At 35.4% G+C, this 144,179-nt stretch overlaps 7 protein-coding genes and 1 long non-coding RNA gene across 14 annotated transcripts in view; 3 read left to right on the top strand and 5 right to left on the bottom strand.

Annotated features, from left to right (window-relative positions):
- Positions 1-2,391: 2,391 nt before the first annotated feature.
- Positions 2,392-18,214, top strand: LOC128211357 (fibrillin-2-like). Of its 4 annotated transcripts, none has more exons than XM_052916055.1 (28): positions 2,392-2,524; positions 2,974-3,087; positions 3,382-3,642; positions 3,780-3,899; positions 4,842-4,967; positions 5,189-5,314; positions 5,553-5,684; positions 5,992-6,069; positions 6,405-6,581; positions 7,082-7,201; positions 7,853-7,975; positions 8,203-8,328; positions 8,462-8,584; positions 8,703-8,966; positions 9,169-9,432; positions 9,602-9,708; positions 10,393-10,546; positions 10,903-11,034; positions 11,205-11,483; positions 11,833-11,859; positions 12,168-12,280; positions 12,848-12,909; positions 13,457-13,599; positions 14,659-14,778; positions 15,103-15,229; positions 15,374-15,429; positions 16,252-16,301; positions 17,105-18,214. In XM_052916055.1, the coding sequence occupies exons 2-28, from the start codon at positions 3,060-3,062 to the stop codon at positions 17,171-17,173; spliced, it is 3,507 nt and encodes a 1,168-aa protein (XP_052772015.1). In that variant the 5' UTR covers positions 2,392-2,524; positions 2,974-3,059; the 3' UTR covers positions 17,174-18,214. The 4 variants fall into 4 exon arrangements, with proteins under 4 accessions (XP_052772015.1, XP_052772016.1, XP_052772017.1 ...); XM_052916056.1 differs by having other exon boundaries at positions 13,478-13,599; XM_052916057.1 differs by lacking the exons at positions 15,374-15,429; positions 16,252-16,301; positions 17,105-18,214 and having other exon boundaries at positions 14,672-14,778.
- On the top strand, positions 17,361-22,940 carry LOC128210614 (uncharacterized). Its single transcript, XM_052914965.1, has 4 exons — positions 17,361-17,382; positions 20,723-20,787; positions 21,030-22,661; positions 22,926-22,940. The coding sequence occupies exons 1-4, from the start codon at positions 17,361-17,363 to the stop codon at positions 22,938-22,940; spliced, it is 1,734 nt and encodes a 577-aa protein (XP_052770925.1).
- A 469-nt stretch (positions 22,941-23,409) lies between these two features.
- On the bottom strand, positions 23,410-77,121 carry LOC128211759 (uncharacterized). Of its 2 annotated transcripts, XM_052916799.1 has the most exons (80): positions 77,021-77,121; positions 76,610-76,783; positions 76,322-76,460; positions 75,855-75,997; positions 74,826-74,982; positions 74,254-74,444; positions 72,842-72,985; positions 72,245-72,391; positions 70,697-70,843; positions 69,450-69,590; positions 68,851-69,004; positions 68,417-68,571; positions 66,769-66,931; positions 65,592-65,755; positions 65,064-65,216; positions 64,787-64,943; positions 64,338-64,504; positions 64,017-64,184; positions 63,668-63,824; positions 63,246-63,409; positions 62,574-62,741; positions 62,265-62,432; positions 61,859-62,029; positions 61,564-61,731; positions 58,071-58,232; positions 57,604-57,774; positions 57,239-57,415; positions 56,959-57,081; positions 56,518-56,639; positions 55,055-55,381; positions 53,191-53,449; positions 51,539-51,840; positions 50,973-51,186; positions 50,179-50,421; positions 49,914-50,048; positions 49,365-49,559; positions 49,011-49,262; positions 48,738-48,930; positions 47,332-47,498; positions 46,472-46,639; positions 46,205-46,327; positions 45,107-45,232; positions 41,636-41,770; positions 41,199-41,312; positions 40,631-40,891; positions 40,400-40,519; positions 39,343-39,468; positions 39,003-39,128; positions 38,649-38,780; positions 38,293-38,370; positions 37,791-37,967; positions 37,150-37,269; positions 35,961-36,083; positions 35,651-35,779; positions 35,397-35,519; positions 35,004-35,267; positions 34,554-34,817; positions 34,279-34,385; positions 33,435-33,588; positions 32,875-33,006; positions 32,677-32,754; positions 31,262-31,438; positions 30,877-31,002; positions 30,548-30,676; positions 30,247-30,375; positions 29,697-29,816; positions 29,278-29,538; positions 29,021-29,127; positions 28,492-28,648; positions 28,254-28,373; positions 27,760-28,038; positions 27,562-27,591; positions 27,068-27,177; positions 26,743-26,804; positions 26,186-26,328; positions 25,621-25,740; positions 25,213-25,339; positions 25,009-25,076; positions 24,559-24,620; positions 23,410-24,096 (listed from the first exon to the last, which is right to left on the bottom strand). In XM_052916799.1, exons 5-80 carry the CDS (start codon positions 74,837-74,839, stop codon positions 24,025-24,027), a joined length of 11,682 nt encoding a protein of 3,893 aa, XP_052772759.1. In that variant the 5' UTR covers positions 74,840-74,982; positions 75,855-75,997; positions 76,322-76,460; positions 76,610-76,783; positions 77,021-77,121; the 3' UTR covers positions 23,410-24,024. The 2 variants fall into 2 exon arrangements, with proteins under 2 accessions (XP_052772759.1, XP_052772761.1); XM_052916801.1 differs by lacking the exons at positions 72,245-72,391; positions 72,842-72,985; positions 74,254-74,444; ... (3 more) ...; positions 76,610-76,783; positions 77,021-77,121 and adding an exon at positions 70,188-70,235 and having other exon boundaries at positions 70,697-70,758.
- LOC128210615 (galectin-3-binding protein-like) lies at positions 76,977-91,038 on the bottom strand. The gene is made up of 5 exons (XM_052914966.1): positions 90,919-91,038; positions 89,099-89,167; positions 88,906-88,947; positions 88,423-88,582; positions 76,977-77,181 (listed from the first exon to the last, which is right to left on the bottom strand). The coding sequence occupies exons 2-5, from the start codon at positions 89,142-89,144 to the stop codon at positions 76,977-76,979; spliced, it is 453 nt and encodes a 150-aa protein (XP_052770926.1). The 5' UTR covers positions 89,145-89,167; positions 90,919-91,038.
- On the bottom strand, positions 78,310-86,974 carry LOC128211760 (uncharacterized). Its single transcript, XR_008257341.1, has 5 exons — positions 86,887-86,974; positions 85,503-85,607; positions 82,611-82,739; positions 82,190-82,304; positions 78,310-80,484 (listed from the first exon to the last, which is right to left on the bottom strand). It is a non-coding gene; the product is annotated as an uncharacterized LOC128211760 (long non-coding RNA).
- A 7,233-nt stretch (positions 91,039-98,271) lies between the features above and the next one.
- On the top strand, positions 98,272-109,336 carry LOC128212473 (phospholysine phosphohistidine inorganic pyrophosphate phosphatase-like). Of its 2 annotated transcripts, XM_052917950.1 has the most exons (8): positions 98,272-98,558; positions 100,303-100,493; positions 102,919-103,072; positions 103,733-103,796; positions 103,989-104,081; positions 106,207-106,298; positions 108,782-108,894; positions 109,155-109,336. In XM_052917950.1, exons 1-7 carry the CDS (start codon positions 98,440-98,442, stop codon positions 108,873-108,875), a joined length of 807 nt encoding a protein of 268 aa, XP_052773910.1. In that variant the 5' UTR covers positions 98,272-98,439; the 3' UTR covers positions 108,876-108,894; positions 109,155-109,336. The 2 variants fall into 2 exon arrangements, with proteins under 2 accessions (XP_052773910.1, XP_052773909.1); XM_052917949.1 differs by having other exon boundaries at positions 98,279-98,558; positions 108,782-109,336.
- Positions 109,337-116,693: 7,357 nt separating this feature from the next.
- On the bottom strand, positions 116,694-124,759 carry LOC128212472 (homeobox protein slou-like). The gene is made up of 2 exons (XM_052917947.1): positions 123,884-124,759; positions 116,694-117,250 (listed from the first exon to the last, which is right to left on the bottom strand). The coding sequence occupies exons 1-2, from the start codon at positions 124,497-124,499 to the stop codon at positions 116,694-116,696; spliced, it is 1,173 nt and encodes a 390-aa protein (XP_052773907.1). The 5' UTR covers positions 124,500-124,759.
- Positions 124,760-138,987: 14,228 nt separating this feature from the next.
- The window catches only part of LOC128212432 (homeobox protein slou-like), a 16,855-nt gene continuing 11,663 nt past the window's right edge, over positions 138,988-144,179 (bottom strand). For both annotated transcript variants that reach the window (XM_052917894.1, XM_052917893.1), the window contains 2 exons: positions 143,786-144,179; positions 138,988-140,195 (listed from right to left, as the gene is read on the bottom strand). The exon at positions 143,786-144,179 is cut by the window's right edge. In XM_052917894.1, coding sequence (XP_052773854.1) covers positions 139,666-140,195; positions 143,786-144,179 — 924 coding nt within the window. In that variant the 3' untranslated portion in view covers positions 138,988-139,665. The remainder of the gene's footprint in view (positions 140,196-143,785) is intronic.

Raw genomic sequence — 144,179 nt, forward strand, 5'->3', positions numbered from 1 at the left:
AATCTGGCCTCAAATACAAACTTAAACTAATTTGTATAGATTATTGTTGTGTAAAGTGGAAATAGCTCTCTTAAAATTAAAATTAAAAAAAAACAACTTAATTTTAACATTATTTCCTTTACAACGAGTGTAAAGACATATTAACAATTGCTAAGTATTTTTGTTGGCACGATGTTTCTCGATAACTGAGTATTATGTTGGGGTCGGAGCTTTCAAACCAAACACACAAAAGATCAAGCTGGGTTTCGAAGTGAGAACGCCCGGCGAATGTGCGTACAACTGCGATAACGGACAACTTATGTCAAAACAACGGCATGCCTTAAATTTAAAAACGTACTTATTAACGATATTCGTTTGCAAATGTGATTAGGCAAAGCTAATCGTGGTAATGAAGAAAGTCTGTTTTTTGTTCTGTTAAATTTTCTTTTTATACTGCACCTTAGTGGAAAAGGAATTGAATTTGCAAGTTGTACTCCCTTTTCACCAGCAATGTCTGAAACACGTACTTGAAAAAGTCTAAGCCATTTTGTAAAAAAAAAACATGAGAGAGTATAAGTAATTATTATTGTAAACTATACTTACTTAGTTTTTCAAAAGTGAAGAGGTTTTGTCGAAATCCTAAGTGCATGATCATTTTATTGTTTGAAGGACCTAACTGCGAATACGACTACGATGGATGTGCTGGGAATCCTTGCTCCCTTGGTCGTGAGTGCACAGATTTGTCTCCACAAGAGCAAGAAACAAAAGGGAAAGGTTTCGTGTGTGGTGCATGCCCTGAAGGATATACAACAACAGAAGGTGTGGATGCTTGCCTTGGTAAGTCTTTTGGTTTAGTTTAAACTCTAAATTTCGCCTTGTCTTATTCCATTTTGCATACCAAAATAGTTGACTTGAAATGTTTCGTATGGATGTAAGCGGTAAACATTTAATATTCACTTTGTGACTTTATATTATAATTTAGATATTGACGAATGTTCAACTAATGCTACGTGTGAGCAGTTTTGCTTGAATACGGAAGGGAGTTTTACTTGCCTTTGTGAGGATGGTTATAGGCAAGATAGTACAAACAATAGTAAATGTCAAGGTAAATTAAATATACCATGCTAATTTTGTACCATTCTACTATCTATCCGTTGAATGGTACTATCCGTATGTTGTATTTAGGTATGATCATCTTGTCAATACGTGTAATTAGTGTACAACCAGTTAGGTATTTTATTGCATAGTTTGATAATTTTAGTATTTAAAAAAAAACACAACTAGTCTAGTTATTGTATCTCTGTACTATATGGAGATATACGTAACTAATGGGCAGACTTAAAATACGTAGTGACCTAAGGAAAAGTAACCACGCGCGTTTCGTGTTTGTACGAACCGATTGTTAAGGTTAATTATGTCACATACGACCAAAATGCAAGGGATTTTCTCGAAACGAAATATATGCAATAAGGATTGAATTAAATGATTCCAAACGATCTAAAGCACGCAAACAATTGCATAAACACTTTGATCTTTTCTCTGGTTTAAGTCGAACGTTTTGAGGTAAGCATACCATGTATATTCGTCATTGTTTTTGACAAAATTATATAATTCCGAGGACACTTGGAAATCATGTTTTTTTAAATGCCTTACTAGAATGTTTTACTCAGTTGAAATAAGATCTGAAAAAAAGTGTTGATTGGAACAGCTGTCATACAGCTTTGACAGTGATTAAACGGCTATCACACTCTTATATAAGATTTCAAATGTGACTGAATCATTCATGACTTTGAACTAAAATGTTAAAAGCTTGAATTTAAAAAGATTGTTTGATATTTTGGTAAATTATAAAATAGTTTCAGTGTCGGTCAATATGGTGATTTATAGACCTCACTGAAACGATATCAACCTCCCGTGATCGATATCACTTCATCGGATCGAGAAATCACAATATCGACCTCACTAATAATTATAACTTTATAATTTTCAAACCCTAACTTATTTACCGTTTACTTTGATATTCATACTAAAAAATGAACATTTCTGCAGACATTAATGAATGCGAAGAAGAATCGCACAACTGTACTCATGTTTGCAACAACACTTACGGTGGTTTCAAGTGTGACTGTAGAGAAGGATACGAATTAGATGTAACCACACAGCTGTGCACACAAGGTTTGACACATGAACGTAGACTATAATTCGAAATACCATTGTATATGGCTGCAAGTTAAACTTTCGTGTTGACATTCGTTCTTATTCAAGCTGCATTGATATTGACTGTTGTATGGATGAAATAAATTATATCGCTCTATTAGAACAAATCAGTCATGATTGATTTGTGTTTTCTAGCGGAAAATCAATGTATACACAGTCATATGACATGCGTGTAGTTCGTATTCTGTTTCAGGGCTGTGGGACCCTTGCAGCTCCACAGATTTAGACTGCAGAAATACATCGGGATGCACATTAGACGCACATGATAACCCAACATGCTTTTGTGGGACAGGTTTTGAATTAAATGACACCGGAAAGGAATGCATAGGTATAGTGTTTATCTTTCCGATTTAATGTGCATGATCCGACCTTCCAATGTTAATAGCGAACCCAAGATGTCGTGCACGCACTACATTATGCGACATTGTGGTGCGCTTCTCCGCCACATGACCCGTTAAAATATGACATACAGTTGATATCTTAACGTTATTTGAGATTATCGTTGGATACGAAATTAGAAAACCTTCTTAGTTATTGTCTTTCCATTACCATATGTATGCTTTACTCTTGTATGCTAAAATGCTCATCAAAATTCAGCCAAATCGCTGTTGCCTTATGAAAGGATTTAAATCAATCTATACAAAATGTGTTTTAAAACTCATATTCTTCGATTTAAGGCACTTAACCTTGTTAAACATATGTGTTTTGTATTCTCCATTATTTCCATTAAATATACTAAACCTAATTGAGCATGATATTATTTGTAATCTCTTTCAGATATTAACGAATGTGAGAGAAATGTTTGCTCTTAGGAATGCACCAACTTCATTGGCGGCTTTCAATGCAGCTGTGTAGATGGATATATGCTCGAAGGCGTTTCAACATGCTTAGGTATTTGTAAAAATGACAACCATTAATAAGCTTCAATATATATCTACTTTCATAGGAAAGCTTCAATATATATTTTAAATACATCAAAATACTATGTACTTTTAATATAAAACCAGCATTTAGCAACGATACCCAATAAGCACTGAACGTATACTTGTAGAATAATACTATTTCAATTTGTCTGGTCATCTTTTGTTCACAATTGTTTCGTTAATAAGGTTAATTCTTTTATTTAAAATTAATACAAACTTATTTAAAATTAAAGCACATATGCATGTTTTGAATATTTAATAGAATGTGAAGATTCATATTGGGGCCATGAGTGCAACAATACGTGTGACTGCAACGACAGGGGGACAGTTGAATGCAGCCCTGTCAGAGGATGTGTTTGTGAGCCAGGATGGAGCGGAAGCGCATGTGATGATGACGTCAATGAGTGTGAGGTAGAACAAAACATCTGCGCAGACGTTATTAAACTGTGCACAAATGCTGTTGGGTCGTACAGTTGTAATTGTATGAACGGTTTTCAAAAGGATCAGACAGGGTCGTGCATTGGTGAGCATTTCTGTGTGATATTTTTATACAATAATTTTCACATGCACATTTTTATCAATCATTCAATTTTGTTATTAGTTAAATATTTTCAAACATAACTGTGTTATGAATGTCAACAGTATTTCTTTATATAACAGATGTCAATGAATGTGATAACCCGTCGTTGAATAATTGCTCACATGACTGCTCAAATACCATTGGAAGCTACAGCTGCAGTTGTCGACCTGGATATAAAATTTTGAACTCGTTATGCCAAGGTACAAGTTTTGTTTCGGTTAGAACAACTTTGGTCAACTTTGCAGATTTTTGCGATTTTATATCCCTTCAGACTAAACTTTTGAGTCTTAAGTCAATTTGTCGGACAGTTTGTCATTCAATCTGATGGAAACGTTTGTGGAGCGAACTACTCTCTGATATATCACTCGTGTAATTGTAATACATTAAAATCATGATGGGTAGTAGTGGCTGGTGTATTTTTCGTGTCATTCGGTTATTTCGTCTTTAGAGGTGTGTACCATTGAATGTGATTTGTACACCTTTGGCTATATTGGAGATTGTGGTGCGAACTTCATTCACAGTTTAGAAGCTATCACTCCGATAGTTCGTACACACTCACACACTGTGTGAGCCTGTTGTATTTTTCGTGACCCACGGCCAGTTTATAATAGAGTTATGTGCCCGAAATTACGTTTTTTCATGTTTCGCTACATAACAATTGGTTGAATTCTCCTGCATTTAAAGAGGAATCAATCTGATATTCGGTACACTTTTCTTCCATGAAGTCCAGCAGTGTCTGGCGTAGTTTATTCTTGAATCACGATCATTTCGTCTTATAGGTATGTGCCATTGAATAGGATCTTCACAAGTTTGGCTATATTAAAATTTGTCGAGCATTTGGCACACATACCCACAATAATGTTATTTAGTCTGAATAGCATATTGTTCCTGACCCTTGACTTATTTCGTTTTCATTGACCACCGACCACATCAAGTTATATGGCCTTTAACACTTTGGCTATATTTAAGAACTTAGATTGATTGTGAGGCCAAATAATTTATTTCTTGGATATAATCTTATAACATCTATAAAGATTTTTTTTATTTTAAATTTGCTATAGTCAATCAGTAACAACGTGCGAGGGTATTCAACACTCCTGTTAAAACTCTAGTTTTAAATGTATTTCTATTCAAATTATAAGATATCAATGAATGTACACTCGGACTAGCGGCTTGTGAACAGATGTGTGAAAACAAGCCTGGTACCTACAACTGCTACTGCCACTTTGGCTACAGACTTAACGACGATCGCCGCACTTGTACTAAAGGTAGGCTGGAATAAATGAACTCGGCAATATGATATTCTTGTTGTCTATTTCCTGTTTTATTTGCAATTTTGTTCCAAATAAAAATGATCTAGATCACTCGATTTGCACTTAAATAATAAAACATTTGGGCTATGAGTATTATGAGTTTCAGTTATTGAATATCTCTTATAATTTGTTTTTCGTTTCTTACAAATGGATGTTTTTAATTTTGATTTTGACAGTTTCTGACCCATGCAAGACTTTGTCCAATTTGACATGTTCTGGTTATTGCGTGGTGAACAATAATACCACTGAGTGTCGATGTCAACATGGGTTTGTGCTTGGGGAGGACAATCAAAGATGTTTCGGTATGTGACAATGATTACAGAATTACATTATATGCACAAACACACCATTACAATTTGCGAGAATCTACACTAAACCAAAGTATTTAGGAACAGATGTTCTACTTCGTATGTGTATTAAGAACCAATATTGTCAAATGAAACAATTAAATCCTTTGGAATTAATAGAACGAAGTCGTGCCATTCCGTTTTGTTTGTTTTTCCTTGCTTTGTTTCTTTATTCTTAAATCGTTATCTACAGATGTTGATGAATGTGAACGTAGTACAACCAACATGTGTGACCCAGTTTCCCGTTGCATCAATACCGAAGGATCATATGTATGTGAATGTCCCGTAGGAACACGACTGGAAAATGATGGCCGAACATGCTCCGGTATAATATACCCGTTCAAAAATTTATTTATTTATTTATTTGTAGTAAGTAGACCTACTAAATAACTGTCCGCCGTATATTTGCGCATTCTTTCGTAATTATTGTAACAATAAATGCACAGCGTTGTTCGGAAAACAAATTACACCATTTTCCATATTTATTCTCGTTACATATACTTCATATGATATATTGTGTGATGTTGAAAACAGGCGTATTTTATTATTGAATTTACGCTTACGCTATTAAACAAATAGTGTTGCATTCGAAATTGTTTTTTGACTGAATGTTTGCTTGCTTTGCATTGCAGAATGTGATGAATATCACTTTGGGCGAAACTGTTTGCAGGAATGTAATTGCATTAAAGGAGTGTGTAACAGTACACTTGGTATTATGAATAACGTTTGTTTATTTCAACATAATTTCTTGTGTATAGAATCAATCACTTTTATTAGGGGCACTGTCCATATTGATTTTAATGTGTTCATCAGAAATCAAGAAGAGCAAGTTACCATCTTATTGCTAAAGAAAAAGAAAGAAAGAAACTCCACACTGTTTGGCCCATACTTTATTGGATTATAATCTTTAATTGAAATCAACTAGACGAATGGTATCTACATGACTATGATATTTCTGGTTAAACATATCCGAAATATGTCATTGATTGCAAATTTGGAAAAACACAGCTAAAAAGCAAAGTGAGTATGATATTTTCCTTTTTAGGGTGTGTTTGTGATGATGGTTGGACTGGTCCCAACTGTGATGTGGATGAAGACGAATGTGTTTTAGAATCTTTCACTTGCACGATGCCTCATATGCATTGCGTGAATCTACCTGGAACTGCTTCGTGTGAATGCATAGCGGGGTATCACACGGACAAAATGTCCGGTGGCTGCATTGGTAAATGAAACACAATGTGTATAAAAACTATTTCAGTTCGAATAATAAAAAAATGAAGTTGACACTGAAGTATTTAACTTAGCTATCATTAAACAGCTTCAATCAAACCAAGACTACTAGTTGTCATGGGCCTTCGAATGATTCCTCTTCTAGAACTTTCTTTGACTATATTACTAGTCTGTTAAAATATCAACATGCTATCCGGCAATGTTTAGATGGTATAGTAAGTAATGCGTAAAGAAGTATTAATGCACGTATCAATGTTTAGCCCCACCGAGGAGAAGAAAATGTGTCAAAATCCCTTGGGTCGGGGATCTTACAGAAACAAATTCGGGCCAAGTCTATATCCCGTATGGTGGTGCCTCTGTGTCCGACAAAATCCTTCGTGTCGGTCTCATCCGTTGTCTAATGTCCCCTTTATAATTGGGGCAAAAAAGTAATAATTGCATCAGCGAATAATGCATTAGGAATATTTTGAATATAATACCCTTTTTGTTTAGATTTAAATGAGTGTCTTGACGTTTTAACCCATGACTGTGCACAGATCTGCACAAACATGAACGGAAGTTACGAATGCTCTTGTCGGACAGGATTTAACCAAAACGGACAGAAATGCACAGGTTCGTTGATTTGTGTTTTGCTTTTTGTAATTATTTATTTGTGGTACTATGGGATTAAATAATATGTTTTAGTATTACTATTGCTTATACCGGTGCTAGAGATCGTTGTGCTTATCCTTGCTGGCAAACAGTCTTATCCAAACCACCTTAGAGTGTTTGTTTCCGATTGATCTCTCAGTTAAGAACAAGGAGCACATCACTAGCATATTATCCTTAGTTCGCTCGAAAAACACTCATATACCGCCCTAATTTCTCTGTCGGCCTGTCTATCTTTCTGTCTTTCACTCTCTCTTTCTCTCTGTCTCTCTCTCTCTCTCTCTCTCTCTCTCATTTTATAAGTTCTGTAAAATTGAATAGTTAATTAAATCCTGATTTGATTAAAATTAATCTCAAAGGATTACAGTTCAATCATTTGTGGAGTATTGTTAGATTTAATTAGTGTTCATAAAGTGTGTGTTTTTGATGTGGATTTGATTCCATGGATATTAAACGGATAGTAGTTTTAACACTATTTATATGAAATTAATTTAGTAAAAGTTTGTAAATAAATTGTTTTGTTGTTTTAAGTTTTTTGCAGTTTCTCTTTCTCTGTTGCGTTTTGAGTCATAACAGTATTTACTCATTTTTTATGTCTCGATGGATCAATTGCAGATATTGATGAATGCCAAGGCTTGCGTGGCTGTGAGCAGAAATGTGAAAACACATTGGGTAGCTACAGATGCTCTTGCAACGAGGGGTACAAACTTGATCTTTTTGATCGGCATTCGTGCATGCGTAAGATATTGTATTCAATTTACAGTATTATTTTGAACTTTACCCGACAAAAATCTTAACATAGCTGAAAGATTACACATTCTAGTTATATGTCTATATAAGCCAGAGTAGACATAAACGTTAAAACTGAGACTTAGTTTCTTCTTAAGCAAAACATTCTACATTAGATAGTACCACATATTTTGGGTAATATATTTGGATGGAATTCTTTTTGTTTGTAAACGTAGCGGAAACGGAGTGCAATACGGACCAATATTCTTCCTGCCCAAAAAATTCCACATGTGTCGTTGTAAGTGGAGATGTGATGTGTACATGTCCGAAAGGATATAGTGAAAGAACACACGTGTGTGCAGGTATTATGCTTCCTTATTAAGCATTGCTTCGAGGAATCGTTTCTTTGGAATTAATTTTAATCAATTAAAAAGTAAACACACGAAAAAAAAAGTTGCATTTAAACGTTTCGTTTTTATCAAATGTTTATTACAGACGTCGATGAATGCGTTGACAACAAACACAACTGCATGCAAATGTGTTCTAATATTAATGGCGGATATGATTGCTTGTGTCGAATCGGGTTCTATCTGTTGTCCGACGGGGTATCCTGTGACGGTAACTACAGCGATTGTTTATTGTTTATTTCATGAATCCTTTGATTTTGAAGTTCCATACATTTCTGCTAGAATTTTGTACAAAATATTTTTCAGTAATTACTTAGCATATATTTTAGAATGTCGTCCATGGAGATACGGCGCCAACTGTGATTCGTCATGTTCTTGCTTAAAAGATAACTCTAAATCGTGCAACATCACTTCTGGAGAATGTGAGTGCAAACCCGGATGGACCGGTGAGAGCTGCGCACAAAACATTGATGAATGTTCACTCGACATCTTCCAGTTGTGTCCTAACGATTCACAATGCGTAGATAATTTAGGAAGTTTTGTATGCACATGTAATACCGGGTTTTCGAAAAATCGTTATGGAAGATGCGAAGGTAGGTTTCAATGGAAAGTTATACGCGACTTCTAAATTATTATATTTGTTTCCATGGCTACTTAAACGTAATAATGTTGAACTAATATATACCCTATCAGCATTGTTATTGTGATATAAGTATTCACCTTGTAACGTAAGGCAATGAGCTACTAAACAACCTAATCCAATGCAACTATACTCCTTTCCTTTTTGTTTTCCAGAATGTCAGCATGGTCGCTTTGGAGACGGTTGTGGACACACATGTGGGTGTTACATGCATCATACTGAACGTTGCGATTACGTCACGGGTCATTGCACGTGTGATAAAGGTTGGAAAGGCGTCACCTGCGAGGAAGACAACAATGAATGTAACGATACTAATGCATTTCCTCGCAATTCGGATTGCGTGAACACCATGGGTAGCTTTGAATGTAATTGTCATACCGGATTCAAGAAAAGGCGCGCTCTCGGGGAGGAGTGTATAAGTAATATTTTTGTCTCTAAATTATTATTATTTTTGCGAACACTTATTGAAATATACTATTTTTATCTATTAAACTTGTATTGAATTATATATCTGCAAAGCATTTTTAAAATATCGAGAGCACAACGAGCAAGCAGATCATTCTACAATAAGTTCTATTTAATCACCAGAATGTTACGATTTCACCTATGGTGGAAATTGCAATGAGGTATGCACATGTACAGAGGAACATTCAACAGGTTGTGACAACATAAACGGAAGTTGCTTCTGTATGCAGGTGATAATGATATGGGTGTGTGTGTGTGGGGGGGGGGGGGTATTCTGCGGTAATGACTTGCCAATAATTAACTTATAGCGCATTCATTCAAACCGAAAAACATCTTCAACAGTACTTTTATCGCTGTATCTATGCATAGGTGCATGCACATAAGTATTCTAATATTCCCCCAGTGAGTTTTAATTGTATCATTGTATGTGCCAATGATATTACACCAAAATTAACCAATAACAAAAGTTGATATTTGTGATGTTTTTTTTTGTCCTGTAGCGTTTTAAGTTACGTTTAGAGTTGTTGGCCTTGGTGATTGTGTCTTTAATCAGGGTCTTGGTTTAACGCTATGCTTCTGGGCTTCTTTTTAAATTTTACATTGTATTATTGTTCTTTCCAATATATTGCTCTAAATCACCGTACGATACACTCGGTATTAGTGACTTAATTTGTGTTTTATTTTAATTCACATTTTCAGTTCGTGTTAATTTTTGAAACAGTAGATTCGTGCTTCCAATCAAATATATTTGCTGAAATCATATGTCTTCTTGCTAGTATATGTGTATTGAAAGTGTATTATATTCTAAAAATAAATACTGGTTAAATCTATTCTTTTGAAAAAAGTTTTTACCACTACAATGAAATGTATTAAGTCACCATAGACACTTACTTGGTCACATCCCGTATTCACAGGGTTGGCAAGGAGAGGCGTGCTCAGAGGATGTCGATGAATGTCGAGATACAAGCATATGTGATAGTAAAGCTAATAGCCACTGTGTCAACTTGATTGGGTCATACGAATGTTCATGTAATGCTGGCTATGGCGTGCATAATGGCGATTGTAAAGGTATTTGATTTTTTTTATTTATAACAATGGGTCATCACAGACATAGAATATAACGCAATGAGTGTTACTGTACCGGGATAATCAATTGATAAAAGATTTATCGGACTAACATAACCACGTTCGTCCTTTCATGTATTGTTTCGGTTGTTCAAAAGAGGTGACATAGTGGGGTTAACATGGATACATGAAATGCCATTCTTAGTGTTCTTATTTTTAAGTAACATTTCAAGTTAACAAAATTACAACTCACCCAAGCATTGTTGATAAACTTTTCCAATATTAACAATCATCATATTTAAAAAGCAACACCATTCCATATATAAATATATTTTAAATCAGTCATTATTCTACAAAAGATGTTAACGAGTGTTTGACAGAAAATCTCAGCGCATGCGATAAACGTGCCAGGTGTGAAAACACGGCTGGAAATTACACGTGCGAGTGCCCAGCAGGCACGGACCTTCACGACGATGGACGCAGTTGTATAGGTCGGTATGCCTGGATTGTGTAACAGAATTACCCGAAAGGGGTCTGATTTAGATTTTGAGTTTTCTTCGTCATTGCGTAAATTTTTGCTTGTCTATACTGTTTTACGATATATCAGTTTTAAACATTTCTTGGACTATTTAATTCTTAATTTATCATCTCCTTTGTTCAGTTTGCAACAACAACACGTTCGGTAATGGCTGTAATGACCAGTGCAACTGCACACAAGAAAATAGTGAGACTGCAGATCAGTCATGTGACACGGTGACGGGATCTTGTTTGTGTAACCCGCACTGGACTGGGCGATTTTGTGAAATGGATGTCAATGAATGTGTAACTTCCGGTATATGCAAAGAAGCTAACACGGGTTGCAGAAATATTCCTGGAGGGTTTATTTGTGACTGCCTTCGTGGTTTCACGATTAATAACGAAACTGGGAAATGCGAATATGGTAATTTTCACCGAAAGCAATATAAAATAAATGCTTTCATCTTTCCTAAATGAGTTAATCTTAATGAATGTGTTTTCCTTCTATTGACATTTGCTTCTTTGCTGTTAATGTAGGAACTGGTAAGCACCATTCACTACTCATTGTTTTATATTTTTTATTGCAGATTTACAAAGTGCATGAATAGGGTTAATTTAAACTAGAAGCTAATTCAAATATATGCTTACATCTTTCATAAATGAGCAATAGTAATGTGTATAATTACCTTTTGTTGAAACCTGTCTCAATGGTATTAATTTAGAAACTGGTAAAACAATATTTACTGCACAGTGTCTCATAATTTTCATTGCAGTTTTACCAAGTACAGCATTGCCTGCAGGTAAAGTTCTTGTGATGGGGGTCTAACAAGACAGAGTCCAGACATCTAGTTTGATAGTATTTGGAAACATACAATTAATACAAGAAACAATAACACATCAGAAACACATATGACAGTCATGAAAGGAGTCCATTTAAATTCACTAATAACGAGAGATAAATTTAAAACTCAATTGAAGGTGTATAAACGTTCTCTACATAGAACAGTTAAGTATGCGTTCTTTAATATAGATATAAGATAATACTCCAAATAATATAATATTATTGATGTTTTATTTGATATATATTGATATATTGCTCATTCAATAGAAGATGAGGTGCGTGTTAATCTTACCCTGAATTTGGTCGTTGACTTGGTACCAGGGACTGACCTGGACGTTAAGGCTGTTTTTGACCAAGTTGCTGAAAAAGTGGAAAAATCGGTGCGTAAGAATTATTTTTAAAGTTGCATTTGTCGGGGTGATAGATTTTAATAGGTTTTTAATCGTTCGATATTCAAGGCATTTACTATTTAATAACATTTTATGTTTCTCAACAATTTCACTCCTTTAAGTATACATTCAACATTGGAGTTCTCTCCGGGTAACCAGTTAATCATTCAAACGAGCTTGATTAGGCGCGTGATTAGTACAAAAAATATTTTTATCATAGTATCTGTAATTAGAAAGTCGATCATTGACCCAGGGCGGTACATATTGTTTATGTTTTTGTTCATAATGACTTGTGATATGAACAGAGCATTGTCATTTAATAAAACAATTGTTTACTTAACATAAAATATGATATGATATTCACCGGCTAAAACATGTTGACAGCGGCGCAGACTTTCTACCAGTGAATAGCAATGTCAACATTTGATTGGTATCACTGTCGGGTTAGGAAAGCTTGTTTTACTGGAAACAGAACAGTTTAATAAGAATACATTTCACAAACTGTAACTGCTTTTTTAAGGACTATTTTCATATCAAATATGCATGTGTATCTTTCAGATAAGGAAACATATGTCGAAATACATCTCAGTACCATTTACAATCCTCATTGATGATCTAAGGTATACAGTATTTTCAATGCAAACTATGTATCTAATATACCAACAGATTGACATATTTAAGATGTTATGTAAGGTAATGTTAGTGTTGGACTGTATATATGTAATAATGCGTCGCAGCAATTTTAACGTTACATTTGATGTAAAACGTTTAAATTGGTTATTATTAGTATTTACATTATTTAAATTGATCGATACACCATCACGTAATAATCAATAGGAAATAATATTGAACGGCAAATATTAAATGGCGTCAAACGATATTGAAGGACAAAAGGGATATTATAGCATGACTAACATGACTTGAATATTGTGTAGATTTAAATGGAGATCTTTCGAAGAAATAGAATTACCATAAGCATATAATTAATTACTTAAAGACTGAGAGTTTGTTCCGGTAAATATCACTTTATGTTTTCCTAAAATCGTGAAATACACCTCATCATTCGTTGATAAATATATATATATATATATATATATATATATATATATATATATATATATATATATATATTTATATATATATATATTATTTTATTGCGTATTAAAGCTTGGGAAGTATCAACGTCAGGTACACTTTAATCTTCAAGAAGAACTCCGACGTCGCTAAAGACATTTTTAAAGCCGTGATGGACATGAGATCTGGCACCGAGATAGAGTATGATGGCAGGAATGTTACAGCTTTATCGCAAGGTAAACTGGCTTATTGAGCTCTTGAACTTAGTTTCCAGCAATGGGCAAAAGGCAATCTGATAAAACTCATATCCTCAACATACACAATGAATGATTTGGGTAGACCTATAGAAGGTCACCATCTTACGACCTTCCATTAGACAATCAGTGGCCGCCTTTGAATAGTTGAAATTGAGTGAGTAAATAAAAGGATTTTAAATTTGCTATTTAAAAAGTGTTATGTTTACGCATTGCAAATTGTGCAACCCATGCCAATGACCGGTTGAGGCATAATAGCACCATTAAAATAACACATCGTATGCGATAAGTGCATTCGATGTATGTTATTCATCGTATCCCGGACAACCCACGCTTTTCACACAAGACAATCTTCGCAGAGATTCGGCTTTGAAAATGTCATTTGAAAAGCTCAATGTCATTTTATGCAATCTTCAATAGCTCAGTCGGAAGCTCCCTAACAGCAGAGCAGTCGAAGGTTCGAATCACATCAAAAACAAAAATGTCAATCAATTTCATTTTTATTCAAAAAAACTATAAGCTAAACTGAGGGTGATATATATGTCCTTATTTTAAAAAAAATGATGTAACCCATTCTGGGCGGTAAAGAAATGACAAAACAGTGTTTGTTCCATTGCACATATACAGATGCTACAAAGAACTACGTATACGATTGGCTTACGTGTGAACTACCTTTTATGCATTTGGGTGCCCATTTCACGATATCTTTTCGAATTTATCACTGAATTTCACTTGTTGCCCGTCGTCATTTTTTCCCTAACCTCGAAAGATTTAATATCGCCCGCGTAACGATATCATGTACGATAGCTCGAGGAAAGCCATTCTTGATATCAGCGAACTTACAAATATGAGCTCGAAGATAAAGTTCGTTATCGACAAATGCTTCTATTGTAAAATAGTGAGAACACTGAAATTAGGATTTTCTGTGAAATAAAGCATTGTTTATATAAGTACGTTTGTTACTTCTACCAGATGCTTTTGAAGTGTGTACAATAATTTTTTATGACATTTTATTTTATTTACTTATTTATTTTTAATCAGAATCCATTTCCAGTGATAATGCATGTGAGTTTTATGAAACAACACTCGGTGGTTGCGGATCAGGATATGAATGCGTTTATTACGCCGGTGAACCAACTTGCATAGAGTTGTCCGCCACAGGTAAACTACAAGTCATTTTTTCGTTCAAATAATACATAAACTTCTGTTAGTATAAAGTTTCTTACTTAGGGCGTTGACAGTAATAAACTTACCATAGCCGTCAATAAGCGGTCTCAATCAAATCGAGAATAATATTTAATAGTTTAAAGGGTTTGCGCTTCCAAACATTCGCAGTCACAGAACTGATTTATGTTTTGAATTACACTCTTGACCGTGATTTTACAATTCCCCTTCTTTAATAAAAGATTAACAGATCTGAGTAGAATACGTTGTTATCTGGTAGGAAAGATGTAGAGATAGTTTAATATGTTTGATATCCTTTAGACAACTACTCGCTGGTCGTTGGTGTGACAGTTGGACTTTTCGTGTTTCTTGTGGCCGTTTTCGTAACGATTACGGCGATTGTTGTTTACAATAGGAATCGCAAGAAAAGCTCGAAGAACCTCCGTAGGTAAGAGACGCTCATTGCAATGTGGACAAAAAAATTATCCTTGAAATTGCATTTCACAAGAGTATGCAGTGGGTTTTTGCACTCGTACATGCTGGCACATTTTGTCTTTCATGGCGATTAACCAAACACCACGTATACTTCCAGAGAATCAGATGATAAGCCCATGCCTCCATACTGGCCACCATGGAAGAATACCAATGGTAGGTTTCAATACTTTTGTCTAACTTTCATTGTATTGTTCAATATAATTTTATTATCAAACCTGATTTGTTTGATGATAATTTAAGAAATTGTCAATTTTAACCAAAGAGAAGTCATATAATTTTCACTTTCTTATTGAAAGATAAGTCACTATATCCAGAATAATGTTTCTAAAGCTGTCTCTAAATTCACATTATTTAATTATAACCGAAGTTAAAAACATGTATCATTTAATCATATAAATTTGAAGAAAAAAAGAAAAATTGCCCCGTCCACTTTGTCAATCAACAGGAAATAGTTAGTTTTATTTTTCAGTATTCTTATTTCTTTTTGCAAAGAAATTATAAACAATAATGTAACAAATAAATGTGAAATCTCCACGATTGTGCATCATGCATCATTGTAAATGATGATTATCATGAACTTAATAAAAATCTCCTTCACTATGTCCTACCTTTTATGCAGGTTAAATTAACGTCTCAGTCAATACTGATGAATTGGTCCATATATGCCAGCATATTTCTCAGCTCATAAGTGACAGATTGCATTTGAGTAATAAAATAATGATAAGGGTTATAATGCGTCCGGACAATTACATTGACAAATGATGCGTTTTGATTATCTAAAAGAAAAAATCAGGAGTTTGTTTACAAATCCGATTGGTGTTTTCACACAATGGGGGCAAATTGGTCAGTAACATTTATTGTCCAAGGTTGTACTGGGAAGGTCTTTATGAAATTAGATGGCTCAAATTCACTCATCTCCCTCATTTGTGTAACAATACGAAGGACCAAAGTATTTGATATTATTTCCGTTTTCAGACACGAAATCTAGGTACTGGAACTGGAGGTCGCTAGCAATGAAAAATCAGGTATGTAGTTATCAAATGTTTTTTATCTGAAAATATATATCGGAACAAGTATATAACAACCTGAATGACCTGTACATAATAATGCTTATAGTAACAAAAAAGCCAATAAATAAAGAAGAACTTTGACAGAGCTTACATTCTCTTCAGGATCGACGCCGCTGAAAGGCGTAATTCCAAATTTGTTAGAATAATCTAGTACGTTGAGTTTTGTAAATCATAGTATGCACTTTGGCTGTGAATGATAAAATCGTATGTTGAAAGAGCAAGCCCAGTTACCCAACTCGATTATTTCATTTTCATCTGTTATTGAGTACTTACAGTTTATTAGTCTTTATGATGTCTGTGTGATACTTGATTGCCTTGAAGTTGGTTCTAGCACCGGTGGTGTTGATTGTGTCACTGATTTATAAAAAAATAGGGCAGGTTTGAGGTTGAGAGCTCATTTGACGGTTCAACCCTCCAACGATTTCCTATGGATTGACCCTGTCCATCCGATAGCCCAAGTATTTATAATATGGCCATCTGTTTCGTCTTTGTTTGTCTTTAGTTTTTAATTTCAGACGTGACAAGTGTCAGATTTAACCTTAGGAAACTGGATTAAACCCAGTGATTTCATACACTTATAATGATTGTTTTGTGTTTATAATGTGTGTTGTCCTGAGCCGATGTATGTCTCTCGTTAAGCGTATGTTTTACCTTGATCTATGTTCCTTTATACAGGATATTGGTTCAATGTTCGGCTACTGGACTTGCCTATAAAATATGAATGCCATGTTCAACGTTAATTCCATATTTTTTTCCAGTTTGCCACACCGTACCATCTACCACGTGCTCACACCGACCAGGGCTCAAATGAAGCGGGCACCCAGTAACTACGCGGAAATATTTTGGAACGAACATTAATGTGACATGATCTGGAAAATGAGATACATAGATTGACTTTTTTGATTTCATTTAATAACATATTTTGTTTGTTAAAATTGAAAATTTAACGTTTGCTGTTTTTGTTTAGCAATTTTTGTAAATATGAAAAATGCCTTTTATTACACCTGCTTGATAATGGAATTGTGTGCCATAGACGGTATATTTCAATATGTAATTGTTTGTAAAAAGAGTATTAGAGCCGCATTGCACGGTTATGGGTTTTTACAAATGAAATAATTATTAGTATTAAGTGGCAAATAATAATCCGTTTTTAAATGTGTTTCAATCTCTTCAAGACTTATTTCTTTTAATTGCCATTTTTTAACGATATAATATTTACTTTACTCAGATATCCAAGGCAGCAATGAATTCTGTCACAACGTAATTTGACTGCATTTATAGCGGCGGTGTAAAACGTCCCGATTGTTAAATAATAACTCTTTGATTAATGTTCCATAAAAAATAGTGTTAGAATTATAACAAAAATTATACGCTAGTGAAAATATTGATACGTTAATTATTCGTATCATTTCAATCAGTACGTTCGTAATGACGTAGCGTGTGTGACGTCCAGTTTAGAATTACGATTGCGCAATGCATAATCAAACTTGTAAACACATATTTTATGCGATTTTAGGGAAATCATCATAAACATTTTAGTTTTACTATCGTAAACGTCATTTAATTCTTACCCAATAAAACATACAAGTAAACGTATGTCCTAAGACCCAAAACCTCACAAAGCGGCTCATTCATAACAATTAAATTCCACAATTGTATGCACTTTATAAACAGATCCAGTTCATCATTATTAACAAACTAAACATGGTCACCATTATAAAGGATATCAATTTATATCACCAATGTATTAGCTCTGTAAACAGCTGCATTTGCATATCCCGTATTAATCGGATTACATTTATCATTTATACTCAGAATTTGTGACATATGTGAATGTTCTATGTATTATAATAGCTTCGTGTACTGTGCATGACTTCCTTTTCTTTTATTTGATTTTAATCATATCCGATATACCTGATCATTATCAAAAAAATATTTAAAAGGCCTTTGCATTTATAACAAGTTATTTACACGACTTTATTGGCAACAACTGCATATAGACCGGTTATGGACGTTCATTAAACTACAATTCAATTACTTAGCACGATTTGTTTTATACCATATCTCGTTATTATTCTTATCACATTCATCACTATATATGATTTGTATGTACAAAACGTACTATTAGAAAAATATACTTGTTACATGCATATGGGTGGAAGAAAATATAAGTGAATGATAACACCTTGGCTTGAGAAGAACTCTTTCATTCAAACATTTAGAAAACTCTAAAAACTCATCTTTAAATGATTTTGTGTGTGCTGAACAGAACAAAAATGATACACAAGTATATAACAAAAATCATGATAAACTTTTAATATCATAGATATAAACCAAATAAATGTATTCTTGACAACGACCCCTGCATTTATGTCAGTAATTTGGTCTAGTTATGATTATTTAAATAGAAAAAAGAGTGTAAACAATATCAAGGAATTAGAAAAGGCTTTACACATATTTATTACTTAATACATTTCGAATAATAACCGACTTAGTGTTAGTCCCCGACAAATTGCATCTGCTTTAAAATGCCGGGCGCCTGTCAAAAAGACCTGTCTATCACTGCAATATATTGTGACGTCATTTAAATCAGTGTTAAGACTACACTTGCGCCTTTGCATATGCAGACAGAAGGCGTGGTTATATTCGCATGCACAGTTTACTTATTCATGAAGCGTCGTCTTCATCAGTAAGTACCGATTCTTCACAGATAAAAACTGAACATTTTAAAGATCTAGCGTCCCTAATTGATTATTTCGGTTCATGCATATTTCACGCATATTTTATCATACAGAAAAATCAAGTGAAAATGAATAATATACACCATCTTATGAGAATAATACAAACAAAAACATAATTTATCGTAATGAAAACTTGTTGATTGTAGTTTATGTACCCTCTGTACATGCCCCCATTCCCTAGATTCCCTCAATGTCCTAGATACCCTCCATACCCTAGATCCCCACCAAACCCTAGATCCCCTCCATGCCCTAGTTTCCTCCATGCCCTAGTTCTCCGCCATACCATAGATCCCCTTAATGTCATAGGTCCTCTCATGCCATAGATCCCCTACATGCCCTAGATCCCATCAATGCCCTAGATCAATGCCCTAGATCCCCTCCATGCCCTATAATCCCTCCATGCCCTAGGATCCCTCAATGCCCTAGTTCCCACCATGGCCTAGATCCCCTCCATGCCCTAGATTCCCTCCATGCCTTAGATACCCTCCATGCCATAGATCCCCACCATGCCCTAGATTCTTCCATGCTCTAGTTTTTCTCCATGCCCTAAAGATCCCCTCACCGCCCTAGATCCCCACCAAACCCTAGAATCTCTCCTTGACCTAGTTCCCTCCATGCCCTAGATCCCCTCCATGCCCTAGAATCCAACCATGCCCAAGATTCTTTCATGCTCTAGATTTTCTCCATGCCCTAGATCCCCTCAATGCCCTAGATCCCCACCAACCCTATAATCCATCCATGCCCTAGAATCCCTCCATGCCCTATAATCCATCCATGCCCTAGAATCCCTCCATGCCCTAGAATCCCACCATGCCCTAGAATCCCTCCATGCCCTAGAATCCCTCCATGCCCTAGAATCCCCCCATGCCCTAGAATCCCTCTATGCCCTAGATCCCCGCCATGCTATAGATCCCCTAAATGTTATAGGCCCTCTCATGCCCTAGATCCCCTCCATGACCTAGATCCCATCAATGCTCTAGATATCCACCATGCCCTTGATCCTCACCATGCCCTTGATCCCCTCCATGACCTAGATCCCATCAATGACCTAGATCCCCATCATGCCCTAGATCCCCACCATGCCCTAGAATCTCACCATGCCCTGGATTCTTTCATGCTCTAGATTTTCTCCATGACCTAGATCCCATCAATGCTCTACATCCCCGCCATGCCCTTGATCCCCACCATGCTCTTGATCCCCACCATGCCCTTGATCCCCTTCATGACCTAGATCCCATCAATGCCCTCGATCCCCACCATGCCCTAGAATCTCACCATGCCCTAGATTCTTTCATGCTCTAGATTTTCACCATGCCCTAGATCCCCTCAATGCCCTAGATCCCCGCTGTATCATAGTCCCCAAATGCCCTAAATCCCCTTCATACCTTTGATTTATGCCCTAGATCCCCTTAATGTCCTTAATTTTTGCAATGCCCTAGATCCCCCTCAAAGTCCTAGATCCTCGCCATGCCATAGATCCCCCTATGTCAATGATCCCCTTTATGCCCTAGATCTTCTCCATGCCCTAGATTTTGTACATGCCTTAGATACTCCATGCCCTAGATCCACTCAATGTTCTTGATCACCTGAATGCCCTTAATATCCTCCATGCAATAAATTTCTTCCATATCATAGACTCCTTCCATGCCCAAGATCCCCTGAATGCCCTTGATATCCTGCAAGCCATTGACCCCCTCAATGTAATAAACCCCCTCCATGCCTTAAAGCTTCTCCATGCCCAATATCACCTCCAATCCTTAGATTACTTCAATGCCCTAATCTCCCTCATTGCCTAATATCCCATCCATGCCCTAGTTCCCTCATGCCCTAGATTTTCTCCATGCTCTAGATGCCTCAATGCCCTAGATCCCCGCCATAGCATTGTCCCGCAATGGCCATGTTTTAGATCCCCTTTATGCCCTTGATTCCCTCAATGTTCTAGATCCCCTTCAATGCCCTAGATCCCTTCAATGCCCTAGATCCCCTCAATGCCCTAGATCCCCTCAATGCCATTGATACCCTCAATGCCCTAGATCCCCTCAACAAGCTAGATCCCCTCCATGTCCTAGATCCATTCAATGCCTCAGATCCCGTCAATGTCATCGATCACTACAATGCCCTAGATCCCCTCAATGCCATTGATACCTTCAATGCCCTAGATCCCCTCAATGCCCTAGATCCCCTCAACAACCTAGATCCCCTCCATGCCCTAGATCCATTCAATGCCTCAGATCCCGTCAATGCCATCGATCAATACAATGCCCTAGATCCCCTCAATGCCATTGATACCCTCAATGCCATCGATCCCCTCAACAACCTAGATCCCCTCCATGCCCTAGATCCATTCAATGCCTCAGATCCCGTCAATGTCATCGATCAATTCAATGCCCTAGATCCCCTCAATGCCATTGATACCCTCAATGCCCTAGATCCCCTCAACAGCCTAGATCCCTTCCATGCCCTAGATCCATTCAATGCCTCAGATCCCGTCAATGTCATCTATCAGTACAATGCCCTAGATCTCCTCAATGTCATTGATTCCTTCAATGCTCTAGATCCCCTCTATTCCCTAGATCCCTTCAATTCCCTGGATCCCTTCAATGCAATTGATACCTTCAGTGCCCTAGATCCTGTCAACGACCCAGATCCCCTCCATGTTTTAGATCCCCTTTATTCCCTTGATCTCCTCAATGTTCTAGATCCCCTTTATGCCCTAGATCCCTTCAATGCCCTGGATCATTTCAATGCCATTGATACCTTCAATGCCCTAGATCCCCTCAACGACCTAGATCCCTGCCATATCCTCAATCCCTTCAATGCCTTAGATCACGTCAATGTCATTGATCCCTTCAATGCCCTAGATCCCCTCAATGTCATTGACTCCTTCAATGCCTTAGATCCCCTCAATGTCATTGTTTCTTTTAATGCCTTTGATCCCCTCAATGTCATAGATCCCTTCAATGCCCTAGATCCCCTCAATGTCCTAGATCTCCTCAATGACCTAGATCCCTTCAATGCCCTATATCTCCTTGATGCCCTAAATATCATCGATGCCCTAGATCCCTTCGGTGCCCTAGATGCCTTCAATGCCCTAGATACCCTCAATGCCCTGGATATCTTCAATGCCCTAGATCCCTTCAATGCCCTAGATCCGGTCACTGTCATTGATCCCATCAATGCCCTAGATCCCATCAATGCCATAGATTCCCTCCATGCCCTAGGTTCCCTCAATGACCTATATTCACTCAATGCCCTAGGTCCCCTCAATGCCCTAAATCCCCTCAATACCATTGATACCCTCAATGCCCTAAATCCCCTCATTGTCCTAGATCCCTTCGATGCCCTAGATACCCTCAATGCCCTAAATCCCTTCGGTGCTCTTAATTCCCCAATTGCCCTTGATCCCTTCGATGCCCTAGATCCTCTCAATGCCCTGGATCCCTTCAATGCCCTAGATTCCATCAAAGCCCTATATCCCCTTATTGCCCTTGATCCCTTCGATGCCCTAGATACCCTCAATGCCCTAGATCCCCTCAATGCCCTTGATCCCCTCAATGCCCTAGATCCTTCCAATGTCATTGATCCCTTCGATGCCCTAAATCCCCCTAATGCTTATATTAATGAACATAATAACTTATATATATTAATATATCAATAATATTATTCAGTGTCAGCGCGCTTCATGAATTTGAGTTTAACAGGTCTGAGCCGGCACAAGAGGTAAAACGCTAGTTTACCAATCCAAATTTCCTAGGTTTGAATCGGTTTTCGACCGGCTACAGTCACTGTTATTATCAATGTAAAGTGAATCCTTGGAATGTACTGGTTTTGTACATAGATAGATCCTGTATAAACCGCTTTTAAATCACCTTAGATGTTTTGATTGGGCGATATTCCTACCTAAACTTGTAAAGTAGTGTGTGGTTTTTTTTATATTTTGGCACATAATTTTTACAATTATGATATCAAAGCGTAACACATTCTATTAGATAATTGTCCTGAGATTTATTACAGAAAAAAACTTTTTGTGGTGTACAGTCCCTTTAAATATATCTTCATAGTTAATTTGTTATTTAGTGATGGATGTTAAATTGTTAAATTAAATAAACTTGTATTCAATAGAAATGTTGCATGATAACTTTGACATATGTTGAAATATAAGTATAGCAAGTGTCACCAGTCGTCCAATAGTTCACACTTTTATATAAAGAGTTCAGGTTATACATTAGGAAGTTAGCCTTTGGTGTTTAAATACCGTGTATAAGTATTATAATAGTTGCTGAGTTGATATCCAGTAGGAAACGAAACATAAACAATTTGATTTTAAGCTTCTACTTTATTCAAATAAATCTCCCGCATATAATAAGGTTTTGCAATTAAGTTGCAACAAGCATGCAGAGTGGTGCATTTTCTGACCAATAGAAATTGAACAACGTTATATTACACTTGTGCAATACAGAAAAATATGTAAATGTGATGTTTAACCGGAAATTAAATATGACATGTGATAAATTTACATATTCAAAGGTATGAAATGTTATTAATTATTGTGCAGAATGTATTTACCGTTAAATATATTCATATAAAGTAAGGCTTCTTCTAAAACAACATAAAAAATGTGTATCCAAAATATGAAAGGTTATTCTACCAATTAGTAGATCCAGATTGAATTTAATTACATCATAAAACATAATCCATGAAAATAACGATACCTGAAAAAACACATCTAAAGAAGGCAAAATAAGCGCATTTTAAACATATTTTCAACATAAGAGTTCTGTGTCAGCATTTTAAGGTTGCATGGTGAAATTATATCACACACACAAAGAAACCAAGCATGCAACAAAAATTATGTATACTGAATTTAAAACTCTATGTCTCTCATGCTTTCATATCATGTCACACAATAATATTCGTCCCAATATATTCCCTCGCGCTTAATACTGGGCGCCCCCTTCGTTGGAGCCATGGTCGGTGTGAGCACGGGGCAGATGATACGGTGTGTCAAACTGGAAATCAAAATATGAAACGTTATTTAACTTTAAACAAAAAACTAGATTTATAAACGGCAGACGAACGTCATGGATCAAGGTTTCAAAATCCCATGTAATACAATGCAAATAGGACAAGCTCATTGGCCCAGCATATTAACAAAGACAAAAAAGATCGTTATGAAACTAAATACTATAGAAATCGTATTCGCGCGGTCAGTGAGAAGACTTCGACTGGGGTGAGGAGTTAAACGGTTTCCTAATTTTGAACCTCAGGCGTGTCGCCCTCACATACTATGAGAAGTACGTTTATAAGGCGAAAAAACATACAAGAGTTTTGATCAAACTATGTTTTTATGTAGTAAAATGGGTTAAATTTGAAAATAGCATTCTTACTGTTTCCTTATATTTTGTAGAAACGACTAAATAGGGTGACTAATTCAAATTCCGCACTTCATAAATTATGGGATAACTACATACCTGATTTTCTTTTCCGAATCTGAGCGCTAGAGACATCCAGTTACTGTACCTTGATTCCTTGTCTGAAGAAAATCAAATATTATCAAATGCCCTCTGCCATTGAGCAGGGCTTATGTTTAAACCTTCAACTGCTAGACTTGTTTTCTATAGTTTTTCATACATATATAAATTATGCATAAGTTATGTAAATAAGTAATACAGTCACATATATAAGGACAAGCCCAGTCGCAAAACACTTAAAAGAATCCGGTTTAAAGGTACATTACTAAGTAAGGTCAAACAGACACTTAACGAGAGACTTACAACGCACAAACAACACAGAAAGACCACAAATGCGTGAAAATAGATGTGTCAATACATGTTAGCATCTTAGAACGGTCAGGGAAACACACAAGATCATTGGTGGTATAAACTAGCTTTTGTGTACCCAACCAGATTGTTTAAGATTACCATTGCCCTTTCTCCAAGGTGGCCAGTATTGCGACTTCTGTTTATCAAATGATGATATTGATTCGCCTCTGAAAGAAAAATCGCTTGGGTAAAGTCCAAATAAAAAAACACAAAATGAACTCACATGTACATTGTAACATTCTTATGTAAGTTTCTTTTTTCACGATCAAGTGAGCGTGCCAAAATCCCAGTGCGTGATCTTACCCTCGAAGATTTTTCAAATGTTCCTTGCGATTCCTGTTGTAAACAACAATGGCCGTCAACGTTACGAAAACAGTCACAAGAAAGACGCTCAGGCCAACTGCCACACCAACGACAAGCGTATAGTTGTCTAAAAGTAATCAAAAAATATTTCATTAAAACATCGCTACATCCTTCATACACGATAAAGAGATATTTCAACAAAACCTTACTGTAAGATTCTCATGAATTTAGTCCAAAACATAAGCCGGTTCCGGGACTGCGAATTCTCGGAAGAACAAACTCTTTTAACTATCCAATAACATTCTCGGTTTTATTGAATCCGCTCATTGACAGCTCTAAGTTAATTCCTTTAAACATCATATCAACAGGATTGTCACAATCAAATAAAGGTAAATATCATTTTAGTACCTGTGTCAGACATTTCTCTACAAGTAGGTTCACCAGCATTACTTATGCACTCAAATCCTGAACCGCAACCACCGAGTTTTGTTTCATAAAACTCACATGTCTTGTCACTGGAGTAGGATTCTGAATTGAAAAAGAAAAACTATTAAAATTTAAGCTTAACAACTTGCCTTGATAGTATTGAACTGAAGAAATAGAAGTAGTTCACGCTTTGATATATTGTGCTTTGACTGCTACGTTATTGAAATATATTAACTGCAAAAAATATATCATACCCTCAAGTTAATCATGTATATACTTTATAGAAAATTGATACTGCATGTGAGTAAGAGTACTAACTGCAATATACATTATATATTGTATTTTAATACCATAACAACGAGAAGGCCATAGAAGTGAACTAAATTTAAAGGTCAATACCATAACAACGTGAAAGCCATAGAAGTAAACTAACTCTGAAGTCCCATACCATAACAACGTGAAGGCCATAGAGGTGAACTAACATTAAAGGCCAAAACCATAACAAGTGGAAGCCGTATAATTTAAATAACTTTGAATGCCAGTATACCTGTTGATAGTGCTGTAACATTTCTGCCTTCATACTCTATCTCTGTAACAGATCCAATGTCCATCACGGCTTTAAAAATGTCTATAGCGGCGTCGGAGTTCTTCTTGAAAATTATTGTGTACTTGACGTTGACGCTTCCAACGCTTCAATACGATAATAGAATAAAAAAATAAATGGCGTTGTCAGCTATCAGGCAATATGTTATTTTTTATTTATTTTGCAATATATTGGTCAGGCAATTTTTATTCTGATTAGTTTATTAAAAAATCTCCATACAAATTCTTCTGATTTAGATCTGTTGTTTTATAAATAACAGGAGTACATTTTTGGTTCAGGTAAGTGCACCTTCAGGAATCTAGTTTGCTGATAACATTACATGTTTAGAAACAATTTGAACGATAATTCAATACATGTTATCACATTTAACAGTCCAATATATTAATGTCTTAAATAACTAATATAATTTTAGTAAGTACGGCGCTAGTACCGTAGTAAGTATGTCAATATATCAAATTCCGGTATATTAGGTATATGATTTGATGTTGAAAACTGTTTACCTGAGATCATTTATGAGGATTGTAAACTGTACTGATATGTATTTCGAGAAGTGTTTTCTGATCTGAAAATAAGCATGCATTTTTAACCAAATACAGCTCTGGGCAAAAAAGGTTATAAATAAAAGTAAAATGAGCTTCCACAAAGTCACATACAAAAAATGAATGTTTAAACTTATCTTATCTCGATTGTTTCATGTTTACAAGAGGTTGTTGCGTTATGCCAAACAAAGATAATTGTATGCTGAGCAGCGAACATTGGACATTTCAAAACTTATTAAAATATAACGACCCACCAATGTTTACGCTTAACGAGACCATTACTCACCGATTTTTCCACTTTCTCAGCAATCTTGTCAAAAACAGTCTGAACGGCCAGGTCAGTCCCTGGTGCCAATTCAACCCCCAAACTCAGAGTAAGATTTACACTAATCTCATCTTCCATTGAAAAAGAAAAGCTTTTTATCAGTATATATCATTTAAAGTATCAATTATATCAAATCATTTTGATATATATTTTTATACAAATCCACCATTAATATTTCTTCGTTTTTGAAAGAACGCGTTTCACTTTATAGTTATACTTTGTACAGAAGAACATATAACTTTGACCTAATCTTGAATTTTAAATTTTTCAATAAAATTAAATCGCCTGACATATTCACCGTCATAGTTGACTATTTAAGTCATCTACTGATTGAGTTATCGTATTTTAGAATCAGTATGCTTGCGAAGAAGAGAGAGAGAGAGAGAGAGAGAGAGAGAGAGAGAGATGTTTGAAGTGTCATGATAGTCCTCCCAGCACATGGACATTAACCTTACCTTCAGGCAATTCTGATGTACTTGGTAAAACTGCAATAAAAATTATCAAACACTGAGCAATGAGTGGTGATTATTAGTTTCTTCATTAACAACTAATTTTGAAGTAATTGTCAAAAGAAGAAAAACAACATACATTACTATTAACTCATTAAGAAAAGATGTAAACATTAATTGAAAATCGCTTTCGGTGAAAATTACCATATTCGCAATGCCCAGTTTCACTATTAATAGTGAACCCACGAAGGCAGTCACAAAGAAACCCTCCATGAATATTTCGGCAACCCGTGTTAGCTTCTGTGCATATACCGGAAGTAACACATTCATTAACATCCATTTCGCAAAATCGCCCAGTCCAGTGCGGGTTACACAAACAAGATCCAGTCACCGTGTCACATGACTGATCTGCAGTCTCACTATTTTCTTGTGTGCAGTTGCACTGGCCATTACAGCCATTACCGAACGTGTTGTTGTTGCAATCTGGACAAAGGATTAATTAAAGATATAAACTGTTCAAGACGTGTTTAAAACAGCTGTATCGTAAAACAGTAAAGACAATCAAAAATGTTCGATTAACCAAGAAAATTCAAAATCAAAATCTGACCGCTCTCGAGTAATCCTGTCAAGAAATACTGGTATTGCATGGTTTACATGGTTTTCCCCAATTAGTTTCGGACAATTTAGTTTTACAATACCTTGACAAGATGTTTCGTTGAGCAGCTTTTTTCCTTGTGGACAAAGACACCGGAAAGAACCTTCTGTATTTTCACAGGTAACACCCTCGTCACAGGGACTATTTTGACACTCGTCAATATCTGAAATTTCCAAACGTGTTGCATTAATGTTTTTGAATGTTTAATTTCATGCTGTTTTGTATTCCAATCATTTAATAAAATTCGATGAGTTTGTACAAAAAAGAAATCGGAGACATACCTTCACATATACCATTTAGATCCGAAAAACCAGAGTCACATGTACAGATAAAAGAGCCGGCGGTGTTGCTGCATGAAGAGTGAATCTTCTCTGAGCATACATTGCCAGAAAAGCTACATTCGTCCACATCTTTATCGCAATGTGTTCCTTGCCAGTTCTACAAGGAAATCAATGTCGATGACTATTGCGACATTTAAATAAAGATACAATGCATAAGATGTAACAATAGTCAGATTCTTGTTTGTTTGACAAACTGAACAAAAACATATTTATATTCAAGACAGAAAATAAGTTTACCTACTGCAACAATACATAGTGTAAGTTCAATTTTAGCACCGAAATTTGTGTGAGCTCAATTGATTTAATACGAATATTACCATTGTTATGCAAAATATCTTACTATTAACTACCATTTTAATAGTATAAACAGCACATTAAATGCCATACTCTGAGAATATAAATTATAACATAATGCAAACAAATGTTTATTTTAACACACGTTATACCCATTTAGAAAATCAAGAATTACCGATTTGCATGTACAGTTTCCTGACACGTGGTCGCATGCCTCCGCAGTGGTAGAAGAGCAGGGACACTGCTCTGCACAGGAGTCACCATATCGGAAAGCTCCACACACTTGAATAAAATTAAACGGGTTGTTATTTGGAATATATTTAGATAGCGACGTGTATCGGTCCTGGTTAAACAAGAGAACCATATCTATGCTTTTCATGAATGGTACATACTCAGTTTTAAATACCTAAAATAGGACAAAACATAGCTTACTTTCACAGGAGCCGCCTTGGATGTTAATATAGCCGATATTACATTGACAAGTATGGCTTCCAACAGTGTTATCACAATGGGAATGCTCAGGACAATCGAATATCTCCTTTTCACATTCGTTTAGATCCTGTGTACAGTTTTCACCCATCCAACCCACTGAGCAAGTACAGGTACCGTTGACGGGGTCACATGATTCGGCGTTGCTTTGTTCACAAGTGCATGGGGATGCACAATTGGAACCGAATGTAAAGGTATCACATTCTGTTAAAAGAAGATAATTAAAATAAAGAAATGAAAGTATGTAAGGTATATCATCATCATTTATTAGTTTCGGCTTCTAGTTAACAATGACATATGTTACAAAACCGGTATAGAAATTACCAACAACGCGACAAAGGTTTAAAATAAATTTCATGTACCGTCGCATTGTGTATTATGGACAAGTTTAAAGCCCCTTTCACAGCTGCAGATGAAACCGCCTTCAGTGTTATTACACTGCTGGTCACAGGGATTTCTTTCCTCTTCACATTCGTCCATATCTGTGAAAAAAGATCGTGCTTTTCACATCTGAATCCTTAAAATGAAGTTATTTATTTAAATTACCTAGTTAAGATTATTAAACATCAGTACTTTACCTGTACTGAAACAATGTTCACTTGATTAAAGTTAATCTGTAATCTGAATATTATTTTGCTCCATATTGACTTAGCAGCCCAATCGTCTCTTGCCTGTTGAAAATCATGGGCAAGATTATTCGTTTTTTTATATCTTAATCTGTTCGAAAACTTACTTGCACTGAGCTTGTATATGAAATTAATTTGTGAAAATACAATGCACGGTACAGTGACAACCCCAGTAGCCTATATATTTAACCCTAACTAGAGATATATATGGTGTAGGGCATAACAGAATCCGTCATCAGGAACATTTGATCTCTGTCTACTTGGGAAGAATAAAATGATATATCACCAGTGCAAAATCCAGTGGAGTTTTTGGCGTAACCATTATTACATCGGCAGTCAAGTTCTGTTTCATTTCTGTAGCAAACTGAAAATGCTGGGCAGGCGGTAACATCCTCCTCAGAACATTCCGTAATGGCTGAAAACAACCGTGTTGTTTAAATATCGTCAACTTTTTGTTTTTGATTTATGTTTCAACTTAAAAAAACATATTAATGTACATTTCCAAACAACTGAAGGGGATATTACTACCCTTATTGATTGTATTTAAGGTGAAACCCCGTGAAAAACGAACATAAATAATAACATACGAATGCATCTTTTGTTGTCAGCTGCATCTAGTGAAAAGCCTTGATCGCATTCACATAAATACCCTCCTTCGTTGTTATCACATTTGTGGTCGCATTGGTTTAAGATACTTGTGGCGCATTCGTTGACATCTGTGTGTGCATAGACAAATACAGAACTCGTAATTATTTATATATACCAGGATGTATTCAATTTCATTCATGTTAACCTTTCTTTTAACATTAACCCTACACAAAGTTCAAAACAAATCCAGTAATTTCTGAATATTGACTATACAATCAACTATTGCTTCGTTATACATATACATAGAAAATAAGAGATTAGAATATACCTGCACACGTGTTGTTTGCACTGACATATCTGTAACCATCATAACAACTACATACGTATCTCCCGGGAGTGTTAGAGCATATATGACCACATGTATTAAATGCATCGTCTTTGCATTCTTCAATATCTATAATTAAATTAAAATAACAAAGTACTGTAATATCTCGTTAATGTATTTTGTAAATGTATGTTATAAAATACCAATATTCTATATAATGTATATATTACGCATGTGCATAGATGCATTATAAAATGGATGTTACACATTATATTTTCCAAAGCGATAACAATAATTATGTATAATAATGTCATTGAAACTAAGTATGACCGTGTACAGATTTCCGTAACTCATATCCAGCGAGAGCTTTGAACTTTCCAACCATTACCTTCACATTGACCACTTGTCTGATTTCGTTTATACCCTGCTTTACACACACAGTCTGCACTTCCTTTTGTGTTGTTACATATAGCGTTTGGTTCTTCACATTCCAGTAAGCCAAGGTCACATTCATTAACGTCAATATTGCACTGTGGTCCTGTCCAGCCATCATTACAATGGCACCCTATTTGGGAATGATACAGAACACTGCAAATGGTAACTCAATTGACCGTCCATCGGTGTATATCATAAATCGGTGTATTATTATTCAAACTGTTCGTAGTTGATAGGGATTGGATACACCACATGCATCGTAGGCCATTAAAAGTTTAACGATTAAATATATCAGAATACATGTAGCTTTTATAGAATCAAGACAATCCTGCAATAAGCTATTGTTTTACCAGTAATCTTGTTTAGAAATGGTAATTAAAACTCACATTTTGATCAAGAATTGTCCATTTTCAAATGGTTTGCAGGATTATGCACTTTAATAGCATGTTTAAGTGCTATAATTGTGTTTCAGTTTTATCGTGTTTTATAGCTGGTTTTAGCAAAAACGATATTACAAGGTGTATGACTATTGCGTTATCTCATTCATTCTAACGTATTCTGTGTTTCGGGTTTTCGAAATATATTTTGCGTTGCTACATTTTCTGAGTCCTGTAGAGCTTTTTCTTCGATGGTAAGAATTACTTTCATCGTATTTCACAAACAGTTCAAATAGGGCGCCATTTTTGAGTCATTGGAATTTATTTGGGACATATGGAATTAATGGAATGGTATATATTCTTTCTGTCAATGATCATTTAAGTTTCCAGTTTAATGGTAAATACAAGACTCATTAAAACGTTTCAAAATTTGAAGTCGTACAGTTTTTAACATTTCAGTAAGTTGTTTTTTTTAATAAGTATTTATCTGATTTTTTATTTTAATAGTACTTACCTGATCTTTTCTTTAATTAATATTTACCTGATGTTTTCTTTAATCAGTACTTACCTGATCTTTTCTTTAATTAATATTTACCTGATGTTTTCTTTAATCAGTATTTACCTGATGTTTTCTTTAATTAGATTTCACCTGATGTTTTCTTTAATTTCATTTTCCTGATGTTTTCTATAATTACTATATACCTGGTGTTTCTTCAATTAGTATTTGCTTTATGCTTTCTTTAATTAGTATTCACAGATATTTTTTTAATTAATTATACCTGATGTTTTCTTTAATTAGAGTTCACCTGATGTTTTCTTCAATTTCATTTTCCTGATGTTTTCTATAATTACTATATACCTGGTGTTTCTTCAATTAGTATTTGCTTTATGCTTTCTTTAATTAGTATTCACATATATTTTCTTTAATTAATATTTACTTGATGTTTTTTTAATTAGTGTTTACCTTATGTTTTCTATAATAAGTATTTACCTGATGTTTTGTTACAAGATCCATGCGTGCAGTCGCAAATGTTTGAACAGTTATATCCGAAGTAATTATCTTCACAGTCTACAAATAACAAAGAATAATGAATAAGTAATAAGCTACATGCATACAACCCAAGCACGTCGTAAAAATTATTAATATAATGAAATTGTATTGTAAACACATAACGTCAAGCTTACCGACCTATACAACTGCGTCCAACGTCGTGAAGGTTCGTGCCAGCTGGGCACTCGCACGTGTAACTTCCATCCGTGTTTTTACACCTGGCACGTTTATCGCATGCGCTAAGATTCTCTGTCAGGCACTCGTTAACATCTGATGTAGAATAATGAATGCAATAATTTAAAAAAATATATATAAATCGAATGATTTTGCTTTTAAAATTCGACGACTGTTGATATTGGAAAAGTATATTAACAATGCTTCGGTGACGTGCAATTTTGTTAACCTGAAATGTTACTTTAAAAAAATAAAAACACTAAGAATCCCAATCATATATATATATATATATATATATATATATATATATATATATATATATATATATATATATATATATATATATGTTAGTCCCACTATCATCAACTCTTTTGAACAACAGTAACAATACAAGAAACGAAGTTAGTTATGTTAGTCCAATAAATTTATTATCCATTGAGTATCTCGAAACAGCTAAAACTAATTGCGATATATTCTATATATCTGTGATGATCCATTATTATAAATCATAAAAAGCCAAATACCTTTACAATCGCCATTATGCACGCTATAACCAGCATTACATAAACATTCGTATGACCCAATCAAGTTGACGCAGTGGTTATTAGCTTTACTGTCACATAAGCTGGGATCTCGACATTCATCGACATCTTCTGAGCACGTCTCTCCTTGCCAGCCCTTTGAATACAACAAGTTGTTTTTTTACAATTTCAAAAGAAATGGTTTAACCAGTAATTATTTTGAAAATATAATACATTCACAATACAAATATAATAGCAAGTAGACATATAATCATAATTTCAGCCCATTTATTATACGAATTTGATCGAAAGCACGAAACTACTGTTTCTAAAATTTACAGGAACTGAACATGCCGATAGTTTGATTCTATAAGAGCACTAACGCAAGATGCGGTCTGAATTAAAATAAAATGCAAACAGTGCTTTGATCAAGTGACGAATACCGAGTTTATCTACGGTAATTTAGGGCAATATCTTAAAAACAACAATATTACATTGTAAAATTTGAAGAGTAACCCACAAGCATAGCGTTACACTAAGACCCTGATTAAAGACACAATCACAAAGGCCAATAACTCTAAACGTAACTTAAAACGCCACAGGACGAAAAAAAAAAATATCGAAATTTAGTTATTGGTTAATTTTGGTGTAATAGCCTTGGCACGTACAATGTGAAGTTACAACCCACTGGGGGAATATCAGAAAACTTATGTAAATTTACCTATGCATAGATACAGCGATAATGAACTGTTGATGATGCAATTCGGTTTGAATGAATGAACTTTAAGTTAGTCATTGGCAATTAATCACCGAAGAATAAAACAAAATATATAATGACGTGAATCACCTGCATACAGAAGCAACTACCGTTTATGCTGTCACAACCTGTTGAATGTTCCTCTGTACATGTGCATACCTCATTGCAATTTCCACCATAGGTGAAATCGTAACATTCTGGTGATTAAATAGAACTTAATGTTGAATGATCTGCTTCTTGTCGTGCTCTCGATATTTCAAAAATGCTTTGTAGACATATAATTCAATACAATTTTAATACATTTTTAAAGTATATTCAAATAGTTGTTTGCAAAAATAATTCTAACTCATAGACAAAACTATTACTTATACACTCCTCTCCGAGAGCGCGCCTTTTCTTGAATCCGATGTGACAATTACATTCAAAGCTACCCATGGTGTTCACGCAATCCGAATTTCGAGGACATGCATTAGTATCGTTACATTCATTGTCGTCTTCCTCGCAGGTGACGCCTCTCCAACCTTTATCACACGTGCAATGTCCCGTTACGTAATCGCAACGTTCAGTATGATGCATGTAACACCCACATGTGTGTCCACAACCGGCTCCAAAGCGACCATGCTGACATTCTGGAGAACAAAGAGGAAATGAGTATAGTTGCGTTGGATTAGGCTGTGCAGTAGCACAACGCCTTATGTAAAATATTATAAATTTGCTGATTATATGGATGTCAGATGACCGTTAATACGTTTGAGTAGCAATGGCAACAAATATAAAAATATTGAAGTCATGTTTAACTTTCAGTTTGCACCTACCTTCGCATTTTCCGTAGCCATTTTTCGAAAACCCGGTATTACATTTGCAAACAAAACTTCCTGAGGTATCTACGCATTGTGAATTGTTAGGACACAACTGGAAGGTGCCGAGTGAACATTCATCAATGTTTTGTGCGCAATTCTCACCGGTCCATCCGGGTTTGCACTCACATTCTCCGGACGTTTTGTTGCACGATATGGAGCTGTCTTTTAAGCAAGAGCATGACGAATCACAGTTGGAGCCGTATCTCCATGGACGGCATTCTGAAATATATGCTTAGTAATTACTATAAATAATTTTGTACGGAATTATACCAGAAATGTATAGAAATTATCAAAACAAATCATTTATGAAAGAAACTATTAACAATCTTGTATTATCATTGTCGTTACCGCCACAGGAAACCCCGTCGGATAATAGGTAGAACCCGCTTCGACACAAGCAATCATATCCGCCATCAATATTAGAACACATTTGCATGCAGTTGTGTTTGTTGTCAACGCACTCATTGACGTCTGTAATAAACATTCGATAAAAACGAAACGTTTAAATGCTTGTTTATTTCGTGTGTTTATTTAAATATGCATTTAAAGTACTTTCAAAGAAACAATTCCTCAAAGCAATGCTTAATAAGAAAATATAATACCTGCACACACGTGTGTACTTGTGTTACTATATCCTTTTGGACATTTACACATCACATCTCCACTTGCAACGACACACGTGGAATTTTGTGGGCAAGTAGAATATTGGTCCGTATTGCACTCCGTTTCCGCTATGATATAAAATAATATCATCCAAATTTATGACCAAAAATATGCAGTATTATCTATTATCTATTGTCTACTCTGTATTAAATTGATACATAACTAACAAGGTATAATCTTTCAGCTATGTTAAAACTTTTGGCTGGTAGAGTTGACAATTGATACTGTTAATTGAAAACAATATCTTACGCATGCACGAATGCCGATCAAGAAGATCAAGTTTGTATCCCTCGCTGCAAGAGCATCTGTAGCTACCCAATGTGTTTTCACATTTCTGCTCACAGCCACGCAAGCCTTGGCATTCATCAATATCTGCAATTGGAATACATAAAAAAATTAGTAAATACTGTTATGACTCAAAACACAACAGAGAAAAAGAAACCCGCAAAAAAACATTAAACAACAAAACGACTTATTTATAAACATTTTTAACGCAAGAAATTTCATATAAATAATGCTTTAATTAAGTATAACGTCCTATTTAAAAAAGTAAACAAACTATGTTCACTGATCCTGGTAATTTAAATATCCATCGAATCAAATCCACAACAAAAACACACACTATATGATCACTAATTAAATATACTTATACTCCGCTAAAAGATGTCATCCTTTGAGAATAATTTTATTTAATCCAAGATTATTGAAATTATTCTAGTCTTGTTGAAATTTTTAAAGAAACTTTACATACTTCACAAATCCTCAAGAATGTTCTCTCAATTTCCATAACCATCAATTTTATTCTCAAAAATCTATACTAAGATAAATAGAACTAAACAAATTAAAAAATCATGGGGTTAAACATAGTGTGTTTTTTAATGAATCTAGGTCACGTAACACTGAACTAAATTATTCAACAATCAGATACTTAATTTAGGATACATACTTATACATGTAATATAATAGGAATAAATAGAACAATCTAGAACATTTTAAAAAAAATTGGGTTCAACATATTTTTTTCTAATGAATCATGGTCACATAACACTGAACTAAATTATTCAACAATGAGGTACTTAATCTAGTACACACAGAGAGAGAGAGAGAGAGAGAGAGAGAGAGAGAGAGAGAGAGAGAGACAGACAGACAGACAGACAGACAGACAGACAGACAGGGAAAAGATAGGGTGGTTAGGTGAGTATTTGTCGAGTGAACTATGGATACAATAATAGTGATATGCTCTTTGTGCGTTTGTGCATCCAGGAGAGATCAATCGGAAACAAACACTCTCAGGTGGTTTGGATAAAACTGTTTGCTAGAAAGGCTAAGTACAACGATCTCTAGCACCGGTTTAAGCAACAGAATTACTTAAGCATATTATTTTCATCTAGAAGTACCACAAATAAATAATAGAAATACAAAACACAAAACAACGAACCTGTGCATTGTTTTCCGTTTTGATTAAATCCTGCTCGACAAGAGCATTCGTAACTTCCGTTCGTGTTTGTACAGATCTGGGCACAGTCATGAGTTAAAACGTCAAGACACTCATTAAAATCTAAACAAAAAGTGTATTATATTCAAAATATTGCTACTGCATTTCTCGCTAATGCAACTATCACTTTTTGCCGCAATCATATAGAGGACTTTAAATAACGGCTGATTCCCGACAAGGAGGATTTTGACGGACTCGGAGGCACCACAATACGGGATATAGAATTTGCCAGAACTTGTTTCTTTAGCATCCTCGACCCAAGGGATTTTGATACATTTCCGTGCAATCTTCTCCTTTTCTCGATGTGGTAAACATTGATACGTGCATGAATACTTCGTTACTTCTTACTTTTAACATACAATTCAAACATGACCGGATACCATGTTGATATGTTAATAGACTAGCTATTGTCAAAGTAGAATCTTGAAGCGAAATCATTCCATTCGAAGGCCCATGAAAACTAGAAGTCTCTGTTTTATTGAAAATTTTCAATGCTATTAAAGTCATCAATGTCAACTTCAAACATATTTATTGCTATTTTTCGAACTGAAATAAAGTGTTATATACACATGTGTTTGATTTACCAATGCAGCCGCCGGACGTTTGGTCCGTGTGATACCCCGCTAAGCATTGACACGAAGCAGTTCCAGGTAGGTTCACGCAATGCATATTAGGCATTGTGCAAGTGAAAGCTTGTAAATCACATTCGTCTTCATCCACATCACAGTTAGGACCTGTCCAACCATCGTCACAAACGCAGCCTTTAAAGTAAAATATCATACTCACTTTGCTTGTAAGCAATACGTTTTCGAAGACCTACAATCTTCATATATGGTTAACCAGAGGTATCATAGTCATATAGATACCATTCGTCTAGTTGTTGTTCAATTAATGGTTACAATCCAAAAAGTATAGGCCAAACATTGTAGAGTGTATATTTCTTTTTCTCAATCAACACGATGGTTAGTTTCTCTACTTGATTTCTGACAAGTACATTAAAATCAGTATGGACAGTGCAGCTAATGAAAGTGATTGATTCGATATACAAGACATTATGTTAAAATAAACAAATGTTATTCATAATACCAAGTGTACTGTTACACACTCCTTTAATGCAATTACATTCCTGCAAACAGTTTCGCCCGAAGTGATATTCATCACATTCTGCAATGCAAAGCAAGCAAATATTTAATCAAATTGCAGTTGCAACAATAATTTCTTTAATATTGTTACCGTAACTATATCACAAACGTTCTCATATAAAGTATCTGTAACGAGAATAACTATAAAAATGGTGTAATTTGTTTTCCAAACAATGCTGTGTATTCATTACAATAATAAAAAGCATGTATAAATATACGCACTACAAACAAGTAAATAAGTAACCATAGTTGAAATAAGTTTCTATAAAGTTTCAACCATTTTCAACAGGTATATTATACCGGAGCATGTTCGACCATCATTTTCCAGTCGTGTTCCTACGGGACATTCACAGACATACGATCCTTCGGTATTGATGCAACGGGAAACTGGGTCACACATGTTGGTTGTACTACCTTGACATTCATCAACATCTGTAGAAAACGATTGAAGAATAAAGAAAAAGGCAAGGAAAAACAAACAAAACGGAATGGCACGACTTTGTTCAATTAATTTCAAAGGATTTAATCGATTCATGTGACACTATTGGTTCATAATGCACATACGAAGTAGAACATCTGTTCCTAAACTGTAGGTTCTCGCAAATTGTATGTTGTGTGTGCATAAAATGTAATTCCGTTATCAATGTCACTTACCGAAACACCTTTGATCGTCCTCCCCAAGCACAAACCCATGTTGACATCGACACTCAGTGATATTATTATTCACCACGCAATAACCAGAACATGTCAAATTGGACAAAGTCTTGCACGGGTCAGAAACTGTCAAAATCAAAATTAAAAAACATCCATTTATAAGAAACGAAAAACAAATTATTGGAGATATTTCGATAACTGAACCTCATCATATATTTCAAATGTTTTATTATTTAAGTGCACATTGAGTGAGCTAGAGTGTACTTATTTGCAACAAATCTCACATCAAACAAAATGTAGACAACAAGAATATCATATTACCGATTTAAAGTATACCGACCTTTTGTACAAGTGCGGCGATCGTCGTTAAGTTTGTAGCCAAAGTGGCAGTAGCAGTTGTAGGTACCAGGCTTGTTTTCACACATCTGTTCACAAGTCGCTAGTCCGAGTGTACATTCATTGATATCTTTACATTAGAATGGAAATACATGTAAAAATTGAGCTATAACAGAAGTGATGAATACCCACGCACGATGGTATTGATTTGAATATGGCAAACTTAAGATAAAAACTACAGTATATGTTTTTAGATTATATCAGGGAAATAAATTATTTTGCTACATGATCAATCTAAAATCTACAATACAGTGTTAAACTGATGTTCAATGCCGTATAACATAAAGAGGTGGTCGGTGGTCAATGAAATCGATATAAGTCATGGGTCAAGAACAATATGCTATGCAGACCATTAAACATTATTGAAGTAGGTGCTTGACAAAATTTATTAAAGCCAAAAGTGAGAAGAACCTATTCATGAACATATACCTATAAGACGAAATGATCTTAAGTCAAGAATGAAATACGCAAAACACCACTGTACATCATGGTGGTAAATTGAACCAAATATCAGATGGATACCCCTAAAACTGTTGGAGAAGTGATAAGTGGTACAGCCAAAAAAATTAACACATAATAAAGGTCACATATCTCTAAGGTTAATTGGCCGTGCGCCACGAAAAATACGCCAGCCACTTCTACCAAACTTTGTGTTAGTGTGTACGAACTATCAGAGTGTTGGAGAAACTGTGAGAGAAGTTCGCACCGCAATCTTCAGTATAACCAAAAGTATACAAGTCATTTTCAGGGGTACATATTCCTAAGTACAAAATAACTATAGGTTACGAAACATATACTAACAATTTCTATGCATCATTATTGTAATGTATACCAAGTATAAGAGTGATATCTCTGAGAGTAGCTCGCTCAACAATTTTTTCCCAAGAGACCGTCAAACAAACCGACCCATAAAACGACTGAGAACTCCAAAACTTTGTCTACATTGATATACAATCGGAATAATTAGCTGAACAAAATTGTTTAACACAACAAAATCATACCTTGGCATAACGAATTCATTAATTTATATCCAGGTCGACAACTGCAGCTGTAGCTTCCTATGGTATTTGAACAGTCATGTGAGCAATTATTCAACGACGGGTTATCACATTCATTGGCATCTGTTAAAAAGAAATACTGTTAACATTTATAAGACAATTGTGTTTGAAATTGTAAAACTATAATGTCCATGTTAAAATGATAGCTTACAAATATCACACAGAAATGCTCACCAATGCACGACCCTGTCTGATCCTTTTGAAAACCGTCTATACAATGACAACTGTAAGACCCAACAGCATTTGTGCACAGTTTAAGTACGTCTGCGCAGATGTTTTGTTCTACCACACACTCATTGACGTCATCATCACATGCGCTTCCGCTCCATCCTGGCTCACAAACACATCCTCTGTAAGGGCTGCATTCAACTGTCCCCCTGTCGTTGCAGTCACACGTATTGTTGCACTTATGGCCCCAATAGGAATCTTCACATTCTATTTAATATTCAAAACATGCATATGCGCTTTAATTTTAAATGTGTTTCGATTTAAAATTAAAGAGTTAACCTTATTCATGCAACAAATGTGAACAAAAGCTGAACAGAAAGTTGAAATAACTACTAGTGTTAATCTACTAGAGATACGTTCAGTGCTTTTTGTGTAATAATTGCTCAATAATAGTTGTATATTAACACCTTTTAAGTACATCGTATGTTTATGTATTCAGAATACATCTCGAAGCATTCCCAGGAATGTAGGTATTTTGAAGTTTATAAATGTTTGCCATATTGTCAACAAATACCTGTGCATGTTGAAACGCCTTCGAGCATATATCCATCTATACAGCTGCATTGAAAGCCACCAATGAAGTTGGTGCATTCCTGGGAGCAAACATTTCTCTCACATTCGTTAATATCTGAAAGAAATTACAAAACATATCGTTCTCCATTAGGTTGATGTAATTAATGGGAAAATGGAGATTACAAAACACGTCATGTTTAACAAGGTTTAGTGCCTAAAATCGAAGAATATAAGGGTTTACAAATTACGTATCCAACGATAATCTCAACTAACGTTTTATGATATCAACCTAACGTTATACATGTATATTAACAGGTCATGTGACTGAGAAGCGCACCACGATATCGCATAATGTAATGCGTGCACGACATCCTGTGTTCGCTATTTACATAGGAAACTCGGATCATGCACATTAAACCGAAAAGAAATACAATATACCTATGCATTCCTTTCCGGTGGCATTTAATTCAAAACCTGTCCCACAAAAGCATGTTGGATTATCATTGGCGTCTAATGTGCATCCCGATGTATTTCTGCAGTCTAAATCTGTGGATCTGCAAGGGTCCCATAGTCCTAAAACAGATTACAAAAAAACACGCATGTCGTATGACTGTGTAAAGATTGACATTCCTCTAAAAAACACAAAAATCAATCATCAATCTTCTTATTTTTAATTGGGCGGTACAAATATTTAATCGGTGTGATATTGTGAAAAAAAAAATGCAAATTGGCTTAATATTTGGAAACTTCGTTCTCTTGAAGAAAATATGAATATCACTGATCAAAATGGCTCAGGACTTACTCAGGATTCATCTAATATGCCCGTCAAAATTAAAGATGGCCTCTTTTATATAGTGTTGGTATTTACTGTGATCTTCATTTAGTGGTGTTTAAAGGTATTCAACTGTTGAAAGTGACCTTTTTCAAATTTCATACAAATATTACTTAAAAACAAGTTTTATGTAGCCCTGGCAACCATAATTTCCCTGAACAGCATTAAATTATCAATTTTACGAGCCAAACCCTATGTGTTCATAAGAAGAATGCTCATTACATAGTATTCAATGTGCTGCGGTTTTGCAGAAGTTTTGAACATAATCTCGTGTAACATATGTTTAATGAGGACCAAGAAATCAAAAATGGCATTCAAGATGGCCGCCATAAATATCTAATTAGTATTTTCTCTAAATATGTCGCACATTTAAGTAAATAGGGACCTGTTTTTCAATGCATATTGCTCATGTTCTCAATGTACCTTTAATTATCATGCTGCATTGGCATCTTCAGGGTCCAGGCCATTTCAAGGTCAAATTTCGAAAATGCCACAAAATTTGTGATTTTCTGTATTTGTTCTTGTATTGTGCTCACCTGTTTGTATCAAATTTGGGATGACACAAATGATAATTGAATATTCAATTACATCACCTTACTTTTATCCAATATGTCCGCCAAATCCAATATGGGCACCAAATGGCATTTAGAACTAGACATAATGTTAGAGCTACACATGGATTTTGTTGGCTTTGAATGGGCTTATGGTTGCCCAAATGTGAAGTATTTGGCACTGAAACGGCCTTATGTGAAAAGGACATGTGTATACATGGCTGTGTATGGGCTTTATTATGGGTTGCCAACATATGGGATATTAGACACTGAGAATATTGACAGCCCACATGAGCTTGTTAAGTATAAAATGGACATTATGAATGCCAATATGTGGTCAATTTAGCACTGAGTGGGCTTAATTAGACCTACACGTGTATTTGTTTGGCTCTGAATGTGCTTTATTAAAGGCATAATGAAAAGGACAGACTGGTCAGACCCTCTGAATCTGTTAATTTCATTGACTGTAGCCACAAAAGGAATTGTCAGACCCTGACGGGGTTTGTTTATAAGCGTTATATGGTTAAGAATTCCGCTGCTTTTGTGTTTGATTGACACATGATGTACTTAAATGTAGCTACATTTGTGATTATTTTGAACTGAGTTGAATGTAGAAGAACCCTACTGTGGTATGTTTGACACTAGATAAACTTCATTACAGCAAAATTTGGATTTACATGGTACGGCATTGGCTTGATTTCTTTACATTAAGTGGTCTCAAATATTACAAAACTATTGTCAATAAGGCACTGAATAGACCTTCATAGAGCTCCCTTATTTTTTGTTTGCCACAAAAGGTTTTTCGTACAAACACTGGACATGAGAACAGTCTGTCTGTGGTGACTGTATGGCAGATATGGGTATATGGTAGCTATAATGAGATTAAATCAGCTCTGGCCTGACTTTTGTGGAGCCCATTTGGGGCCTGTTTGTTAATGAGTAACCTTTTGTGTCTACAAAAGACAATTTGAAATTGCACCATTATGTGGTTCTACGAATTCAGTGGACTCATAGGAACAAGTTTTGGCATTGTAAATACTGTTTGACTTGGGGAAATGCTTCTTTGGTTGTTTGGTTCTAGAATATCAACACAAAGAGTTCGAAAAACACAAGATGGACTTAAAAGGTGATTCTTCAGGCTGAATAGGCTTACATAGAACTCACAAAAATATTTTATAATTATGTAGCTTGTTAACCACTTGATGCGTTTAGATAGAAACATTGCATGGTTGACTTGGCTTTGAATATGGGGAAAAAGATGATATATAATTAAAACTGTTTTGTGTTTTTATTAATGTTATGACTTTTTCAAATAAAACGAAACGATAAGTAATAGCACTGTCGATATTAGTGTTATTTGCATTTTGACATTGACATGAATTCAACCTTGATTTTGATATGCGTAGTTGTGTATGTCAGAATGAAGAACATTTTGAAACAGTCATTTTATCTTTTCATTACGAGTTGTTGCGTTTTAATGCAACGTGTGGTAATTTGCACCTGGGGTAATATTTGACGCGTGTATATGATTTTTTTTAAATAAAATGCCATTAGTTTGTGTTGAAAAGGACATAAGAACATAAGACACAATGATGAAGATAATATTATTCAAGAAAGATATCACTATCTGTATTTCATACAACTCTTATTCACTAAGCAATATTATGTTGCAGTAATTTAAGAGAAATAAAACAAATGTAATCCAGGTCAGAAAACATTTAAAGTGCACACACTCAAGTTTCCATTCTTAAAAAGAAAAGAATCAAGAATGTCTTTATAGATGATAACTTCTGAAGTATCAGCTTAGATAGGAGTGCTTTTATCACATTTTGATTGCATATGAGTATCAAAGAAAGTACAAATAGATAAATAAACTTAAAAATAAAAAATAGTGGCAAAATGGTGTATGTTCATACTCTGGCCTTGAATTGACCATTTATGTACCTTGAAGAGGCCAATGTTGTAGGCAAATTTCAAGTACAATATTAGAGAATTAATATCCATGTGAGTATTCATTCTTATCAAAGTATAGAAATTAGCCATATTTAAACATAACATTTATACTGCATTGAAATTGTATCGTGGCCGTTTAGGACGCCATCTCTGATTTCTTTGGCCACACCAAGCGTTAGGCTATCACTTCCATTTACTGACGATACTTTTGATATATGACATAAAAAATAACAACAAAAATAAATGAACTTCAAGAAGTAAACATGTATTGAATACATTACATTACCAGACAAATTACCGATAAATCTCTTTAAATCACCAGGAAGAATGTAAAAGAACAATTATTTATTTTTGACAGATCCTCTCTGTAATATTAAGGGTGATGGCGGCCATCTTGGACTTTGGCGGCCATCTTGTGAGAATTTAGGTGGTTCATGAGTTTGTGTTTTACCTTAATATGTATGTAGTCAATATCATTGCAGCATTAATAAGAACGAGAGTCAATACGAAAGTTTATCTTGCAGCCATATACATTGGTATTATCGAATTAAAGATTAAGTTCACTTGCCAAACCTTTTGTGCACAGCTGTGTAGTAACATCTAATTCGTATCCTGCTCTACAGTCACACTTGAAAGCGCCGTAAGTGTTGTTGCAAACATGAGTACAGTTGTGCAATTCTTCTTCACATTCATTAATGTCTGCAAAGGTGTGCATTTTTGTGGTTATGAATATCAAAGTAAACGGCAACTAAGTAAAAGTTTAACCAGTATACAATTATAATTTTCAGTGAGGTCGATTTTGTGATTTTTCGACCTCATGAAGTGATATCGATCTAGGGAAGTTAATATCGTTTAAGTGATGTCGATAAATCACCATATTGACCGATACTAAAACTAGTTTATAACTGACAACAATATCACATTATTTTTTCATTTATTTTTCTAACATTTTAGTTTAAAGTCATCAATGACTCAGTCGCATTTGAAGTCTTATATAAGTGTGTGATAACTGTTTAATCAAAGTCAAAGCTGTTTAACGGCTTTTCCATCACCATTTTTTCTAAGAACTGACTAAAATCATTTAAGAAAGGCATTTAAAAAATCAACATTTCCAAGTGCTCTCGAAAATAATAATTTTGTCAAGAACAATGACGAGTATACATTAAATGCTTACCTCAAAAGGCTCGACTAGCACTAAAAAGATATCAAAGTGTTTATGCAAATGTTTGCGCACTTTAGATTGTTTGGAATCATTTAATTTAATTCTTTTTGCAGAGTTTGATATTCCGTATAGAGGAAATCACTTGCTAGCCTCAATTTCATTTTGGTCGAATGTGACTCAATTTATCGCAACAGTCGGTTCGAACGAGCACGATACGCTCGTGGGTACTTTCCCTTTGGTCACTACGTATTCTACACTCTGCCCTTTAGTCAATACGAACAGCGAATAGTACAGAGATATAATAACTAGACTAACAAAAAGCGGTAAACAAGTTACGTTAATCAAAATATTAAAACTATCTAACTTCTCAATAAAATACCTAACTGGTTGTACTGTGCGTTAATAAGACGTATTGTACAAGATGATCATACTTTAATACAACATACGGAGTACCACTCAACGGATAGATAGTACAATGGTACAAAATTAGCCTGGTATATTAGGTTTACCTTGACATTTACTATCGTTTGAACTATCTGGCCTATAACCATTCCCACAAAGACACGTAAAACTCCCCTCCGTGTTCAGGCAAAACTGCTCACACGTATCATTAGTTGAACATTCGTCAATATCTAAAATGGAAAATATGAAGCTACAAAGTGATTAATTGTTTACCGCTTACATCCATACGGTGCATTTCAAGGCAACTATTTTGGTATGCAAAATGGAATAAGACAAGGCGAAATTTAGAGTGTAAACTTAACCAAACGACTTACCAAGGCAAGCATCCACGCCTTCCGTTGTTGTATATCCTTCAGGGCATGCACCACACACGAAACCTCTCCCTTGTGTTTCTTGCTCTTGTGGAGACAAATCTGTGCACTCACGACCAAGGGAGCAAGGATTCCCAGCACATCCATCGTAGTCGTTTTCGCAGTTAGGTCCTTCGGACAATAAAAAGATCATGCAAGTAGGATTTCGACAAAGCGAGCATAACCCTCTTCACTTTTGAAAAACTACGTGAGTATAGTTTACAACTATAATTACTTATACTCTCTCATATTTTTATTATAAAAATTGGCTGAGACTTTTTCAAGTACGTGTTACAGACATTGTCTGTGAAAAGGAAGTACAACTTGCAACTTCAATTCCTTTCCCATTAAGGTGCAGTATAAAAAGGGAATTTAACAGAACAAAATACAGCCTTTCTTCATTACCATGATTAGCTTTTCCTAATTACATTTGCAAACGAATATCGTTAATAAGTACGTTTTTAAATTTAAGGCATGCCGTTGTTTTGACATAAGTTGTCCGGTGACGCAGTTGTACGCCCAATCGCCGGGCGTCCCCAGTTCGAAACCCAGCCTGATCTTTTGTGTGTTTGGTTTGAAAGATCCGACCCCAACATAATATCAGTTATCGAGAAACATCGTGCCAACCAAAGATACATAGCATGAGTTAATATGTCTTCAAAATCGTTGTAAAGCAAATAATGTTAAAAAATATATTTTTTTCATTTTAATTATAAGAGAGCTATTTCCACTTTACACAACAATAATATATACAAATTAGTTTAAGAATGTATTTGAAGCCAGATTGAATATAAATTCAAATATGTCGCATTTGCAATATTTACCATCATATCCAGTATGGCATGTACATTCGTTGTTTCGTAAATATATATTTCGAGTTTCAGATCGAATGGCCGTAGTACAATAACCATGTCCGCTGCAACCTGTACAAAGTAGGACAGAAATAGCGTACTCTACTGATGTTCGACCACCCTGGTTCACGGCTTGGTATCTGTATAATTAGATTGCAATGGATATAGAAGAAGTTGATGCTGCTACTTATTATTAGACACATAAAAAATAAAAACTCCTAAAGAGAAATATATAACAATAAGAAAAATAAAGTACTATTAAGAAAATATTACACTGTGTTTAAACATATTGCATCATCCTATGTGATATTTAGAACACTTTGTATTGCATTTTCAAAGATGTAAATGTTGTTAATATATTGCTTATTTCAAACGATTGTTATTATAGGAAGTTAAAGAAAATATTGCGCTGTGTTTAAGCATTTTGCATTGCCTTATGTGATATAAGTAAATATTGAATTTCTAAATATAAAAAATGTTGTTTTTTATGTTGCACATTTTAAACGAGTGTATTGTTAGAAAATATTGCATTTTAAAGAGTTTAAACCATATTGCACTGTCATTGTGTTAGGAATTATCGCAAGGCTTCTTAAATGACGGCTACATTCCCTAAACATTACGGTCATTGTTCATCGCAGGGACGGTTCTTTGCTATAGTTCTTTTTCATATATTGTTCTTCATTATCAGTACCGGAAAGGTAATCATGCATAACATATTTTAATAGTACAATATGAAGTCTGGCTTCAATCCTTTATATATATATATTATATTGTTACATGCTCTTTCATAAACAACATGTACATGTTTACTATAAGTCTAACCCTCATTGTACTAGAAATGTTATATAAACAGCGCAAATGGATTTTATATGTCTTAACTTGTTTTTCGCTTTCGAATAAGCAGACCTGTATATAACGGACTTGCATTATTTCATTTCATTTGATAAGTATTATCTCAAATAAGAACTTCAACAATACAAAATAATGACGTATGATTAAGAGATAGAAATAAACGCCATAGATCTATGCAATCGCTCAACAATCAATAATGCCAAATTTAACCAAGAGACTCATTTTACTTAACATATAATTAATAACATTGAAAATGAGTTTAGTGATTAGAAAACTTGGCATACATTGGGAATTATTTTGGACAGAGTTGGCTTAATTTTTATACATAGTAGAATATATATTTTTCTAATGGGGATGGGCGCAACATTCTCCTAAACATAATCGAATGAGGCCAAGGCATAAACTTGATTGATGGAAACCATAACGATACTCTTAACAAAAATGATAGAAGATCAGGCTCAAACAGTTACGAACGCGATCAATGTCCGGTTAAAAAATAAAAATCGCGCGCTGCGGCTCATTATTACCTTAAAGCAGATGTCATATTCCTAGACTGTGTGTATGTAATGGTGGACCGATTTCTGTCAAATGCCGCATCGAAAGTCTCGTTCCCTAAGAACTCAATATCAAGGTCTTCATCCAATGTTAATTCACAGGAAACAGTTTGCCCTACGGTTGTGTTGACAACTCCACATCCTTCAACAACAGGCATGACTTCCTCTGTTAAAAGAAATTACGGCAATTATCATAGAACGAAGTAATTTGATTTAAAGAATTGCAATTCAAAAGTGTGTTTGTACCTATTTCCTTTTGATCTTGGTCGACCACGTTCTTTTTATTTCCTGTGTCTAGCGCCAACTCGGGATTTAAGGTCGCCGCAAAGTCGAAAATGCACTCTGGACTGGATGTTTCTCCACAAGCCTCAATCGCCAAGGACATTGTTATGTTGTCGATTTCGAATAGAAACCGAGGAACATAGGATGCATTGGTAAAGTCAGAATGGCCTGTTCCGTCTTCATAGAAAAATTCCGTTGAATCTTCAGTTAAAGCCCCTGCAGCAGACAATATTTTTTAACGAAAGACTGTTATATTGACAGCATGCCAGAATGATAAATAACACGGTAAAAAAATATCAATAACAATATACGCCTTACAATTTTGGCCATAGTGGAAGATTTCCCGTTCATTCGAAGACGGGTTAAGTATTGTCCCGTTTGTAAACATTAAATCGTTGAAAGGGTCTCCGTCAAAATTCCCCAAAAGACCCCGTGTATTGTTAGCAAATCTAGAAGGCACAATCGTACTCAACGATAACATTTGTACACCCAAACCTATGTCTATCAAAATTCCTGAAAAGAAGGGAATAGTTAATCATTAAGGGATATAGTAATTTTGCACCCTAAGACAGAAAAAATGTCGTCTTCATTTGTATCCGTATTATGAATAAGTATGTACTCGAGAACGGGAAAATTATTCGTACCCCACTACAATGCTTTATAACACTAAACATGGCGATATTCTTAACATGCTATTCAACCTTTGTTTATATCTATATGTTCATTTAAAACAATTTGAAGCGATAACAACTATTTCATTATTATTATTATTATTATTATTATTATTATTATTATTATTATTATTATTCAACCTTTGAATAATTCATACTTTGAATCACCCAAAATGTAAGTAGTATATACTCGTACCGCTTTCTTTAAAGGTTACTCTTAGAGAATTATTGTTTTCAGAAATACTCAGTGAAGATGAATCGAATTCAAAGTTGTCTTGTGCAGCCGTGTACTGTGTCGTAAGATCAATCTGATTTCCGAATATTACGAAACCTGAAAGTTGTTTACACACATACACACTATACATATAACTTCAATCGATTTGATAAATAAAAAGTCAAACATTTTGACGCACATTCTAATACTCGTTTAAGTTACGCTCAACTGTTAATAAACTGATTACCGTTTTTTTCTGAATTAAGTTCAACGTGCATGGATGCATTAACACGGTCTGTTGCGGCAAATGCACTGAAAAATGTAGCGTCCGTCAAATTTCCATCAAATTTCACTGCTCGTTGCGTTCTTGCTTGGAGAGTAAACCATTCGTAGTCGGTTTCAATCAGAAGCAAGGTATATTCGCCGAGGCCATTAAAGGTGAAATTATATCTATCCAGAGTGCTGATGTGAGGATCTCCCCAGAAATTTCCTACAATGACAAAATGTATGAAGGTACACTCTTCTACAATAATATTATAGGATACGGTACATAAATACATTTAACGACTGTGTAAACATGCCGTCTCGCATTTTACTTAACACCTGTCACTAAGTTTTATTCATAATCATTTTATCACAAATTACAGGTTATCATAATAAAAAAAATATATAGGAACACATCACAAATAACAAGTTGTCATAATTACGAAATATCTCAAATCAATATGAAGGTAACATGCAATACAAGTGAAACTGGACAAAAACGTCAAGTAAAATAAGCTTTAACCAAGATCCTATTTCAATGCACAGCGATCAAGGCAAAGAAAGCACAAAACAAGAGATACAGTGCTACCAGACAACACACATTACATACATATCAACATACCTTCATTGATATTGATATGTTTCCGCCTGAACACGGTCAGTGTAAACTAAGTAAGAACTCCCTTTGGTTATTAACAAGCTGTTCATAAAAACAATAAAAATAAACCTGTTGAAGAGGAATTGAAATTTTGATATTTAGCAATGTCACAAGAGTACCTTGTCTGTATGGCGATCGTGAATAGCACGTGCCTACCGGGTGCAGTTGATAATACAGGTCACAGAACTCCGATTTCGTGCAACATTTGTCTTTCATAAATGTGTCATACAAATAGTGATTTTGTGGTGAAAAGGCAGGATGATAATGGTGAAACCCTCCAGAGTTCGGTGTTATTTCAACAAACTTCGATGTACTGCGTTTGTAGCAACAAGACTGCACCGAACAAGTTGAAACAAAACATGTTTTCATAAACAGTCAAGAGTATCTTAACGCTGATTTCACGCTGACTTAAATTTTAAGTAAAATCCTTAATCATTAATCTCCAGTGGTTTGTAAATTCGTGTAGATAAACGTTGAGCTACGAAATGCATATCACGAAAATAAACTTCAGTTCGTCAACTATATGGGGGAGTAGCATCAGAACTCTTAATAAAAATACATGTACGGACCGTAAATGGTCTATCGTCTAATTGTGAACAAACAACTTGTCAATGTGATAGGCCTATATTCTCGTGCATCTATTATTCTGGTTACCATAATTAATTTTGAATCGTACAGTGGATACCTTGCCATAAGGGTCAAAATACGGTCTATGCCACATATCCACACAAATGATGTCATTATGATCTACGTCGGTATTGCTCTGCCACCATGGCCATCTAAGACTTCGTCGTATCCTCCAGAACCATGGGTCAAATCGGGCTAGAGTCAAATCACACGGACATGGCGGCATAGCGCTTGCCATTATATGATGATAGTTGTCTTTGTTTTCTACGTGTTGATTGTACCAATGAATACAGTCGAGGGCATCGTGAGTTTGCCAGTCTCCAGGAATAGTTAGCGGTTTCATAAGCATTCCGTCTACCGCTGAAATTTATGAAGCACGTGTAAACTAATATAGGAGGTAGTTCACATCTTCGAACCAATTTAAAACGTGCACACTATAAAAAATGTAAATTGGTATTGTATTCTCTATTTGATAAACATATTGCCAAGAAAATTTTAAGACGCTATAGGTGATACAAACATGCTTATTTATTTTCATACGGAAACAATCCCAACGAAAGCAAATGGACGTCAATGGGATGACAACGCTATTACTTTTGTTGGTTTTATTTGGATAAGTGTAATAGATTACTGCTTTTTCAACATTCAATATCCATGAAACAAAGCATTTGCCAGACAAAAGCTTCATTGAATTTTGACTAGAACTGCCATCGAATGATTAGCAACAACGCGAAAAATGACCACAAACATTTTCCTGTGCAAAGAGACAAATCAGATTTTGATCTTGTTTATATAACACTAATCAAACGTATCGATCAAAACTGCGTATCACTATATTCTCGTAAACCTTACTTTAATTACGCATATTGGTCTACTTCAAGTGGTATTGGTTTTTTGTTCGATAAAGTGTGTAAACACGAACGTAAATGTCACACTTCTTTGAACAATACAGAAATATAAATTTATAGGAAAATAATATAATGATTAGAGCGAAAAGCGTTTTTAAAAGAATCCATAGAAAATAATCGGACAAAAAAATTAATGAACACTAAAATTGCAGAATATATGGGACACAAAATAAAAGTTCCCATACATTTTATGGCAATTTAAAGTAGGCTTGAAAATAAAGACGAACCACATAATGAGTTATTGTGGAAATATTGTTTACAAATATGATTAATAGTGGTTAACATGGGTTGAATAGGATTCAGAGGGCTTTGTATGCATTTTTCACGTATATGTTTACTTAAGAGTTGGAAATAGTAGTCGTGTCACGGCGAAAGGTACACGTCGAAGCGAATGTTTATCACCATTATTATTTTCTCTGTATATCAATGATTTAAAGGAGTTTAATATGTTAAAGGGACCAAAGAGGTCGATATAGGGTTGCTAAAGTTATTAGCTTTCGGTTAATTCTATATGCCTTTACTTGAATCATTAGAAAATATCGCTGATTAACATTACCAAATTTCATTACGTGTAATAGTTGATGAATATATCCTGAAACCTTAATTGCTCAGAAAATTAATGAAAACTACCAAGCAAATGTAAAAATGATGATGGGTTATAGCAACATATTCAATTGATGTTTTAATTAATGAAATGTTTTAATACAGGTGTATTGTGTTATGGTTATTGTATATTGACGTGTATAAAATGGAAATATTCAATAAGAAAAAAATCCAAATAAGTATCATACTCCCAAGTTACCCAAATATCTATTGTTTGGAGTAGATATTATTGATTTTGATTTTATATCCATCCGAAGGGCATCTTCCTTGAATGACTTTGACTGTGGACTGACACGGCCATCATCCGAGTAGCCTATCCAAACAGCGACAGGTTGGTTGGAATTGCCATACGATCTACTTATGGGAACAGTTTGCCATTGCATAAGATCTTTAGGGTAGATGTTAATGAAGTATGTAGATAAACCATCGGAAACGAGCACGAGTTGAAAGGATGAAACCTGAATATAAAAAAATCATAATGTTTACAAGAAACAAGAGATGTTTGTCAAACATTATGCCTCCTTCCCCCCTAAGCGCCATATTGTCAGGATTACATGGACAATTGAATGAAATCTGCATGGACCAAAATGACAGCTGATTTGTCACTGACATTGGACACCGTTGAGGCAGTTTTAAGATTATGACCATTCAAAGTGTGAGGATAGAGTGTGTTATGACCATGACCTTTGACTCTAAGACTTCAAAATCCATAGCAATCATCAGCTGGTCACCAAAAACCTACATGTTAAGTTTGAGGGCCATGGGTGCAGGCATTGACAAGTTATCACACAGACAAGCTTTTTTCGTTCAAGGTCAATCTGACCTTGACCTTTGACCCGATGACCCCTAAAATCAAATGGGTTATGTACAGGTCAGACGCAACTCCAAGTCAAGTTTGAGGGCCATGGGTGCAGGCATTGTTGAGTAATCACTCGAAACATTTTCGCGAGGTCACTGTGAACTTGACCTTTGACCCGATGACTTAAATCAATAAGGGTCATCTACTGGTCAGGCCCAACTTCCATGTCAAGTTTGATTATCATAAATTCAGGCATTTTTGAGATATCACTGGGAGAGGATTTTTATTATTATTTTTTGCATTAAAGGTTACTGTGACCTTGACCTTGGCCAAATGACCCCCAAAGTCAAGGGGGGTCATCTTCTGGTCAGGCCCAACCTCCAAGTCAAGTTTGACGGCCATGGGTGCAGACATTCTTGAGTTATCACTCGGACAACCTTTTATCATTCAAGGTCACTGTGACCTTGACCTTTGGACCAATTCCCCATAAAATCAATAGGGGTCATATACTGGTCAGACTTAACATCCAATTTAAGTATGAGGGCCATGGGTGCAGGCCTTGTCGAGTTATCACTCCGACAACCATTTACCATTTAAAGTCATGGTGACCTTGACCTTTGGACCAATTACCCCTAAAATCAATAGGGGTCATATACTGGTCAGACTTAACATCCAAGTTAAGTATGAGGGCCATGGGTGCAGGCCTTGTTGAGTTATCACTCCGACAACCATTTACCATTTAAGGTCATTGTGACCTTGACCTTTGGACCGGTGACCCCTTAAAACAAAAGGTTTCATCTCCTGGTCAGGCCCAACTTCCATTTCAATTTTGATGACCATAGTTCTAGGCATTCTTGAGTTATCACTCGGACAAGCTTTAAAATTATTTTACTATTAAAGGTCACTGTGACCTTTGACTCGATGAGCCTTAAAATCAATAGGGGTCATCTACTGATCAGGCCCAACCTTCATGTCAAGTTTGATGACCATACGTCCAGGAACTGTTTAGTTATCACTCAGACAAACATTGAATGCATAATCCGAATTGAATTGCGTTCAGGTTACATTTAGCGAACTGCGAGTAATAATTACCATCACGGCGCCGTCGTGTGACATTTTGACACTTGCTATAGTTACGTAAGATATTGAAGGTAATTCATTATATTAGGTGTAAACAAAGATTATGGAGACATTGTTTCATATATATGAACCATTCTTAATAACGCATTGTTTCCATATACTTAGATAATAAAAAAGGACTCACCGATGTTTCAATGAATGTTCTTTGCTTTGGAATCATTCGTTTCCAATGGGTAACAAGCAAAAACTTTGGCTCAAAAGTTGCAATTCCCTCAATTTTCCTTATTATGTCTTTTGCCCTTTCAATGTCACTTAACTGAAGTTCGCTATAAGGATAATCGTTGAGAACATCCGTTTTTCTGAAGGTTACCGACTCGGATCTCCTTAAATCTATTTCAGCAAAATAAGGGGCAATAACTGAAAAATCAGCAAGTTCATCTGTTTTCTTTTTCTTAGGTGGAACAGGATTGTTGTAAGCTCTATCAAAACTAATGAGTCCACTGGAACAAACCTAAAATTAATAATATGAACACGTTATAGTAACATTGTATTGTATATATTTTATTAGATACACTAACATTTTATGCAGAAATCAAGCAATACCAGCTTTTTTTTTCTCTGCGGTAATACCGGGTGTGCCAATTGTCCATACTGTGATAAAAGCTCACAGGTAATGGAGCAGCCCATTTTTTTCAGCAACGCTTTAAAATGGCGTACGTCGGATGATTGATTTGTTAAACAGGTGTCTGTTTTAGAACCTGTGTGAACAGAGTCGTTCAACGTTATGTTAATACTCAAGATGAGCTATCGTATCTACGGATATTTTAGGCAACACCAAATGTTGTTGAATATGACCGACAAACGAAATCATGACGGAGTTTATATTTACTATGTGATGTGGATGAATTATCACCCTGTTATAAACGTGATAAATGTCGACGCCCAGAAATTCCTTTGCTAAACATGTGCAGTGTCATTCATTTATTTCTGGCTAAAACATATAAAATAAAAAGGTGACAGAACAACCCTCGAGCCATTACCAACCAGATTTTCCACTCTGGACGGAGGGCACACCGTTGCCACTCATTAACCTCTAAGGAAACTAGAAGGACAGACCCAGTAGCGAAACATTCGACGATGTTATTTACACCAATAGTTCATTATTTATTTCCAAAATTGTTAAAAATACTCTTTTTTTTTTAGGAAAATCCTTCAGTTATTCTTTCTCACCCATTCTGTTAATAGAACAACCCAGCCGGAAACAGTCATATGTCGTTCATTTGTAACGTTAAACTGAAACGCTAGTGACAATAATATTATTACAAATAAATTAACTTTTCTCAACATGTTGTTTTATTTTTTTCGTGGCCTACTGACACGGTTTTCAATGTACATGTATATTTAAACACGATCTGAGCATATCCGAAGATGTTGCGTTCATCGGATGATAATTGCAATAGCCGAAAGGTCGTTCATTTAAGAAATGAAAGTTGAGGTGTAAATATAATTAAATAAACCCATGAAAAAAATCTTAACTTATTGCCAATATTTGTCTGTATTCCCTTATTTTCCTTCCCATATGTCAAGTCTTAAATTAATTTAATTGTTACTGTTATAATATTGTATGGGAATAATGATTATTCTTACGAATAAGCTGTATCGCATTCTTTTAAAGACGGGAATTCCTGGAGTAAATGTAATGGCAGAACTGCATGTGGTTGAAACCAAAACGTTTTCCGGTTCATCAGAATCAAATGGGAACAGTGGCACTGTTTTGAAAGACACAATAAATTGCGATTCTTACATTTTATAAAAAGTGTAAAATTCAAATACTGTGGTATATTAGTAGTAAATATTTCCGAATTATGCTTGAAAACGAAAGATCGAAAAGAAACATAATTCCTCACTGTTTGGTACATAGTGTTATTAAGAAATGATTTGGTTAAATGTTAGTACATTTGTTTATAAAGTTGAAGGAACCTTACTAAGTGTATATACATATCATCATTCATTGAAGGTTGAAAATGTCTGAAAATAAGTTACTTTAATATTTGGATATTTTAAACATATACATGTAAAACTACGAACTTCTATCGCAGGAGTCAGTTCGTTCATCATAGATGCCTGTTTGGCATGAGCATGCACCATTTACACAATATGCGTTTGGTGTTAGGCAATAGTTGACGTTTTCACACGGGCCGTGAATTGGAGCTAAAAGTACAGATTAACATAAATAAGTGCACATCGTTGTAGTGATATTACGTACTACAATCTCTGTTGAGATTTTCACCGTCAATAAATCACATTCCTACGAGAGAAATAAGAAAGAATAACTAAACTATACAGTTAACAAATCATAAATCATTACATTTAGGTACACATTCAGGGGGATCTGCATTCCAACTTCCGCTTATTCCACAAACGATGAAAGATTCGCCGGAAAGAATGAATCCATCGTTGCACTGGAAACTCACATTTGCACCATATGTAAATGCCACTGGGACAATCAAAGCACCATTTGTTGGATGGTCGATCTCGCCACAATCTTAAATCAATCAAACTAGATCAACAGTTTTAAATACTTTATTTACATTGCACGAAATACGCTCATGTGTTGTGAAGTGACTATGCTAACAAGTCAAACCCAGTTAAAGTCATCTGGGGATTCTTTGAAATTTATTGATCACCTCATTTGCTTTTAAATTTGTGCCATAAATAGTTTAAACAGTTTACCTATGATCGTGCAGTTTGGATAATCGCTCCAATCCCTACCATCCAAACATGTTACGCGCGCGTCACCGTTAAGTTCGTAGCCCGTGCTACAACTGATCTCAGCGCTGTCACCAAAAAGCGTACCCTCATTTAAAACCACAATTCCATCTTCAACACTAAGAATTCCACAATCTGTTTAAATGATTAACAATGACATTTGTATTCACGTCAGTATCTAACACTGTTCCAGAAAAAGAAAGAAAGTAACGAGAATAAGAAGGGGAAAACGAGAATAAGATGAAGTCATTTACAGAAAGCTATATGATACAATTATGAACGAGATATATCCTGGAAGCTAAAAAGATAAGTGTAACTTTGATCTGGATTTTTGATTCATAGTCTTGTGAAGTAAAGCTCTATCAATATCAACAAGCACCGGTTAAAGCGGTGTTCTACTTCCGAGAGTCAAATAATTACATGTCACTTACCCTGTCTTATGCATCTGACTGATTCATTCCAACCTTGGACATCGCAGAAAACGACACTTGGTCCTAGTAGGTCGTGACCTTCGTCACACATAACTGTAGCGCTACTTCCAGTAGTTGTGTTCCCCATATATTGACCATTTGCTTTAACTGGTGGACCGCAATCTGCAGTAACACATTTTTGTTTGAAAGACATTACAGAAATCGTTGTTATTGTGAAAAAATGCAGATACATTAAAGTATTCAAAAATTTGATATGATTTGAATGAAATGTGCAATAAAGTTTGTTTCTCTAAACCAAATTCGTCATATTAATATCATGATTGAAATAAATCAGTGAAATTCGCATCAATTGTATACACGTATTTTAACCACTGTTATTTAAATAACCTAAGGATTGTTATATTCTGAATTTCTATGTTTGGAAAAATCGCTTCATGTTCATTCATTTATTTCAGTCCATCCCCCGCAAGGGGGAGATTTGAACACAATTTAATATGAACATAATTAAATAAATTAGTAGAAACACTTATTTCATTTTAAGAGGTTACATGAGAATAATACATAGATATATGCAATGCATTCAAGTAAAACACAAGATTATTTGCATAGTTACGACGATGGTATGAAATGTGATATAAACATAACCAGCTTACGTAATGAATGCGAAAATGCACATTGCACATAACGGAAACTGAGCTAGCATAACAACAATTGATTACATACATTCTTGGTCTTGATAATTTTATGTAATTGTTCCCAAAAACATGTTCGAATCTTTTTTAACTAAGTCTGACAAGACTTGTTGAACAAATATCATATTTAAATTACTATAACAACTTTCACCTGCTGCAGCTGTTGTCAAAGAAATCGTTTTTTACAAATTAAACACACGGAATGAAATAAAGAGGGCTGAGTTAGCCATTAGTTAGCAATAAAGTGCGCAAGCTTTATGTCCGGACTGCACCACAACACTGTTTAATTTGTTCATCGAGATTTATGAACAGGCGAAAATCCCTATCGCTTGTAATTTTTTAGCGCAATTAAATAAATTATGTCTGTTTAACGGTTTTTTAGACAGTGAATTTCCGGCTCGACATCGAACGTGTTAAAATATGCAAGAGGAAATCGTTTAGGCCAACTTATAACCGGTATTTTTTACCAAAGCGTATATGTCAGGAATAATGCAAAACATTGGCATTCTTCTTTGACGACGAAGAAATGTCATATATTTATAAATTATGAACGATATCACGCATATGTTGAAGGCCAGAGGGCGTCACAGCAACGAGTGTAATGTCGTCTGCAAGGATATGATTCCCTGCAGCAATTGTACCACTTTTCGTGCCAACCCAGATGTTTCTAAGTAAGTACATAAAGTGATTAAGTAGGTTGTTAAGACGCACTAAATTAAAAATACCTGACAATATTCCCCCTTCGCGGACAGATCTACGTGCATGCATGGAGCCGGAAGTTGACACAGATCACCACACATAGTTATATTGTATGATTTTGTAGCCATTAAAAAGCCTTTTCCATAGCTTCCCTTTAATTCCAAGATAGTGTTATTTCAAAAAATATAAGGAGTCGTGCAACACAACTTCAAAGGCGTCTTTCGTATCTAACTAAGCGGCAAAGACATAACTTTTACTGTCGAGATAATGTGTTATTAATTGTTGCCATCCTAAGGCTGCAGTTATACAACAGCTTTTTCCAAAGTTTGTTGTTGTATGTTTGGATTTTATCAAATCGTTTTAAAAAAAAAAGGAAATTCGGCCTTAGCCGTTGTTTGTCATTGCCTTTGTAATAAGAATGATGTGACGAAATGTCCATGATGTGGGGTACTGTTCATAGCTTACAATTTAATTAAACAGGACTAGAAGGGCCATAACACTGGTCGGCCAAGATATTATTAAAACGATTAATAAAACACAGATTCTAGACCGGGCGCTTCTCTACGTTTTAATATATTTTATATCTTAACCGCACTTATTTCGTGTTCTGAATTTTCTGAAATACAGCATCGGATACAGATTTTCGACAATTTAGATTGATATTAAGATTAACTTTCATTTACACCTCGCTCCAACCTCTGAGAGCAGTTCATATAGCCAGCTGAAAATACAGAACAATAAAAACTCGCGAAACCATCCTCAATTGCCTCAGCCTTGTACATGTACAGTGTAAACCTTAAGGGAGCTTTTATTTTCCAACTTTCAAAGAATGCGCTGGAATAACTTGCCATCAGTTTCAGCCTCAGTATCAATTTTATCAACAACATGATTAACATACGGTTTTGGAGAACCTACGCTGAGTAGCTCTGAAAAGGGATTTCGCTTCATTGTTTGGGTTGCGTGTACGCCCACTTCGCATCCATTGTAATCGTTCGCGTTTAGCAGTTGAATATAATTGTTTTCAGCATTTTATTAAGGCTTTGGTTATACGTTGGTTTGTATTTTGGTAGATATTGGTCGCACGGTGATACTGTTACTGACACAATAGCCTCTTTTAATAGGCCAATGTCTTGAATTCGAAATAACTTTTCTGTTCTAAACGCTTTATCTCATTTTCTTTTTGTTACATGCAAATGAAGTCAAATTAAGTCCATCACAAGCGTCGTGAGTTCGCCAATTATTTAACTCGTGTATATTATTTCGAATTTAACTATGAGAGTCAAGACAAATCATTTTCTACAATGACTTATTTTTTATTTCATGCAATCAGCATCATCCCTGTATGTTACCGACGAGTCAATATTTCCCAAACATTGCTGGACAATGAACCCGGTTGCATCGTTATTTAGCTGAGACTGTGAACGTTGCTATTTGTTTGCATTCAATTTAAGGTTTCTGTATAAATACGATTGCCCTTTTATTGTGGCATTGGCAGTAATGTTGGTTTTTGATGCCTGGAAATGACATATAATGTTGGTATTATAAAGAAGGCCTTTGTTATTGCAGTTTGTGTTTTTGTTCCTTATTTCAATAAAATTCGGACGTAAAGCGACGCATTTTACAATCTTACAAGGCCAAGAGAGCTATCTGTATTATTATGTTTCAAATTATTTGCTGCATCTGGCATCGATCATTCACATTGTACGAGGGCCATTGAAAATGGTAGACACGGTATATAGGAAACTCAATAGAGTTAATAATAACGTAATATAACCTGTGCTGAAGTTTTTTTCAAACCGGTTTATTGTTGTAAAAAAGTCAATCGATCGAATCATGAAATAGCATGAGTTGAAAAATAAACAAGAAATCTTGAACGAAGAAGACTAGCCCTTTTATCCCTTATGTAGGTTCAATTAAGATATACACGGTAACATAACCCTTCACAATCGCTGAAATATATCAAACAAAACTGAACCGTTTGATTTAACAACATACGGAATACAATACAGATATAAAAAAAACTAAATCTGACCGACGTTTTAAATTACACATGAATTAGTGACTTGTTTTGCCTGCGATGACAAAGTTAGAATTATAATGACCTGAAGTATCACAGAGGGGTCTGTCACTCCAAGTTCCATTCGCCTGGCAAACAATGACTGCATTCCCGGCAACATTCAGACCGTCATCACAGGTTATCAACACTACAGTACCATAGGAAGTTTTAGTGTCGTTTCTTTGCCCTCGGTAAGGTGTAGGGTCACTACAGTCTGCAAAGAAAATCAGGGTTAATAACCAACACGATTAAAAGCTTAATCGGATTGAAAATGGACATTAACAAGCAAGTCATTGATATGAAGTATATAGTGGGCTTATTTAAAAAAATATGACGTATACTTCGTCTGTCACAAAATGGTGTTTCGCCCCAGGCGCCCGATGCGAGGCACTCGACTGGCGTTGCACCAGATGGCAAGTATCCGTCAAAGCAACTAACGAGAGATATTTTCCCAAATGTTGTGCTGTTGGAATTATCTAGATCTGCATTTTCGACATACAGTTCACCACAATCTACAACAAAGAAAATAAAATTATATCAATTTGACAATTTTAAAATCAAACACCAATTAGCGTTGTTGTGATGAGTTTTTAGCCTACAGTTTCTTGCAGCAGATATCCATTGTAGTTCAACTATAGTACACCGATTGTTTACATTTTCACTCGTGTTTACATTAATGTATCATGGGTTTTTGACAAACATATTCCTGTTTGTATGGTTAATGAGACAAATGTACGTTAACCTTACCGATAATACTGCATGTTGTATTGTCAGACCAACTGCGATTTTCTTGGCACGATATTATCGAATCCCCAGAAATATTGTATCCTTCGTCACATATGACTTCAATATTGGTACCCAGAGTAAAATCTGTACCGTTGATGTAACCATCCGCCGGCAATGGGTCACCACAATCTTGATTAATAACGAGACAAAAACGGGTTTGGACGGTGTACCAGGTTAAACCAAATTAGAATTTTAATACATAAGTATCATCATCTACATGCAACAAAACTTGTTTAAATATATGGTAACCTTATATTTATTTTGCCCTACCAATAAGTCGACACTCCGGTCTAGCGCTCCAAGTTGCATCACTTTGGCAGGTAATTAATCGTTCTCCCTGAAGAAAATATCCATATTCGCAAACGACCTCTACAACCGATTTGAATTTGAAGACTGTTCCATTTATTGACCCATTCATCGGTCTTGGGTCATCACATTCTGAAACATTAAGAAAATATGATCTGTTTAGAGTCGCACTTTATTCTATAAGTCATCGAGTTATAAAATAAAATCAAAATAAGCGAGCCGTTGATGAGCCTTCTTACATAACTTGGAATACGCCAGCTTACATGGATTTCACCAGATTGCTTTTTTATTACATATTTAAGATCCATTAGTTTTAGCAATGTATACTGACATAACCATACATTTTTAGATAAAAGCCTGTAAGTTGATGCCTTACAATATTTGAGATGTATTATCTATTTGCTAGATTATAAAATGTCTACTATATGAGCTGCTATGAGTCAAGCTCAAGTCCTTTGCAAAGGTAGAAACCTAAACTCGAGCCCTTTCGGAGAGGTCCAATAAAACATTGAAACGAATATCCTCTGACAATGTATTGATTTGTGATTGTTTTCTTTTTCATATTAGAAATGTCCAGTATATAAATGAACGAATAGTTAGTTACATTACATAGTACGCTGTTTAACTACATATTACCTGTACATTTCACTGCCACATCCTGCAGGTGAGTACAATCATCATAGGTCACGTAAGTACAGTTGTTAATATGAGTGTCAAATTGGCCACATGAAAGATCGTCGACAAAGATAGGTCCAGTCCCCTGTCCATAAGCATCAACTCCATAAGCCGCCTGGGCAGGACTATATAAGATGATTATAACCATATGAATCTAATCTTGAAAATTTGGCCGCATAAAATTAAAACAGCGCATTCTTTTTTCACAAATGACCGAGTTATAATCAATGTTTCCGATAAAATCACACACACACACGAAACAATACACTATATCTAATTTAAAAAAATATTATCAGTTACGTCCGCTTCGGTGGTCTTGCCTCGTCAATGCCGCTTTCATCGTATCTCGTTTGGAAATAAAAGTATGACTAGAAGGTACTCACGGAAAGCCAATCATGTGACATATAACATTTGCTTCAGCCAAGCCAAATCCGTTCTCGCAAATTGTACCCCAAGTGTCAAAGACCTTAATTTCCACTCTGCCTTCTCTTTCTGACTGCCCGTTTGCCAAACGCATATCTTGTATCTCAAGAGGCGAACCTTTAAAAACATGTTTTAGAGATACTTTCTTGTTGAAACATTCTTAACATCCTCAGATTTCAATACTACTATTTGTTATCAAACCTCGGTCATTATTTTTTCAAGTAATAAACATATGTACGTATACAATGAATAAGCTGAGCGGCTTTTCTGTGTATTTAGTGTTAGACAAATAACGACAGCAAAACGTACTATATTGTTGACATTCTCCTTCTGTAATCCACTTCTTTGTTTTCTGATCACAGGTCATTTTTAAAGTACCTAAGTATGTTTTATAATACGAACAGTCAGCATACAACGCCGAGTCATTGTAAGTAAAGTAACCGATCCCCCAGCGTGAAACAGATGGCTGTGCGCATTCTACAATATCAGTATAAGCATATATAAGACAGGTAGCTGTTTTCTGATCATAATCGAATAAAATGCATATAAATACCACCATGCAATTCAACCATAAAACTGTAAAACTTATGTCAAAAATTGAGAAAGTTTTAAAATACCAGAGAATCTTACCACTACACACGATTCCAACATCTCTTGAATGGTCACAAACTCCCAGCGAATGATATATACAATGTTCAAGCAAATTAGAAGTGGAGTCACAAAAGAGTCTTTGAATATATATTGGACCAGCACCTTCCCCATATTTCGATCGAGTAAAAAAATATATAGATCCCCAGCTGTTTAAATAATAGGACGAATAATATTTCTTTTACCGAAAAACGTCAAAGATAGAAATGTATATTGATTAAAGTATATTTACGTTATGCTTTGAGAAACCCCGATCAGAGTGTTGATATATTTATTTTACAAAAAGTAAATAACAACACAGTGCAATACAAGACGTTTAAAAAGTAATATATTTTGAAAGTATCAACTTGTGTAAAGCATATCAATTAGAAAGCTACTATCTAGCTTTAAATTGTGCTACATTTGTAATGTATGATGTTAACATACAGTACCTGGAATTTATTGTTCGGCAAATAGTTTCTGCATCGTTAAGATCAAACAAACTGTCACAAATAGTACCGTATGTTCCGTTAACTTCAATCTCAACTCGACCTTCATATTCATTGACCCCATCAACAAGACGGACAGACGTTATGTTAAGCGGGGGGCCTTAAATTTGACAACATATCACGTATGGTGGTTTAATTAAAACATTTCGTTGTTGTAGAAAAAACATGATTGCAAAATTAACTTAATGATTGACCTAAATTGAGGTTGGAAACTACTTACCATGAAAGTCACACACGCCCAATTTCGACCAGCTTCCATTTATGCATTCAACAATAGGATCTTTCGTATAGTGGTCGTAAGAGCACGTTATCGTTGCTAGCGTGCCGTTCTCAGAATAAGAGGCGGTTCCATATTCGTTAACTGGTCCGCATTCTTTGAAATGAAGTCAATTATCTAGACTACTTTTATAGAGAATTACAGAGGCATGCAAAATAGCCCAAAACTTAAAACATGTACACACATGTAAAGGTCTTTATCCCCATTACTTGGAACGAAATCAAACCCCTTGTTTATGATATCGAATCATTGTACATTTTACATTTACCTTTTTCTAGGTACAGAGATATATTCCCATTAGTTGAATACAAAATCAAACCCCTTGTTTATGACTTCAAATCAGTGCTGTACATTATACATGTTCATATTTTTATGTACCGGGATATATTCCAATTACTTGAAACCACTTGTTTATAATATCAAATATGTGCTGTGCATTATATCGTTATATCAAATATCAGTCACAGTTACCTGAACAAAGCAACGAAACGGTGTCAGTAGAATAGCAATACTTAAGCGGTGTGTAATAAGTGCAGTCCTTGATGTGATTATGATAAGAGCTGCAACCGATGTGATCAAACATCACAGGACCATTGCCTGGACCATGTTTCGATCCCGTAAAATATTTCAGCAGTCTGAAAATTTTGGAAATTGTGACTTTTTTCTAATATATACGATATCGTATTACATTCAAACAAATGAGTAAAACTAAAAAATGTACAATAAACAATCACAAGGCCCTAAATTAGACCAATAATTATATTTTATACCATTATTGCACAAATATCCGTTTAATAAAATCCCGATTTATAAATGTAGGTGTATTTTTCAGTGTTGATATAGCGATGACCATATTTGTTAACGAATTTATGTCTACACTCAAAGCTGAGCCGAAACTCACCAGGTGAATTATAGTTAATCTAAACAAATATCTTGCTGAAGAAACACCTTGTTTTAAAGTAAATGACCTCGCATAAACGCATAGGTCAAATTGTTCATATGATCTACTCAAAGATAAATATATATATTTTTTCAAGCGAGTTAACCGTCTCCACAACCACCGTTTACATGTTAGTAAACATTTTTCACGGCATTGCACATCCAATCGTTCGTATTTTGATTAAAAACTTCATCACGCAGAAAACCTATACGTAAAAGTGTCACTGTTGAATTTTAGTCAAAGCGATAGCTGTTTTTTTAACTTGTTCGTACGCCAAGGTATATGACGTCACACTATTAATGGAGCGGATTGACAATGAGTTGTGTCTGTAAGTTTGGAGTCTGTATATTAAGATAAGAAACCGGCTGTCAATATTTATGAAAAAAATATTGATCGAATCTGCAAAACTTGATATGGAGTGATTTTAAGAAAAATAACAACGTTAGGATAAATGTTATGCAAGGTAAGTATTGAATAAACTTTAAGTTTATAAAGCCCAGCCTGAAAATAAAAAAAGCATTTGTCAAGACTCGTGCTTTTTATTTTTAAGACGGGTGTGATTAACTTGATTTGTATTGAACACTTACCTTGTATTCTCTATTTATCAACTTTTTGGTACAGTTTGCAAAATATTTGGCAGAAAATAACAGATTTTAACGTTGACAGAATGCCTGAACCAGGGTTCCTAATAGTATTCGCTATACTTACGACATGTTCATCATACGGCATAATGTGTTCCCGTCATTAAAGTCAAAATATTGAGGACAAACCAATCCCCAAACACCGTTTTCCTCCAGTTCTACTCGACCATCATATTTGCTGGTGCCATCGGCGAGCCGCACGCCCGTTATATTCAGAGGGCGTCTATATTCTACAATATAAGATTCGTTAGTTTACTTTAACGAAACTATTTTAACTTTATGGATATCATAATTGTTTTCGATTGTTTGGCGAGCAAGATTCTTTAACCTTTAAATCTACGACAGAAATATGTAATTTCATCATGGCTGGTAAAGGATGGACTTACAGAAATCGTCAAGATATTGAAAATATTTTATGAAGTTGTGCATGTAATAAACATATGATACTGGAACATAGAAGAAGAACGTTTAGGAAGAATATGGAAATATATATGGAAATCGTACTCGTCATAAGTTTAACTTCCATCGCATACTGAATGGTCGTACACTAATTGTTTTTCTTCGTATATTATTTTTATTTATAATGCTAATTAAACCGTCCTCATACATATCGTACTGCACATACTTCGAAGGACATGTTCATTCAAAACTAGGATGCCTTACCTGGATATTCTATTAAATATACGTATGGTCAACATGTTATAATTTGATATCTGTTTAAAACATTTCCCCTTATATTTAGAAGGCGTCTGTACTAGCGTCAGTGGCAATTATTGTTCGATATACTTTTAGATAAAAAAACGGTGGAAACTACAGATACGAGTCCAACAGTTCAAAACTTAACTATGAGCTTGACGAGATGCACAACGCTACAATACAACATATGCAGATTACTTAAAGCACCGACATTATATTAGCCTAGCCCGTATGAGATAAATAAACTTTAAATGTTAAATTATTTAATTATTACATATTATACACAGAGGGGCGTATAATTCATTCAATACTGCTTTGTTTGTACGTTGTTATGAAATTGACGACTGTCATTATTAGCGTCATTTCGCTTACAATGCAAATCATACATAGAATATGATGATATTTGCTTGTTTTAGTGCAAGATCGCAATATATTTCACCGAATGAACACCGAAACTAATATCACGAGTGGCGTTTTTGTGAGTTGAAATATGTTGCGTTCTCACATATAAACTAGCAATTGTGTATGCCTTAAACGGATAAAACATAACAGTTTTAAGGAGTTTTTCGGAAAAGTACTTCAAATTGTACGCGGATTTGACGTTATTTCGAAAATGACAGCTGGCTAAATCTTTAAAATGATAAAAAATAAAGTACTCCACACTGTACACGCTGAGGTTTGATTTTGACATGAAAGCTGGCTAAATTTTTAAAATAATAAAAAATATTAAAATGATATTTTTACTGTTTGAAAAAGTTAAAAATATTTTTTATTTCACTGATAAATCTCCATAAAACAACGGAAAGCATATAATAAGTATTGCATAATTCATACTACTGATGTAAATACTAAAGGAAAGTTGCTTGAAACATTTTTTGATACTAAAACCATGCTCAAGCTCACGTTCAATAAATCTTCAATCGAATTAACCTTCTCCACAACCACAACATTGTAAACATTCGTATAAAAACCTGAAACATGACACATTTTTTCAACTGTATCCTATTAGAAACGCTTACTGTAACAAATCACACCGGCGTCCAATGAATGTGAACATGTGTGCTCCACATCTACAGTGCACTGGGACAAATCTGTTTCACTTCCCTGACAGTAGAGATTTTCAAAATGAATTGGACCTGATCCAGCACCAAATCGGGTCGTTTCCTCTTGCCGACTGCGAATGCACATTTAGCGAATATATGCGAATATCAGTTTAAACAACTGCATTGCCATGCACATTTTGAATTAAACAATTATTTCTTTGTTTAATAGTTTGATTAAGGCCCTTAAGCTGAAACGTTCATAAATGTTAAACATTTTTGAAAGTAATGATTTTAAACGATGTAAACATACTTAATTTTGGCATTTTGTTCAATATAGATTTGAATCAATTTAGAATACCTTGTTCCAGTTTTACATATTCCAAATCATACTGAGCAGAAAGAGACCTTACCTAGCACCTAGCATTCTGCAGATCACAACAGAATTCTGATATCGGTAGTTGTTTCTACAAATAGTCCCCCAAGTACCGTTGTACAATACTTCGATTCGTCCGTCGTAGAGGCCTACTCCGTCAACTAGGCGAACGTCTTGTAGTACATTAGGACCTTCAGATGAGTTTGATACTTTATATTTTACGCACGTTCGACTCATCCTTTTATCAAGGAGTTTAATAATCAATTCAATAATATTACAGAATGGTTTAATTAGCTAATTACAAATTGTCCATTTTATATTGCGATCATGCCTTTCTTGACTTTCACGGGTTTCCTCATAATTGTCTTTTTTAAATGTGATTTTATTTGTAATGACGGATGTGAATACATTTTTTACCGTAGTCGTGGGCAATTTCAGCATTTATAAATAAATATATGTTTATGCATTTTTAGACTGTTGCTTTGGTTTATGATGTTAAATGTCTGTTAAGACAAAACCTTAAGTCTCTTAACAGGGTAGTTGTTTAATTGTTCGTTTCTGCGCTTGTATTATTCATTGCATTATTGTATTTTACATTCTAAAACAAAATCCACACATGTCAAACTATCTACTAACAGTTTTCATCAGACGTCCAAGATCCATTGCTAAGACACGTGTTTTCCATGTAAATGCCTGCATAACACCAAAGGGTGGCAGTCATTGTTGTGGTGTTGAACGAATGTATATTGCCGTTTGGACTCTTAAGGTCAGGACAACCTGAATAATTAAGATCATTTACTATATGATAGGTTGCGTTGATTACTTACTACGTTTCAAGGGTGAATCCGATGAAAAACATTTGATACAATGAAATTTAAAAATGTCACGCACAAGCGGGTTTGTCTTGCCTATAGTGCGGCAAAATAACAGACGGATTCATTAAATTAATAATCGAACTATTTGTGTGGAACGTCAGTGGCTATAATCTCAAAATGTAGCCTACATTATGCTCAAGATAGTAACACATAGGGTATATAAAGATACGATACTACAGGCAAAATGCAGTAAAATTGCGTGATATATCAATATACATATAGTCATTATAATTTATCATAACGTATAACAAATGAGCCGCATCGAGCGATTGCGAGCCTTCGGACATTCATTGTCTTTTATCAAATGTTTAGATATTTGAATTAAATGGCATTTCAGGAAGCAATACTGAAAATATCGTGATGATATTACTTATATTGTCAAAGATACGTATTTACAAGTAAGACCATGTATTCCGCATTTAGAAAGTTTGACGTCAATACATAACTTCCTTACGAAAGCACATACTAGTAATTGGAATGACGTGCAAAATTTACGTACCAATATTACAATTAGCTTATGATCTTAGGTGTTTTCCTGAGACGGACTCTTTATGAAACATAGATAAAGAAACATTTTATTTTTTAATCCATTGGGCCGTTTTAAGCATGGATTCTGAATGCAGTCAAAATAAATAGGGACAAAATACGTGGTTTCTTTGGAAAAAGAGTACATTTATGGTCATAAATCGTCAAAATTTGATGCGCCAATGGCCATCATTTAAAAGAAAGAAGTTCAGAAGAAATGAATATACATAGAAATATCATTATTATTTGCATTTTTTTATGATTATATTTTTTGTAATAATTATGTCCGAACGCCCATATTCGCGCGATGCAGCTCAAATAGTCTTTATCATAAAATTGAGCTCCTTTGTCAATTTGTCTTTGCTAATCACATACACAAACGATGAGATAACATATGTATATATTGCATTTCTCAATGTGCAATAAATTATCAAGAATATTTACTGTTTTGAACTACTATGATCATTATGAAATTCAGCTTACATATTTCGTCTGACGTCCAGGTTCCATTTTGATGGCATGTATATTCTATATTATAGCCTGGGTCACAAAGCACTGTTGATCTGAATGTGGTTGAGTTAAAGGAAATGTGGCGTCCATTACTGACTCTGTTGTTCAAACTGCTACAGCCTAGATTAAAAAAACACAATCGCTGTAATTGCACAATGACTGTACATAACAATACATACAGACGCTTACAAAAGCTTAAGGTATGTAATTTATATCCAACACATTCTATAGTGCCATTAAACGTCTAGGATGTACTTGAATTTGTTAATTAAATGTACATGATGTACGGCACTGCGTTATCTAAAATTTCTTTAATAGCAAACAGGTCAATCTTTAATATTCATAATTTATCTAAATCATGTTTCGGCCACCTTGGCCATCACCAGGTAAAATAAATATTAAGGGAATTATGCTATGGAAAGAAGGGGAGTAACGTCATACAATATCAACGGCTATATCTCAAACTATAGCCTACATTATGCGCAAGATTTTGTCATAAATTATATATAAGGGAATAATAATACAGCAAATATGCAGTTCAAATGCAAGTAAGTCCTTGATTATTACATAAGCAAACACATATGGTGCGGTAAAAAGATTGCAGCAATTCTACAGTACCAGTTATTATTAGGAATTATTAATCAACTATTACGTATTTGGCGAGATACAGAGACAATTGCGGTACCAATACCAGACAATTGAAGACAATATATGCCAGAACTCGGCCAATATCAACAAAACTCGTCTAATATGAGTTTCCTCCGTTTTGATTGGCTTAAAAACTCGCCTAATATAGGATTTGAGAAATGGGCCATTTTCATTGCTGTCGAAAATCGCCTAATATGAGAAATATGCCGGAAATTATTTTTAAAGGTAGCCATTTTGTTTTTAGTTTCCTGACTGTTTTGAAAAGTTTGTGCTTCTTATAAACCTATTTGGAATACTTGAACCTATTGAATGATTGAACCACCTTGTACGGTTTGATATTACAGTTGTATTTAACCCGTTTGTGGATTTTACGACTATTACGATTTTGTACACCGACAAAATGGACGACGAAGGTGAAACACGTTAGGCAAATGATTTACGAATTTAAGACGAAAAGACATGTTTCCTTACAATGTACAGTGCTTTTTTCATAAGTATGTGCAATGTTTCTCTAAGGATGCATGTCAAAATCAGCAAAGTCAAGTCTAGAAAAGCAGACACCGTGAATGAATAAGGGATAAATACGGCTTCACTGTGAACTTAAAGGTAAGTTATAGAATGTTTTTAACCAAAATGGTAATAGTTAATTAATAAAATACTTATTAAGTAGGTGATTTCATATTGGCCCAGTTATTTGTCCTCGGTCAGCTGTATTTGCCTTCGCCCTTTTGAGCTCAGGCAAATACAGCTAACCTCGGACAAATAACTAGGCCAATATGAAATCACCTAAGTAATAACATTATATTATTTCTGTTGTGTCCACAATATATATATATAGATTTTAATATTTAACAGTTATCAAATTGAGCCTACATATTTTCTCTGACGTCCAGGTTCCATTTTGGTGACATGTATATTCTATATTATAGCCTGGGTCACAAAGCACTGTTGATCTGAATGTGGTTGAGTTGAAAGAAATTTGGTGTCCATTGCCAACTCTTGATATCAGACTCTTGCAGCCTAAAATAAAGGACAAAAACTCTATATTTTCACAATAACAGTAAATAACAAATACACACAGACGCTTTCAGAAACAAATTTGATAGTACTTGTACTTTGTTTAATTTATGTTCAAACGAGGTTTTAGTTGATTAATAACATAGTGTTTAGTGGACACATTGCACTGCTTAGCTTACAATGAGTTTTAAACAACTGTAACGGTCCGCTGTAGGCGGCGGATGTGCGTTCATAGAATAACATTCCGTTAAATACGGAAGTACGTTCATAGTATGTTAACTTGGTTGGTAATATGCAAATTAGCAAAGCCCGGGTTCTGTGTTGATTGAGATTTTACTGTATATAAAGACCAGCGGACCCCTTCAGAGTTGAGCATGCTTTTCTCTGAAGGGATTTGTTTGGCTTGTTTGACGTTACACAACCATGAAGTAAAACATATGTTGAAAGACTTACATATCACTGTATTTGGTACCCATGATCCGTTTGAAAGGCACGTGTAACTGACTGTGTATCCGGGATTGCACAGCACAGTTAATTCCATAGCTGTGTTGTCGAAGCTTTTGATTTGCCCATCTGTTGTACTTATCAAGCCACAATCTGTAAAAAACATGGAATGACAAAACTGTTTTCTAGGATGGATTCATAAAATAATCAACGTTGGCAAAACTCCAGCACAGTTTACCAAAACGGATTTTCACATATCTTTTTTCACCTGGACATGCAAAATAACTTTATTAATACATGTATTAAGCTAACTGTGCTGGAAGGTATGGACTGTAAATGACATTCATTTGTTAAAGATGAATGACGAACAAAATTTAAACGGACGAAGATTCTTTCAATTGATGGAATTAGGAACCAAAATGAGATAAATGGATCATTATCGAGTAATAAAAAATACATTTTTTGAAAAAAAAATTGATATAACATTCATTTCTTAATTAATCCTTGAGGAGAAAGAATTTAGTAACAGCACTACGTTTTTCGAATCAAAATATTGCTTATTGCCGTCAAATCCACTTTGCTCTATAGGTCTTCAAACACATGTGACGATCGATTAATTTTCGAACGCCCTTGTTAACCGGTCTTTATTAAATGCTTTCCGGTGGTTTACTGTAAAGAGATTTATCAGTGAAAATTAAAATGTTTTTTCACTGTTTCAACTTGAGGTGAAATATGTTGCGATCTTCGTTGGTATAATATTGAATAATAACACAACTGCTCAAAATCAGAATATTGTATTGTCGACATATTTACAAATGTAGTTATGCATTTATACTGGAATATGAAAATAGATCTCGTATTTTTGAGACGTTTTGGCAAGGCCATTGATATTAAAGCAGCAATTTCCTAACGATATCCCGAACAGTGACCTGTACTTAAAATAGTGCATGGTAATGTACCTTGACGCGTTTTCTATTTGCGAGTTTACCTGTACACAAAATAATGTTTTGACAATTCTCCTTCAGGCGGTGGTTTTGTGAAAAGGGGTTTCGAAGTGTTTTAAGAAAATAAACTCACAATCAAACCCAGGTAAAAGACCGAAAAGGGGTTTTGTAAGCGTCGTAGACTGCGCTATGTTTCATTTGAAATAGTGAATAAATAGTAATGTTATCTTTGTTTAAAGCCTTCATTCGAAGAAAAGTGTTGCCTTCCAAAGGAGCTTTATGACGTAACTTATCACGTGGTATACACTGAAACAGTTAAGAAACCACGTAGACACGCAACCCGAGATATTAACACCGCTGATAGAAACTGTAAGTGTGTGAGTGAATTATATATATAATACGGTGCCCGAAAGCTATCGGCGGTAAGCAATTTTACTTTCGATGTTGGACTTTTTATCTAGAAAATGTTGTGTATACCTGTACATATGAGTGACACGGAATCGCTTTGATAGCAGTCATGTGTATACCAAGAGTAACGACGATAATAATACGGTGCCCCGTAACTACATTCGTTGGTAGTATTCTCCGTTCCCCGACAACCCAAATAATTAAGCAAAGCTGGTCCTGATCCGTTTCCATAAAAGTTCCCAAGGAGATAAGCGGTTGTTCTATAAATAATATTAAAATGGCAAAAGCGTTAAATACCACAATCATTACAGATATTTTAATATGATAATGACGTATACACTAATTCGTATTTACAGAGTTTGATACGTTTTTTTAATAAATCTCACTTTAGATTAATCCCAGCTCTGTCTGCTTAAATGTGTGTTTATATCACATTTAATGGGTACAATGGGGAAGTGCTAAATTGACAGCATATGGAAACCAAACCTGCATTGCTCGCTCATGATAATTTCACTAAAATACTAAATCTGTCTGTTTTTGGGAATCTGTTTTTAAACTTGCCCGCGTGTGGGGATTGAGAAAATAGACAAAAAGTACCCGTTTTTGAAATCACAACTGTTAGTGTGTATGTATGTAGCTACCTTGCTCCTAACATAGAGCACAGAACCTTTGCATCGTTGATGTCGAATGAATTCTCACACACTTTGCCCCAGTGCCCATCTACGAAGAGCTCAACTTTGCCTGCGTTTTCTCCAGGCCCGTCAGCAAGGCGTATGTTTGTGATATTCAGTGGGCGCACTGAAACAGTCCTTTCGTATTTAAAGACAATTATAAAGAAAACAATTCTGGTTGGGTTTTTTGCATAAATTCCATGAGCAACTGAATTTCATTTTGAAGGAGATATTGATAAAAAATATAAGTTTAATACAATTCAGCAATGTTATTAGGAAATACCATAATTATAATTTAGGAAAATTCATATACAGTATGTATGTTTGGTATTTTACAACAAGCATCATTTTTTAATAGTGTTTATCTTCCTTAGTTGAAAGTACCAATCACGTGCCCTGCACGTGTATAAGTTTATCATACATGTTTCAAAGTATGTTAAACTAAAAGTAATCTATTTATTTTAAAAAGGTACGGTTTTAATCTTTTGAAACATTTCAGACTGTTGCTTTGTTCATTTGGAGTATAAAAAGTCTGCCCACGCCCATTGACTGCATTATGGCTTGAGCTCTTCCCCATGAGGTGTTGAAGAGTAATTTGTAATCCTAAAGGCGACAATGTGCCCTAATCAGGGGGTGATGTTTACAGACGAATATACATTTTAGATCCGAAATAGTGGTTATGTCACAACATTGAATGACATAGAAAACGTTACAACACCGAAAAGAGAGAAGAAATAAAGAGGAGCCAGCCCTCGTAACATGGAGGCCAGCCGGACTCATGCATGTCACCCTGCTTCTGTGATAATCCCCAAGGATCAGACCTTTTTGGGAGAAGATATGATTTCGGATTGTATTCCATTTATTCAAATGTATAATACTCTTTAGCAATAATATGATTCTATGCAATCAAAACTATTAGTTGATAAACTGTCCTGCGGAGCTTAATGTACTAGCGTTTATTACAACCCCGATAGCGAAACTGACAAACGTTTACCGTACCTTCGCAAGCAACGTAGTTCTTGTAAGTACATGAAGCAAATGTATTGTAACTGCAGCTGTTTATTCCGCTGTCAAATCTCTCGCAAATCAATCCATCGAGAAATGGCGGTGTGGTTGAATATTTCGGACCGTAGCTTCGAACGCTAACCCACAAAATTTATATTGTGAAATAAATGCGAAACAAATTTCCAATAATACATGTATTTAAGAAGCAACAGGGAAAAGCCCATCGGCATAACTGTTGTTAAAACAATATACGCATAATGTATCATAGAAAGACGGCCATTATTCCATCAAAGTTAGAATATCATCTTATTATAAATCTACTTAACTCCTAAATAAATTTAAATACGACGAGTTTCCTTTCATTTTGTCAGGCCTCTTAGGGATGTATTATTTGTTTTTTGACATAATTATACAATAATATGACATATATCAGTGTTGATATTAAATCTTGAATTACTTACGTAGCCCCTATTGCATTGCAAACCACTCTAGCTAAAGTGTATTCGTTGTCGCATGTGGATCCCCATGTATCTCCTACGAGCACTTCCACAATACCATCGTATAAACCTAATCCATCCGTAAACCGAATGTCGGTAATATCTGTTTAAAGATATTTCTTATCAATTGACCGGCATACACATTTGCCCTTTGTTAAAGAATGTGGACAGAATCTTAACGATAACTAGTCCTTTAAAGAACAATTCATAATGACAAAATGAATTAATGATGAAGCAAATGTTTTCGCATACCTAAATGTCGGCACGAATTGTTGCGGGGATACCAGACACCGTCTGTAGCACATGTATACGCAAACTCGTACTCGGACGTTCCGTTGCCACACAGTCCGTGATACACTTGCACGTTGTTGACCACCGAGATATTTTGGAATTCCCCAAAATAAAAATCTTCACTACTTGGACAGGCTTTTCGAAACAGAATAAGAACTAACACTTATTATATTTGACGGTTATATCGGTATTCTGTCGACATAAGTTATGGAATTGAATCGTCACTTTAATCATTTTCGTTACTTAAAAACGTTATTGTAATGCATTAATGCTTTTGCAGAATGTAAATTGTACAAGTCAGGCATGTAAAAGCGGAACGCGAAAGCTTTCATTCAGTTCTATCTGAAGCACAAAAGACTGAACAACTATTACCAGAACAAACAATGGCTACGTCCTGGTTATGCAAACATTGTTCACCCGTTATGCTGTAGCAGTCGTCTATGGACAACTCTGTTCCAGAACAACCGAGTCGATCGTAGAATATTGGACCCTGTCCTTGCCCGTACCGTCCGTCCCTTATCACCTGTAGTGCTCTGCAAATAAGTGGATAGCCTGCTTGTATATAAAAAGGTAAGAAGACACGTTTGCGCAACATCAACCATTTCAATATATACTCGGCAAAAACGTCATGCGACTAGGTATATAATGGTATATATGTTTGAATGTATTGAACAAATATTGTTATGTCATACTTAATGTGAAAGAATAAATCAAGGACAATCGTTTATTACAAATTTTAATGAAGTTTATTGCTGTGAACAATGCATTTTATCGATTCATTCAGTATAGGGGTCAGGGTGTTAAAATCACATTACAGCCCGTATCGGCGTATAACCGTTTTGTATGACCAACCACTGGAATGAAATAAACATTAACAAATCAACAAAAACAATGTAAAAAATGAAAAGTCAAGAATATCAACAGAATATAACATGCCTACCAAGCCTTATTTTAATCTTATCTTGTTAATAAAGACGTATACTTTCTCTTTTTTTAACATTTATAATGTGTATATCCCTCGAAATTTTCCCTGCATTCAATCATTCTGGCTCTTAATGAATAAACGAGTTGGGGTTTTTTCATTTCCTGTTGTGGAATCGCATCCCATTGCTCTTCATGCAATCTTCTAAGGTCCACTAGGGTGCTATGTGGCGTTATACGCGGAGAAACGCGGCATCCAAGAACATCCCAAATGTGTTCAATGCACGATAGGTCGGGCCATTTTCCTGGACGAACTGGTTCATATACTAGAAGTACAATATGGGGCCTAGCATTGTCATCTTGCTAGATTGGCTGGTGAATGTTCATCTGGCGTAAGAACGTAAGAATCTCGTCTCGATACTGTTGACTGGTCAATGAGCCGTCAACAAACACAAGACGTGTTCTACCCTCTGCAGTTATACCTCCCCAGATTATAACAACTGATTCTCCCTTTCCCGCGACAGTCGGCATTACGGTACAATGCGCGCCACACACGCTGGTGTCCGTCAACATCCCGAAGGTAATCAAAGCGCTGAAAGCGCCGAGGAACGGTGGCTCCGAGGGAGTAAGCAATTTATTCAAATGATGACAGGAATTTCAAAAACGAATTGATAGGAGCACACAGGGAAGTTGAAAGGTGGGGCTCATATGTTTTACAACAATGTACGAGTTGACAGGCTTCAATTTTATTAGGCGTGATATATACATATAGAACATATATATATACAGTGTAAGATAAAAAATAATGTGTGTAGAATATGTTTGAACGTTCCCAATGGATAAGTTTCACAATGGAAATGAACATCACGTTAATTTTGAACAAGAGCTGACACGGAGACAGTGGGCTCGACTATTCCGCCGCTTTTCAGTGTAAGGATTGAAAAGTTTTGGCGAAACATGCATGGATCGCTGTTAGATAAGATTTCAATGCAAATCATGTGGTGAGATATAAACATAAATGTGGTTACATGGAAAATTTCAACCAGACTGTTTAAGTCTAATAATAAAGGGCAATTATTTGCAAAATACAGTTATATATCTTGGTTATTCAATGACATTTAGTAGTTGAATACCATTCTATAAAGTCTCAATGCAATACATCGAGTAGTTGCTGAGAAATTTACCTATGTGTGCTTACACGCAAAACCTTAACTAGAATTTCTATGTCGAATAATAAAGGGCAACTATTTGCGTTTAATGAAACTAGAGCCATCTTACATGGGGAAGTTTGATGGTTGAGTACAATTGTATGAGTCTCAATGCAATACATCAAGTAGTTGCTTTGATATTTATATAATGTGTGCTTGCACACAAAACCTTAATCAAAATATCTAAGTCGAATAATAAAGGCCTATCATTTGCATTAAATGCAAAGTCAAGTTATCTTACTTGGTTAATTAATTAGGTTGGATGGTTGAGTACCTTGTAACATGTCTCAATGCAATACCTCAAGTAGCTGCTGAGATATTAACCTATGTGTGCTTGCACACAAAACCTTAACCTGAATTTCTAAGTCGAATAATAAAGTCCTATTATTTGGATTAAATGCAAACTACAGTTATCTAACTTTGTTAATTCAGTAGATTGTATTGTTGAGTACCATTGTATCAAGTCTCAATGCAATACCTCAAGTACTTAATGAGATGTTTACCTATGTGTGCTTGCAAGCAAAACCTTAACCAGAATTTCTAAGTCAAATAATAAAAGCCTATAATTTGCATTAAATGCAAAGCAGAGTTATCTTACTTGGTTTATTAAGTAGGTTGGATGGTTGAGTAACATTGTTTCAAGTCTCAATGCAATACCTCAAGTACTTAATGAGATATTTACCTATGTGTGCTTGCATGCAAAACCTTAACCAGAATTTCTTAGTCAAATAATAAAAACCTATAATTTGCATTAAATGCAAAGTAGAGTTATCTAACTTGGTTAATTAAGTAGGTTGGATGGTTGAGTACCATTGTATCAAGTCTCAATGCGATACCTCAAGAAGTAACTGAGATATTAACCTATGTGTGCTTGCACGCAAATCCTTAACCAAGGTGTGAGGCCGACACTTGGGTGAGTAGTATAGCTCTCCATATTCTACGAATAGTCGAGCTAAATATTTATATGATAATACCATCTGTTTGCAGATAGAACATGGAAACAAACAACATAGCAAATGAAAAGTGTTTTGTATAAACAAGTAGTACAATGTTTTATTTACATATCAAAATCAACGTAAAGTAGTAATACATTCAGTAAATGTCTGTTTTGGAAATATGTACATGTATGTGAGCAAACTATGCATGTTTTGATGAGGTTGGCAATAAATACATGTGTAAATGTACATGAAATATGTCAACATTATCAACACTGAAAGAACATGTACAAATGTATGAACGAAACATTGATGTGTTGTCAGTGTTTATGCACCATTTTCAATAAAAGTTTCAGTATAAAGCAACAACTGGTACAAAAAAATGCGGACATCGCAGCATTGCTATATTATGATAGATGGCACAGTGTAATTGCAAGCATGTTTAGTTGTGGAATACGAATGAGTAAGAGATGCTTATGAGTAAGACTGTTTGTCATTATTCAGTAAAATTTACATCGAAATTGGCTGATGAAATAAACAGAGCATCTGAAAAGTTTATGGTCAGTTCGTGGTACATCTGATATCCAAAACAAGTGACAGTTTGTGTGCTCCTCCTCATAATGAGTTCCATGGCAACAGGGCAATGGTCCATTTAGAACGTCTGAATGTTCTTCGGATAGTGACTTGAAGGCATGTTACATCACAGCTGAGTACATCAGAGCTGAATAAATCAATACCATGGTGGCATTGACTTCCTGAAGGCTTCAGTTTTCTGAAAGTACATGTACCACATACATAGTCATTAATATTCATTGCATGATAGAGGGGGGAACAGACTTCAAAACTCATATAGTTCATCTGCAGGCTATATGCAACACATACTGAAAGTTTGGAAATGATATATTAAACAATAAATGATTGAGACTAGTATTAGCACCTGTGGTATTTTCATAAAAAGCAGAAACAGCCATTTCCCTCAAATGGTAAGCTGCAAACCTTTGAAGAGCCATTATTTCCTTATGCATTGGAATAATCTGACCAAGTAAAGTTTTCCTTGTTGCTTTCAATGGTGTCTACAGAACAGCACCACAAAAATGTCCTGCCTACTCTTATAAGTTTTTTTCTAAGCAAAATAAGGTTTTCGCACTTCTTTTGCGCTTAGAGTTTTCTATAAACAAGAGGCCCAAAAGGGCATATGCTCTACTGGCTGAGTGGATCTGGCTGGTTTTCAAAAGGAACCGATCTCTTATGGATATGTAGATACTGTACAAGTTTTATCGAGATATAATCAAAACTGAAAGCTGTATCATGTTAACGAACAATTGTTAACTGACAAACTGATTTTTTTATACTATCAAGGCCCATAATCTAGGCATGCCTGAGCGGATTTCGAAAGGAACCAAGCTCTTATGGATATGTAGATACTGTACAAGTTTCATCGAGATACAATCAAAACTGAAGGCTGTATCGTGTTAATGACCAATTGTTTACAGGATTTTTATACGATCAAGGCCCATATCTAATCAAGCATGGTCGGATCTGGCTGGTTTTCAAAAGAAACTGAGCTCTTATGGATATTTAGATACTGTACAAGTTTTATCGAGATATAATCAAAACTGAAAGCTGTATCATGTTAACGAACAATTGTTAACTGACAAACTGATTTTTTTATACTATCAAGGCCCATAATCTAGGCATGCCTGAGCGGTTTTCGAAAGGAACCAAGCTCTTATGGATATGTAGATACTGTACAAGTTTCATCGAGATACAATCAAAACTGAAGGCTGTATCGTGTTAATGACCAATTGTTTACAGGATCTTTATACGATCAAGGCCCATATCTAATCAAGCATGGTCGGATCTGGCTGGTTTTCAAAAGAAACCGAGCTCTAATGGATATGTAAATACTGTACAGGTTTCATCAAGATACCATCAAAACTGAAGGCTGTATTGTGTAAACATGAATTGTTTACAGACGCACATACTACGTACAAATTACCATCGCATAAGCTGTTCTGGCCTTTGGCCAGTAGATGCTTCAACTTGTCAAAATTTTGCTTTTCTTATCCACTTATATAAAGGTAACAGAACTGTTCAGTTTAACAAAAGAAATTTAGTGATAATGTGTTTATAGACAGTCTAAACACCACTATAAGCCAAACTGTTTGCTTCAGGGACAAATGGCGCAACAAAAGAAATTGTAAAAAAAACACCACAACTGAAAGATTCATGACAACTGCTAGTGTTTCCATGTATGAGGTGGCTACATGATGTAGAAAATGCAGAGATAGCATTAATATGCCCATTTTTATTTTATTTTTTTACTTTAAGTATCTGTTTTGAAGGCTAGATTTGGCATTAAAATCAGAGTACAGCACTTCACCAATGTCTACAAGTTGCTTATTTACACCTGATTTGCTATAAATCTCACTCTTGTGATCATTTACACACAAACAAGTACTACAGAGTTGACTTACATATTTATTCTCCTGAAATATTGGATTCAGAGCTGCATCTCCTGGATTCAGATTGAAGGACTACCGGTGGGAGGAAAAAGGCACAGCTAACTGGAGCTTATTGGCACATTATGATCTGCAAGCAAGACACAAAAGCAATGTTTTACACTTATAAAACTATCTGCCAATACTGTTAAAGCTTGAAAAAGGCATGTAAACACTCATTTGAGGCATACACATCCTTTTATGTGGTCATAAATGTGATAAATATGCAGAAAAGCTCATGAATTGAAAGATTTTCAGGACAAATTTTATGAAATATATAGTCTTTTGGACATTTTGCTATCAGATTTTAATAATTCAAAGGTTAATCTCATCTTATTGAGTACCCAGATGCATTTTGAAAGCATTAAAACCAGACATGCTTAGAATTTCTTTTTACTTGGAGACAGTATTTCTTTCTCTGAAATCCTTGCTGAATGCCGGTATGGAAAACCACATGAGACCACATTTTTACCAGCACTGGTTCTTGTCCTTGAAAATTCCCCTGTGGCTACAGCAACCAGGCTGGCTATTGAAATAAACAATACATTAGGGTTTTACGACATTTATAATGTATTAAGGTTGTTGTTTTTAATGCATGAAGGGAAAAGGCTCTAAGCTTTATGAAAGTGGCTCAGTTTTTATTTCTTTTGCCTTAAGAAATGTAAATTCCCCTGTGGCTACAGCAACCAGGCTGGCTATTGAAATAAACAATACATTAGGGTTTTAAGACATTTATAATGTATTAAGGTTAATTTTTTAATGCATGAAGGGAAAAGGCTCTAATCTTTATGAAAGCGGTTCACTTTTCATTTCTTTTGCCTTAAGAAATGTCAAGTGTTTCAATGTATAAACTGCATAAATAAATGAATATATATGAATGATTGATGGAATGAATTAATGAAAGGTGGCATTATTTCTTTAAAATAGGGATCTCATTGTGTTGCTGTGATTGTTGAAGTAGATGTTTTCTTGTCCATAAGCTCAAAATCATATGCACACTAAATAAAGCATCATTTTGCATCAAATGTGCAGTAAGTTTTGTTTATTTGCTTATAGTATTTTAAATTAATGCAATGTTTGCTTAAAAGAGCAAATAAAATGTGCGACAGACCAAAGACTTATACGAGTCAGCAGTGTCATTAGAAAACTGTTTGTCAAACATTATCCCCCCCCCTGAGCGCCATGTTGTCAGGATTATATGGACAATTGAATGAAATATGCATGGACCGAAATGACAGCTGATTTGTTGCCGTTAAGGCAGTTTTAAGATTATAACCATTAAAGTGTGAGGATAGAGTGTGCTATGACCATGACCTTTGACTCTATGAACTCAAAATCCAGAGTCCTCAGCTGGTCACAAGAAACCTAAATGTCAAGTTTGAGGGCCATGGGTGCAGGCATTGTCAAGTTATCACTCAGACAACCTTTTACTATTCCAGGTCACTGTGACCTTGACCTTTGGCCCAATGACCCCTAAAATCAATAGGGACCATCTTCTGGCCAGGCCCAACCTCCAAGTCAAGTTTGAGGGACATGGGTGCAGGCATTGTCGAGTAATCACTCTGACAACCTTTTACCATTCCAGGTCACTGTGACCTTGACCTTTGGCCAGATGACCCCTAAAAACCATAGGGGTTATCTCCTGGTCAGGCCAATTCTCCAAGTCAAGTTTGAGGGCCATGGGTGCAGGCATTGTCGAGTTATTACTCGGACAACCTTTTTCCATTCAAGGTACATGTGACCTTGGCCTTTGGTCCAATGACCCCCAAAAACAATAGGGGTCATCTACTGGTCAGGCCCAACCTCCAAGTCAAGTTTGAGGGCCATGGATGCAGGCATTGTCAAGTTATCACTAGGACAACCTTTTAACATTCAAGTTCACTGTAACCTTGACCTTTGGCCTGATGACCCCCAAAAACATAAGGGGTCATGTACTGGTCAGGCCCAATCTTCAAGTCAAGTTTGAGGGCCATGGGTGCAGGCATTGTCAAGTTATCACACGGAAAACCTCTAACCATTCAAGGTGACTGTGACCTTGACCTTTGGCCAGATGACCCCAAAAAACAATAGGGGTCATGTACTGGTCAGGCCCAATCTCCAAGTCAAGTTTGGGGGCCATGGGTGCAGGCATTGTCAAGTTATCACACGGAAAACCTCTAACCATTCAAGGTCACTGTGACCTTGACCTTTGGCCCGATGACCCCCAAAAACATTAAGGGTCTTCTACTGGTCAGGCCCAACCTCCAATTCAGTTATGAGGGCCATGGGTGCAGGCATTGTCGAGTTATCACTCGGACAACCTTTTACCATTCAAGGTCACTGTGACCTTGACCTTTGGCCCGATGAACCCCCAAAACAATAGGAGTCATCTACTGGTCAGGCCCAACCTCCAATTCAATTATGCGGGCCATGGGTGCAGGCATTGTTGAGTTATCACTCGGACAACCTTTTACCATACAAGGTCACTGTGATCTTGACCTTTGGCCCGACGACCCCAAAAAACAATAGGGGTCATCTACTGGTCAGGCCCAACCTCCAATTCAATTATGCGGGCCATGGGTGCAGGCATTGTTGAGTTACCACTAGGACAACCTTTTACCATTCAAGGTCACTGTGAACTTGACCTTTGACCCGATGAGCCCCAAAAACGATAGGGGTTAGCTACTGGTCAGGCCAAACCTCCAAGTCAAGTTTGAGGGCCATGGGTGCAGGCATTGTCACGTTATCACTCAGACAACCTTTTATCATTCAAGGTCACTGTGACCTTGACCTTTTGCCTGATGACCCCCAAAAACAATAGGGGTCATCTACTGGTTAGGCCCAATTTCCATGTCAAGTTTGAGGGCCATGGGTGCAGGCATTGTTGAGTTATCACTCGGACAAGCTTTAAAATTATTTTACCATTAAAGGTCACTGTGACCTTGACCTTTGACCTGATGACCCCCAAAATCAATAGGGGTCATCTACTAGTCAGGCCCAACCTTCATGTGAAGTTTGATGACCATACGTCCAGGAATTGTTGAGTTATCACTCGGACAAGCTTTGGTCTACCGACGGACCGACCGACCGACCGACATGCCTGTGCAAAGCAATATACACTTCGAAGGGGGGGGGGGGGGCATAATAATATCATTATCAAAGCCGCACCAGAAATGATCGAGAAACAACATGAAAGGAATTCATTTAGGAATGGAACAAACAGTATCAATGGGCTTATATGACCCAAAGTTACTCAAATTATACTTCAGTTTGGATACAATTTTCCATTATATGATCTTGAAGTACTAACAAATTACAGCATGTTGGCATGTTGGCATACACAAAGTACAGCTCGGCCGGGTGGGCAGCTCGGCGGGCGGGCTGTCTGGCTGGTTCTTTACAGTTCCTCCCGGGTCTGTTACAAAATAATAAGAAAGGAAAATAGATAAATCAACAACACCCAAACATACAATCATTGACGCCCTTATAGCCTACACAACATACTCAATTAACACATCCCTGGCATACCAGTTTAAATTGATGGGTTCAACTTTTAAGTGATCCACCACGACCAAAAGCTGCTCATGACAGGTGCGATGAAGCCAACACTTGAAGATGAACCCAATATCACATTTCAGTTAGAAAACTACTGATGTAACCTAAATCTGGAATTTTTCTCGGGCTTTATTTTATATTAACACGTCTTTATTACATACGGTAAACATATTTGTGGTACGAAACTGGGGACGAACAAAAACTTTGTGAAAAAAACATGTTTTTTTAACAAATATTTAAAGAACAGACATAAAATGTATTCATTCTAAATGTTTACACCTATTTACACAAGGTGTACTTGCATTTTGAAGCTGTCAGCAACTGCTTCATGCATTAATCCTCAAACATCTGACTAAGTGAAAACTGTACCAGGTAGTTTCACTTCGCGGCAGCCATTTTGGATTTTTGTTTACATTTTGGCGAAGACTATAAATGGTCTAAGAACGTTCTAGTCCAGTGGTTTTCGTATCAAAAGTGATAAAAACTATGAGAGACCCCTCCCATACTTAAATACAAACCAAATAATCCTTTGTACTTGCCTTAAAACATGAAAAAAAACGTTTAATAAAATTTTCACTTTCGTTACTAGTGCACTCTGACTGGATCCCAGAATATTTCATTATCTAATTCTATAAATAGTCACATGGTTCTCCGCAAATGTTGATATACGTCTTTTAAAGGGTGTATAAAACCGGTACCAGCATTGAGTCGCCTTCCGTGAAAAATTCATGGGTTCATAAGGGGATATAACTACAATCGACTTGGCATCGCTACTGAGTACATTCATGGTATGTAACTACGTAGTAGGTCACCTAAGGTCGCGAAGCTGTGTGAGTCATGAACGGCACGAATGCATAAATTAACGAAAAGCATAATATACTTCATCAAAATAAGCTAGATGAACTACACAAATTCACATCGTAATCTAAACAAATTAAATAATAGAATAAACACGCAGGTTCATGATTTAGGCCTCTCAATTAATGTAGGTCAGGCACATAAACAACGCAGGTAAAACACAGATATTTGCACAAAGAACAATATGTATACAGCGCAAATAATGAAGCAATTTCAATAACTGTCATGCCACGCACACGTAGAGCCGTCCATGTGTAACAATCTGATTATAAAATACTTACAATACACATTTAATCCCGCTGAAGTCTATGACACACTCTTAGGCAGGGCGCTTACAAAATGGCGACGATCGAAAAGTGAAATGATCATGCTAAATAGAGGCGGCGTAATCTGTATAATATACTTTATCGATATACGGTTTCCAAAAAGCATTCACTTCGTTTGTTTGTTTATTGATCAGTGAAATAGTGTTTACATATCATTTCATTTTTAAGGAAATTTTTTAATTGTTTGGAATTGATTAATCAATTATGGTAACTACTTCTTATAACCGACTCACACCTGTAACAATACACTTAGTTTTTCGCCGTTTTCGAGCGGTTGCGTATAAATATGCTGTCTTCATTTTGTGATTTTTTTTTCAGCTGCATTTTCAGGGATATGCAAAATGTACGAGTTCAAGTGTACATTACTATACATCAATTCAGTTTTGTTGAAGTTTAAAGATGTCATGTGTATTCAAGCATTCAATGAGCGCATTGTTTCGACCGAATCACCGTGTAATCATTTGTAGTAACGATCTGATGTGCCTACTATGAACGTGGCCCTGAAGGGCCCCCGTTCAAAAACGCGTCTCGTCCCTGAACAACACAGTCCGCCAATGCGCTCTGTTCCAGCGCACATGTTCGCTGCAAAATGCCAGCCGGGCATGTATGTGATGGTCTTTTAAAGAAGCAGGATGGAACGTGGTTTCTTCGCCGGACCACGTGACTTAAACCCGGCGCCGTGCATCCAGTTACAGAATGATTGGAATAAAACAGGACTCGCGCATGGACTACGCCTCGCCAAAAGAGCTTCACGCAACGCAACACTAGACAAAAACCTGTTGCTAACATCGTTTACTTCAAAGTATCGGTCTTCCTGGCCGGGTGTGACCCTGGGTTGCCCAGACCATGGATTATCACAAACGGTTCATGTCGCTTAAAAACCGTCGCCATAAGCGATAAATCGTTGCATGGTTAACGTTGAAGCGCCTTGCAATGTTTTCAACGTTCCATCCTGCTTCTTTAAATCTGATAGCACGTTAGCGGTCGTCGTCGGATAAATGGTTTCGATTCATTTCTACCAAAAATGCTATTAGGACGTACACAAATTAAAACAACTAGTTCAAAATGAAATTCTCATTCTCTAAAACAGACCCAATTATGCGAACAAAATAAGTTATGCAATTTCTCCTTAAATCTGAAAAACACGTGCATTTTGTGACTTTTGGCTGTAGACCCATACCCATTTCTAACGGTATTATCTTAGAAAAGTGAATGACCAATGAATACTCTTTAATATACAAGCAGTTGTTCAAAGTAAAAAGTGCTTTCACAAAAAAATACCTTTATTGATATATATATGAAGTACCTAAAAAAAGGAACACGTTGTCGCATGACTTTTTTGCCGAGTATATTATATTGCGGAAACCGATTATGTATTGATAATGAGATCCGGCATTTAGTGGTGCATCGTATTTAGATAAGGTCTTCTGGCACAAGAATGAACAACCTTTTGACATCTAACACGCAATCATCATGTTTTGTAATACGTACGTCAAATTTCCCGACAGCATAGTGCAGATGACTTGTGCGTCTTTAATGTCAAAGACATTGTTACAAACTGTACCCCAGACGCCGTTAATTCGTCTTTCCACTCGGCCATCAAGAACACTGTTACCATCCGCTAGACGGATGTCCAAATCGCTAAGATCCCCTGGGTCGGACAGAAAAAATCAAAGAATCAATATGCTTTTTGTGTGTCTCACGGATGGTGCAATCGATGTGTTTTGTTGATTATAGCTAAAATGTTTTAAACTCGTTCTCGCATCATGCGGCAAAACGAGTTTTAATAAATACATATACATGTACTTAAACATTGCTTATATTACTATTAGGTTCTTTCAGTCCAATAAAGCATTTTGCATCATGTAATTTTTAATTCATTTTTAATTATATCGTTTATTTAAATAAAATGTTAAACGAAAAGGTATGTGTTGGATCATTTGCGCAAATGGACTTCGGAAGCTGAACACTTACATTGGGGTTGGCTCTTGGCTGATGAAACAATACAAATTAGGCCTGTAAACACAATGAAATCATGATAATATCAAACTACCTAGAAACGGAAAACGAACGTTAGCATACTCCGTAAAAGATTCTTACAATATAGCTTGAGCTTATACATGGACATAAATCATGTAGTTAGAAAGAATGCAGAATGTCAACTTACAAAACACTGCTCTCGTAATGGCGACAAACTTGAGCTTCAATTGCATCTTCTCAAATCATAATCGTGAATCTAAAAACATTGATATTTATTTTTTGAACGATTAAATTGAATATAAATGATAGTATCTCCAGCCGAGATACAGAACGACAGGCATTCTCCCGGTCTTATTGTTATTTACTGCTTGTGTACCTAGTGATTTTGAGATAATAAATAAAATCTATGCTTTCAAAACTTGAATATCTTCCTTTGGCACCGCTCAAACCCTATCATTCAAAACATAAATAGACGGTGTCATGATAAATAATTTTAACAATAGTCAAAGGCAGATGGTATGCAATCATAAATCTTTGCAGACTCATTAAATTAATATAATCTGAATGTATGTCACACCTACAATGACCAAATGTAATTGGATATAGTGAATAATTGTTTGATGTATGGCAAGATCGCAACCTTGTGAGTGCCAATGCTATAGTTCATGATATTTCTCTTGGTGTTCAAGAGGTGAAACACACTGCGATATTTCAGTGAAACAAACAAAACTTGCTATTTATTATACGCCCAAAACGAATATAAAATGTCATATGTACTAGTAGTTTTGCAGAAAAGCGCGCTGGATTCGGAGCGAATATAACGTCATTTCGGGAATAACATCGTTTAAATTGTCCTAAGAGCACTGACAATTGATTTGGAATTTAGAGCGGGCTTAAAAGATTAAACAGTGAAAAATATCAAATTCATATTGGCAATGTTAAATGAAGTGAACAATCAAGATTTCATCACTAAAGCATCACTATAAATCACCGGAAAGCATATAATAAATCTCTTTAAAATGCATAGGTTGTGTATGAGTTCATGATGTTATTAAGTGTGTGGAGTCCGAGGGACGTCACGCGTACTTTGACCAGCCCAATTGCGTTCATATCTCCGATAATGACATCAACCCCTCAATTCATTACTTATATTTACACCAATAGTACATTATTTCATTCAATAATTAGAGGTTAATACACGGCGTAGCCGGGCCGTTTAGTGATAATTGGCCGGAGTGAATCATAATGATATTTAGTCAAGACATTATTTTGCAGTTGCCAAAATTGATTTTAAGGTGAAAATTGAATTCAAGTGCGAACGTTCTACGGGCCACAAAATCACATTCCAAAATCGGCCAGGGTCGCAAAACTGATAATCGCTGAGTCATGTAAATAATCGTGAAATCCCTGTACAATTGTGTTACTATATATAGTAACATATGTATCAATTGATAGAAATCTACTTCATTTCATTTAAGAAAACCTTTCAGTAAACCTTTCTTACCCGTTCTGTAAATTGAACGACCCGACTGTAACCGGAAACATTTTTTTTCAAATGACGTTACAATAACGCGGGAAAAGATCATCCACTTGAAGTCACTTTTAAACGTAAAATTGAAATATTTATGGCAAAAATACATTTAAAATATAATAAATTACCACCTTCTAAAAGGTTGATTTATATTTCACGGGACCTACTGACACAATACAAACAATAGAAAGATCAATAGTTTTCATGTATATTGTTATGCGATGAATTGCGATCCGAACATATCAGAAGATGTTGCGTTCATCGATTGATAAACGCAATTGCCGAAAGGAAGTTCATTTAAGGAATGGAAGTTGATGTGTAAATATTTACGATTGATTGCAATTGCATTTGTATAATTACATACATACTACAGTTGAAACACTTACTGTCCAAGTTGAAGACTTGGAATAACTTGCATAAAAATAATCTCAAGTATCAAAAAAAAGAATGTTTTAAAAGGCAAAAACATGTGTTACCTGAAGTGATTCCAGTACTTTGTCCACTTTTTTGTTCAATACAATACTTTTCTTATTACGGTAATAATAACTATAGTCCCATTGAATTTACCCATTATAACATTGTAAACTCTCTCTAAGCAGTGGTGCCTCTTAATGCCGAGCTCAAATGTGATTACATTTTATACCGCATGTAACTCTATGGCCGTGCGAAATTATTATAGGTTTGGCGAACACTGGCAAGAAGGATTTTAGTTCAGTTTCAACGCGAAGTTAAGTTTTGGAAATTGTGTACGCAACGTAAAGAACGACATTTTGATTGAATGTCATTTGTTTTTGTTTACATGCAAATGACTGATATACATTCTAATCTTTATGGAAGAGAATTTTATTTATTTACTCGTGATATGAGTATGTAGCTTGTACACTTGTTTTATGTAGAATTCACTCGTTGTAGCGCGAAATTTTGGTAAACGTTTGTCGACTTATTCACATATACATTTAAACTTATATGTTGACTAAATTATGTAAAACACTAGTTTAACGCTAAGTGAAGTTCATTGTAAGTTTTTTCTAACATAAAGCGTTAAAAAGTTTTGTCGACAAAAGATAGGTCTTTTTTAATTATAGACGGGGAGGGATGGGAGATAGTTTAAACTACTTTTAAGTAAAGCTAAATTCAAAAAGTAATATAAGATAGGTGCATTATAAGCGTATCTGTGTTTTTTTCACTGGTACTCTCTTCGTATATATGATTATATATAACTTATATATTATAATGGTGTTGTTGTTGTTTTTCGACAGTTTGGTCGTTTCTTTCAACAACATAAAAATATTTGGTCCTGCCTAGCACCATAGTAACTGGTACCTGACGCTAAACAGGAATAATTCGGTGAAGACCTAAACGGGCGTCGTGTGTCTGCTCGAGAATGACAAGGAGATCTGCCCAGTTTGTTTACTTTTATAATCGACTTAAAGGGACTTTCTGAGAGATTTGATGTCGGCAAAAAAGTAATAATTATTTATTGTACTTACTTTTATGAGCACACCAAACTGCAACCGCCTTATAATCATTTAAAGATGCACTCCCAAATACGCAGTACCACAATTAATACAATTAATACAATTGTTTTAATTTTCCGAAAATGATGAATAAATATCGAAAACAATGGTTCTTGTGAAGGATAGAGTGTTTAGTTTAAAAGAGAGGTGCAGCAAACACGGTATTTCTAACTTATGAGACGATAGTTGATCACTGCAAATCTTTTAGAACCCCTAGTAATTTAATATTAGAGCGTTTTTAGCTATTAAATTGTATTGTAATTTCAAAAACGTTACTTACACTTTCGTCAAAATACATGTTATGTGAAATTTAAATATATAGAGGATATTTGTTTATTTCAGTGTAAGACCGTATTTTATTTCACGAGTGTCATAGAAAAACATATTTTCACGAGTGGCGAAGCCACGAGTGAAAATGTAGTTTTTTTATGATCACGAGTGAAATTAAATACGATCTTACACTGAAATAAACAAAGTTTCTGTTTCTTTTATGCTTATTTTCGGAGTTTTATTTGTTTTTGTTTTATTTATTTCTGAATTACCCCCTTTTTGAAAAGGGTGGGCTTTACGCCGCTACCCGTGGGGCGCCCCTCATGCATAATTATAGCTGTCAACTTTTCTACTTTCGGTTTGCTGAGAAATAGTTCTCTGCTATTCATTCTTATTGCTTAATATTCGCTCGTTTTTTATTGCAAAGCTTTATGAATAGTAAACATGAAGTATTATTAGTGCACTAATGTTCCAAAAAATAATGAAAACACTTTTTATTTTAACCAAATTACTACGCCGCTATTTAAAGAATGAAAATTTGGAAGGTCAAATGTGTTAGCAAAACAAATGTGGATACTCATTGGATTTTAACAATTCTTCTTAGTTTAAGCCTGCATGTACGCGTGTTTTTATAGTAAGTTAATATTCAGTCATCTTACTGTCAGAGACCAGTCTGTTTCGCTTTAAAATGTTTGTTTTCCAGATAAAGAGTAAATGCCACGCTAGTTTGTTGACACATTTTGAGGTGTGGGTGGGGTAAAAAATATCGGATCTATCTGTAAATTGTTGTGTGAATTCTCCAGGAAGCTCATTTTACGTACTACAACGGTTAACAGTTCAAAATACATTTGAACGATGCTATAAAATTTTATTTATGTTCGAACAGTTGTTTTTGTCTGTAATTTGTTTGGAATGAAAGCAAATGTTCGAACATTCAGCTTCAAAGATCAGTAAAATGTTTGATAAACGGGATAACCGGTAATAAACGGTAAGTTGTTAATTTCCAATTATATATTTATCTAAATTAATAAAATATTTCTTTATTTTTTTTAAACATTTTTGACATAATTTACTGAAGTCCAGTGTTCTGTTTTGACCAAGGCAAGTACATGTAACAACAAAGGATTTTAAAAGTAGTTCTGAAAATTGATATTTTCACTCCTTATTTTGCAGTGAAAATATCAAATTGATATTTTCACTGTTGTTATTTCACTGTTAAAACTCCATATTTCATCGTAAAGCATGAAAGAAATATGTATATTAACAATTTGAACTTCTAGGGATGTTTTATCATTGAAATAAGCTTTTTGTTCACAATTCACACGAAATATCATTTTGTTATGATTTCTGACCGTATTAAATGTGAACGATCAGTCCCTTTAATACAAAAGACCTGTCTGTCAATGGTGAATAGGTCTAGTTTAAAGCAAATAATATAAGTCCAATCAGTATTTTCGATCTTTTAAATTTAATTGTTTTTGTCTGCAAACATTAGGCGTACTTATGATTTATCATGCAAACTTTAACATCTTTGAACTTCACGAATGGTAAACGGGTTTCAATATCGATTTAGCGTCTGGATTTGATGTGTAGAGTTTGCCTCTTTGGGACAATTGGGATAGGGACTTGTCGTTGTTGTTGATGTTGTTGTTGTTGTTGTTGGTGGTGGTGGTGGTGGTGTTGCCCTTGTTGTTTGAACGTCACGAGTGGTATACGTGTATCAATATTGATTACTACCAAAATATTTGTATAAAATAAATTATTTAGACCTTGATTCGGTGCCAATTTTGCAGAGGCCTGTCACAACGTTATGGATGTGAGTGTTTTTTAAAGGGATTAGACACCAGATGATACCATTCAGGAAAAAATGATAATATTTGAACATTTGCATACAATTGACATCGGTGTGTACAACGCATTTAATCTTATTTACTGATGTATCAAGTCGTTTACTACACACATAACTTTCGCAGTTTTTACGGATTTCTCAAAGTTCGAAATCTACTGGGGTTGTCTACCACTTTGATACCAGTAAATTTAAAAAAGGGTCGGAATATGTATCTGTACTAATCACGTGACTTTCACAACCTAAATATACACACTATAAACTGGGAAACCATTATCCGCTGTTTTGCTCGGGTAAACTCGCCTGAGACAATAACAATATGAAAACATAATTTAAATCATGCACAATGATTCGTGGTTTGGTAGTTATACAAGTAAGTTAGTGAGTAAGTAAGTAAGTAAATTGTTATTGTGACATGTGCAATTCAAACAGAGTAGTAATAACATATATACAGACATTTGCACCCGACCCGTTGGGTCAATAGGTCATCGTATTTAAAGTGTAATAATGTAAGTAACATAAGGTTTATAACATTAATTAGTTGACTAGTATCATAACAGTTGGTATTACAGATACAATGTGAGTTCCAGGAGCAATAGAAATTGATCAGATATCACATTTAGAGTACATAATAGTTCGTCTTTTCAGGTAGGAATTTACAATATATTTGGATAGTTTCCTAGGGTATGAGGCAATAGAATGTATAATTTACTGTCTGTATCATGGTCGACTAGTTGACGTGAAATTATTTCGTTCAGGTGTAACAAACGTATACCACTGTAGCGATTGCATTCAATAAGAAAATGTTTCTCTTCCTCAATATGATTTTGCTGGCATAATCTGCATATTCTCAGATCCACTGGTTCCCCAATATAACGTCCAGTTTCCACTCTCAATGGCAAAATTCCAGTTCTAAATTGACATAGTAATGATCTTTCATTCTTTTTCAGGTTAAGGCTAATGTATTCCTCTAATCTAAATGACGTTTTGAAGAGTCAATATGTTCGTAGTTTGGGTACGTGCTCGATTTTTCTCTTCCATACATCTGCATAATGGGAATGTATCAAGTCTTTTGCCTGGGGTAAATTCACAGCCGATTTATTGTCAAACGTATTTGAAAGTCCCACTGCATAGAATATTTCCTTTATTTCTTTTGTCCAATTATTACTATGCATATGATTGTTGTATTCTGCGTTAAACACTGTTTTGGTAAGTCGCGTGTCATTCATTAGCACAAGCCGGTTCCAGAATCTGAACACAGAGTGCCAGCGCCGGTACATACTTGGGGGCCAACCGGTGTCACCGACCATGGCGAGTATCGGCGTGAAGCGGTGAACACCAAGGAAATATCTATGTTGGATGTTGTCGATAGGCTGGTACTTCTTGTAGCCCCATATCGATGAACCATAATCCATGATTGGAATGACGCACGAGTTATAGAGTTTTTATATGGTTTAAAACCAAGGTCTTTCAAGTGATGTATTTTGCTGATAATGCCGCCTAGCACATGACCTGCGGCCTTACCTAACGCATCACAATTGTAGAAAAAGTCACTTTTCTCGTGAAATATGACGCCAAGATACTTGTATCGATCGACAGTTTCAAGAATATAATCACCAATTTTGAATACGACATCGCTTTTTTGTGATCTGCCTTGACGAAAATGCATGCACTTTGACTTGTTGCAGTTAATTAAAACCCTCCAGCGCTTACACCAGCTTTGCACAGTGTCCAACATAGTTTGTAGTTTTTCTGCCGTGTCACACATGAGCACTTTATAGTTCGCATACATCAACATAGAGAGTTTGTGATCAGCCACTTGTATTCCCATGTCAAGGCCATTCACTTCATGTACAAGGTCGTTTGCGAACATTACATATACATTTGACTGCCAACCAAAGGGTTGCAGGTTCGACTACCCGCCGCACAACTAAAAATACTAATCGTTTTCCGGCAGGGATGTGGTGGACCCGTTTGACAGTGCTAAACAATGGTGCATGCTAAAGAACCAATGTGACTCTAACCAGGGATACATTCTGTCCGTGCACTCCAAAAACCTAAAAGGACTAACAGTCTTATATGAGCACTTGCCGAATGTGCAAGTCCCGTGTGCGAGTAACAAAAAGCTTACACACCGCCATACTACCATAATCAGTCACATAAAAGATGTTTTTGTTATTCTGTGTTTTCTTTGAGGAAATAATATATTTGCCGATTTTGGGACCATCTCGTGTCTAGTCCCTTTAACGTTGAGACAATGTTATATTGATATCCAATATACAGTTGCCAACTTTGAGACAACAATGCATTTAATCATTATAATACACATGTTACTTTATAAAGTAACATTTCACAATAGAAATTTGTTTCTGCAAAATTTAATATCGCTTCCACCCGTGATAATTGATTGCATGCCGTCTGTCTTTGACTATTGTTCAAGAGTTTGATTTCCGTGAAAATGACGTCATGGTGCAGGTGCAATAATGATTTTGAAGTGTTATAAACCCCCATGTATTGCAATAATCATACAATGTGTCTAAATGTAATTGTATTTCTTCAGGTGTGTTTTGCTTCTATGGTCTTGTCATATGCGAACAGCAATAACAATATATTATCTAGTAGTAAGCCTGACTTTACAATACTTTGCAAATACAATTCATAGTCTTCGACAAAGAACAAATAAGGGAACATTGCATCACCTTGGCGTACATTGTAGGCAAACATCAAAAGTAAGATAATAAGGATAGTAAGAACAAGATTGGACACTGATTCTGACGTTTTTATATAAAAGAATTACCAGTAGATGGTACTTTTAATTCAATGAATTATGAGAATAAATTATTGCTTATTTATCGCAAACAAGGGAATAGTATAAGTAACTGCCAAAACCTTTTGATATCCTAAATATTAGAGCTAATACTATATACTTGTGAACACCGAATTGATAATAAAGAGTACTATTAACTTTCAGATATTAAAGAAATTATAAAATATAATCATTATTTGTGCTTCTTAAACCTTTAAGATTTCAAAGGGCTGACAAAACATCCCTTTACTAAAACATCTCCTTGTATTTTTGCAATGTTTGCTTGGGCGATGAGTACACTCCCGCCAAATGTGTCCAACGCTTTCTTCTTAGTGTACGAATACCCTGCATAGCAGAGATTTCTAGAGCCTTTATAGTTCACGGGTTATGAATTACATATTTGCAGTTGTAATAATGGATCAGACACTATGTTTCTTTATTTGACAGACATTGTATGCACTTTGCATTCGGTATTTGGCAGTTTATATTATGAGAATTTGGTACATGTAAAAATTGGCAACCTTAAAGAATTATTAATAAAATCAAATGTAATGTAACGCTCCGCTGTAGGCGGCAAATATGCGTTCATAGTATAACATTCTGTTATAAACGGAAGTACGTTCATAGTTAGTATGTTTACTTGATTGGAAATATGCAAATTAGCAAGGCCCGGGCTCTGTGTGGATTGAGAATTTACTGTATATAAAGTGAAAAGCATGCTCGACTTTCCGAGTCCAGCATGCTTTTCTCTGAAGGGATCTGTTGGGCTTGTTCGCCTTGTGCGTTACAGCTAGTACAATATTTTGGCTAATAACGAAAATGGGGCCGCGAATTTTTTATACCGATTTTCTTAAAAATCGTTTTTTAAATAGCCAGCATATTTCGAACTCGCCATATTAAAGTTTGACTTTAAAAATGGACCGGGTCCAAATCATCCTCAAAAGTTGAAATCTCATCTTTTGGCACTAAAATTACTGAACACAAAGCATTCGACTCCCAATGGTTCAAAGGTCACTCGTGGAATCACTATGAAGAGGTAAACTGCGCTTATTGAATAAATGTTACTAAACGATATTAGTTTTATATCTATCAACTACATGTGTATTTGAACCAAAAAAGTTTTACTGAAGGAAACATGAAAATATCATGGACCTAAAAGTCACCGGAAATCGATTCTTTCAATGCTTAAAATTGATTTTTTTACACTTAACAATGACCAATTGATTTCTTGGTGGTTACGAATTGACTAACAGAATGGTTACGAAATAACCAAGATTCAGAGGTTACGAAATTGCAAAGTTACGAAATTACCAGATTCCCTTGTGGACACCCTTCAGCGATTTGCTTCCTATACAACAGTAACACTACAGCCGACTTTCTTCATTTACTCAGCTCTGGTACAAACAGCTGACGGGAAATAGTATAGCTTTAAATTACATGTACGATTTACTCCCCTTATGTTTAAACTTGTCATTTTCACCTTAAAAGAGTAATGGGTATTATATTTCGCTAATTTATATTTCTGTCTCGTAAAGCTGAATGTTAAACCTGTAATGTCATGTCAGAGTGGTACCAAAAGCCGATAGAAGGTGTTCTTCTGGACATAACAGGGGTTCTTAAAGATGGTGGGCCTACTGGAACCATATCCATCGAGGGCTCTGTAGAAGCTGTCAAAAGGTACAAAACACTTCAAGCTTGTATATGTTTAGTCATCCTAAAATGCCGTCCAGGCTTCTTTTTATTCATGACGTTTAGTATATACATCCAGGCGAAACATTATTTAAAAACAATCCTGGATGGCATTTTAGAATTGTATTATGTAAACATTACCTGTACTGTATGTCTTTTGCAGATACATCATTACATGTAATTAACCTAGGAAAACTTTGGAAAGTACTTCCATCTATTAGGGTCTATAAGTATTAGTACATTTTGCAGAGAATGTCAAACATGCTGATTGAAACACCGCTGGATGCACCCGAGCAAAATGTTAATTTGTTATACTGTATTTACACCTCAACTTCCATTCCTTAAATGAACTGCCTTTCGGCAATTGCATTCATCAATCGATGAACGCAACATCTTCTGATATGTTCGGATCACAATTTATCGCATAACAATATACATGAACACTATTGATTGTGTTATTGTTTGTTTTGTGTCAGCAGGTCCCGTAAAATATAAATCAACATTTTAGAAAGTGTTAATTTATTATATTTTAAATGTTTTGTTCTAATTATACGTTTAAAAATCATTTCAAGTGGTTGATCTTTTCCCGCGTTATTTTGACTTCATTTGAAAAAATGTTTCCGATTACAGTCGGGTCGTTCTATTTACAGAATAGGTAAGAAAGGATTAATGAAAGGGTTTCTTTAATGACATGAAGTATTTTTTAACAATTCTTGAATGAAATAAGGAACTATTGGTGTAAATATAAGTAATGAATTGTGGGATTGATGTCATTATCGGGGATATGAACGCAATTGGGCTGGTCAAAGTATGCGTGGAATCCTTCGGACTCCACACACATTGACCAACCCAATTGCGTTCATACCCCAATAATGACATCAACCCCGCAATTCATTCCTTAAATGTACACAGTCCCACATGAAACTTACAAAGTATGGCGCAGTATGTCCTGTCTCTTTTAAAAATAATAAAAAGATTTTTTACTTGTTGCAAAGCACCTGTATAAATATTAGAAAACATCTTCCGTTGGTTGACCTAGTACTGACCACTAGGGACCTCAGGAAGGTAGCGCACCCTTAAAAAATTGCCCAAGTTAACATTTTATTTCAATATAGGAGAAAAAGAGGAAAGAAATAAATATGCCCAAAATGCACCATTTCAGACTTGAAATTGTTAGAATCTTCTTGGGTGAGTACCCGAAAAACCCCTATCAAAACTTTGAACCTAATTTATTTTGGGTCTGAGGGAGGGGCGAAAGACAAAAGGCCCCTAACCCCCCTAAGTAACACCCATCCTACATCAAATCCTGGATACGCTGCTGCTGACTAGTCTTGCGTTCGTGTTAGCATCTAGTCATTTGTGGGAAACCAGTTCTGAACTGGCAAAAACTGAGCTTTAATACTGAGAGAGAATCAGAAATAATTGGCATAACAGTAAAGGATCTCTTGATTAGAATTCTTTTAAACCAGTACAAATAAACGTTGGTGACAGTAATCAAATTTTATAAAATTACATGTTACTTGATCCCTTAAGTCCAAATCAGGGCTTGGCTTATAAAAATCTATTCTTTGTTATTTTTATTAGGCTTTTTTGGAATAATTCAATCAGTTTTATGTTTTGAAATACATTGCTTTTTGCAAATATAACTACATGTATGGTCAATATACAGAACAATCTGTGTGTCTTAGATTTATTGATGTTGGCAACATTATATTAAACTGTTAACTTGCAGGTTGAAGGCTTGTGCTGGTCTGCAAGTTAGATTTTGTACAAATGAGACAACAATCACAAGAAAACAACTTCTAGCAGAGCTTACTGGATTTGGCTTTGATGTTCAGGAGTCAGAGATATTCTCTCCAATCCCTGCTGTCTGCCAGATACTGCAAAACAGAGGGCTCAGACCACACCTTCTTGTGGCAAATGGTACATGTTAACAATTAAAACTCCTGTATGTAACATTGTTTAATAGTTAGTCCCTAAGAAGAATGTCTTATTGTGAAATCATTACACTTTTAAAATGCTTGACATGGACATGTGGATATTCACATGTCACTTTGTACACATATTGCCAGTGACAATATGCACGTGTGTAAAAAGGCTTGTACACTTATTGTCAGTGACAATATGCACGTGTGTAATAAGGCTTGTACACAATAAGGCTTGTACACATATTGCCAGTGACAATGTGCACGTATGTAATAAGGCTTGTACACATATTGCCAGTGACAATGTGCACGTATGTAATAAGGCTTGTACACATATTGTCAGTGACAATATGCACGTGTGTAAGAAGGCTTGTACACTTATTGCCAGTGACAATATGCACGTGTGTAATAAGGCTTGTACACATATTGCCAGTGACAATGTGCACTTATGTAATAAGGCTTGTACACATGGCTTGTACACATATTGCCAGTGACAATATGCACGTGTGTAAGAAGGCTTGTACACATATTGCCAGTGACAATATGCACGTGTGTAAGAAGGCTTGTACACATATTGTCAGTGACAATATGCACGTGTGTAAGAAGGCTTGTACACATATTGCCAGTGACAATATGCACGTGTGTAAGAAGGCTTGTACACTTATTGCCAGTGACAATGTGCACGTATGTAATAAGGCTTGTACACATATTGTCAGTGACAATATGCACGTGTGTAATAAGGCTTGTACACAATAAGGCTTGTACACATATTGCCAGTGACAATATGCACGTGTGTAAGAAGGCTTGTACACTTATTGCCAGTGACAATATGCACGTGTGTAAGAAGGCTTGTACACATATTGCCAGTGACAATATGCACGTGTGTAAGAAGGCTTGTACACTTATTGCCAGTGACAATGTGCACTTATGTAAGAAGGCTTGTACACATATTGCCAGTGACAATATGCACGTGTGTAATAAGGCTTGTACACTTATTGCCAGTGACAATGTGCACTTATGTAATAAGGCTTGTACACTTATTGCCAGTGACAATATGCACGTGTGTAAGAAGGCTTGTACACATATTGCCAGTGACAATATGCACGTGTGTAAGAAGGCTTGTACACATATTGCCAGTGACAATGTGCACGTGTGTAATAAGGCTTGTACACATATTGCCAGTGACAATATGCACGTGTGTAAGAAGGCTTGTACACTTATTGCCAGTGACAATGTGCACTTATGTAAGAAGGCTTGTACACATATTGCCAGTGACAATATGCACGTGTGTAGTAAGGCTTGTACACTTATTGCCAGTGACAATGTGCACTTATGTAATAAGGCTTGTACACATATTGCCAGTGACAATATGCACTTATGTAATAAGAATTGTACACATATTGCCAGTGACAATATGCACGTGTGTAATAAGGCTTGTACACATATTGCCAGTGACAATATGCACGTGTGTAAGAAGGCTTGTACACATATTGCCAGTGACAATATGCACGTGTGTAATAAGGCTTGTACACATATTGCCAGTGACAATATGCACGTGTGTAAGAAGGCTTGTACACATATTGCCAGTGACAATATGCATGTGTGTAAGAAGGCTTGTACACATATTGCCAGTGACAATATGCACGTGTGTAAGAAGGCTTGTACACATATTGCCAGTGACAATATGCACGTGTGTAAGAAGGCTTGTACACTTATTGCCAGTGACAATATGCACGTGTGTAATAAGGCTTGTACACTTATTGCCAGTGACAATATGCACGTATGTAAGAAGGCTTGTACACTTATTGCCAGTGACAATACAATGTATGCACGTGTGTAATAACGCTTGTACACATATTGCCAGTGACAATATGCACGTGTGTTATAAGGCTTGTACACATATTGCCAGTGACATTGTGCACGTGTGTAATAAGGCTTGTACACATATTGTCAGTGACAATATGCACGTGTGTTATAAGGCTTGTACACATATTGCCAGTGACAATATGCACGTGTGTAATAAGGCTTGTACACATATTGTCAGTGACAATATGCACGTGTGTAATAAGGCTTGTACACATATTGCCAGTGACAATATGCACGTGTGTAATAAGGCTTGTAACATTGAATTTAATTATTGTCAACTTCTATCCCTTGACCAACTAAAGAGAAATAAAGATGGATGTTATCCAATTGTAGGGCTCTTGTTTTGTTGACAAAGAACAACATAATAATTTAAAACATAATTCATTAAAAAAATATTTTTTGTGAAGCATAAAACAATGTGGAAAAATCTCAGTGAATGCTTTATTAGAGCATGGTGCTCAAATTTGTGAATGTATGTGAGCTTAAAGTAGAACTGATTTACTTTGTCTCTTTAAGTCATGAGTTTATTTATTATCTGTGATTTATTTTCCTACCAGCCTGCATGCCGGATTTTGCCGATGTAGACCAAACAAATCCTAACTGTGTGGTTATAGCTGATGCGGAGAGCAACTTTTCATATGAGAATCTCAACAAAGCTTTTCAGCTTCTAATGTCATTGGAGAAACCTGTCCTGTTCTCCCTTGGCAAAGGGTAAGATATTTTGTTCTGAGGATTACATGCATATATACATGTACATGTAAGGCTGGCTAAAACTAATTGGCTGCTTAATGCTTTTTAAGAGACATAATACATGTACATGTGTGGGCAAAATTTACTTCAATAATCAGTAAAATTTGTTTATTCCCTCGTTAATGGCTGAAATTTATCTAAAATCCAGAGTAAAATAACATTTTGATGTTTTGATATTTTACCCCACTCTCAAATACAAATCAAGTGTCAGCACCTAACAGGACTTGGACACAAATTCAACAACATCATTTCTGAAATGAACTTACTGATAAATACATTTTTATATTTATCTCATACTTACATTTCATCAAAATTAGTTATTGATTGATATTTAATTAAAACATGATGCCATTTTTTAGTCTAATGTCGTCTTTGACATTTCTTCCCAACACTACAATGTATGTGGGATTATGTTCAGTTATAACTGTAAAACAGGCCGGAATTACATTTGGATAATCTCACTATTACAAACAGTGAGTTTTTAAGCATATTATCCACGTTTATTTTACAATAAACCACCAAAAATGCATACACTAGAAATATCTTGAAGACATTATTAAGAATCTGATTTATATTATATTGACACTTTATTTAACTAGTAACTTTATGATCTTTTTTCAGGAAGTATTACAAACATGGCACTGAATTAGTCCTGGATGCTGGACCTTTTATGAAAGGCCTGGAGGTAGAACTTTTTCCGCTTTACAAGGATACATGCAACTCTTAAATAGCTTTATCATATAAGTGCATGTATATAAAGAGGCAAGTGAATTAAAATTTTGTATATCATGAAAGCATTAAATTAGTGTTTCTGCAAAAAAATTAATGCTGCAAATTAAACCATTTTTACAATAGCAGTGTCTACTGTTGTTTTCAGTATGCTTGTGACATCACGGCAGAGGTAGTTGGAAAGCCAGACAAGGCGTTCTTCAATGCTGTCATGCAGGATATGGGACTTTCACCTGACCAGGTGATTTCTTGTTTTTTAGCTCGACTTTTCGAAGAATAAGGAGAGCTATACTACCCACCCTGGCGTTGGCGTCGGTGTTGGCATCACACCTTGGTTTAGGTTTTGAATGTAAGCACCTTTAAGTCATTATCTCAGTAAATACATCAGTTATTGCATTGATATGTATTCCCAACTATCTTACATACTAAATTAATGAAGTTAGATAACAATTATTTGAATATAATGCAAATAATAGGCCTTTATTATTCGACTTAGAAATTCTGGTTAAGGTTTTGCGTGTAAGCACACATAGGTTAATATCTCAGCAACTACTTGAAGTATTGCATTGATACTTTATGCAATGGTAGTCAACCATCCAACCTACTTAATTAACCAAGTTAGATAACTCTAGTTTGCATTTAATGCAAAATAATTGCCCTTTATTATTCAACTTAGAAATTCTGGTTAAGGTATTGCATGTAACCACATTTAAGTCAATATCTCAGCAAATATATCATGTATTGCATTGAAACATTAGATATGTATTCCCAGATAACACTTTTTTGAATATAATGCAAATTATGGTCCTTTATTTGACTTAGACCTTCTGGTTAAGGTTTTGCATGTAAGCACAGATAGGTTAATACCTCAGCAATTACTTGATGGATTGCATTGAGACTTTATACAATCCAATCTACTTAAATAACCAAGTAAGATAACTCCAGTTTGCATTAAATTAAAATAATGGCCCCTTTTTTATTCGACATAGAAATTCTGGTTAAAGTTTTGCATGTAACCACTTTTAAGTCAATACCTCAGCGAATACATCATGTATTGCATTGAAACTTTACACACATGCTCCCATCTATTTAACCTTCTTATTTAATCAAGTAAGATAACTCTATCTTTTATAATATATCATTTTTGCCCCTTTATTATGCGACTTAGAAATTCTGGTTAAGGTCTTGCATGTTAGCACAAATAGGATAATATCTCAGCAACTATTTGATGTATTGCATTGAGACTTTATACAATGGTATTCATACACCCAACTAAATTGAATAACCAAGTTAGATAACTGTATTTTGCAAATAATGGCCCTTTATTATTAGACTTAGAAATTCTCGTTAAAATATTGCATGGAACCACATTTATGTTAATATCTCAGCACACCATGCATTGCATTGAAAACTAATCTAACAGTGATCCATGCATGTTTCGCCAAAACGTTTCAATCCTTACATTGAAAAGCGGCGGAATAGTCGAGCGCGCTGTCTCTGTGACAGCTCTTGTTATGCCATAAAAGTTCTTTTGTTCATTTAGTAAAGTTAATGAAGAACTGGCAGGATGGATATGTAGAAGTTTTGAACCAGGATACCTGATCTTCAGTTGCCTGTGGGTACCTGTATATACATTTCACATCACAGAATATGAAGATGGCAGAGAATAGAAATGACACTTGTACCCACAAAGTAACCATGTTGTCTGATTGCAATAACAAGTAAAGTTTGGAACCTTTCACATCGTTTGTCAAATTTATTCAGTTAAACAAGCAGCAGGCGGTCGTGGAAAACACCTAAAAAGCACCAGCCTTAGACAGTATTGCTGTTTTTGTCTGGTACCAAGTACTAAAATGGTACCCAGGTTCCTGTTCATGCCCTACTGGTGTCATACATGTACTTTTATTTAGCCAGGATAGGCTTTTTTATGCAATCAGAAGTGACTTTTACCTGACATTGCTTTATCAGGTGTATATTCATACTTGATGAGCCAAATATAGGATGGTAAGTTTGTGTTCTCCTATCAGTTTTTGTTTTGTTAATTTAGTACAATGCCTGTTATGAGCCTGAAGCATTCCTCGATGCAGTTACATATGTAATTAAATGGAGGATATTGCCCAATCAAGAAACAAGGATATTCCGCTTTGGAAAACACTCGTCAATTTGTTGCCAAATCAGGAAACAAAACTTCAATTTTTCATATACATTAGTGAAATTGTCCTGTGCATAAGGATATGTAGTCTTCATTCAAACTGAAACCATGATTGTGTATTTGCAAGATAGATCTTAATTTTTCCATTCAGATTTTTTAGTTTTGTTTAAACAGACAAGCATGTGTGTCCACATGTAACATTCTTGTTTTCCAGTGTGTGATGGTTGGAGATGACATTGTTGGAGACGTAGGAGGGGCCCAGGGTGCCGGCATGCGTGGTGTTCAGGTCCGTACTGGAAAATACAGGTACATAAAGTTTTCAGGGTTGCTTATAAAGCCAGCATCATTGGATATATTTAGACAAGGTCAGTAATTTGCTAGGGAATACTGAAAATAAGCCTTTGAACATATTTTTTTAAAAAACATGGAAAGTCACAGAAAAAAGTTCCTAGCTTTATTATAAATTGAAATTATGTTATTTCATATTTCTAGTTTTTTTTAAAGTGAATATTTTCCAACCATGAGAAACATGCCTTTCTGTGACATCTTCATAAAACTCGAGCCAACACCAAGATAGATTCAAAAGTTCGCCTTTTCCTGAATGCTCAAGCTATTCATGAAAAATACAAATATAGACAGTTTGGATTGTCACTTACCTTGAAGTGTGTATCAATATATGCCATTTTCATTTAAATTTGAAATAACCACCCGCTTTTATCAACCCTTATCAAAACCTAACTTTTCCCAGAAACCTGTGTGTCCTTATACATGTAGATTTTAATGCTTGATTCTACAAAATCACGGATCTCCATGTGTACTGTACCTGCTTTTAGTAAATACATGTTCTACAAACTCCATATGTACTGTACCTGCTTTTAGTAAATACATGTTCTACAAACTCCATATGTTCTGTACCTGCTTTTAGTAAATACATGTTCTACAAACTCCATGTGTACTGTACCTGCTTTTAGTAAATACATGTTCTACAAAATCCATGTGTACTGTACCTGCTTTTAGTAAATACATGTTCTACAAAATCCATGTGTACTGTACCTGCTTTTAGTAAATACATGTTCTACAAAATCCATGTGTACTGTACCTGCTTTTAGTAAATACATGTTCTACAAACTCCATGTGTACTGTACCTGCTTTTAGTAAATACATGTTCTACAAACTCCATGTGTACTGTACCTGCTTTTAGTTAATACATGTTCTACAAACTCCATGTGTACTGTACCTGCTTTTAGTAAATACATGTTCTACAAAATCCATGTGTACTGTACCTGCTTTTAGTAAATACATGTTCTACAAAATCCATGTGTACTGTACCTGCTTTTAGTAAATACATGTTCTACAAACTCCATGTGTACTGTACCTGCTTTTAGTAAATACATGTTCTACAAACTCCATGTGTACTGTACCTGCTTTTAGTAAATACATGTTCTACAAAATCCATGTGTACTGTACCTGCTTTTAGTAAATACATGTTCTACAAACTCCATGTGTACTGTACCTGCTTTTAGTAAATACATGTTCTACAAACTCCATGTGTACTGTACCTGCTTTTAGTTAATACATGTTCTACAAACTCCATGTGTACTGTACCTGCTTTTAGTAAATACATGTTCTACAAACTCCATGTGTACTGTACCTGCTTTTAGTAAATACATGTTCTACAAACTCCATATGTACTGTACCTGCTTTTAGTAAATACATGTTCTACAAACTCCATGTGTACTGTACCTGCTTTTAGTTAATACATGTTCTACAAACTCCATGTGTACTGTACCTGCTTTTAGTAAATACATGTTCTACAAACTCCATGTGTATTGTACCTGCTTTTAGTAAATACATGTTCTACAAACTCCATATGTACTGTACCTGCTTTTAGTAAATACATGTTCTACAAACTCCATGTGTACTGTACCTGCTTTTAGTTAATACATGTTCTACAAACTCCATGTGTACTGTACCTGCTTTTAGTAAATACATGTTCTACAAACTCCATGTGTACTGTACCTGCTTTTAGTAAATACATGTTCTACAAACTCCATATGTTCTGTACCTGCTTTTAGTAAATACATGTTCTACAAACTCCATGTGTACTGTACCTGCTTTTAGTTAATACATGTTCTACAAACTCCATGTGTACTGTACCTGCTTTTAGTAAATACATGTTCTACAAAATCCATGTGTACTGTACCTGCTTTTAGTAAATACATGTTCTACAAAATCCATGTGTACTGTACCTGCTTTTAGTAAATACATGTTCTACAAAATCCATGTGTACTGTACCTGCTTTTAGTAAATACATGTTCTACAAACTCCATGTGTACTGTACCTGCTTTTAGTAAATACATGTTCTACAAACTCCATATGTACTGTACCTGCTTTTAGTAAATACATGTTCTAAAAGGGCACGATATAGTTTGATGCCTAAAAATAATATTTAATGCATTATCATGTAAAACTCATTTGACTTAAATGATCAGAAGAAAAAGAAACATATGAATTGTGAACAGATAATGGAATTTCATCTATACAGTGTATTTTTCACTGGGGAAATTGTGGACATGTAGCTATTAAATTAAGGAAAAAATAAAAGTGTTTGCCCTGTACAGCAAATGAAATAATTAACCATGATCGCGGAAAGATAACTCTGGTAAAGTATTTACAATGTATTTTCAGCATTAACCTCCCTTACACCAAGTTGCTTGACAAAAATATCACCATAGATTACGTCCCTTACAGTGATAGATAAAACGGTTAGTTATTTCTGTGTGTTTCAGGTCGAAGGATGACAGCCACCCAACTGTCCAGGCGGACGGACGAGTGGACAATCTAGCACAGGCTGTAGACTATATACTGACCAACAGGACTTGAAGTGACCACTCTCACCCTGGTGGGCATCAAACTCTATAGATCTATTATTGTAACTGTTCCTCTTTCAGTTTTTATGATAGTTGGCATTATAAGTTAGTATTCGGACATGTGCGTACTAATTATTATGGGTACCCTATAGTGATATAACTAATGTATATGCATTCATGTTCATTCTTTGGATTTTTTTCCTAACGATTCGTTCACAACGATATCAATTCTGTCAGAGTTTAGTGTCAATCTGATGTGTGATTGCCAAGGTACATGTTGTTTTTTTTGCAGCTACCTTGGAACATAATGTTTATGGTTTCTCGACCTGTCCATTAGATTACCAAAATACTCACCGAGCCAGCGTGTATTTGTAATGATTAACCCGTATTATTAGCTGTAGTATTTTCTTTAACTAACCATGACATCAATAACTGTGATTAGTTAAAGAGTTTATGAATAAACCAGTAGCAATATTTTCTTGTAGTTTCAATTTCTATTTTTCGAAGAAATAAGGTCGAGGAAGTGTGATAATCTTTGCGTTATTAGCGTCGGCGATGCCGTCCTAGCCGTAACTTGACAAGGGTTCCAACATATTCAAAATGAAACTTGTTACACATGTTTTCAGATAAAATATACACTGTATAGCAAGAACAATAACGCTTACTTGAATACGTATTGAGTTATGCCCCTTGTTCCCTGAGGTCGCTCCGTGGCGCTGTTGTTAAGTTTCCTCCCCTCCTTCATTATGAGGCTATATGTTGCCTCTACTAGACTTAAGAGCACCCTCAGAAATTTGTCAAATGGTGATTAATTCCATCAGATCTGATAATGGCATCATTTACGAATGCTTGTCTCCATCTTCTTTAATTAATCCGTCAAACTCACAATCGCGGTCTAATCGGATTTGAATTCTCATTTTAATTGTAACATGTCTCAGCATTGCAATAGTTAAGCCCCGTTTTGAACATAATTACCAAATTAGCCGATCACGGGCCGTTATTGTTTTTCCCTAAGGCCTTAGGATAACACTAGCTAGTGACGACCCCTATTTCTAAGTCCGTGCCGCGTAATGTGTGTCAGTGCAGATTTTCTTTGAAAAATCGTCGCATCATGAGATTTGAACATTGAGAGTTTTCCGGGCGATTTCCGTTAAGTCACGAGTAAACAAGCCGAGGAATTGGTCCTTTATTCTGGTAGCAATTTCAATCTCTTGCAAATCAGTGTAATGGCTTCCTCACATCTGTTCATGAGTTTTTGAAATAAACGAGTGGATAAATCTTGATTGTTTGTCTTAAGAAGGAGAAAAAAGTTCGAAAAATGTGTATGCTATGAAACGACTACCAAGGGCCTCTAGGTTTAGTTTATTATATTTGTGTTAAGCTCGACATGGCCGAAAGCTAATTTCTTGCATACCGGACGTGTGTTACGGTCATGTGACCAATGCTGAAGAACCGTCTTACACTCCCATGTCAGATGAGTCACGCGCAACAACGCGCCGCTTCTTATTACTTTTATTGTATGGTTTATGAAAAGTATATTATTTCAATAAAGCGCAATCAAATATATAAGCATGCAAGACTTTTAATTAAAATTGAAAATAAATACTCGTAAAAACGCGATTTTAGAGGTACTATTTGACGTGAATAGTGATTTAAAAGTACTGCGTTTTATGACGTCAGTAAACAACGTCGCACGCGCTTTTTTGTTGAAATGTACAAAACTGCATTTTCTACGTCACTTTTTTTCAACAAATTGATAATTTTAGATGTAAAAATAATTCAAATATGTTTTTCCGGATCGAAAAATCCGACCCTTGGGCGCGCTGCGTGACTGGTAACTCTGCAAGCCTCGTTACCGACTTACGCGCGTGCCATCGGTCGGATTTTTCTACCCGTACCGGAACACATGATAGATACTTATTATCTTATATACTAGTAGGTATAGAATTGATTACACTCAAGTCCGTTTCCTGGGTATAGATTAGTACTGAATGTTATCCATTTTGAGGGGGCATGAGAAAGTTCCCTTGGCGGTGACCGAGCCAAAACCTAATGGGGTAATAGACGGACACCTAGACCACTAGACCACCCTCACCCTGGTGGAGGCTGACCCTGGCACACCCGGTTGTGGAATAGGATGACCAATGATTGTATCATAATGTCATGAGAATCGCCCTGTAAAACCGTGTATGCTAAAATGGAAATGCATAAATCAGCAGTTCGTTGGCCAACAACTTTGAAATTAAGATACATGATACATTATGTGTAAGAAAATTAAATGTTTGCTTAATAAAACCCTTCCTCAAAATTAGAAAAAAGTTGTTTTTCTTTATCTCTAGATTTGAAAATGTGGGGTAGGGTTAAGTGTCATCATTCATCTGTATGGTAGTTTCCCCAGCACACATTTCGCCCGTTTGATCTTGGGACTAATCATTAAAAGTTGATCACTTGCAATTTTCTTGATCTCGCTTGTTATCAATAAATCTGATTTCTTAATATTTCACGCAATCTTTAACTTAGACTTTTCCTAAATTGTGGACAGACCTTGCGCCAACAGTCAACAAGATAATTAACATCTGATTATAAAATGATTTGATATCTATAGAAACCATCGAATACAGCAAATAAATCAAATGTTATTGAAAAAAATATGATACAATTTCCATTTGAAAAAAAATATCAAAATATCGCCGAGCTATTATAATGGATCAAACGCGACACTCGCACACAGCGCGCTCATTCTGCGGTATAGCGATGTTTATCTATGTACAGTGTGTGTCCAACATTATAATATACTCGGCAAAAAAGATAGCTCGTCTAATTTTTGAACAGATGCCATTTTTGTTTATTTTCGATCAATTGCTTATAAGTGAAAATCATTATTTATTGCATCACAAAAGGTTAATTACTAAGTATGTAGAAACGAAATACTTACACAAAAATCAAGTGTGTGTGTGGGGGGGGGGGGGGGGGGCGCTTTAACGTGTATTCCCTCCCCCCACCCCTCTTGAAAGAGTAAGTGCTTCTTCACTATTGAAATGTTTGCATCGTTCCAAATATATATATATATTAATATAGCGCTATAAACATTAAGATGATGGCTCTCCACGACCTGAACAGAGCCTTGGGCTGGCCCCTCATTCTCTAGTCATCTCTCGGTTAATGACGCGTCAGATGGCATTCATAGTACAAAACCACTATTTCGGCTCTTGATTGTTCTCCTCGGCTTCATTTGGGATTGGGTGGGTCGAGCCACTATGCAGCCGGTCGTAGTGGGCAGACCTGTTAAACTCCAAACCCTACTTAGACCAGAGAAGTTCCATATTCGAAAAAAAACTTTAAATATGAAAACGACTTTTTTGTTCAGTATACATCTTATTGCAGGTTTCATTTTTCTTTAATTGAGTTATAAAGAATTGACAGAAATGATGCTACCCACACCATTAGTGGAGATAAACTCGGTTTTATCTTGATCTTGGAAACCGCTCAATCAAACTCATATTTAGAAATGAACCCCTATTTCTATTTGAAAAGCAATTTAATGACTTCATTTTATGAATGTCAAAATTGGAAATCAAATACTTCGAATTCAACCATAAAAGGCGACAATTTTAGATGAATAAATCAAATTAAACGTAGAAAAAATAGAAATATACGGTGGCAATCCCTTGCGTATACTTAAATGTTAATTCGTTTTTAAATTCGTACTGCTTATTACAAGCTTGTCGAAAATTAAGTAATTATTTGTATTTTTAATATCTTATGAGCAAAAATAAAGTTATGGCTAATAAATTAAGATTTGTGGCGTTATAATGCGGTAACTTTCTTACATTAAGTATAATAAATACTATTTAAAAGTATGTTTTAATGTTCGAGAATTAAGTTGGATAGTTTAAAACAAGTTAGGCAGTATAGCAGTATTTCCATGTCTTATTTTAACTAGTTGTAAAATAAACTATCGGAATTGTATTACTATTTACTGAGATGATATCCCTTGACAGCACATCTGACATTCAGGGCAAGCAATTTTTCAGTTGTGGAGGGGAGGTTTGGCTACAATACCCCCGACCCCCCCCCCCCACACACACACCCAAAGACACACACGCACGCGCGCGCGCGCACCAATACCTCTTAGCTACAAACGAGAGTGATACATATGTTTGCAATGGGTTGTCCGGTTAGCGCAGTGGTAAGCGCGCTAGCTTTTCACCAAATCGACCTTGGCTCGAATTCCGGCCGTGGCGCACGTGAGTTTGGTTTGTGGTCACCGAGTCGGACAAGTAGGTTTTCTCCGGATACTCCGGTTTCCCCCACAGTATAGGACCACACTCTCGCGAAACATCGTGCCAATGAGAGTGATTAATATAAGTTGCACTAGCGTGTTTCACAATCATTAAAAAATAAATAAGGTTAAAAAAACAAAAAATGAAATTTCTTGTTTCAGAATTGTTGTAAAATAGATAAGTTTAAATGATGAAACATCTTCCGGAAGACGGTATCAAAATTCCTGCCTTGTCAATTATACACTTGCCTATATATGCCCCGCCCCAAACAGCGGCAGAAATGTATAACTGTTTATAGACAAAACGGCGTTATTCAAATACATTGTGCCGACTTGAACCGATCGTCTACTAGATATCGTCAGCTAAATTGTGTATTGAAGATATTAATCATATTTTCTCTATACGTTTTAGCGGTAGTGAAATAAATGTCCGCCTCTCACCAAAGAGACTGTGCGTCTGAACCCAACAACGGACACGAACAGTATTCCTCTCAAAAGTAGCTAGTACTGTTTTCCCAGGAAACAGACTATGGAGTGATTTATATTCATATTAGCTGACATTGCAGTTTGATATTAAACGCACCGTGCGCTCTACTCGTAGTACCATCTACCACCAAAACACTCAAAGGTAGTTTTATTCCTCTGTTTGGTTTAAGCATTGCGTTGATTCGGACGGAAAGCTCCATAAAATGTCTAGCAGTTTGGCGTGAAATAGGGTCTTGCACCTTCCTGTCATGTTAATTTGAACTGAAATGGACCAGAAAGTTGGTTATATCTACTGAGCGCCCCTCAAACATAACTTTATATTTTTCTTGGCTGTTCGATCAAAAAGCTCTTTAAAACTACATGTGTAAAACCTCATGTTATTGTGTGCATTAAATATGGAGGTAATTTAGCGAAACAAAAACTATTTACTTATAGCACGAGGTAATTACTACAGCACAAGAGACGTCAAGTCTGACTTAGTCTCCTATTAATTTCCAAACTCTCAAACCATTAATATTGTCGAGAAAGTAAATCGAGCGAAGTTGGCATTTTTTCTTGTCGGAAAGAATAAGTACCGGTAGCAGTCTTGCAGAGATAGAAGTGTTTCGAACCTTTTTTTTCAAGAACATGCTTCAAATGCATTAACACATGCCCATGCAGAATCCTTGCGGCCTTTGGTTGTCCACGAATATGCACCATATTTCCAAAACTCTAAACTGTTTGGACACGTTTTATCTTATGACAAATATTGAATTAAACGCAAACACATGACTGAGTCGTTTCAAATATTAGGTAGTAACATTATACTCAATGACATTTTCCCGAGTTTCAGTGATAAACTGTTGAGTCGGACTCATAGTTCAGGTATAAACAAATTAATTTAAGAAATTTATTCCAGTGGTCGCTGTCGCTCACTTTGGATATGTTCGTTGAATATGTTGTACATGACTATGACCTATATATGTTGTCGTTCATTATATCATGTTGAGTAGATAACAGTCTTCGTCTGGTTCTCCATAATAAGCTGGATATTGTCTATAAGTAAAAATATTGAGATATTGTCAAACTGCCCTCATGATCTCGCCCTTCAACTTAGCATGAATCCCATTTGTGCCAAAAATCCAAAAAAATATCCAAGAAAACTATTCCATTTAATATGGCAGATAGTAATTGTATAACTTACATCATAACGCATTATTTTAATCTAAAATAAGCACACTCACGCACGCACGCGCACGCACGCACGGACACTCCCACACACCCACACATACCCCCCCACACACACACCTAATCCCCACAGCCCCACACGCACGCACACACGCACATCCACGCACACACACCTCATACCCCCCACACACACATCCCCTCACACATACACACACTTACACACACACCCCACACACACAACATCCCCACACCCCAAACCCCACACACATACCCACACCCGATCGCCCCCCCCCCCCACACACACACACAAACTCCCCGCCACACCAAACCTTGTTCGGAAAAAATATGTCTCGACTCTTGTGTGAGGGATCGCACGTCCCAAGCACCACTTATAACGTCATTTTCTGCAGCCGCCCCTGAATCCGTAAGATATTCACATGTAACTTTATGTATAAAATCCGAAGCACTCTAGCCCAAGCATTTTTTGAGTTGTGCACCTTAATCTAATGATAAAAACAAAGCAACGTTGACGTCCGAGTGTTGTTTTGATGGACGTGGGTTGTTTCTTTAATCGCCGCAAATAGCGCGTGAAGAATTGATTGGGTTCCATGTTTACATTGAATTTACTGGTGTTTCATACTTCAATCCCCACTGCCCTACATCAAAGCTCCGGGGCCCATTACCGCCCTGGTGTCACAGACGCTCCGTATCGGTCGCCATCAGTCATTTCCGGGAGCTACCGGAAGTTGACGGTCATTTGTCGCACTGAGGTAACCCGTGCCGATCCGAATGATTAAAGCAATAAAAACTAATTTGTTCCCAGAGCAGTTAATTTGTTGGGTGTTTAGCAAAGATTAGAGTCTTCTGAACTCTTACAGTCATTATTGTAATTAGCCAATCAAATACAAAATTACCCGTATTGCTATTAATTTAAGTGTGATGTCGATGGATTAAAGACATTTTTTTGCTCAACCAGATTCAAGATAGAAGGTAGAGCTCAGTAAAATGCGATTACGGATTGATTTCATCGATTTTATAATTGTTTTGATAGCACCTTTTAAACAACCTCTCATGATTACTTTGTTTTCACTTTTAAGACATCAAGCAGATCTCATTTTACTCCTTTTTTATATCTCTAATACGAACATGTTAACATCACTTAGAGCAAGTCGGTTTTGTTTTACAAACTTTTTCAGAAGTTCAAAAACCTTCTGCATACAACTGCGGCACGATGGGCGAATGGCTTTACCCGATGCCCCCCCCCCCCCAACACACACACACATACACACATACACACACCCATAAACATGATTTTTAATGGCATAATGGTAGAAACAAATGGGATTTAAAAGACAAAAAATGGAACTTATACTCTTTTAAGGTCTTGCTGGGCTAGTACCGCTTTAAAAGCTTATGTCTTCCGGTTCCCCGGGTTAAAGGGCGGGAGGGAGTGCGGGGGGGCTGCGTTTGTAAGACGCAATAAGTAGTGTGGTGTACAACATAAATATATGTTTTTTGTGAATTATTGATATTTATTATGTTTATATCAAATAAATAATCATTTCGCAAGTTCAAATAACAAGCAATTATATAATATTCATAATATCTTAAAACATCCTAAGCTAATTGCAATTCAATTGCTTTTTTACTGCAGCCATTGGCGTAATGAAAAACATCCAATATGGTAATATACCAGTTTGGTATATAATAGTCTTATACTTCTTATTTTCAGCACATAATTATTTTACATCACACAGAATGCACAGACACATACAAATCAGTATTGACTAGGAATCCATATACATATTATTGTGTATGTAATTGAGCAACTGACCCTGTATGATTTATAATGCCAAATATTCAAAACTCAGTGATTTTTTTCAGAAATCAAAGCGCTCAAACGTTTTGTGAAAAGTGTTGCGGAAAAACCGAAAGTGGTGCTCCAAAAGCCGCCCGTGCCTTCAAAAGTCCATATGAACTAAGGGGGAAGTACGGGTGCATTCCGTGGTGAGCGTAGAGCATCCCACCAAAAGGAGAGCCACCGAATGATGGATTTCCGGTTGACGGAATTGTGGGAGAATTCACATCAAGTCCCGGATTTTGTTTCTTCCATTTTGTTCTCCTATTCTGAAACCATATCTTTATTTGCGTTTCTGTGAGGTTCAGAGACAGAGCTAAGTTCAGTCGTTCACACACTGATAAATATCTCGTAGTTTTAAATTTGTTTTCCAGTGCCACGAGTTGTTCATACGTAAACGCCGTCCGCGCGCGCCGCGGTTTACCGCCCTTGGACCCATCGTCCGTCTGGTGCCTGTGGTCGGCGTCGGCACTGTCGTCAAGGTCAGAGGCTATCAGACTCCCCCCGCATTCGTCGTCATCGGAAGAGAAGCTGTGGTCGCGAACATCCGGTTGGGAGCCGTCTTTTGGCGACATTCGTTTTTCACCGGATGCAGCTGAAAATAAACAAGACATAAATTATGTTTATGTTTACATTTTCCATAGCACTTAAATGCAGAGATAAGTTTCGATTGTCGACATGTTTTTTGTTATAATATATGTTCGAACCAGGTTGTTTATTTTACCCAATAGTACACTGAATCTTATTGTTGTTGTTGTTGTTGTTGTTGTTAGTTGTTTTGTTTGTTTTAGTGCTGGTAATCTTAATGTTGCTGCTGCTTTTTGTTGTCGTTGTAGTTGGTGTTAGTGTTTAATATGTCCTTGCGGTTGATGCTCTCGCTATTCGTGTTGTTGTTCTGTTTTTTGATGGTTGTTTATAGTTTTGCTGGTGATTTAATGGCACCATGACCAATTAACTTCATGATCGCGTCAAATGCGCCCATTTCGACAAATTGACGATGATTAATAATAAAAACAGATTTCCTCGTTAATTTCTCATGTTGTTCTTCCCTGACAGTTTATCGTGTAAAGCCTATTATGAGGCGGAGATCAAATGACGCGTAATTATACAACGTGTCAGTGCCACTTTCGTCACGTCAAAACGCGTCACGTGAACAAATGCTCGTGCCAATCACGTGCATTGCACGCGCTAAATGTTGCATAGCGACGGAAATATTAGCCTGATCAACAAATTATTGAGATAAACATGGCGAGGATAGGAGCAATCTGTTTCCTTCGGGATTTTTTTCTCTAAATTTGCGGAGTAGTGCCATAACATTGGGGAGATGGAACGATACAATTGCTTTTAGAATTAGCATTGCGGTTATATTAATTTGAAACAGATAATAAAAAAAATGATTGACTGATGGTGTGTCATTGTCATTGTCATTGTCATTGTCATGTCTTTTTTCGTTTCTTTTTTTTTTCAAAATATAGTTATTAAAAATGATGGAAGAAAGAATGCTAACAAAGTATGTTCGGCAACACGCGGTTGTATTCGGTAACCTTTCTTATTGTATACATAGGTGGCAGTATCGGCCAGGAATGGTGAAAACATGAGGTTACATAATGTATTACTTATTAATTACTAATGTGCTTACTTATATGTACTAAGGTGCTAACTTATTATGAACTAATGTGCGAACTTAGTATGTACTATTATTCGAACTAAGTGTGTATCAATTAACTAACAACGTAAGCACTAATGTGAGAATTTATTATTTACCTTTGTGCCAACTTATTATGTACTAATGCGCCAACTTATTGATACTAATGTGCCTACTTATATGTACTAAGGTGCTAACTTATTATGAACTAATGTGCGAACTTAGTATGTACTATTATTCGAACCAAGTGTGTATCAATTAACTAACAACGTAAGCACTAATGTGAGAATTTATTATTTACCTTTGTGCCAACTTATTATGTACTAATGCGCCAACTTATTGATACTAATGTGCTAACTTATTATGCACTATTGTGCTAACTTATTATGTACTTATTTGATAACTTATTATGTACTTATTTGATAACTTATTATGTACTAATGCGCTAACTTATTATTTACTTATGTGCTAATTTATCATGTACTAATGTGCTAACTTATTATTTACTTATGTGCTAACTTATCATGTACTGATGTGCTAACTTATTTTTTACTCATGTGCTCACTTATTATGTACTAATGTGCTAACTTATTATGTACTAATGTGCTCACTTATTACGTACTAATGTGCTCACTTATTATTTACTTATGTGCTAACTTATCATGTACTGATGTGCTAACTTATCATGTACTAATGTGCTAACTTATTACGTACTAATGTGCTCACTTATTATTTACTTATGTGCTAACTTATCATGTACTGATGTGCTAACTTATCATGTACTGATGTGCTAACTTATCATGTACTAATGTGCTCACTTATTATGTACTAATGTGCTAACTTATTATGTACTAATATGCTCACTTATTATGTACTAATGTGCTCACTTATTATGTACTCATGTTCGAATTTATAGTGTACGTATGTACAAACTATTATGTACTTATTTGAGAATGGTTGTAATATTTTACTTATTATCCATGCTATAATGTGCGAACTTATTATGTACTTACTTTGTTGTTTTTTATTTTTATACAATATTTTGTTTATTATTTTATCAAAAACAAAACCCACCTTCCAGTCCGATGCTGCCAACATGGTACCATCGTTAGGAAGCAGAATTTGATCAAAAATATCGTACAACCATGCACTGTATTTGTTGATCAAAATATGTAGAGGTGTTAATGATTTATGACAATATTTCCAGTTGTACTTTTCCGTTATTTTCCACAACAGCTTGTAATTATTTAAAGTTCAGTACGTTTTATTCAGACACCTAATGACTGTCACATTTCATTTTAATCATCCCTTTATTCCCGCTAATTTCACAAAATCGCTTCAGGATGGTCGGGTAAAGTGATCATTGGTTACGTCTCAATTATTTAATACGGTTTTTATCACCAAAGTTTAATTTCAGCATCATATGATTTCATGAGTTTGAAGAATAAAATGACTTAACTCCTTTTATAATTGAGGCGACATAGCATAAGTGTAGCCTTAGTTCGTAACACTTATACTTAAAAAGGTAACGTAAGCGTTTAGAACTAAATCAAAATGATTTATTTGATTTCATTTTTTTCAATTTCTCCCAGCCGTTTGTCTGTTCGTATTTAATGTTATTGAAGCAGTACTCGTCAAATGAGGCAATTTCCATGTATTTTATAACCGATTACAAATGAGTTTTCAATAATTGCTTCCACTGCATTAAAAACTGATTTTCTGCCCGATTGAACAAACTAATAAGAGAACTTAAGTTTCGCTCAAAAACACGACCACATTTACATTACATAGTGTATATACACAAATTATAGTTTTGAATGTATTATTACGCTATTTCAACGATGCATTCCAAATAATATTGAACAGTGTCATGAAACTATTTTAAATTGAAAAAAAAAAAAACTTCTATTAAAAATCATTATTACAGTGGCCTATGCAGTTCTGGGGTTAGAATTAAGATGCTGTCGTGTTGTCATGTATTGGCCCCACTGTACACAATATATTGAATACGAATAAATGTAGCTTATGGACTATTTGTCAAAGCCTTTTATTTCCAAAATATTTAGTATTCATAGCATTTATTTATTTCAAAGAAAACCTTTTATAAACATTTTTGTACATGCACTTAGCGGTGTATATTATTTTTTCTTATGAATAAGAGCTATATTATCTATTCATTTATTGACGATATTTTATTGTTTCGTTTCGTTGGTGTGTGTTTTTTGCAGTCATAAGGCATTAGAGTTTTTTTCAATTTATACATGTATAATATATATATATATATATATATATATATATATATTTCACATTTTCATATATTTATATTATTCCAATCGAAATCGACCGTACAATTACCTGTTTGGCATAGTTCAAGACGAAAAAAGGCATTATGATTATCGGTCAATATTTTTCATAGTCTTTAAGTCTTTCAAACTCTTCAAAACTTAGAAAGGATCACCAGGCATCTTACATTCAACTATTATACATTGGACACCTTACTATCATTACATACTTACACAATCCGAAAATGTGAAAATGGAAAATCGAACTAATCAGTTGACTATGATCATAAAACATATAGGAAATAACTTTTATTTGAATGTTTCCAGATAAATAATGCATAGTAAAAACCTGAATAATTGTCTGTTGAATCCATGAAGACGTTCCATCCCATTAGCAACCGACAATTTTACCTTTATTTCACGAATGTATGTGAATAAAACGTATCGAAAATATCTAATATGTTAAATGGGGTAGAAAATAAACTATTTATTGACAATTTAAACATTTCTTTCATCGACGTTTTATGGGAATTTGTCAACTAATGTTTTACTATACTCTACATTCGCATTCATACAATATTTAAATAAAATGCAAAAACCTTATTTCTGTATCTAAACACTTAAGGAACGTGCAGATAGCTTTGTAACAATAGGGATATGATAAAACAGGACTAATGATGGAACAATAGGGATATGATAAAACAGGACTAATGATGGAAATTGGTGTACTAAGGTTATATTTATTTGTAGAAGAGAACGATTTTAAAAATCCACTTTCTTAAATTAAAAGTTAATAATTGTTCTGTAAAATTTGGTATAAAAGCAATTTTAAGATATTATCACGAATTTTATTTAAAACACATTGTTTTTTGTATTATTTTAAGCCAAGAACTAAGCGAAATAAAACGGACAATGTCACGGATAACCCCGAACCGGAGACATTTTGTGTCAAGAATTTATATGAGTAACGTACACCAGTCATACTCGGTAGAGCGGTGCACGTGGCGTCAGCTGCATAAACACCAGCAAGTCAAACGTCCACTGACCGGAAACAGTCTGCTCGACTGTTCTCTTGTTGTTTTAGAGTTGAGAAAGGTCTGCCCGATATTTCTTTCCCTTTTCGTCTATTCCAATCACGATAGATTCAAAATCAGCTTGAAGGAATGTCAAAATGAAGCGATTTAAGCTTATTTCTGCTTAATTATGCCAGTTATAACTACGTATTTATTGAGTTTTGTTTATATCCTTTTTGTGTATAGTGTATGTAAAAAATACTTTTTAAACAAAAAGCCTCCCCGCGCCCAAGACTGCATTATGACTTGACCTCGTCGTATGCCCCACAGCGACCTTAAATGTTTTAAATGCCAAAAACAGACATAAGTTAGAACTGCATTTCATAACCATATTGAGATTGCCTGTAGACAAGTATTACTTCAAAATCATACTAAAATAATTTGAGGACGAATTTGTCAACGGTTCAAATTGTGCCACATAGTGTAGTCGTTCATAACAAGAATAACACATATATAAAATATTTGCATTTGATTCCAACTTCGTTGTATTTTAACCTTAATGGGTACTGTGTAAACAGTAAGGAACACTTTATATTGATATAAATAGTAGCCTATATTTTGATTGAGAAAATAACTTAAAAGAAGTATATCTTAATTGATCTTTTCAGTAAAACATCTTATCCATTTAAAGAATGATATTCAAACATTTTAAATGGAATTTAACGAGACCCTTTTGAATTCTTGGTCTGGAATTATTTAACAAAAACGGCGACTAACAGACCAACATCGATCACACCACCTCTGGCGTTGCAAATTCCAATTCTCTAACTTCATTATACTCCAAACGGCGTCTTCTGTGCAGTCATTTACTTAATTCAAGCGCTTTATCGCAGGAATATTTAGTTTGTTTACTCGGAATTTCTTAGCACTTTCAATTCTCTGCGGACAACCTCTTTCAGATCTTGCTTGTTTGACTTTTGCCGCTGTGTTTGGCATTTCAATTCAAGGCTAGTCGATGACTCTAACCGAGTAAGACTTGTAAGTGGCAATTAATAATAAATTAGAAAAATGCTTTATTGTCTGTTTAATGAGGCTGTTCGAATAATTACATATGCGAGTATTTTATTAATTATAAATTGGTTATAATCGCTTCAATGGTGGCTATCTGCATTAACCTTAAAAAGTCTCCTTGGAGAATAATTAGATTATTTAACTGGAATTAATTCACGGTCTTCTCTCCGACCCAGATTCCTTCAATTCTGGAAGCTGTTTTTTACGTTCAGAATGAATTTAATATATACTATTTGTCTGAAAATAATGAGAAATATGGCGGGCATATTTATAATAATAGTTTTAAATTCATCTCTTATAATAGAAATCTAATAATAGTTGACATTTTAAGAAAATAACACATTAAATAGTGTTTTGCCATTGGTCAACTAAAAAAGTTGAAATCAATTTTAGTTAATACATAAACCATGCCTTTCTTTCAACATCAAGAACCTATAATAAGATCATAATTATTTGCTTTACTACATATTTATTATACTTCATATATAATATAATATATTTATATATATATATATATATATATATATATATATATATATATATATATATATATATATATATATATATATATACGAACTTAACATACTTCTGTTTATACTTATCTGTTAACCATGACTTTGATATTTATGACAATTGCATATTGTATATGTAAAATGGCTTTAAATGTTGTTATATTTAATTCTGAATAAACGATATGTTATGTTATGCTATATATACGTAATCCCGAAATCCTCCGGGAACCTGTTATCAAATGTTTTTAATGAGGTACTTTATATATACTGTTTAATTTCATTAATATTCTTATTAAAAACACTATGGTTTCTTTCCCGATGTAAGCTGACAAATTACTACTATAGCTTTATGTATTTAGGAGGTTAATTACCTATTATACATTTTAGTTATTTAGTTATTTAGTTATTAATTTATGTATTCATTCATTCATTCATTCATTCATTCATTCATTCATTCATTCATTCATTCATTCATTCATTTTTAAGCATATTCTGTAAGACAACGTAGCAATTTAAATGAACGAAGTTGTATAAATGAAATATTGTTTCTATTTCTAAGAAAGAAATTGGTAAAAGGTTCGATAATTATCTTCAAATTTATATGTCCAAGGGTGGAAATCAGTTAAATATGATACTTTTCTGACCCAAAAAGACCCATGGCGTCTATGGCATCAACAAAGGCTACCGTATAGGTTTTCTACGTACCTGTTAAACTCGGAGGGACCTGATCCAGTCTAGATTTCGTGTAGTCCCTGACCCCCTCGTCCCTCAACCACGGGTGCCATACTCTCCCAGTACCACACCCCACGAACTTATTCGGGTCAAGAATGTCCGACACTGAAAATGATGTCGCGATCACTTTGTTTTCGCCTATCACATTGATGTCGTCATTAACGTTTCTCACCCGTTCACTGTGATTACTTCCTTCCACGCCATTGTCAGATAAGTCGTCAACGTCTGAATTTACGCTGACGTCACTATGATGTTCACTACTCCCAGTGCTAGCTTCAGTGTCTCTAATGTGACGTCTCTTTACATGTATGACGTCATCTGTTTCATCACAAGGACTAGAAGAACGCTTTCTTTTTGACATCAGCATTTCTTCATGCATATGATGCGAGTGTCTATATGCGCTTAAATGCTTAAATTTCAAGGGCGCGTCGAACGCACCGATTTTCTGAAAAGTCTGATATATGCTCTCACTGTGTTCTTTAAACAAAACGTCGTCTGTTTTATCATCCGAATAGTCAACTAATTTCTCAGAGATTTTCATTGCATCAACACTTTCCACCTTTCGTTTGTCGTTCGGAACCTTGTCCATTTTGGAGAGAGAGAAAGAAAGAAGATGCCACTATTCCAATATTATTAACTGTGTGTATTAAATATTTAGTCAAGCTTTTTTCAAGTCAATATTTGTAAAGGTATACAATTACATTAGACGATTAAACAATTTCCCTCAATGTCAACCGCAGTCAGACACGTAGATCCATCTTCTGAACACATGCTCCTATTTCCAAGATGGTAACCAATATTAGCTTTCAATATTTCGATAACCTTTAATAAGCCCACAAATAACCCCAATCATTACTATCGCTTTCTCTATTCTTTTAGTCTTTACTTCTGTATATTGCCTGCTAATGGTGTCTTTGCCAGCCTTCCACGCATGCCCATAGCACATCAATAGGCGTGTTTGTTTCGTGAGTAGGAGGAGCCTGTTTCAGCCAATAGAGAAATTCGGATGTCCTTGCGCTTTAACGTATATCAATAACACAGAAGAGTTAATCTAATAAACATGTTTAAATCCATTGAATCAACATCGTTGTTGTAAATTTGTTCGCGGAGGCAATAGTTTTAGACAAAAAATAAATAAATCAGTATAAATTAGTCAACAAATAAGAAAATCGAATTATAATTTGAAAAACTATTTACGTTTATCGAGCAGTACAAAGGTCCTATAAAATAACATTTAGCTACAATTCCGACGTTCATTAATTGATAAACTAATCCGCATAGGAAAATTATTTTGTTTTAATCTGAATTTAACATTCAAGATGTTTCTTATTGCGTTACAAAGACGGATCAATTACGCCGTAATATAAATATTAGTCTAGAACTGTAAAATATGTTTGAAATGCTCTTGAACAATAAACCGATTAGATCATATTTGTGTCGCCCTTGAAATAGTTGTCGATCAAACGGCAACGACTGTCAGAATTTATTTCAAATTGTTATTTCATTTATCAATATAAATATGGAAATATAATGTAAGATCTGTCGTTGCTATCATGAAAATGTAGCAAAGACATGCTGCTATAAATATATGTTATATAAATTATAAATAAAAAATGTATATAGTACCATAGAGGTCGCGCCAGATGAGTTTCACTTAATAGCTCTCAAACCCCCCATCCCTTCGCCACCTCCAGCACCATAAGTGTAAATTCGTATGTATTTAATATAATATATGATTATCATACTGTGACATTTGATTTGTTATTGAATATGTATAAATATATTTATCATCAAAGTTCACATTAAATACAAAACAACATTTGCATAATATATATTGACTCGGATTGAAAGGAAGGTATATCTTTAAAAGGGGCTAGACACCAAATGATACAGTTGCAAGAAAAAAGATTAAAGCTTACATAAAATTGGCATCGTTTTGTACAGCGCATTAAATCTTACTTACTAGTATACACTATTTAAAACAGGGAAACATAGGTGAGACAGCACCATGATTGTTGTGTTCTTATTTTAACTATGTAAAGTGATGTATTATCGGCCTCCTACTAGCTGGCATTGACAATTCTGAGCTGGTTTTGAGGAAATACTGAGTTTGCCGATTTTTGGACCTTCTGGTGTCGATCCCCTTAAAGTTCCTTTCCGAAACATTGACGATGTCATCATTGATGGATAAAACATCCAAACAAAATATGGACAGCAAGCATAGATAGCAAAAATCAAGCTTCCAGTTAATAAGAACTTGATATCAATGGGGGGGGGGGGTTCAATAAATAATTTCAAAACGGAGAAACGGTGTCTCGATTGCACTTAAATAAACACATTAAGATAAAAATTAATTTCAAATTACGACCAATTTAAATATATCTTAATCGCATAAATCTTACATTATGAAATAAGCAGTTCGATCCCCATCATTTATTTAAACGGATGTTGATTTCCAATACTTCCTCGTGATATATAAAGTATACTGAAATAATGATAAGACAATATTATTAAGCCTTATTTCATCACTTAGCATTTTAAGCGCTATGTTAAATGTCTTGAATGTCCAGTTGAATGACGAACTAACTCGACATTCAGACTAAATCATTTAAGATGTCAAATTGAATGACAAACCAGCTCGAACATTCGGACTTTTACATTTTCAATGTCCATATGACGGTTTACACTCGGTTCTCATTACAACAATAATCAGTTCTACAGTCGAACCCCGTTGGCTCGAACTCCAAGGAACCGGCGAAAATACCTCGAGCCTCGGGAAATTCGGGCCAAGCGGGAATGCTTGCATTTCGTAGACAGAAATCGGTCCTTTACATCCAGTTCGAGCCAACAAGGAAATCGAGCCAAATGAGTTCGAGCCAACGGGGTTCGACTGTATATATTTTGTGAAGGTTTAGCACGTACTGGATGTTCATGGTGTGGGGTATGGGGGATGTATTCAGTGATAGTGTATATTTGTGGCCAATATGATATGCATATTACGATTTCCGAGATTGAATATTAACGAATATGTTTTATCCCAGTTCCCGACAGCTATAAAGACTCCTTTCATACGATCAATCAGTTTTGAAATTTTGCGCTTCATTAACTGAAAATAATTACAAGAAATTTCGATCATTACGTCGTCAGAATTTCATGCGTCTGCCTAAGTTCATTTGGTGAAAAGTTGTTTTTAATTACAGATAATTTGATTGGATATTTACAACCGATGGGGAGAATTCAAAGCAAATGCGATAAATCGTTTCCATAAAAGCGGTACCGAACGAGTTCCAAGACTTTGAACTTAACAGCGGGGAATTTAAGCAATGGGAAACACTTGCAACATTATTACGCCGGATAAATGACCACTTGCTCACGTATTCTAAGAGAATTTTAGAAAATGTTAAACGTCAGTCAACGTCGTTTCGGCAAAGTGTACCCAAGATAGCGCTAATTGTTTTTCGTCTACTAATCTGGAGCCAAATTAATCGAGCGCGCCTTTGATGCAACCGGCTAAACCGGTTCGACTACTGTGCGTTGTGATTATTTAATGATCAGTGGAGTTTTAACACTGACACCGGTACGTCCCCAGAGTATAGATGAACCCCATCAAGCAGTTAATGACCAGAAATTAGCATCGCAACATTGACGCTCTAAAATACCGTTTATCTATAAAATGGGATCGTTGATTATTGATAGCTTATTTTTCATCTTCTAACCTTTGTCATTTTAAGAAATGACCAAGACTGTTTGACTTTTATGTTTTCAAACAGAGGGCTAAGCGTAAACAGAAATATATCATTATATTTTATATAGAGTTACGACCATCTAAGGGAGCCATCGGAATGAAAAAGGGATGTCAAGAACGAATGACAAATTATTCATGCGCCACGCAAATAACATATTGAGGGACTAAGATGTCAGGATCTTGAAAACATGTATGTTAAACTGATTCTCGTCCATAACATGATGAAAATGATGCCATATCTGCCATTGTCCTATTATTGACAGACGGAAAACTTGCTCGTATTTTATGTTCTGTTTAGAACAATGTGTGAGAATCGTCGAGCAACTATAGACTTGTAGACCTTTGATAAAACAACGACGTCAACGCTTGGCCACCGACCAACTACCAGAGATTGGTCAGTGAGATAAACAAGAGTCATTTAAGGAATGAATTGCGGGATTGATGTCATTATCGGGGTATGAACGCAATTGGGTTGGTCAATGTGTGCGGAGACCGAAGGACTCCACGCGTACTTTGACCAACCCAATTGCATTCATATCCCCGATAATGACATCAACCCCGCAATTCATTCCTTATATTTACACCAATACTTCATTATTTCATTCAAGAATTGTTTAAAAAAGTCTTCATTTCATTTAAGAAAACCTTTAAGTAATCCGTTCTTACCCATTCTGTAAATAGAACGACCCGACTATAACCGGAAGCATTTTTTTCAAATGACGTCACAATAACGCGGGAAAAGATCAAACACTTGGAATCACTTTAAAACGTAAAATTGAAACACTTCTGGTACCATTATATTTAAAATATAATAAACTAACACTTTTAAAAATGTTGATCTATATTTTACGGGACCTGCAGACATAATACAACCAATAACAAGATCAATAGCTTTCATATATATTGTTATGCAATGAATTACGATCCGAACATATCCGAAGATGTTGCGTTCATCGATTGATGAACACAATTGCCGAAAGGCAGTTCATTTAAGGAATGGAAGTTGAGGTGTAAATATTTAAGAATAAACTTATGAAAGCGTCTAGAACTGTCGGCTTGTTTTATGATATAACATGACATGAAGTCAACATTATGTGTATTTGTTAACTAGATATATTGTTCGTCTTATTCTTGTCGAAGAAATGAGTTAAACGCGTTACACAGACCACGATGATGTCCACGATATACGCTTCATTAGAGTTATACTTGCATGAACAGTGTGCTTGTCTTATTAAAATACGTTTAAATGCATGTATGCAGCAGTGGGCGGAACTGCTATCATACTGACAGCATTATATATCACGCCAGTACCGACAACGCTTCCAGACTGACATTACATCTTTGCCCCTTCAATCCAGATGACTACTCAACTGCCGGTCACTATCAGTTATGGTTCAGTGGCGATACGGCCTAATTTGTTCCACTGGCCGCAAATGACGACAAATGGGCCGCATCATGATGGTCATTTTAGCCATATCAGCGCCACCTAGTGACCTTCACCTGTCCGCGTCGGCAATCAGATTAACAGACAGTGTAAATGATGCGATCAAGGATCCGTCCTACATCATTTTACTGATGGGCATTGTGTGGTGGTGTCGTTGTCCTTGTGTTAGAAACATATACATTCTATTTTCGTTTCCAAGTAACTGTAAAGCATGCGTTTCGCTGCCAAAATATAATCCAATAACTGATAATGAAAAATCTATGAGTCGATGTTATTGATAAACTGGAAATTATGGGAACGTATTACATGACAAATAATTGTACAATATCAAATATTCAACATAAAGTTAATTAACCAAAACTGTAAGCATATGCGCGTATTCTTTATATATTGATGATGTTGTTGTTGTTTTTAAATTTGCAACATAGATAGTATGAGCCACTGACAGAAAATGTTTATCGCGGCCATGCGTTTTTGACCATACGCATCATTTTTTGATTAAACGCAGCGCCATTAAGAAGCATTTGAGGTGCAGGTCGTAAACCTCACAGTGTCACTCCTGTGGTTCCTTTATACCAAAAACTGAACCGTATTGAAGAAAGGAAAAACAGTTTTAAAGTATTGCACTAATCGCTAGAAATTTGATCTTTGTTTTCGCAAGCTACCACCATACGGGACGCCCCGGTACAGAATGCGTTGACATCCTTCTTCATCCAGTGTAAGTGGTTGTTAGCCTGTTAATCGATTATGCAGACAGTGGTTCGAGTTGGGTGAGTGCAAACGAGTGTGACGTTCTTGTGAGACGGGAACGAGGAGCTGAATGATGACGTCATTATCGCATCCAATTATGGCGGGTGTTGATAGATTGTAAGAAAATACTGAAATTCGACTTTGACACTCATTCCGGTAAGCGAAATAAAATGGTATTGTTGCAAAACTGTACCGTTATGTCACAAGTTTGACATTTTAATGGTGCTGTTTAATTGCCACAGAGAATGTAAATTATTTGTATGGGGCCTAATAATAAAGGTTCTCATGTGAAAGATTTTGTTTGAGATTATGTTGGCATGTGAAAGTCCTCTTGCAAAGGTCCATGGAATATTTAAATGTAATAAAATATCCATCCATATGCACGCAGCATAGGCGTCAAAACTCAGGGGTTTCATCAGAAATCTATCATCAAAAAGTCTGGTTGCATAATTACTTAGTGCTGGGAAGTGGAACGCATCTACATGGAATATGTTGTTTTGTCTCTTCCATTTCGTTACATACCTTTCACCTCCGTTGACTTCCTCGCTTTCGACATAATCTTATACTGAAACATGGTCATATTGTGTGACTGTTTTTAGTCAAGGTCAGTTCGATTTATGGATCATGGCAGTTCGAAAACTAGGAAATCTCGACAATGTACACTTGTACACTTTCTTAATTTACCAAATATACAATAGATATGTACTATATATTTGTCTGCATGCTCTACTATCAAAGCGTTATCATTTGCACACAAATAAAAGTTATTCTGCAATATTTACGCCTAAACTTCCATTCCTTAAATGAACGGTATTTCTGCAATTGCGAATATTTTCCGATGAAAGCAACATCTTTGGATATGTTCGGACCGCGAATCATCGCATATAAATAAACATGTATAAGTTGTTTATCTTGTTTGTATTGTGTCAGCACGCCATGCAGAAAGCTTTTATAAATATGCTGAAAAGTGTAAATTTATTATCTGTTATAAAATGTAATATTTTCATTAGCTTTTCAATTTCATATAAAAAAAGTGATTTTATGTATCAACTATGAAGTGATTACCGGTTTGTCGGGATAAAAATCCGGTCTATGGTACTCCGGCCTTTTCTAAAACCATCGTGTCTTAAAAGGATGATACCTCAACAGGGACGATTGTTATTGTTTTCCTATGAACCTCTTTAATGTGATAATAGTTAGTACCTATTAAAAACTTCGTTATTGTTACAATGATTCAGTTTTGTAAAAAAATACAAAGTTTTAAGCCATATTTGAAAACACGATTCATATCACGGCTGTACATAGACATTTTGCCAAGTGTAGATGAGTTCACTTTCGATTAGTTTTTATTAACATCCTCTAACAACAGCTGATTGTTAACCAAAAGTACTTAAACTTCGTGAATTTCCTTAAATCCATTTAAGTTAAATATTGAACAAAGACAATTTTCGAATGCAAGCAGGCATGAAATGGATAAATTATTCAAAATGAGTTGTTAATGTGCATCTTGCTTTTTACACGGCAAATGAGTCGCGAAATTGTTTGGTATTGATATGGTACTAAGTAGAGAGCTTGCACTGCTCATATTTTTATATGTGATTGTTATGATAAGAATAACGTCTCTATCATTAAAATTATTTTTAAACTGTTCGCGAAATCCATGGTTGTATGTGTTTTGATCTGCTTTGGTGCAGTTAACATTTAAATATTTGATTTTATTATTATGATTATAATTGAGATACATATATACATACTTCAATGGCAGAAATAATAATAAAAGCAGGCATTTAAATGAATAATATACGTATTAAAATATATTAAAGTGATATACTCGCATCAAGTATATAAATTTACTGCAGGTTACTCACAATATACATGTTTTATCTATTTTTGCCTCTATTGAGCATGTGTGTCCAGTATATTTCCTGTATCTTCATATAAGTAGTTATGAACAAATAACAGTCAAAATTAACTTTGGGAATTTGTATCCATTATAGTATCTTCAAGGTTACACCTTCCATTATTATTTCCAATACATTTCTATGGGACATATGTTTTGCATCTATATCTTTAATAGCATACACATGTAGTTTGAAAATGAATTAAAGTTAAATAGAAAATTATTGCAAATAACTCATAATACAATTGTATCGTCTATTATATAATTTTCCTAACATTCCAATGAAAACACACATTTACCATAGAGGTTTTCGAACGAGTGTATACTATGGAAACTATATTTCATGTTAAAATGCAAAACCTGACCTACGTTTTAACCGAAAAATGCATCTCCACGAGAAATAAACAAACTCAAAATTCATATTGTCCGACTTGAAGTTCTATCCGAAATGAGCTCCAGTCTGGTCAGTAGTCAATGTTCTAATATCGACAATATCACATTTATAGGTAACCATGACAGAATGTTTAGGAGATAGTCTTACAGGAGTAATGTCGTTTAATTCATGTAAAAAATTGTGATCACCTCACATTAACAGTTTTTTTTAATATAGAAATTGTCAGAAAATTTTGATTTTGATAAGATAATCTGACATTTTCAAATCTTATAAAAAAGTTATTTGGTGGAGCTTCATTATTACAAGTGACCTCTTCACTAGATCTGAATAAAGAATGCATAAATTGAATTTGTCACATGCACAAAATGGTATAGCAAGAGTTCAGTCCCTTCTTTCTATAGTGTTTGCAATAGTATTTCTTGAATCATACAATTCAAAAGGCAATATAAGGTTTTACAGTCCGAACTGGAAATGGCGTCCTGAAATTAAAAATACCGATGATCATATGGTCTCCAAGGGGCTAACAACGTCCTTCTAGTCGCTTGTAGTGTGGAGTATTCAATCTTCATCTAATTACCGCATTGTAATTTCACAGCGATTAAATTCATTTTAAAGTTCATCGATTTCCGAAACTAGTCAATAAGAAGGATTTAGCAGATAGAGGGATTTTGAATGAATCTGCTCCTATAATGCCCTGCCCTTTTTCGGGGCCAAAGATGAAATCGGAAGCGTGTTGTGTGGGTTTAATCGTCCGAAAATTTGAATTAAGTCGAGAAATAGCTGCCGCGAAATGTGACAATGGCGGGCATTAGGAGCGTTTGCTTCCTTGTGGAGACTCAATGTGTCGAAATTAACACTAAAAAGGCCCATTTGATGAAATAATTTAGTCAAGTATCAGAATATAAGCGATCTACTTAAGAATGTAGAAAGTTACGAAATCTGGTAAGGATTTAATGTTATTTCATAACAATGGACAGTGGTTTCTCACGAAGCTTAAGGCTTGGCTGTACCTTATACGTAGCCATTACCTCAAACCATCCATGGGAACGATTTGACTATACATGAACTTACGTATCATCATCATCATCATCATCATCATCATCATCATCATCATCATCATCATCATCATCATGATACCAAACTGATATGGGGGTAACCAGTCATCCACAATACACTGGCATACGTGTCGTGTAAACTCACAAAAATATCATTGACCTTTATCGTTCATGTGTCTTTTATCTTGCGTAAATTGCCAAATGCACCCAGGCATCCAACCATTCTAATTTGATCATAGGTCACACAGAAGACTTGTTAATTGTCACAATTCAATACACTATTTACACATTCATACTAATTACCTGATATAATCATAGCGAGGCTTGCCGGAACAACTTTCCTATGGCAACACGGTAACTACGCGTGCAAACCCCGTTTTCGTCTGAAATTCGGACTTTCGGAACTAGTTCAGCCTCGTTTTCCTCTAAAATAAACCGTGCGCAATAGGAGTGGTTAAAAAAGTGTTCCTGTGAATTTGAAGTACTTAAACGAAGTAGTATGGGTTATTGCTTAATTGTGGCGGCAAATAAAATCATTGCCTGCTTTTTCTCATCAATAATGAACGGATTTTACTGCCGTAAATTGTCTGCATGAATAAACCATGGTATTTAACACTTCTGTCAGGTAGTTCAAATTAGCAGAAAATAATGGGTAATTAAGTAAATTAGTAGGAATCGCTCCATGTTTGCAAAACAAGGGAACAGCAGCATATATGGCTGGCATCAATAACAACAGAATGGGTGGTCTAAAAGTCAAAGGAAAATTTTCACAGCGTGTTAAATGTATCTGGGTACTTCGTGTATACTAACTACTCAATACAAGTAAAAGGACCATTTAATGAAACTAATAGATCTTAGTTGTTATACGAGGTCATTCGTTTACAATTGATTGAACACATACAATGATGTTCTTCATAACATTTGCAAACAATTTAAATTAAAGAAAATAGTATTGGGCCCATCGACTTTCTATATATGAAAAGATCCATCAAAATCGAATGAGTTAAGCTTTGTGGCTTGGTTAAAGTGAAGTTGTATTTTGCAGTGAAACCACTTAAACCCTAATCAAACAAACAACTGCATAAGGGGTTAAAGGGAGCTTTATTACATGAACTAAGCTATTGCTCCAAACTACAGAAGCGCGCGAACAATACATATATAAAGCACAGGCAAAATATAATATGGCAAACAATCACATAATATGATAAGTGCACTACAATATGAACAAAAATATAAACACTCAATAATTAAAATTGCATCTGTTGGTAAAATATAAATAAATCGGCATACCCATAAGGGGAAGAAAACTAAAAGAAATAAGATTGTACCTAGAAATTGGGAATGGGTTGGAGGGTAATTTAAACATATGACAAGCGTCCAGTCTGATAAGCGCGCATGTAATAACTAGCATGGAGCATTTGGTCCTCCTAGACCTTGCAAGCCACCTCCGCATTTTATCCTCCTGTGCCTTGCAAGCCACCTCCGCATTTGGTCCTCCTAGACCTTGCAAAGCACCTCCACATTTGGTCCTCCCGGATCTTGCAAGGCACCTCCGCATTTTATCCTGCAGGGCCTTACAAGGCACCTCCGCATTTGATCCTCCTGTGCCTTGCAAGCCACCTCCGCATTTGGTCCTCCTAGACCTTGCAAAGCACCTCCACATTTGGTCCTCCCGGATCTTGCAAGGCACCTCCGCATTTTATCCTGCAGGGCCTTGCAAGGCACCTCCGCATTTTATCCTGCAGGGCCTTGCAAGGCATCTCCGCATTTTATCCTGCAGGGCCTTGCAAGCCACCTCCGCATTTGATCCTCCTGTGCCTTGCAAGCCACCTCCGCATTTGGTCCTCCTAGACCTTGCAAAGCACCTCCACATTTGGTCCTCCCGGATCTTGCAAGGCACCTCCGCATTTTATCCTGCATGGCCTTGCAAGGCACCTCCGCATTTGATCCTCCTAGACCTTGCAATGCAGCAAGGCACCTCTGCATTTGATCCTCCTAGACCTTGCAAGGCAGCAAGGCACCTCCGCATTTGATCCTCCTAGACCTTGCAAGGCAGCAAGACACCTCCGCATTTGATCCTCCTAGACCTTGCAAGGCAGCAAGTTACCTCCGCATTTGATCCTCCTAGACCTTGCAAGGCAGCAAGGCACCTCCGCATTTGATCCTCCGATGCCTTGCAAGGCAGCAAGGCACCTCCGCATTTGATCCTCCTAGACCTTGCAAGGCACCTCCACATCTGGTCCTCCTGGATCTTTCAAGGCACCTCCGCATTTGACACCCTGGCCATTGCAAGACAGCAAGATACCTCCGCATTTGAACCTCCTGGGCCTTGCAAGGCAGCAAGGCACCTCCGCATTTGATCCTCCTAGACCTTGCAAGGCACCTCCACATCTGGTCCTCCTGGATCTTTCAAGGCACCTCCGCATTTGACACCCTGGCCATTGCAAGACAGCAAGATACCTCCGCATTTGAACCTTCTGGGCCTTGCAAGGCAGCAAGGCACCTCCGCATTTGATCCTCCTAGACCTTGCAAGGCACCTCCACATCTGATCCTCCTGGATCTTTCAAGGCACCTCCGCATTTGACACCCTGGCCATTGCAAGACAGCAAGATACCTCCATATTTGAACCTCCTGGGCCTTGCAAGGCAGCAAGGCACCTCCGCATTTGATTCTCCTAGACCTTGCAAGGCACATTTGGTCCTCCTGGACCTTGCAAGGCACCTCCGCATTTGACACCCTGGCCATTGCAAGGCAGCAAGATACCTCCGCATTTGAACCTCTTGGGCCTTGTAAAAAGTTATTGCAGCCATTACCGTTTATTTCTGTGCAAAGTGCACGTGAAAAACAAGGTAATTGCGTGATAACTATAAAAAAGCAGTTCCATGCATACGGGTACTTTTTTATCTTTGCCCGTGGGAATTTAATCATATATACCGTAGTCAGCTAGCCTTTATATCGACGCGTCGATAGACACCATGGATAGAGGTCCCGGCAAGCAGACACTACATTGGTTTTGTTGTTGCCGCTTCTGTTGCTGATGATGCTGCTGTTCTGCTACTGCCTTTCTTTGTTTCGCAAGCATGTACCATTGTACATCTTTGTTGTCCAATTAAAGTTATTTATATTTAATTTGCTACGGACTTTTCTCTTAACAGAGGTTATAAAAAGAATAAAGATAATGTTTGAGAGCAAAAATAAAACAAGATAAGTATCAGCTTGTTACGGGTGTTTATTTGCTGAATGGGGTGATAAAACGTGCCACGTATGTCTCTTTACAAAAACTAAAGCAGGGCCTCACAGTGAGTTGATTTGAAAAAAGGGTTGTTCTTAAAGTTCATTCTTATAAGATCATTTATATAATGGCTGTGTCGTTGATTGTGTAAATACTCAGTATACGAATTGTGTATGTATATTTATCGAAAAGACGAAAATGAACTTAATTATACACCCCTATATATGTGGTGAGTGTTCTTTAGCGTTTTCGGTAAAATCGAAAAAGAACTGTAGTTTACTCTATTGTATACTTTGTGTCGTTTCTTTCTATCAATACCTCTCGAAAACAGTCCAACGTTTTACTAAATCAATCAGTTAGTGATCTTCTAAAATGCATTTAATTTAATGACGAGACGCACACGAGGCCCCCCACCTACAGACCTTTATCCCCGTGGGTACTTTCCCCTATATACAAATACGTAAATAATCTCTCTTCGGTGGGTTAAGTTCTCGTCATATGAACACGACATTAGTTCCGCAAGCAATTCCTGAATTAATTATATATTGTGTCTGCCAGGTAAAGTGGTAAAATCTAACCATCATGCCCTTTTTAATGTTTGCATAAAGGCCTCTAAGCCGAAACGCTAACTAACGTGTAAATCATTTCTCAATTATATTTATTTAATACAATTAATTACATAGAAATTCCTTGTTGCAATGCGATCAAATTGCGCACTATTCTCATTTTCATTTTACCGGAAGAAAAAGAATTGTAAACAAATTAGTTTAAATATTTTCATTGGAATTAGCGCATATTTATTTTGATTGTTCGGCTCAAAAACACTTTCTAAAACCAGAGTCGCCCGATTACCTTTGATATTCGTTTGTGTAGACCCCAACGGAATTTTGGATGATAATCTGAGAAAATATTGTTAAATTTCTGATTCAGTTTATTTTTTATTTATTTTTCGTGTATTTTCGGCAAATGAATTAACCAGCAAGTGATAAAAGCCAACCAAATTGTATTAAACGGTCCGATTAAAAGCAATAAAACCATTAACAACGGAATCCAATACTCTTTGATGCAATATTTATGCAATATACCGCTACTAATAAGCCAAAAACAACTTTAAAATGAACTTAGACGAGATATTTAAGACAACGTATTACGTTAAATTATGTTTATTTCAAAATCAACTCTCGAAAAATTAAAATACAATTTTAATAAGTGCACACGGAAAACTGCAAAAATCTTAGTAATAGCGTTTGTTCTTAAGAGAAGTCTTGGCTATTTAGACATGTAAATAATATAATAATATTAACCATGTAGTACCTGATTTGCTTGTGTATGACAACACCATATAATCGTATCAACTGTATTATGTGTAATGATAAATGTTCATCAATTTTGTAAACGAACTTTGTATAACGGTGACATAAAGGCCGTTGGGGCCGAGCTTTCTTTTTCTGATTTCGTTTACTGATGTATATAGCACATGTCACGGGAATAAACAATTTATTTCCTTATTTCACTCACTCAATAAGGAAAGGTTTCCTAAATGTTGTAACTGTTTGACGGCCTACATATATTATGTACACATATAGTTGCTTGATATTTCTCACAGCTCGGACATGGGTCTTTTTCATTAGTCATTATTTTTTTCAAAATGACCAATATTACGAGAACAAGCGCAAGGTCACCGTATAAGGTTTATGTATGTGTGAGCAAAAACCTATTAACAAATTCAGAATTTTTTTTGAAGCTCGAGAGCGAAAGAGAAGCAAGCAGAATAGTAACATATAAATACACATTCACACCTTAACTACGGGGTAGGTTTTTGTTACGCCTACAAACACAGAATACTACTAGTATCTATCTAATCATCTGGTATTTATTGTTGTGACATTGCATAGCCAGGGAATAGTATTTAGTCCAAATCGATATTGTCCGGCTAATAAATTTTCGAAATATGCAAAACCAAGTTTCTGTTCATATATATATATGACGTTTTTACCGCGCGGTATGTATACCGGTGTTTGTTTGATTGTTTTAAACGTGATTCTTGTGTACAGCATGCTTGTTATTTCTTACATACACACACTTGGACATCATGTTGTCCGACATCACCGTCCGCATCACCGTTTTCTTTTCATGTCTTTTGTCAAACTTAAATATTTCTTTTTATTAATATTTCCAAAATTAAGCACCAGTTTATGCTGGTATAATAGTTCGGCTAACTTCGATTACCACTCAGATCGTTGTATGCACTCCAGAGTTATGGCCCTTGAATTGTCAAAATGGTGGGCGCTCTGACAGGCGACACGTCCGATTCGCGAAGTTCCAGTTCTAAGTTAACTTCTCGAGCCAATGCGAGATGAATAACCAATCTAGTCGAGTAGTTCTTACCATCATACCCATTCTGGTCATGGTAAAGAAAACAATAGAAAACACAAATTCGTTTTCTGTGTAGTTTATTCTATCACAAGTAACAACATGATAGTTATAAAAATCGACAAAATGAGCAATAACAATTACGAATAAATTATAGCAAAGGTGTTGGTATATTGTCTTGTTTGTAGTTATGATTTATAACGAAAAATAAATCTAGACTAAGAATACAGAATAGGTATACATCAATCATTTAAAAATACAGAATATGTTTACACCAATCATTGAAAAAAATGGGTATACACCAATAATTATTTTTAAAATACAGACAATTTTTTATATTGAAGAAATATTGTCTCTTACAACAAACCTTGAACTCATACGTGACGTGACGTTTAAGACGATTAAAAAAAACACGCTATGTAAGTGGCCATTATATGAGAACATCAAGTATTTGGAAATTGCTACAGTATTTCGCTAGCAAATAATAATTGTTGTTGTTGATGGGTTTTCTTATTAAAAAATATCGTACATATATTAATTATTCGAACATAAACGCTACTGTTCAAATGTATTTACATGTTTCACTTTGTATTTTTTATATTATCAGTACATTATTATTTGTACGGATATGACAGGCTATGTTTAAATACAAATAAATCGAATCTTTTCTATTAAGTTCGGAGTTGTCAAAAAATGAATGACATTTTTATTGCACAAATCTATTTAATGGTTTCGATCTGCATATTATGTGTTAAACATGTAGCAGATTCCTGTCCCATAGCATCAATATTCAAATCAATTATAGTTGACGTCAGATAACGTCATAGTATATTTTCTGAAGAAAACAAATGAGGTCCCAAATCATCGAGACTGTGACAAATAAGAATAATACAACGGATGTTTTTGGTCGAGGTATGGATGATGAGATTTAAACAGCCCAAGATGCGGTGCGGACAGATATGGGTGCATGTTTTGTCCATAAAATAGTCCCGAATAGGGGGAAGTCAGTGACGCCAGTCCGCCTCCAGTTGGTGGAATTGTTGGGCTGTTGACGTCCATTCCTGGATTTTGCTTTTTCCATTTTGTTCTACGATTTTGAAACCAGATTTTAATTTGAGTTTCTGTTAGATTCAATCCTAATGCAAGATTCAGGCGTTCACATACTGACAAGTAACGCGTTGTTTTGAATTTATTTTCCAATGCGACCAATTGTTCATACGTGAACGCCGTACGCGCGCGGCGAGGCTTGCCATGTTTGGAAGATTCTGAATACAAGTTATTTTCTTCGTCGCCATCTTTCATCTCAATATCGCTGACGTCACTATCGCCGCCATCTTTGTCATCACCATGGCGATCTTGTTCGCAGCTAGAGTCAAGGTCACTGTGACATTCTGAAGATAGAAAGAATGGTATTAAACTTAATTTTGTATAAATGACCTTCTTTATACGGCACTATACAGCAGGGTATTGGTCCAACTTGCATGCTGGATACTAGTTACATTTTAAATCAACAGACCAGCGATGCCCGGGTAGTTTGCATGTTCGTACGGAAAGCGCAGTAGTTGGCGCATCAAACCACTTCTCACCAAGGCGTTCCGGATTCGATTCCCAACCAGTGTTCGTTCGCCAATTCGAACAAAGCGGTTTACTCTGCGCACTTTGGGTCTCCACACAACACAAGACCACAATCTGGCGCAATAACGTTTAAACGAATTTGACTTAGCATAAATAAATACATTATTCTTCACTTAAGTTTAGATATGTTAACATTTTCTTACGATGCTTCTGAAATAGGACCCCCTGGGATACCGTCATTGAAAGCTTGATTGATATTTGATAAAAAATAAAATAGTTCTAAATCATCTGACCCAATGTCTTCTTAGATGTTGTTCGTGCAGTCTTTATTGCAACGAGCATTGTTTTTTGTACTGACTGTTCAATAATATATATTAGAATGTCATAGACAGGAACTATTTCTAGAATAGGACCCGCACTGCCCATAATCGACACGAACTATTTCGTAAATGGAGCCCTTTATTTACAATCTACTGTTAATGACTTGACATTTCTGTCCACAAGTACCCTTGTCTGATGTAGGTAATTCTAATGTAATCACCGGTCATAGAACGTTTCTGGTCTTTGTGTCCATTTGACTCAATTAGGCAGCGGTGAGGACTAATTACCTATGAAAAATTGATGGTTTTCTGGTGGTGTCCTTCTAATATTCGACTTAGACAAATAATACGTGACATGTGTCACCTAGGTATCTTTAATAATTGAATTTAATAATTTACTAAAGAAAGTAGACTACTTTGTCACACACTTACGCAATTACTGTTACCGGTGTCGTCGATTAGCGAACGCGGAGTGATATTTTCGCCACGTGGTGACTTCTGCAATATAGTTTAGTATTCCTACGCGCGTTCGGAACATCGCGGTCTTTTGAAAAGTGTGGTCGACGACGGTAAAAAATCGAAGACAGACAAAATGTGTTTCGTAATTAGTCCTCTCAGTTGCGTTTAATTCGATTTTGTTCCTTTTTGGTCGAATTTTAATTGTACTCGGGTCATAAATTAGCACCTCAGCGGACTTAATTGTATTTAACTAGAAAACTGAACGTCTGGATAGGAGGGGGTTGACAGATATTTGGAGGGCCGTCTAGTTCACGACAAATGTTTTCAAACATTTTGAATCAAAAAGGAGCGCGTTACGTCAGACTTACAAGAGCGAAATGTGTTTTAATGTTTTGCGAAATTGGTTAAGAAACTAAAATTTGACACCGCGTCTTAATTTGTCGATTTGAATTTTTAAAGAACGGAAGAGTTCGGTGACACGTTGGTAGCGCTCGTAGAGAAATATAGTAAGGTGTACAGAGAAAATTTCGAGAAATTAAAGTTAGCACTCTCGAGAGATGTTCGACAGAACTTGAGATCGAATTAACTTCTGTGGGTTGTTAATCTGAAATGGATTTCTTAATTTGGTAAACACAGTTGCGCAATTTTCAAATATTTAAAGGTGATAATTAGTCGAGTTTTTCTCCGAAAATTTGAAATATATGGCAGAAACTAATTAATGCCTGAAAATAAAAGAATTAACAAGATAAAGGGAGGATTTTTGTGTCAGTACGAGATTAATTATTCAGGAAGTTTCTTCAATATCGAATACCGTTTTATACCATATAAAACGAAAAAATAGGAACTAATAGAAGTCAACCGGTTTCTTACGTTTAACTGTAATGTTCTGGGCGTATCCTAGCATTTGCGTTTTTATAAAGGAATGATTAATTAAATTAATATAATTATGTATCACAAGTATAGAACGAATATAATCGTTCAATCCCTTGAAGCAGCTGCGTTATTGTTGTTGTTGTTGTTGTTGTTGTTGATGATGATGATGATGATGATGATGATGCTGTTGTTTGTTTTTGCTGTTTTTGTTGAACACATTTTGTATGTATTGCTTCTCTTTTTATTGCAAATCGACATTTGTAATTCAAGTTGTATCTTCCAATCACCCAGTTAATGATCTCAATAAGTTTTTAAGCTGCTTGCATTCGTACTGTAAATGCTGCTGCTGTTGTTGTTGTATGAGAGTGCATTTTTTTAATCATGATGGATTCTGTTATAACTTTCAATATTTATAAACATATAAACAATTACATTCTTGTGTTTGTATTTTGATAACAACGATAGATATTATACATATTAAAAATCACTATTTAATGTGATGCTGATGATAGTGGTGGTGGTGGTGGTGATGGTGCCGATATAACGTCATAAAAGTTGTTTTCATAATGGGTAAACTGTACCATAACTGAAATAAACAATGCGTAACTTTTCTAGAATGTTTTAAACCTTGTAAATAATAAATAGTGTTGCCTCTCTTCCCTGCGGTCAGACATCTTGAGCAATACTACATACATTATATATAATATATTTAATATGCATTTAATAAAATTGGTTCTTCTCCTGTTTTTGTGTGTGTGTGTTTTGGTATTCATATATACATATATATATATTTATACACCAAAAACATACTCAAAAACAGGAGAAGAACCAATTTTATTGAATGCAGTGACTGAGAGTTAAAACAGAGCGCTTTATTTGGGAACCGCTATATAGAAAAAAAAATTGTTTCCATGCGATCTTTATGTTATTATATACATAAACTCGTATCATAAAACGCTAAATACTGTCTAGTTCTCACTTCAATTTTGTTCGACTCTATTGCTGTCTAATTGAAATTATTTTCTGATGTATTGTTTATAATTTATATTAACTTGTGTAGTATATGTTTAACATGGTTTAGCTTTGGTGAGTAATAGCCCCATCGGGTCCGGTGCAAATGTTTGTAAGTATGTTGTTACCATTTTGCTTGAATTACATATGTCTTAGTATTTAACAACTTCCTAACTTACAAGTTCTTACTTTACTTGACTTTACTTTGCTTTGCTTTGCTTTACTTTACTTTACTTTACTACTTTACTTTACTTTACTTTACTTTGCTTTGCTTTACTCTACTCTGCGTTGCTTTGCTTTGCTTGACTTTACTTTACTTTACTTTACTTTACTTTAGTTAACTTATTTTTTTCTTTACTCGTTACTTACTTTACTCTACTCTGCTTTGCTTTACTTTACTTTACTTTACTTTACTTTAGTTAACTTATTTTTTCTTTACTCGTTACTTACTTTACTCTACTCTGCGTTGCTTTGCTTTACTTTACTTTACTTTACTTTAGTTAACTTATTTTTTCTTTACTCGTTACTTCTTTTACTTTACTCACTCACTTACAAACTCCCAAGTAACATATAATAATGATATATTCATATGAGGAACATACTTCAAAGTATATCATTTATTGTAATAGTGTTTGCAATGCCATTAAATAACAAATCCAAGTGTATATGCACATAATTATATACTTTCTAAAAATGCTTGCAAACATTGTACAATAAATATATACTGTAAGCAGTTAACTTACCAGTACCATCCGGCCGGTCATCATCTGATCCATAATTGTTCGTCTGTCTGTGCGTGCCTCGGGGCCAGCCCTGGCAGGGGAATTCCCGCGGTCCCTTTATTGACCCTGTGAACTTCCGGGGATCCAAGATGTCCGCCACGGAAAAGGATGTAGTAGCTGCTCGCATCGGGGACGGCTGCTTGCGCTCCAACACTGGTTCGACTGACCGCTCGGTTTTTGAGTCTAATTCACTTTCTGGTTGACACTGCATGTCTCTCTCTCCGGTTGTTTGAATGTCATGTTTAATTCTTTCTTCTGTTTTGAAATTTGTTCCTTGTTTATTATTGTTTTTGAATTCACTGTTATTTTCACAATCTGTTTCCGGACATTTTGTTGACTGTTTATGACTAAAATT

This window comes from Mya arenaria, chromosome 12, assembly GCF_026914265.1.
Source record: "Mya arenaria isolate MELC-2E11 chromosome 12, ASM2691426v1".
Lineage (NCBI taxonomy): Eukaryota > Metazoa > Mollusca > Bivalvia > Myida > Myidae > Mya > Mya arenaria.

Coding starts and splice junctions, on each gene's coding strand:
- LOC128212472 (XM_052917947.1), bottom strand. CDS start 124,499: ATGGACAAGGTTCCGAACGACAAACGAAAGGTGGAAAGTGTTGATGCA. Junction 117,251..123,883: donor GGTCCCTCCGAGTTTAACAG/GTACGTAGAAAA, acceptor GTTTATTTTCAG/CTGCATCCGGTGAAAAACGA.
- LOC128211759 (XM_052916799.1), bottom strand. Junction 68,572..68,850: donor TGCAGAATGCTAGGTGCTAG/GTAAGGTCTCTT, acceptor GTGCATTCGCAG/TCGGCAAGAGGAAACGACCC. Junction 35,780..35,960: donor TGATCGGCATTCGTGCATGC/GTAAGATATTGT, acceptor TTTATATCATAG/CGGAAACGGAGTGCAATACG.
- LOC128212473 (XM_052917950.1), top strand. CDS start 98,440: ATGTCAGAGTGGTACCAAAAGCCGATAGAAGGTGTTCTTCTGGACATA. Junction 100,494..102,918: donor ACACCTTCTTGTGGCAAATG/GTACATGTTAAC, acceptor TTTTCCTACCAG/CCTGCATGCCGGATTTTGCC. Junction 103,797..103,988: donor CTTTTATGAAAGGCCTGGAG/GTAGAACTTTTT, acceptor TGTTGTTTTCAG/TATGCTTGTGACATCACGGC.
- LOC128210615 (XM_052914966.1), bottom strand. CDS start 89,144: ATGCAATTGAAGCTCAAGTTTGTCGCCATTACGAGAGCAGTGTTTT. Junction 88,948..89,098: donor CATTACGAGAGCAGTGTTTT/GTAAGTTGACAT, acceptor TTGTGTTTACAG/GCCTAATTTGTATTGTTTCA. Junction 77,182..88,422: donor ATGCTGTCGGGAAATTTGAC/GTACGTATTACA, acceptor ACTTATTTGCAG/AGCACTACAGGTGATAAGGG.
- LOC128211357 (XM_052916055.1), top strand. CDS start 3,060: ATGCTCGAAGGCGTTTCAACATGCTTAG. Junction 5,685..5,991: donor TGATGGCCGAACATGCTCCG/GTATAATATACC, acceptor TTTGCATTGCAG/AATGTGATGAATATCACTTT. Junction 15,430..16,251: donor ACCATGGAAGAATACCAATG/GTAGGTTTCAAT, acceptor TTCCGTTTTCAG/ACACGAAATCTAGGTACTGG.
- LOC128210614 (XM_052914965.1), top strand. CDS start 17,361: ATGGAATTGTGTGCCATAGACG. Junction 17,383..20,722: donor GGAATTGTGTGCCATAGACG/GTATATTTCAAT, acceptor TCCATATCATAG/ACTCCTTCCATGCCCAAGAT. Junction 20,788..21,029: donor AAGCCATTGACCCCCTCAAT/GTAATAAACCCC, acceptor TCAATGTTCTAG/ATCCCCTTCAATGCCCTAGA.